Source organism: Oreochromis aureus, linkage group 5, assembly GCF_013358895.1.
Source record: "Oreochromis aureus strain Israel breed Guangdong linkage group 5, ZZ_aureus, whole genome shotgun sequence".
Classification (NCBI taxonomy): domain Eukaryota; kingdom Metazoa; phylum Chordata; class Actinopteri; order Cichliformes; family Cichlidae; genus Oreochromis; species Oreochromis aureus.
Window position 1 is genome coordinate 4,248,008 of NC_052946.1, and position 144,179 is coordinate 4,392,186.

Sequence of the window (144,179 nt, forward strand, 5' to 3'; positions counted from 1 at the left end):
ATTTTCTGTCTTTGTCTCAAGTTTATATGTATTAGTCCTGGTCTCAGTGTTAGTGACTTCCTGCTCTTTTTTCCTGCTAATTTCGGCTTTATTTTGATAGTCGCTTGTCCAGCTTTACTTTCCCTAATTAGTTAGATTCTGTTCAGCTGTGTTACACAGGTGGCCTTTATGTCTTTAAGACATGCATGTAGGTTAACCAGTTGATTTGCATAAACTGGCTTCAAAGTTGGGTAGCAATGAAAATGTATGCAGTGTTATCCAGTAATATTGCCTAAGGGAAGCATGTATAAAGTAAAAAGTACTGGTCCCAGCGCCGAACCCCAGTGGAACTCCATGAATAACTTCTGTGTGTGAAGAAGACTCACAAACTGGAATCTGTCAGATACAGTCAGGGAAAAAATATTTGAACCCCAGCTGATTTTGTAAGTTTGACCACAAACAGAGAAATGATCAGTCTGTAATTTCAATGGTAGGTTTATTTGAGCAGTGAGAGACAAAACAATAGCAAACAAAAAAAATCCAGAAAAATGCATTTCAAAAAAAGTTAATTAAATTAATTCACATTTTCATGAAGGAAATATGTATTTGATCTGGCTCCCAGGTGTATTTATACAGGTAACGACCTGACATTATAAAAGACAGCTGTCCATCGAAACAATCAATCTATACAGATTCCAAACTCTGCACCAAGACCCAGACCAAAGAGCTTTCCTGGGATGTCAGGGACAAGATTGTGGATGTACAAAAGGCTGGACTGGTCTACAAGGGTCACCTAGACCATCACCAAGCCATCAGGTGAGAAGGTGACAACAGTGACAACATAGAAGAACCATAAAACAACTCCCTTGGTCTGGAGCTCCACGCAAGATCTAACCTCGAGTTTCGATGATAATGAGAACCAGCCCAGAACTACTCAGGAGGAACTTGTCAATGATCTCAAGGCAGCTGGGACCATAGTCACCATCACTTTTTTGAAATGCATTTTTCTGGATTTTTTGTTCTATCTGTTGTTCTGTCTCTCACTGCTCAAAAGACCTACCATTGAAATTATAGACTGATCATTTCTTTGTTAGTGGGCAAACTTACAAAATCAACAGGGGTTCGAATAATTTTTCCCTTAATGTAGATATGATTCAAACACTGCAACACAGTTCCTATTAAAGGAACTGTGTTGCAGTTTTCTAATCGCTAAAGTAAAATATTGTGGTCAAGGATATCAAAAGCAGTCTAACACTTGCCTCAAGGCACTATAGTCGTAGGGTAAACCTTATAATATCAGAGAGCGAATCCCAATGATTATGGCCTTTTAAGTATGTCTTGGCAATTGAGAGGGAGACCTCTTTTTAAATTGTGGGCTGCTGTGGCTCAAGAACAAGAGAGGATTGTCTACTAAGCAAAGGGTCAGTGGTTCAGTCCCTGGTTCTCTCAACCTACATGTCAAAATATCCTTTGGGGATGATATTGAACTCTGAGTTCAGTATCGTTAACCTAACACTGAGTATTAGCAGAGGAAAAAAGCACATGTATAAACAAGTGAATGAGGATTTGTAGAAGAAAGTCATTTGAGCATTTGAATTGAGTAGACAAGAGCAAGTAGAACAAAATGCATATATATCACAATGTGATTATGCGAGAAATAAAGTTTTCAAAGAGTCCTGTGAATAACTAAGTACACCCAATGACACCACCATAGTAGGAATAACTTAACTGATTTCAGTCAGGTTGAGTTCTGGACACTGGTCTATACCAGCGGTCCAATGGACCGGTTTATGTCCGACAATATTTTCCTGGACCGACCTTTAACAATACAACAAAATAAAACCAGTACCGGTACCAAAAAAAAGAAGATTTATTCATAACACACTGGAAAAGACCCAAAACCGAGTTAATGATAAAAATGATTAAAAATAAATTATGATAAAAATCGATAAAAACCCTGAAAACTAAATTTCACACCCAAGCCTCAACTCTCGTAGCCCAGTACCAAGTGACTCAAGGACCGGTACCGGTCTGTGGCCCGGGGGTTGGGGACCGCTGGTCTATACCACTGCAACACCTTGATTCTTTTGGGGTTTTTTAAGCTATTCTGCTGTTGATTTTCTGGGGTGCTTTGGATCATTATACCATTGAACAACACAGTTTTTTGGAGTGTTTTAGCTGCCAAACAGGTGGTCTCATGTCTGACTCTAGAATACTTTGGTATACAGAAGAGCTCAAGATTGAAACAGGCCCAGATCATTACCCCTCCATCGCTGTGCTTTACAGTGATTATGTGGTGGACTTGCTCCGTTTGTTTTTGCCAAACATCACATTGTATCATAATGGTCTTGTCTGTCCAAAGGACACTGTTGCAGAAGTCTTGTTGTTTGTTCAGATAGATTTACAGATTTAACCTGTGCTGCATTGTTCTGTTTAGAGAGAAGAGAACAGGAAGTAATCATGCAAGTAATACTTTGCATGATGTGACCTTGGGGAGACTTTGCTTGTAAATCCACTTCTGGAAAGACTGTGGCATTGTGTTAACACACACCTGAATGCTCCAGACCAACAAGCTGCCAAAACTTCAGCTTTCATGGTCAAACTTGCTGGAAATCAGTTAATTGAGTACATTTGATTAGCAGCACCTGGCTGCTACTCGTTCTGTTAATTACTATGAAAGCAGTAATGGTGTACTTGGTTTTTTTTTCACAGTGATTCACAGCCAACTAGTCTGTTTATATGACTGTCAGTTGCCAATGCAACATTTAAAATACATTTGAGAATTCACCTCACTGTTCACTCTTCACCTACACTTGATTGTGTAGGTTTATAGCAGGACAACATGCTTGCACGTTTGACACACATTTCCTGTAACCAGACGTTTACAGTGTTGTCTTGTCAGCTTCTCTGCAGCTATCATGGGGGGAACTAAACCTTTGCATGTAGGCAGCATACGCTTCCATTTAAAAGGAAATTTGAGTCAGCATAGTGTTTTTGTGCTCTGGATGCAGGAGAAAAGTTGTATGGCTGAACAGCCTTGGGCAGGGTTAGCAGAAAGGCACCCATCTGGGGATGTGAGGTTTGACTGGCATATGGTTAAACAGTGATGCAGTCTGACAAATTTCAAACAGAGCTTATGAAAAGATAACATAAACAGAATAGTCACTCTGGGCTCAGTGTCCACCTGTGTGTATGTCATCCTGGAGTGTGAGTTAAAGGCCACTACTAATGAGCAGAGCTGCTCTGTGCTCTTGGATTAAGGTCTTTATAAAGTAAATCACCGTCAGATAAAGGCACAGTGTTTATAAGGGACCATTAATATTTTGATCAGTATGTTTAAGAGAACCAGCTCCTAATGCACACCCTGCCTGGGTTTAATAGGATGCACTGGCATATCGGACTTTGCCCCCCACTGTGTTAACAGGTCATGAATCTTTTGCCAGTTTAAGCACCGTATCATTTTATTCTATTTTTTTCCTTTACAGACATGTCCATGTAAGACTTAAAGGTGAAGGTGGTAAGGCAGCAGGGACAAAGACTTGACTGAGAATCCATGCTGATTTGACTGCAACAATAAAATAGTCTCAATGTTAACCTGTGTCGCAGGCTGCCTTAAAGCTATTCAAACGTGCTTTGACCCAAGACATTTCATCCTCAGTTAACCAGAAGCAGGAAGTTTCTTCAGGAGTCACCCTGGAGCTAGAACTACTCTAACTATTCATGGCTGGTTTCTATTTAAAATATTTAAAAAGTTTTATATTAAGATCAAAACCAATAAAATGTTTTATTGCCACCACAAGAAACCATCTGAAACTGCTTGAGCACAGTGGATTAAATGATAATTCCAATTTATTTTATCTTATGTTTATAATTTCAATTGGTTATTCAATGGTGTTCAAATGTGTTCACAAAAAAACAACACGAGCAGTGAGACATCAGTTCAGATATTGAAGAGCCAGTGAAGGGGGTAACCATCCATAAAGAAAACACAACTTTTTTTCTTTTGGGTATTTCAACATAAAAGCCTGTGGAGACTGAGCCACTCTTGAGGACAGCCGCAGTGGGGCATTAGAGCAACTGCAGGTTTGCTTGAAGTTCCTGCTTGGAAAGGAGTTGTGGGTACAAATAGGTCTACTAGCCTGTAATGTATCTACTGTATATAATTTACATGAGCATATCCCATTAGTGGGAAAATTAACAAGCTTTAGCCTTCTAATGATTAGAAAACTAGAGAAGCGAGTGAGTGCAACCATGACTCCAAACCAACATGTTGCCAACTGTCTCACCTGTTACTATCACTATTATATTTCTTGTATAACAGGGTTATTGAGCTAAATTCATTAAAAAAAAAACCCATAACCATTGCAAACATATCTACAATATGTACAGCTTGCTAGGCTGCACCACAAAATACTTGGTCATGATGGTTTCACTGGTTACCACAGAGTTAGAACAGAGAATGACTAGACTGTTTTAAATACAATAAACCAGCACAGACTGTAGGAAAAACAAACAGGTATTATAGTGCAACGTTTTACTGACCCGCCATCTACCCCAACCTCCTCCTTTGTTGTTGTGCTACATCACACTATTCTCCTTTATCCTCTCAACAAAAAGACAAGGCTTGTAATTACTGAGGTCATTAAAGGGCTTTTTAATATGAACATAAACAGATGTCATTTTGGAGGGTAGTCGTCTCAAGTTAGAAGCACTGATGAATAGATCATAAAGCCATGACTGGAGATTAGATCCATCACTTATATTCAAGTCATATCTAGCATGTTTTCCATACAGCTCTTTTACATCTATGTTAAGGAATCTCTTTCACGTATCTCCCCACTAGTCACGGCTATACAATGCTGATTATAACTGTCACCTCTCGTTACTGTCTCCAAGGCCATCATAGAATTACTTACAGTTCCTGTGCCAGGAGTTTCTGATTGTTTTCTCTGAAATTCACAAAAGGCCTGCAAGGAAACTTCCCCACTGATTCCAGAGCCATGTGAGGCACATCTGGAAGATTACTACGGTTGTGTCTTCCAGTCGACAACCACCCAAGCCCCTCTGCTATTTTAATCTGTACTGAATATTCCAACAGGCTGCAATCAAACCAAATAAAAGAGGATTGGACACAGAACAGAAGGCTGTAAAATTAAAAACAATTGCCGGATATTGGAGAATAAGATTGTTTTGTGCATGTTTTTTTCAAGTTCTTGTAGAGCTGTGGAATCCATTTAATGTTCAGAAACCAGTTGTTGTGACATGTTGTAATGCTGCAGCCTGAAAGCCTTAAAAATAAATCTTGATTGTGACCAATGCCAGATCTGCATTTTCTTCCTTATATCTTTGACATTAGTTTACAGAATTACTCATAATTGCAATAATATGATGCAGCTGCAGTCAAGCTGTCACAATATTATAAATTATAACATTTCTTGCACTTATAATAGGTGTAAAGGGAGTAATTTGTTCATTCACAGACATGTTTGCACCCATGTATAAATCATCACTGTCTTCCCCTGTCAGAAAGGAAAAACATGTTTCATGTTGATTTTACTATTAAAGTCTTTCAGAGGACTTTTCTCTGAATGTTGAGCCATTTTGGTCCAAATAAGATGTAACCAGAGTTGACAAAAGTCCTATTTCAGCTTTAATCTGTGTTGCTATTAGTGCTGCCTTTAGTTATTATTAGCATGCATTCAAAACAAAAAGCTTAAGGAGCAGTAGCCAGTGGTTCTCCAAGTGGTTTATCAGATTTTATTTTGTCACTGTGGCTTTCAGACTCAGGACCAGCATTTCTGCTTTTAAAGTCAAAACGATGCTTTTCCAAAGGCACACATTAATATACTGTATAATATTTCATTGCAGTTATTTAAAGCTCTTCGTAGCAAAGAAACTGTTGCGACAGAAGGCACAATAAGAAGTTTCTGATCATAATGTAGGATTTGATTTACTGTAAATGACTAAAAGCAATAGAAAAAAAACATGAATTCTTTCTTACTACTTAAGTAAATGTTGGTTGGATAAGCAACTTCAGTTTTAATATAATTATTGTACATGATCTTGTTGTTGTTGCTTTTATGTTGTGAGGAAATTATATCAGCAAAATCATGAAAAAAACAGCTTTTAAACCTCCCAAATAAACAAAATCACCTCATGAGTTGTCAACAGATCTTAGATTTCTGTTTTCTGTCATTTTTCCTCTTTATTCAATGCAAATAAACAAATAAATAAATGTCCCTATTATTATAAAAATGGAAATGTTACATACAAGTGGTTGCTGTTAAATGTAGTAAACCCATATACGAAATACAGTTTGGTTCTTGGAATGTAGTAAGGTCATTGTTATAAAATTTAGCATAAAATAAAACAATTGCGATGTTTTGTTTCAGTGTTCTGTTAGTCAAATGGCATTTTGTATTCCTGAATCTAAATTTTCGGACTGTTTTGCCCTCCATTCAATTGAAAAGCGTCAGCACAAATGTGAAATGCTTAGAGCTTTAGCTTACTATTTATGTTGTGAAAAGAAACTGAAAATTAAATAACCTCCTCCTCTATAAACACTTAATACTTACTAATAGTTGTGTATATATATATACATATATATATATATACATATATTTAATAACTATCACTTTTTTAAAAAACTTTTTTTCATGCTGGGCAAAGGCTTACTATTCCCATTAGTCCATGCAGACCCCTCACTTCCTACTTTGCTCCAGTCATAATTAATGCAGGTGTTAAGCAGGTGAATTTGAATCATTTGTGTGGTCTGTAAGTGAAGCAGGTCTGTAACATTACTTATAAACCAATGTGTATTGAATACATATAATAACTGCATAAAGGCAGTTATATATTTAAAACAGCTGTGATGACTTTACAAAGTCTGTTGAACTTTGTTTTTTCTATTGTTATTTTAGACAAAATATGTTTCCTGTAAATGTAAAGTTGAGAATCCAATATATTGACAGTTTTGGAGACCGTGTTGGACGCACGCAGATGGATGGTTGTTCCTCCACAAGAAAACAACCCTTCAGAGAATGAAGTGTTCAGAGGAGCTTCTTCTTCAGACCCACCTGTTTGCACTGAGTACATGAACCTCAACTAAACTACTTAAGATAACAATATAACTCAAGATAATACTTTCTCAGCTAAACACATTGTGCTTAGCTTTGCGTGCCACCACTAGAGTTCTACTGAATGATAAGAATCAAAAGCGCAGTAGCGCTAAAGGCTCTAATGTTTTCTTACAGTGTTTCTTTGCTATTCAAACTAAGTTTCCGCTTCTTGGGTTTCATCTGTTTTCATAATCTGTATTACTTAAGTCACAGAGGGCTTTTGCACGGCCGCTGCTTTTAGCCTGAGAAGAAATTCTTAAGACTATCAGCTGCATCTAAATGAAGCTCACCATATGAACATACGACATATAATGAATTATAGAAAGCTTTAATGAGTAGTGAAGCTGTTTCCACACAGCCATGCTGTGATAATATGCTTGTAGTGAAGAATCTGTCCAAACAGCTCTTGGAAAGAAATGACAAACTTCCAGGACATTTGTAATTTGTATACTTTATGGGGGAGAGGGCCTCAAAAGGAAAACAGTCCAACATTTGAAACCATTAAACATTTAACTATTTATCATTTCATGAGTGCAGGTATTTGAGGAAAAAGATAAAAGATCTGGTGATTGTGAAGGACAAACTTATTAGGAGGCTCAGCCCCTTACTTTGCACCATGGTTTCTGTAAGTCTTGAAGCTGTACCAAAGTTAAATTGCTGCCCTGTCATGTCTTACTTTTGGAAAGTGAGATTGACTTTCAAGCTGGATTTTAAAAGGAAAGGGGGTTTTGTGCTGTAATTGCTATATAATGAGGGTTTCACTGACCTTCTGCCACAACTCGGACATGTTTTTTTATTTACTCATCTCGCAAAAGGCATTGACTCCATTAAACAGATGGAAAATTCCTCCAGCTCCTGCAGGAATTTGATTTCTCCCAACAGCTGTCTTGCTTTATACAAGCATGAAGTCAGGGAATCGCCCATCTCAAATCAATCACGCCGGCTGACGTTTCCTACAAACTGTGCTCGCAGAGCTGAGAGCAGGAGGGGCAGCGTGGGCTGAGAACGGAGCATCGTCATGGCGGGTGAGACGGTGCGCTGATGTGGTCTTGTTTATGTCCTATAATGCCTCCTCGCCTTAGCTGCGTGGCTGAGAGCTGCGAGCTGAGCCACAGGAAATCACCTGACGCCTGCAGGAGGAAGCTATACTTTAGCACATCGCCATTAGTTCTGAAATATACTGTGGGTGGTGGTGATGATATTACACTTGGCTCTTTTTAAGCATGTCTTCCAATCTGAACAGCCATTTATCAACGTAGCATAGCTTTTTTTTTTTTTTTTTTTTTTTTTTTTTTTGCCAAGAAGAGCACAGATTTAAAGTCATGCATTAAAAAACAGTCAGAATCTATTTATAGAATTTTGCCAATTAGTCCTTTGCTCCTTTTGTAATTACTACTAACCTAGTGTTAATGATGACAGGAGGAAATGTGAGTTATTATTTATGGTAGGACCGACAAGTCAAAATCTGATTAAATGATCTTTGGAATGATCGTTTTGTCTATCAGCTGCAGTCGGGGTGTAGACGCTTTGACTTGTTTAGATGTTCTTTTGAATTTTCTTGGATCTGAAATTGAAATGAACCAATTATTCCAATAAATTCAGTCACACACACAACACCATAAACACTGTTAGACGAGCATATGGTGATACTAACACAGCCATGATTAACGCATACCGGCCAGTAAGGGCTCTATAAAATATTCTGCACTGTTGCTTACTTGCTTATTACTTATATTATTACTTCTCACCCGCATTTTCTGATTGAGTGGAAGTAAAGTAAATGATATCCCCAGAAAAATAATTTCCCCTCAGATGGATGTGGAAGCCAGAATGTTCCGAGTGGTCATTCTGAATTATGAGAACGTGACTCTGAAGTCTGGGTGCGCACAGAAAATAGCGTTTATTTTTGCCTGCAGCCCTGAGTGAGTGCCCATTCACTGGCACGAGTCGAATACTGGAGGGCGAAACACTGACGACTTTATTCCCCCGTCACTTTAAACTGCAAATGTTGCCCCACAGTTCTCTTCATGTTCCCGCCTCAGAGTGTTGACAGTTCAGCTTCATAATGAATGGAGGTCTCTGAGCTATTTTGTACAGCTGAGAGTCTGTGAACGCACCATGTGTTAATGTGACTGCAGCTCGTTGCCAGGATAAGTGATTAGAGAACGGCGTAGGAAATAAATCATCAAATTAGTTTTTTGTTTTTTTTTTAATTTACAGTATATGTTTACACTGTGACGGCTGGATCAGTCATGTTACTAAGAGAAATGCAGGTAAATAATACCTTTCTGTGACATATGAGGAATCTAATTGCTGGAAAGCTAAGCCATCTTTTGTAATACTTATAGTTTCTTCACCTCTCAACATCCAACAAGTTACCAGCAGCCTGTCTACATTAGGCTTAAACTTTAAAAATAAAGTTTTGGACATTAATTTTGTCATCACAGTTTTTCTGTTAAATTTAATTAAATTCTATAAAAGTGGGGGGAACATTGCAACCCTAGTTTGGGTTGCCAGTGACATTGAGGTTCAGAGGTTAATGGAGAGGAAATTATAAAGCGATGTGACTTCTTACCTATTTCTAGTGGGATTAACTCTGATTTCTCTTAAGTGAATTTAACATAAACGCTATTTACAAAAGGGTAATCCAGCTACATGGGAATACTGTTTGTGAAGCAGGATTAAGTTAAAGTTAAAAGGATATTTGGGTAAAACAGCCATGATCACAGGAGTACAAGGTTTATCACAGCACCCACCAAATATCACTATATAAGGTGGGAAACTTCGACAAGCCATCAGAAACTAAGATAACATCATTTGGAGTCTTCTGACCATCCTTTTAGCTCGGTTTTGAGCTCCTGCTAAATGCTTGTTTTTGATAGGGTCAAGCAAACCAACAATTCCCCCATACGTGAGCACAAGGAAGGAATAACTCTCTTGTACAAAAGCAGGCTTCAGGTGGGCTGCCACCTGCCTCCATCCACTGGGATTAGAGGAAAACTTTGGCTGTCATTTGCAGTTGGACAGTCAAGTTTTAGAGCTTTTCCACCAAAAACAGCTGCCTTGTGCTGCAGTAAATGAGGCTGATGAGAGAGGTGAGACTGATCCAAAGTAGTGAACTTACAGGTCGATAAAAACGGGCGAGAGAAACAGACTAAATAACAATACACCTTAAGAATGGGACTTCAGGGTCTACTGAAAATGAAAAATAGCAGTGGACCAAAACATCAGATGTGTGTGCAGTGATGAAAACAACAGCCGTCCTCAAACTAAGACATGAAAAAAAACAGAAATAGAAACATTATGTTTCCAGTTATTCTACATTCGTTTACATTGTTCACTTCACTTACATCACTTACACAACCTCTTCTTCTTCTGTGATTTTATGGCAGATGACAGGAGAGTTAGCACCACCACCCAGCTTGAACTACCAACATACAATGTGGACGGAAGAAAAAGGTTCTTCTTGCTGGAAGGAAACTTAGCTACGACTCAAAGGTAAGGTAGCGGTGTGTATCCTGATAGCAGACATAGCCTTCAACTCATGTCTGGAATCAGGGATGTGGAAAAAAGGGAAGGAGACTCATAGTGACATAGCAGGGAGAAGATTAAGAGTGAGAACAGTTATTTCAAAGCATTACAGAATGCCAGAATGAAGACATTCCTTTGCAGGGAAGGACCCTCACATGCTCAAATGAACCTACATCTATGCTACACATTATTTATTAACCAAAACCTTCGAAAGCTTTCTAATCACTAATTTCTGCTTTCCAGATAATCTTCACAGATGGTTTGAAAATAATAATTAACCACTAGGTCAATTATCATGACTTATCATGTCACTGTTAGACAGAGAAGAGCTATTAAAGCTTATCATTTACTGTTGTTAAATCACGCCTGGGCCTGCTGGTGAGGACACCAAATTCTTCCCAGAAGGTTGTTTATTTTGACTTTACCACTATCTAACCAAGGGGTTAAGAGGTAAAAACCTTTGTATCAACTGATGCTGTACTTCTGCAGTGCGCGTCTAGATTCCCAACAGCATCAACACAGAAAACTGAGAGGATAAAACCAATTTCATTTGCTTCCACTGTGGTCGTGGTGTTATCTTACAAACTTTTTCAATTTGCCTTTTTTATTTACTAATCATTTCCAAGTGTAATGTGAATGCTGGATCGTTAACTGTCAGATCCTCTGGCGACTGACAGCAGCATGTTGTAATTACTTCATTTCATATTTAGAACATTATGCCTAATGACTATGAGAGTATCTGTAAATAATGGCAGTCCTATCACAGAGTGGAGTCGTGTTGGCTTCTTCACTGTTTACCATCCAAGCGGCCCGCTCGCATTTCTATCAGTCCATATATTGACTAATACAACAACATATCTTGCCATCAATATCAACATCCTTCAGTTAGAATTATCTCAGCAGATGTAATGTGGAACAGGCATGTTGTCAGGGAGCGTCCAGTGAAAACAAAGAGAAGAATGGCAGAGCTAATGTGGAGCTGGGCCTGCACAGAGTTGGGTTTCAGGCTAATTGGGATCATACGCCGCATGTGCAGTTTTGGCACATACGTTAGATTAATCAGGGGCTCTTTAATCGTGGAGAATTTCTCCTGTGCGTGGTCGGGGCGGCTACTTCCCCCTACCCCCTCAGTCCAAGACCCCCAAGCCTGTGCTGCGTCTAAGCACGGACCTTTTGACTCCATAAACACCCGCTTGATAAAAATTGGGGTCAACCTCTCATTGCTCGCATCGGAGCGTTATCGTGCCACCACAAAGGGTCCCTTTAATGATTAAATTGTATGGATGTTCCGAATTTGCAGATTCTTGGCAGCCGACTCTTCCTCCTGATTGTAATTTATGTCGGAAGTCATTGCTGTCCAACACTCGGCCCCCTCTCAAAGCCCAGGAGAGAGCAACGTGCACGTGGACGAGGCCTGCGTCGTCCAGTCCGCTCTGGGTCTAATCTGCACCGTGGAGCCGAGGCGACCTCACACATTCACCTTGCAGCATGTATAAATTAACAAATGCATTTCTAAAATGTGCTTGTGTTTTTCTTTCCTTTTTTTTTCTGGGACCTTTTTGCCAACCTCAGCTCTGCTGTTTAGGTTAACCTGTCATTAATCTGCATATGATTAGGCCCTGACATAAATTTGACATCCCGGGTAAGGACTGATTAGCCATTTGCTTTGGTGATGATGATGACTGTGGTGGCGGTGTGTGTGTTTGTGCAATGGCGGAGGGGGGATTGCAGATGTCCATGTCAGCTGTGGATCTTTGGGTGAAACTGAAAACTGAGACTACAATGTAAAGGAAAGGTGCCCTTTGGAAAAAAAACATCCCAGATGATTAGCAGGAATCTGGATTCCATCTTTTTCAAAGAAAAATGAATATAGAGAGTTTATTAAGCCTTAGAGGCATCAACTGAGTGAAACTAATACACTAACTAATAATATTAAGAATGAGCTTTCATAGGTTACACTTGCACAGTTATTTCATCCATCCATAAATTCAGTATGTGGGTCTTTTTCGACGTAATGAGAATCCCATACTGTAATGTATATCATAGCCATGAAGAAATGGGCTTGCCTACATAATAATGGCGCTCGGGTTACTGATTAATATATCCTCTCATTAATAACAAAGGCCTTTGAAATGTAAAGCAATGGCAAGTTTATATTGAAGGGAGGATTCAAAAAATTCCTCACCGTGAGAGTAAGAGCTCCACAGCGAACAAGTCTGCACTCTGAATGAAAGCACTCACAATAAGTCTTCCTCCTCCCCGTCACCAGGCCAGCGGAGATTTGAAAAGTTTGACTTTCTTGCTCTACGTTGTCAAATCGGTGAGTTATAGAGTAAATAAATGTGTCTGTAAACAGTGGCACCCTTCTAAAAGTTCTCCACCGCAACTCCAGCAAGTGTGATGCAGCACACCGACAGCTGCACGTAGCGTCTGCGCCACGCTCCCTAAACTTACAGAAACGCAGGCAGGCTTGGAGGGGTGGCCACTGTGGAGGAAAGCGTTAAGTATAATGTGTGTTGATATGAGCTCTGGGGATTCTGGAACTGCTAAACATGTTCGTGTTTTTTATCTTAACTGGGAGATTCAGACCTTTAATTTTCACATTGACGACAGGGTGTAAGACACATTTCCTTTGAAGTAAACGAGCTCGACTTTTGGGCTTTGTTCTTCTGTTTACAGCAATTTCTACACACACACACACACGAGCACTGGTGTTTGCAACATTATGATCCAGCTGCTTATTGATCCCACGCTCTTCCAAGGGCAACATCTCAAGGTCATCAGGCCCAGAGAGTTTTTGTGAAAGTTGGCTTAAAAACAGGAGCAGGTATACAAAAATAGGTCGACTTGCAAACTATTGACCTTTTATTCCAGTTGTTTGAGCTGCTTTTGTTGTTGTTTCTTTTTGTTTTTTAACAAACTGTTTGATCAAGTTGCAGTTTTGCATATGTTTTCTGATGCAAGCCATACTTTTAGACAGTGGTTTAAACTGTCCAAGTGGGGGCTGATGAGTTGTGATTGGCTGATTTTGATGTGTATTTCAAGCTATTGAAAAAATATTTTTTTCAAATGGTGTCAGTGTCTCTCTAATATACCTGTTATATATATATTTAAAAAATATAAGCACATATATGTTGCTACAGTATATTGTGTGTTGTCCTTGTTTAATGAGTTTCAAAAGAAAGAAAAGTTTTGCCCTTCCAGGCGCACTGACACTGCTTCATCATGACAGTAATTTATCTCACTGCATTTGATTCTTGACAAATGTCTTAAACTCAAGACTGAAGAACAAACAGATGTGCATCTAATCTAATGAAATCTAATGAAATAAAACACTTATCCAGCATAAAATATTATTGTGCTGTGGAGTGACTTGTTAGGCACCAGTAAAACCTGCAGCTGTATCTACTTTGTTCATTTACACACTCAATTGGCCGTTTTATAGCCTAATGAAAAGCATGAATATAAGCGTAATAAATTCAGCTAAAGTGTGAGCTGTTGTCCCATCAAATTCATGCCATCTATTATTTTTAATGTCATTTTAGACCTCTTTTAGTGCACACAGTATGATTTGCTTTTACCATAAAAATAAATGCTAAAATAAAAAAATAAAAAAATTACGCTCCAATGATAAGCCACATCGACAAATATTTCTACTACTTTTTTGTTTTAAAGTTTTGAATAGAATTGAAAAACAGACTCCTTATAAACGTACACTTTCACCATCTGTGGTCTGACATCTGTCCCTCTGGCAAAAGATGTGAGACTCAGAATATGTAAAATACTAAAAGTTTTAAAAGTCATTTTCCAGCATTTTCAATGTAAAACCATTCAAGAGTGTGTGTACGTTTTGTGTCTGTAATGTATGTTTGTATAAAGGAGTAAAAGTGTATTCTTCTATTTAAGTCATTAACTACTGTTTTGTGATAATTACATGGGAAGTTGTTAAGCAAATTAAAATGGGGTGTATTAAAAAAAGATATTGTAGCTGTAATGATCTCTGAGGAAACCACTCATTTTATCCTGTTTAATGGTATTGTTTAAATAACTAGGCCTGTAGTGTTCCTGCTGCATACTAATGGAATTATGAGTGTGAGTCTAGACAGTCCTGGTTTGTCCAAGGATAAACGTGAGCTTCCCTGTGAGATACTTTTAGAATATTTCCATAAAATAAAAATATGATATACCCTAACAGCGTTATCATAGCACACACAAAAAAGATCAAGTAAAGTACCCTTTCATCCATGCTACCAGGCAAATCTGAATAGGATTTTTTCAATCCATTTAATAACATCAGATCAAACAGTGTTGTGTATTTTTTTCCATTCCAAAGTAGGCTATTTAATATCCACTGTTTATGGTGCAATAGAAGTTACAATTATTTATGTAGCTATATAGATATGGATATAGATAGATAGATATAAGCTTACGCTAGGATTTATTCAGTAGGATTTACATATTTAACTCCTAAACCAGTAATGTTTGTTATTTCTATTTATCTTGTACTTTTTACCCATTTTAGTTATTCTTATTTCAACTGGTTGCTTAGCCATTTCAGCTAGGCCACATTTCTACCACTCTTCTTTGTTTCTTTATCCATTAGTTTTACCTGTTCATCTACTACATTTAGCTGTTTCCTACAGTATTCAAATGTTATTTGATCTATTACAGTTAGCCATTTTTGAGCTATTTGACTGGTTGCTTAGCTATTAAATGTTGCTTAGCTACTTTTGCATTGATTTTAGCTTTTTATCCACTTATTGTAGTTTGTTACAGGATATGCTTTTTTTTTTTTTTTAAATATATGTTTGTCTTTTGGCTACTTTTAGTTATTTTAGAGCTATGTGAACTGCATATTTCATCAATAACCAATTTCCCTATGTCACCCTTCACTGCTTCGGTTATTTCAACTTTTTATCTGTTATTCGTTGATTATCTTACTTTTAGCTAACCACCCAGCTAATATTTTTACTTAAATGTGGCTGTTGTGCTATTTTCCACATTCACTCTGCATTTTAAATTAGTCTTTTTTTTAGTCTTTGAACTAAAACTTTGAGTCAAAAAAAATGAACCTGATATATTAACCAGTATAATATAATTTGTAATAATAATAATATGAAAATACTGTTTTTTTTTATACTCATGTAGCATTTGTATTTAGAGGCAGTGAAGCCTGAGAGTGTTTAATGCGACGAGCGCGACGAATGTCAGGCGGAATTCTCAATTCTAACTCACCATTTATTTTTTTTATTAAAGACGCGGTTCAGCGTTTGTTTTTCTCAGGTTGATCAGTTGAAAAAGCAAGAAAATGCATGGAAATGTATGGTTTTAATGAACAGGGAGCCCATTTATAAAATACGGGATTAGGTCCCCGAAAGCGACGTGACAGCAACAAAGAAGAAAAGAAGAAAACGTATTCAAAATAATTCGCTGGTCAGCTACGCATTAAAGTAATAATGTGTTCAGCAGTTCATGTGTATATATATATATATATATATATATATATATATATATATATATATATATATATATATATATATATATATATATATATACATTTAAATATATTCCGGCATTTTTGTTTTATGTATTTACTTATGTATTTACCTTTGTCTGTTCAGTGTTATCGTTCAGCTTTGGTTTCTAATATAATACTACTACTACTACTACTAATAATAATAATTATTATTATTATTATTATTATTACTTCGCAGTGGTTCTTCCTGTGCAGTCCAGATCTGTCAAGTTATTAGCTTTTATATATTCTGATTAACATGTTCAAGATAAATTCAAGCTAACGATACTGTAACATACTCGCCGGCATTGGCATTCACCCAAACGGACCTGATATCCTACACTTCATGTAAAACGAGACACATTTTGTACCCCCCCCAATGCCGCTACATGGAATCATGACATTACCACAGCAGGACACACAGGTAAGAGGCCCAAGAGCAACTTTTCCTAAACCTGAGCGCCTTCACGCCCCTGTCTCTCTTATCTGGAGCTATGTGAGGAATCGCTGCGAGCTTGTCTGAATGTGCAGATATCCATGTTAGGCGCGTGTGAACAGGGCCGCGCGGGGCCGGTGACACCACGCTGTAGTAAAGGCTTATCTTTAACCTTTGCAATAAACGGAGAAGAGCCTTAGTGAAAATATATTTAATAATTAATCAAATGCAAAGTTACACAAAGGGAATGCAGGACAGATAAGTGAGAGCTGATCCTTAGAATATAAAGAGTTAGACCTACTGCAAAGATTTGAGTCCCCTCCTCAACAGCAGCATCACGAGGGAATGCCACAAAAACGCCGGGCTGCTGGAGGATGTCGCCTCGTGCACGTTTGGTTTCTGTAGGGCTTTTTTTTCTTTTTCTTTTTTTTTTCTTTTTTCGCACCAGGTGGCCGTACGGTCCAGCAAAAAAATCCCCCTTTTTTCAGGCACTCTGAGCGTCCCACAGGTTCATAGATAAAGAGGCCGGTCATTCCTCCTGAGCGTTCTCTAAGTGGGAGCTGGAGCCATCTGGCCGGTCAGCCTCTGCGGTGGATCGCTCCTGCTCAGAGAGCTGCTCGCTGCTGGGGATGGAGTTCTTCTTAGGGCGACCTTTGGGCTTGGTCGGGGACTCCAGGCCGCCGCCCTGCAGCACCTGCGGGAGAAACTCGGTTTTAGCCTCAGAGTACAGACGGTGACTCATACACGTGATTTGGCGTCCTTCACAAAGCAACACACCAACATATTCAATACGACCCCCCCCCCGCCAAAAAAAAATACTACTGAATTTATTCCGCTGAATTGCATTTGAATGGAAAGAATGGAAAGCAGAAGTATGTCTTTACTTTTGCGTTGAGCTTGCATGTTAAACAGACTGTAGTCTCGCCAGCCAACTTACAATTTTCTTCCATTTCATCCTCCTGTTCTGGTACCATGTTTTCACTTGGAGCTGACTCAGACCGAGAGACTCTGCGAGATCTATTCTGTAAGACACAAAATCAAACATATCATTAGAAGAAGAAAAAAGCAGTGTGGACCACACTTCCAAAGACCTCATCAAGTCACCACAGAAGGATAATAATGAGGTTTTATTGCTACCTGTTGAAGCTTGTAATAGCCTCATTTCGCTTTAGCTTTCTAAAGGTGGAACGACCCAGATCAAATGGAAGCTCTCACCACTACCGGCCACCGTGAAAGCGCTCAGGTGTGGTTTGAGCAGCCAGGTTAAAGCAGCAGTTTTTGATTAAAAACTGCACGAGGTTCGTTCGTTTAAACACACACTCAGTGTTTCAATGCAAATAGGAAACAGATCATAAAGACATGAATTTAGCATCATTTTAGTGATTTCAGAGAAGCTTTGCAGTGCTGTGAGGCAGTCTGCAGGTTACAGGCTGAGGCGGAATAAATCCTACAGTAAGTCCCAAGAAAGCAGCTGTCTTTATCGCCCTTATCCTCGGCGGTTTCCTGCGCACCTGTCGGGTGTAGAAAGGTACTTCTGCTTCTCGAATCGTTTCTCCAGGCCCATCAGCTGCAGCTCGGTGAACACGGTGCGGCTGCGGCGGCCCTTCTTGGTCTTGCTGCCGGCGTCGGCTCCGTGCTCCAGCTTCCCGCGGAGGTGGAGGTCCAGTGGCAGGTGGTGGGACGCCGCGCCTACCTGCAGGCCCGGGGCCGCGGACAGGAGCGGGGAGCCCAGCGAGCAGGACAGCGGGGACATGGGGAACTTTAGGAGGCTCGTCTGGTCGGCTTTAAGCACTGTGAACATGCCGGTGAAAGGAAACATCATATTACCCACGGCAATGAGGAGCAGATTTCAAAACGAGTTGGCTTTATTTACTCGCTGTTTTCGAGGAGTGGGGACCCAAGGGGAGCAACTACGTAAACTACAAATGGACCTTTAAACTCGATTGCCTGATCGTTTAAGTTAGGCAGCTCTCGGAGGCTAAACGAGCTCCCTGCAAACGAAAAGTCGTTTTAATATTGTGTGTTTTCTGCAGAGGACGCATGTGACAGCACGTACACGCTGGAGCAGATTTCAAAGCGCTGCTGCCACACGGACAGAAAAGCATGAATGACGTAGATACGATTAAGTTCCACTTATTTCTGATACCAAACATTATAAGCGTGGAAGATGAGAATAAGGCGTCTGTATTATTGTGTTATTGTCGTTAGACATGTTTTGCCGGCCCCCTTGAAAACTATATTCTTTTTCAGAGGTTAAAGGTCACATGATGTGAGCATTAAACGAAACAAAGCACAGCTTCAAGCTTTAAAAATTGGAGTAGCTAATGTGAATATTAAAGAGCCCTGACATTATTATTAATAATCCGGTAAGGAATTAGTCATTCTCGTTCTGTGACTCAAATCGGAAAAAAAGGCAAAAGCAGTTCTACCCTAAACTGAATATATAATAATAATAATAATAATAATAATAATAATAATAATAATGATTATTATTATTATTATTATTATTATTATTTCTAGATATTCATCCATCATATTCAGATAACGTCACCGAGCGCTCATCAAAAGAAGAGCTAAGATTAACATGAATCTCATCGGGTAATCCACACTTTAACTCATTTAAGCTTCTAATATGTTTTTCTTTCTTATGTTATATTATGTTTCCTAATCAGATAAAATCCATTATTTAAAAACTTTACAGTAATTCATTTTCATAAAGCGCCTGCCTTTTTTTTTGTTTACAGTGTTACTTGAAAAACAGCGATAGGAAAGGAAACATTTCCCCCATGCCTACATTTGTAATTAAATGTTAAATTCCCTTTGAATATTTCGCTATTGTATTAAATATTAATGCGTGTATTATCCCGGTGTGTTTTTTCCACACCGCTATGAAAGACTCATTCATCTTTTGCCTTACCCAGTTGGTTGTGGAAAGGCCGCGCGGAGAGTAGAGCTTGTACTCCGAATTTGAGCAGCTCCCCGGCCGGAGCCGAAGCTTTGTGCTCCGGGTGATCTGTGAGGATCTCCTCTATCATGAAACTCCTGTAGCGATGAGTTCTGTGGTCTGCATGAACATCCGGAGGATAGTAATGCGCCCCCATGTCCAAAGGATGCTGCATAATCTGGCCGTGCGGTCACCGGAGCGCGTTCACCGATTATCACTCCCTTTCAGTGGCCCAAGCCGGAACTCATATTCCCTCTGTTGCGCTGCTGTAGTCCGAAGATCAACGCTGTGGGCAAAGTTATCCTGAGATTTAGGATCAAGGCAAGTATTGAGTACAGGTTGCCGACTTTTTCTGTGCGCCTGCGGCTCCTGGTTTCTTTTTCTCTCTTTTCTTTCTTTTTATTTGTTTGTTTGTTTTTTCTTACGCTCTACTTCTGTCCAGATTTGATCCCATGTGGAGCAGAAATCTGGAACCGAAAGCAAACTTTTGACCCCAAACCCCCCAATCCTGCCGCGTTCATGCCCGGTCCCTGCGTGTGAAGCGTGGAGCTCGGAGCTATTTGTCAGGAGCGGAGCTCGTCACCTTGGCAGTGAGTTGAGGAATAAGCTTCGGGTTTTAAGAGTCTCGTCATAGCTCCACCTCTTCTCAGGGTTTGTGTGCTGTCTGCCTTCGCTGACCCAAAGTTACATGCAAAGCCACACTTGTCCTGCATGGATTTATGCAAAAGAGAAGAAAATAAGGACTTGAGAGGACGGGCCTGCAAGTGACTTTTATATGTTATTAAAGTCACGAGCCTGGAGACTTGGAGCAGTTAGTGTGACACTGGAAAATGGAACAGAGAGCTCTTAAATGTTTGATATGTGATGCTTTTTCATAATGCGATAGACTTTTTTATTCATAAGCGATCTGTTGTTGGTTATTACCCATATTAGGCCATCGCATTAAAAGCATTAATTTTTGGCTGTAACGCTGTTGCCAATAAATAATCAATAAATGAAATTCATCTCATTTTCTCCACTGCTGTGTCTTTAATATGGTGCAATGAATGTAAAAAATAAATAAATGCCGCAGATATGATTCAAAATCATTCCTGTCTCATCGCTGAGGTGAGACATCTCCGGCATCTTCATTTTTCACTATTTTTTCTCTAAAATGGTGAAAACCCTCCCACAGGACAGCTTCAGCGGCTTTTAAAGGAGCTTGGTCGCACTGTGTTTTATTCGATAGAGCGGTAGAAGTAAAGGACAGTGTTTCACATAGCATTTGTTTTAAGTTAAAGAACAGGGAAAAATAGCTAACGGATCATACCACTGTGAGGCATAGAGTTTTCCAAAACTTAAAAATGTGTTTTATTATTATTATTATCATCATCATCATCATCATCATTATTATTATTATTATTATTATTATTATTATTATTATTATTATTATTATTATTATTATTATTATTATTATTGTTAGTAGTAGTAGTAGTAGCAGTAGTATTTATTCATTTATATTTATTATATATTTTAACATTATATAATTCTATTTACTCTGATGCCTTTTAATCTGATGATTTTTATATCTGGAAAGTTTTTAACTGAAACAGCTATGATAATTATTTTTACAGATTTTCTTTCTCTCTCTCTCTCTTTAAAAAATACGTAAACAGCTCTAAACAGAAAATCTAAACATCCACCACAACAAAAGAAATGATCAGGAAGTAACAATAAGCGTATTGAATATCCAATAATCTGCAAAAGATTTTAACCACTTGTTGGTTTCAGTTCGCATTCTTAAATCCACAGTCGTGTGAATGATAATTCCCGAGAGCTCTGCTCGATGTGCATAAAGGCACCAGGTCAGAAGATTAGTGCTCTGTGTTCTCACAGATCCTTGTACCTGTCAAATAGACTCTGTGTGGCAGCGTACTGATCAGAGCTGATGCTATTTCAAAGGTAAAGTGTGATAATGATTCAGCTCTGCACACTGCAGGTTGTTGGGTAACAACTTCCCCCTGGTGGTCATTTTGGAGATTGCAGATTATGCTCCTTGATAACGTTTCTGCAGTAAAAATAAAGAAAAAATACATAACTGACAACACAAGTGACATGTCAGGTTTCTGTATTGCGTGTTTCTCAAGCCACCATATGCTTAAAGCACCTCCTACCTTTTGATGTTTCTACTGCTGCTCTCCACAGTCACAAACACAGGTTTTGCTTTCCTCACCTTGTATGTTTTCTTAACATACATATTTCTCACCAAAAATAACAAAACAAAACAAACAAACAAAAAAACCCCAATGTGAATATTTTGTTCTTTTCTGATGGAAAGTTTTCACTGTTTTTCATTTTCAGAGAACGACACACTCAACTGTCATTTATTAAAGCAAAAACTAAATACAGATGATGTTTTCTGAACAATATTATAGTTGTAGTGCACAAAGTAATCTAAACCATATTCAGATATCTAACTAGCTAATTGGTCTGGCTCATTATTTACAATGTGAAGATATGAGTGATTTCTTGAATCTTTACATAGTCAAACTAATAAATAGTATTTAGGAAAAACAAGGCGAGTTCTAACAAACAATATGCTACCACTAAATGAGAAGAAACATTAAAATTTTTTGAGAAAAAAACATTTAATTAAAGCTGCAAGCAGTGTTATGAGGGCCCTCGCACCCTCCGCCTGTCGAGGCACGCTCAACACCTAAAACCAGCACGTCCGATCTGATGTCACATTGATGGAATTCATGCATTTAACCACCAGCTAACATTTCATCTCATTCAATCATGATTATAGTCGTCCCACTAGGTGGCGCTCTAACCATTACTGACAAATGGCATAACAAACATTTCCGAGCTCGAGTCCCATCACGCCTGCGACCTTTGGGAGAGATTGGACATTGTGTTTTTGAGTGACAGCAGATTACTGCTTTTTGGCGAGTGATTGAAACTCCACGTGCTGCCACGACCACCCCGTTTCCCTGAACGTAAAAAGCTTCGCAATTTAACATCACAAAGGTCTTTAGATTCGACACACAGGAGATCGGGTCAATCTGATGACATCCCTTGGAGGAGTTCGTCAAAGAACAGTGCCTGAAAAGAGGGGAAAATGTCGCCAAAATTACACATTAATTTTAAAATGGCTGACTTCCTGTTGGATTTGGGATATTGCTCCAAGAGACTTTTTTTGTACATCTTGATATCTCCTATAAGCTTACCAGGTTTCAGAGTCATACATAAAACACAGAGCAGGGATTGTTGTTTTGAAATATTGTAGGGGGCGCTGTGGAGCCATTTTGCGCTATTTAATGAAAATGATCACATAACGAGAAAGTCCTCATTACATTGGAGGTGTGCTCCAAATTTCAAGACTTCTTAAACTTTCCAAGCCTCTCAAAAGCCACTTCATTGTTCATGGTGAACCGCGTTGCCACTAGGGTGTGCCGTTGAGTTTAAAGTCACAATTTTCTCACTGAAGCATCATGAGGTGATATTCACCGCTTTTGAGTTGGCCACGATGAACCTGTGAAAATCAGTACAACAAAATGAAAGACATGACATTTCCTGTTCCCACTAGGTGGCGCTCTGCGTATTCCTGACAATGGGCACATCAATCTGTTCAGGGCACGTCTGACATCATCCCTGTAAAGTCTGGTTCTGATCAGACTGGATTTCATTGAGTTATACTAATTTGTTTCTTCATGGCGAGACATCAAAGTTCGCCATGCTGCTGGGGTCACACCCTTTCGCGAAAAGTCACAGTTTTCGCTGTAACCCAAGACCAACTCCTTAAGGCTTTCCTGGAGAAATTTGAGGCTGCAGATGTCACCCATCACTATACTGTACCCTAAAGTGTAAAACATGTCATTTCCTGTTCCCACTAGGTGGCGCTGTCCCTGATGTCAAATATGGCAGTTGAAAAATGTTTAGGGTTGGAGCCTTATCATATGTGTGCTCTTTGGTCCAGATCGGACAATGTACGAGAGACGATAAGATTTTCATGGCGAATCATCGAAATTCGCAGTGGCGCCACCGCCTCACCGTATCCCGAAAAGTCAAAAGCGCCGCAATTTAACATGGCCCAGGTGTGTAGTTGACACTGACCAAATATGAAGCTTATATGACCAAATCCCAAGGAGGATTTCCCAAGGAAAGTTCGAGGCATGGAGATGGCAAAATTAGAGCCAAAATGTCACCTTCACTTCCAAATGGTGGACTTCCTGTTGGGTTTAGGACATGGCCATAATAGACTTTTTTGTGCATCTCCTAACGTTAGATATGTGTTCCGACTTTCTTACATGTAGGTCATACCCACACCGGGGGCTCGCGTTTTTCATTTTTCTAGGTGGCGCTACTGAGCCAATTTTCCCTGGACATGTCTGTGGACATTAAAATACGTAAATTTTCACCAGACCTGATGTGTGTGCAAAATTTCATGAGTTTTTGAGCATAATTAGACCCTCAAAAGGCCAATTCATTTGCCGAAATAATAATAATAACAATAATAATAATAATAATAATAATGATAATAATGATAATAAACGGAGCAGATACAATAGGGCCTTCACACTCTCAGTGCTCGGGCCCTAATAATGGCTCACTCATTTCAGACAATGAAGCAGATCAGTTTCTTCACAGTTGATCACACTGACCTTGATTTTCTATAGACAAAACTTAAAAGAACATCACAATACAGTCCCTGTTCAGTATACACACCTTATCCTATGTAGTGTACCAAAACAATGTCCATTTATTTTTCTAATATAAAAAGAGCATCATCACCTTATCCAAATTTTTCATTTGCTGACACTGATACAAAACTCAACGTCTTACAGGGTATAAGTGAGTTCAGCTACAGAAATGTTCAGAATGATTTGTGTGGTAGCTCATAGTCACTGTCAAATATCACTCATGATGACTTTTTGCTGGTTTGTATGTTTGTATTTGCTGTTCTTACCTTCCTTTACCATGCAGCCTACCTGCATCACTATAATAAACAGCCACTAGGATGTCTCAAGGATCATCTTTCTGTTAGAGTTGGGAGTTCGCCTTGTAATCGGAAGGTTACCGGTTCGAGCCCCGGCTCGGACAGTCTCGGTCGTTGTGTCCTTGGGCAAGACACTTCACCCGTTGCCTACTGGTGGTGGTCAGAGGGCCCGGTGGCGCCAGTGTCCGGCAGCCTCGCCTCTGTCAGTGCGCCCCAGGGTGGCTGTGGCTACAACGTAGCTTGCCATCACCAGTGTGTGAATGTGTGTGTGAATGGGTGAATGACTGGATATGTAAAGCGCTTTGGGGTCCTTAGGGACTAGAAAGCGCTATATAAATACAGGCCATTTACCATTATCCCGCTGAAGCAGCAGTGTGTCTGTCGAATGAACTCTGTACAAAGAAAAGAAATCTGATTTTTGCTCTCCTAACCTTTACCATATCATTTTTCTGAATTTAGGCGGTCATTTCAACGGCTAAAAATAATTGCTGGTACCCAGTGATACTTACATTGTAGGTATAGTGGAACAGGGGAGTAAAAAATAGACAAAAGCAACTTAGCACTATAGCTAAATATTGTTTTGTGTTTGTTTTTTCTCTTCTTCTCTTTTGCCTACATTTTAAGCACCATTAGTTGCTAAGTTCTTTATATACTGAAAACGATATCTTAAATTTACATGAATAATTGTGAAATTACACCACAGGTGAAATTCTTTACAGTTCTACATCGGTTATACAGTTCCATTGTTTTTTTTATTTTTTTGTTTTTTAAATTCTATCGCAATAGAGCCCAGATGCCTTTGTTTTCACTTTGGGGACAGTGGCTATGTAGCTTCTGGATAAACAAAATACCAGACTACAAAATGCAAATTGAGGGGGGGTGCTCGTGGTCACGTGACGCAACTGGATCGTTCCCCACGACAACGTGTCAGGTTGCTAAGTTAGCTAGGAAGCTAGCTGCACTTAGCTGACCAAATGATGTTGTTCGAAGAAGAAGATGCCGCTTTTCGACGTGCCAGCGATAAGACTGTTAGCTGGAAGAGATGAATCGACTATGTCAAAAATTGTAAAGACAGCTACGTACTCGGACGACAGGCAAACAACGGTAAGCTGGGCCTTTTCTAGTCACTGTGCTGGCTTCAGCTATTACAGCAGAGTAAGCTAATCAGCTAGCGGTAAGTCCTCATCTTGCACCATCAGCACCACCGGGCCAGCGTTACCCAACGCTCCGGAGTCTGTCCTGGCCAAAACAACAGTGTGTCTCACACAAGTTCTGATACATGTAAGATAGTGCTTGTGATGTTTAAGCCAATTGCATCGTTCATAACTATAATATTAATGTAACCATTAAGACTGTTAGCCAAGCGTTAATTGTTAACGCTGATAGCGGGACCGAGGAAATCAGAGCTATAACCTCAGCAACCGCTGACAGCACGCTGTTTGTACAGGAACAAATCCACGTTTTATATCAGGGTGCTAACAGCAATGAGGGCAGGAGGTAGATGATGAGCTCAGCAGGTCAGCGTAAAGATTCTCTTGAAAGCTTAGGAAGGCAGCATGTTCACGTTGGTGTGAAAAAAAAGAAACTTATCAGTGTGCTGCTATGTTTGCTCAGACGGTTATTAATATTTAATGACAGAATGTAGTTCTGTTTAAATGTGCTCACTCCGGTAAATCTTTCTTCATCTTCATTTTAATGCCAGGCTCATTTAATAGCCGGTATTTCTTCAGTGTTAAAAGAGTGAAATGTATGTTATTATTATAAAATTTTGACCGGCCACTTATCGCACATGACGATAAAACCATTGAAAGCTTACTCAAAATGCAATTTGATGATATGACAGCCCAAGTTTCCTGAAGAAAAACTCCTCCACAGACTCTGGATCTGTGTATGTGACATTGCCCACTTATTCTTTCAAACAATATAGTTTGAAGGCAGATATTATGTGCACCTTACTGAGGCAAATGTGGGAGTTAATGATATTGATACTACTGAATTGTTTTGCCTGATTCTGGTTTTCAAGCAAGAAATAGTTACTTCCTATTGTACACCTCAAATAAGTGAATGTTATGAGGCTCAGTGCTTAATCTGACCAAGCAGCACCTTTAAAGGTGGCATTTTTGGGCTCTGATGATCATTGTTTTCCCATTATGTGACATTTGTTGATTTTAAAAACAAAACAAAAAACAAGCTGAATAATCAGCAGTGGAAATGCTAGTATATCGCCTTACTAATTGTTGCTCAGGACATTTAAGACCTTGCTGTTTCACAGACTTGCCCTCAAGAAAGATCATTCCGTGGCTCTAATTGTGTTATTTATGACTCTCACTCATAAAGGTTGTCGGTGGTCAGGGGTCATTCATAATTCTCCTGTCAGACTTTTCCCTGTGTTGTGTGATTCTACCAGACAGAAGTGACTGGGTGTGTGAAGTGATTAGTAAAATGTCCCACTGGGGTTCTGTAGCTCTCTGGTTTAGCTTGTTAATGAGTGACAGGTGAAAAAGGATGAACACCAGCTCTTAGCCTGACAGTAAATTGAGCATTGTGCTGTTTGGAACATCATCCAGGTTTGTGATCAGACAGTCCAAAAAAATTGATCTCTTGTCTTTCCCTAATCACTTTCCTTGACTTTGATGGAAAATATTATGAGGTGAAGAAAATCCTTAGAGTATAACTCACGCACACTAGTCTACCTAATAATGTGACAGTGGATGTTTTTGACATAGATCTGCTCTGTTGAAACTAATGTCCTGAAGGGGGATTATGAAAAGCTTATCTTAGGTACTTAAGTGTCATGCCATTTTCTTAGCGTGTTTTTCATGTATAAGTGAAAAATCTCATTTATCAGGTTGTATTTTCTTAAAGGAATGTATAGAAAGTGAATTGAGATGTTTGTCATCCTGAGGTTAGTTGTGCACTCTGTTGACTTGTATGTTCTCTTCCTGTTGGAGAGAGATGAGAGATGATTTCATTAAATAAAGGTCTGAAATATCATCGTTCCACATGCATTTTAATTCAGTGAAATGGACTTTGAAGTAGCCCAATAGTTGTATTAGTGTCTGTATATAGTGGCTGTCAAATAACAGAAAGTACAATTCAACAGTATTTCAACAATGCTTATAATCATTTTTTGAAATGGACTGGAGGAACTCTAATAATTGGGTAGCTGTAGCTCGGTCCCTGGCTCCCCCAGTCTGCATGCCAAATATCCTTGGTAAATGGTAAATGGCCTGTATTTGTATAGTGCTTTTACTTAGTCCCTAAGGACCCCAAAGCGCTTTACACTACATTCAGTCATCCACCCACTCACACACACATTCACACACACTAGTGATGGCAAGCTACATTGTAGCCACAGCTGCCCACTGACAGACGCGAGGCTGCCGGACACTGGTGCCACCGGGCCCTCTGACCGCCACCAGTAGGCAACGGGTGAAGTGTCTTGCCCAAGGACACAACGACCGAGACCGTCGGAGCCGGGGCTCGAACCGGCAACCTTCCGATTACAAGACGAACTGCCAACTCTTGAGCCACGATCGCCCCTTGGGCAGGATACTAACCCCAAGTTGCTCTGTGATGCATCTATCGGAGTATAATTATGTGTGAATTAGGGCTGCTCGATTATGGCAAAAATGATAATCACGATTATTTTCACTGAAATTGAGATCTCGATTATTTGACGATATTTATTTAACAATAACAATGTATTGAATAATGGCTTTAAAGATTGTCAAAAAATAATATAAAATAGTGTGCAAATACTGATTACAGTGGAAATGTTTGCAATATAAAAAATAAATGAAAAATGTAAACATCTATGTTTAGTGAACTTCAAAATACTGCACAATATTTGATCCACATCTGACTCCACGAACCCATAATGTTTCCACCAATGTTCCCTCAAATATTTCACGTGTCTGAGTGAACACACAAACTCCCTGAGCGTCCCTTGGACCACTGTGAGCGACATCAGACGTGTGCACTGTGGTCACGCCAGCATCAAATCCATCCAAGTTACATGGTTTATTAAAATAATCAAATTACAGCATTTACATTTATGTTAGACTACTTTTAATTAACTGCTTTAGCCCACTTACAATGAAAATTTAAAAAACCCTGTTCATGACCTGTGTAGTATGTTAACACTATTGGAAGTAAAAATAACTTGAACTCCAATTTTGAAAACACAACTTTCTTTCTTTTCTTTTTTTTCATAAAGCTCTGACTTGTATTATGAGGATGAGTCTGTGGTCTGGGAGAGAGTCTGTAACTCTCTGTCTGCCAAATACAGTATATAATGACCAATGTTGGGCAATTAATTATATAGTTACTTCTTCAAAAAAGTAACTCAGTTTGGCAAACAACAAAGTTTTTTGCAGCTATTTATTTTTTTTTAATGCAGCCAAGGCGTTTTTAAATAAACATTTCAAACTATTTACAGAACAATCAGCTGTTCTGCATCAAATCTGATGCCACACAAATTATTTGTGCCACTCCAAAAAATAATTTCTGTCCACTATGAGATAAAGGAGAACAACAGCCTGATACCTGCAGGCCTGACAACAGGAGATGTATCACTGCTGTAACACCTGTAACATTCAGCAGCCGCCTCATTGTTCTGACACACACAGCAAAACTACACACTAACTACACACTAACTACACAAGATTTGCGCTAAACGTCTCAAATCTCTCACATCTCAGAACACCGCCGTCACTCCTAAAACTTCCCCCCGTTTCTTAACAACTAGATGCCACGTTGCCATATCATTTTGTGATTGGTCGACACGGTACTTTTTTCGACCAATAGGAAAGGGTGGGGGGTTTTTTGGTTTTGGTTTTGCTCACAGGCGGAGAGTGCTTTCGAGCGTTTTCCTTATAAAACGCCGTTTTTACCGTTTCTTCCCGCAGTAAATATAAATAACGATAGTATTCAGGAAGAAAACAAAACATTGCAGATATTTTTATCATAACTCTGGTTTTACGTGGCCTATCAACACAATTTAAAAACTGGTATAAAGTCCACACTTTTTCCGTCAATTGTTCCGTCTGTCCTGCTCACATCTCCAATGGTTGGACACGTTGTCATTAACGTGGCTTCACTGCACATCAGCCACGCCGCTTTGCTAGCTAGAACACCGGTGTCGGCACATAAGAGAAGGGTCTGGCTGCAGCCACTGGGGAGCGCCATATTGGGACCTCCACACTAACCGGAAACACGTGACCTCCACAGTAGCCGGAAACACGTGACCTCCACAGTAACCGGAAACACGTGACCTCCACAATCGACAGAAATGCGTTCCTGCGTGCATCATCGACTGTGGAAACCTTGCAAGTGGATCGTAAAGGTTGGGACAGAGTTTTTCATGTATAAATTTGCCGTTAATAATTGTATAATTCTAGGAATCATCTAGTTTGCTTACACTGATTATGTTGGCACTTTGTTAGCGTTACAACAACTGTCATACCCCCGAGGTATCTAAACTTTAGTAATGTGTGCACTTTTGACACATCTGGTTAGCATTTAGTGGTCAGTTTCAAACGTATTTGATTTTTGCTTGTTATGAACAAATTCACTTCACTACTTTTCACTGTCAGTAACATCGATGCACATTGTTCCATTTACTGCATATTGCGCTTTATTCATGTCTCTCATTCCACCTGCAAAAACATTGTAAAGTTTGTCACAAAGAGATTTATATATTTATAAATACTAATATTCTCTATTCTATGCTCTACTGCTTTTTTATTGCCCAGATTTTAGTTAGCCTTTGTTAAATTGTCTTTTATATGTCAATATATACGTATGTCCCAAATAAAAGTGTCTTGTAAATTATGTTTTTGTAAAGAATTTTCTCCCAAATCTCTTACATGCTAACTGTAACGTGTTATTTCTGCTAAAACCTGAACTTAAATGTGTATATGGTGTTTATCTGATTTTCTATTTGTTTTAGATGCACATATCAATTTGGAATTCTGCCTCCAAGCCAGAATTGCAGGAATGCACCACGTGTTGCAGAAGACTCTTTCACTGCCCTCTGTGCCCCACTTTCAGCCCTACTGTGAAGGCAAAGATTGAGGAGCAAATAAATGGACACATTAAAAATGCTTTGCCTTTCAAAGGTATGTTGGTATTAAATATACCTCATAGTTAAAGTTATAAATATGCACTTCTTTTCAGCACCTCTGCAGTGTCTTTGTTGACTTAAATGTTGCTTTTCACATTGTACAGTTCAGTGCATTCATCAGCAAGAGAAAAAAAGTGTGTTTTCATTAAATTTTTTTTTTCATGTTCACCACATTTCCTGACAGCTCTTGTGATCCATACCATTTTGCTTTCATTATTGAGGATGGCTTGGATATTTTTGTTAATATGTACAATCTGATTGTTAGATAAACTGATTGGATTCTATACAACTACATTTAAATTACATGTTGGTTTTTTCTTTTTTTCTCTCTTACAGACAAAATGATATGCCGGTGCACTTTCACTGCCCTGTCTGTAACATGACAATCATACAGCGTGGGGATATGGCAAGGCAAATATTGTCATGTCAGCGTTTAGGACTGCTCCCCACTGAACTCTCCGTGGAGCCCCGCCTCTCTCCCGCTGCACTCTCTGTGGAGCCACATCTCCCTCTCGATGTCTCCAGCATCTAAACCATTTTCTGAATCTTTGGTAGAACATTCATGTGTTCTACCCTCTGTGCTAAATGAAACTGTGGCTTGTGGAAAGTCCATGGAAATGAAACGCCCTCACTGTGGTCTTAGTCTTCTTACAAAAAAAACTTCAAGGCTCACATGATGAGGAGGCATTCAAACAGATCAATAGATGTTTGCCTGGCCTGTCATCTGCAGTGTTTTTGTGTAGAGGGACTTCTTCCTCTTTGTTTTTCAGTTTGCAGAGGACATGGAGCTCTTTTTAAAAGCATGTGCTGACGAGCAGGGACTATGGGTCAATGCGATGTTTGACATTTAATGGACAGATGAAGGCACTGGCTGTTTGTTTGTGTTTTTATGTGTTGTTTGTTTTCAGTGTACAGAATTCCAGTTAAGCTTATTATAAAATGTTGTTCACTTGTTTCCATGTCCATACTAATAGTAAAAAATTTAAGTGTAAATGTAACAGCATGGTTTATACTTGTAACTTCAAAGTAAAAAGCTTATTGTTGATATTAACATTAATGTATTACCCCGTAATTAATAATATTTTATACATTTTACGCATTAACCCTCTGGGCTCTATCCTGTCCATTTGTGGCCACTTCACTTCTTCTTTTTGACTACTACACTGCAGTGGACCAAAAGAATGACACAGGTTTGATCTTAAGGATCTAATAGTTGTGTGTTTGTGCATGACATTGCAACGCAAATATGTATTTGCAAGATAGACTGGGAATAAATTATGACGCATCAAATATTACACAGGCTGCAGTGAATTTTTGTTGATACAGGTTATTGACCTTTGTGTTTCCCAGTCAAACTTAGCTTTGACACACATGCTAACACTTTTACTCTTGTGCATTTCATAACAAGACACCATAGCCAAAATATTAACTCTATCAAAAATTCAAAGCTGCAGCTGCAGCACACACAGCAACAAACACTGTTAGTAAATGTGTCCTGGAGTTTATGCAGATGCAAAAAGTGCTACTGCTGTAAGTAAGCCTAACAGCTTCCAGATCACTTATCTTTCTGGAAAGATGGTAAGAAAGGCATCACTGCTCATCTCTACAATCTCCCAGATCTTGGAATACAATGCCTTTGTCCCATGAAAATCACTTCACAGTACTAAGAGTCCACTAAAACCTACAAATGAAGAGTGATCCTGGAAGAAATAGGGTGTACACTAGTGACCTCAACAATTGCAAGACAGCCTTGTCCCCGATGCTTATATGAAAAAATAAAATACGAAGATTTATGAAACCATTAGGACTTTATCATTGTTTTATCTGAAAAGTTACTGGTAATATATAACCTAACTGGCATTTAAAGTGTAAAAAACAGAATGTAGATAAAATTTTGGTTTTGCTGAAAAGAACTGGTGCTAATTTAAAGTGTCGGTTTAAAGTCGGTAAAGGTAGATAAATGTTTTAATAAATATACATTTTACAGCATTTTGTGAACATACACAAAAGTGGCCATTTTTGGCAACGGACAAGCTGAGAGAGAGTTTTATAGTTTTTACTCTCCTTGAACAAAAATAATAGTGCATGATAATCAATGTGGATGTTAATCAATTAGATGTCCCAGACTCTACTATTAATAATATTGTGGTCCCTCGTTTATCGCAGGAGTTCTAAAAAATAACCCGCGGTAGGTGAAATCCGCGAAGGAGCCAACTTTATTTTTTACAATTATTGTAGCTGTTTTAAGACTGTAAAACCCCTCACTACATGCTTTATACACTTTCCTCAGACAGGCACGAACATTTTCACACTTTTTTCTTTTGTTTAAACACTCTTAAAGTTCAAACCTTCGTAGAAACACAAGTCCATTATAAAATCAAACCGCGCAAAACGTTTGTTTCGTCGGCATTGTTGTGTTTGTCGGGGAGAAAACTTACAAACATACAGTAAAGCACTTAAGAGTTACATTGCTAGCGATCGAAGATTTATATAAATTCGACAAACTAAACTCATTATGTACTGTACAGCAGCGGTCCCCAACCTTTTTTGCACCCTGGACCAGTTTAATGTCAGAAAATATTTTCACGGACCAGCCTTTAAGGTGTCGCGGATAAATACAACAAAATAAAATGATACAAAGACAAAAACGGTGGTATTTTGTAAATATAATAATAAATGCGAATTCACTGTGTGATTGTGTAACTTTATTAGCAGGGTCCTCCTGAAATGCACCAACAACATTGAGAATAACATCCTCCTCTCTGCTTCTTAATGCTCTCTGGTCGCTATGGTAACGCGTAAATAGTTCTTTCAAAATAAGACACACGACTACAACACGGGAAAAGACCCAGGGAACCCGACTTAACGATTAAAAACCCTGAAAATCATACACTTCACACCCGAACCTCAACTCTCGCGTCCGATACCAAACGGGCCCGGTGTTGGGGACCGCTGCTGTGCAGAAGACACGGCACTAGATTGATTGACAATGGTCTACAGCAATCAGAACGCACAAAACAATGTGCTGTTAAGAAGAAAAAAAAATCAGCGAAACAGCGAGTCCGCGAAAGGTGCTGATAAATAAATTCTAAGTGTTTTTTTTTAACAATCTGGGTTAAAAACACTTAGAATCAAATTTATTTATCAGCAGCATCATTAGTAACAAAAATACAATTTAGTTTTCGCTGTCAAAGTCGATTTAACTGAAGTTACGTGTTTCCGTTTACTGTGGAGGTCACGTGTTTCCGGGTACTGTGGAGGTCACGTGCTTCCGGTTACTGTGGAGGTCACGTGCTTCCGGTTACTGTGGAGGTCACGTGCTTCCGGTTACTGTGGAGGTCGCAATATGGCGCTCCCCAGTGGCTGCAGCCAGGTGCTCTTGGCACATAAGGACGCTGTCATAGCCTGTCAGCGACGTTGATTGGCTGCGTATATACGAATATGAATCGCATTATTGGCAGGACTATGGGATAAGATGGCATCGTTCTAATCCCATACAGGAGCAGCCAGTCACTTACTGACTAACACTGCAAAACAGAATTGTTGAAGTTTTAATTTTAATTTCAATTCAGGTTAATTTTTTTTGTGCGCAACGCAGATTTTCTGCGCTCAGAGACCGTGCCAGCAGTGCGCAATTGCGCACGTGCGCAGCTTAGAGGGAACATTGGTTTCCACACCACTGAAGTCGTTTTACCTCACTTTTCAACCAACGGCATTCTTTCTTCAGCAGCCATTATCCTCTCCTCTCCAAATAACTTCTGCTTAGCTTTCCGAGCTTTCCGAGCTTCCCTCGGGTCCTCTTAATTGTTGTGACGCGTGTTCGAAATGCAAAGAGGTGCGCTCGATTTGCCACACGGAGCAGCGCAAGAGTAAAGCACGAGGGAGGTGCTAATAATCGGCTCAGTCATTTTTAATGATCGTTGAAAACCCAGATCGTAATTGAGCAGCCCTAGTGTGAATGTTAGCTAGAAAGCACTTAAGTTGTTTTAAGTTAAGTGTTACTTTAATAGTGTTTGCATTCATAAATTTAAAAAAATAGCGCTTTTGAAAAAGTTTCCCGGTTTCTTCTTTTTCCTTACCTACATTTTACATATAAACCATCTCAACAGGAGAAAAAGGAAAAGTTTCACATGGTAAAATATAAATGGTCCTTCAAAATCTAGCGATAGGTCTGGGTGGCTAAAGAATGACATCTGGTCCAGATCTGGATCTGGAACAATGTCTGCCTACTCTAGAGTTGGCCTGTGCTCTAAAGTAACATCTGTGACTAAAATTAATAAATAATAATCCATAATAATAATTCATAATAATCCTTAAAACTGATCATACAGCAGCACTTAAGTTGAGGCTACAAAAATTGCAAACTGGATAATAGCAAACCATCAATTTATTCTGCTCATATACTTTATTGAAGACCTTTCTCTAAATCTGCGCCACAAAATGGTTCATTCTTGTGAACAACTTTATAACAAGCACATTGTATTTCAGCAGCGTGGTGCTGTGCTGTAATTTCATGCATGATATGGTCAATCCTATCACAGCTGTCATAGGGGAAAATGCAGGTTACACCCTGGTTACACCTTTGCCAATCAGTTGCGTGGCTAACAGATGGGCAGCCATTCACATTCACACTCACACCTACAGACAGTTTTGAATCACCAGTTAGCCTACATTATAATGCCAAAAGTATTCACTTGTCTGCCTTCACACAGATATGAGCTTGACTGCCATCCCACTCTTAATCCATAGGGTTTAATATGATGTTGGGCCACCCATTGCAGCTATAACAGCTGGTAAGGCATTCCTTACCAGAAGAGTTGAAGCTGTGTTTAGGTGTGCGTTTATGGGAATTTTTGACCATTCTTCCGGAAGCACATTTGTGAGGTCTGACAGTGATTTTGGATGAGGAAGTCTCGTCTGTAGTTCATGCCAAAGGTGTCCTGTCGGGTTGAGGTAGGGCTCTGTGCCGGCCAGTTCAGTTCTTCCACACCAAACTAACTTATCATGTCTTTATGGCCCTTGCTTTGTTCACTGGTGCACAGTCATGTTGGAACAAGGAGTCATCTGCAAACTGTTCCAACAAAAACCATCCAAAATGTCTTGCTATAGCATTAAGAGATTATTCTCACTGGAACTAAGCTGAGCCCAACTTCTGAAACACAACCCCACACCATAATCCCCCCTCCAACCGTAACACTTGTCACAATGCTGTCAGACAAGTACTGTTCTCCTGGCAACCATCAAATCCAGATTCATCCATTGAATTTGTTACTCCAGAGAACACATCTCCACTCTTCTAGAGTCCAGTGGCGGCTTGGCTTACACCACAGCATCTGACGCTTTGCATCGTGCTTGGTGATGTAAAGCTTGGATGCAGCTGCTCAGCCATGGAAACCTATTCCATGAAGCCCTCTAAGCACTGTTCTCGAGCTAATCTGAAAGCCACAAAGTTTGGAGGTCTTAGCTATTGACTCAGCAGAAGGATGTGGACCTGTGCACACTATGTGACTCAGTATCTGCTGACCCCACTCTGTGATTTTACATGGCCTACGACTTCGTGGCTGAGTTGTTGTCATTCCCAGTCACTTCCATAATGCCAATAACAGCTGACTGTAGACTATTTAGTAGTGAGGAAATTTCAAAGCTGGTTCATCCTGTCACAGTACCATGCTGAAGTTCACTGAGCTCATGAGAGTGACCTATTCTTTCACAAATGTTTGTATAAGCAGTCTGCATGCATAGGTGCTTGATTTTATGCACCTGTGAACATGTAAGTGATTGGAACACCTAAATTTAATGATTTAGGTTGAGTGAATACATTTCACAATATAGTGTAGCATGCTTGTTCTTGGACTGTGAGAGGAAGCAGGAGACAACCCAACAGGCATGGAGAGCACACTCAAACTTCACATTTAAACTAGGATCTGAACACAGCGATGAGAGAGAGGGGGCCAGGCTATGAAACCGAATTTGTTAATCACCAGTTGTTAGCCAGTGCACTAGAAAAGACGAATATATGAACTAAGACACACAGTTGTGCTATATTCTTATGGAGGCTGTTTACTCTGTTGGCTGACTTGTTTCCAGTTCAGTCACATTACCATAACTGAAACATGGTGTGAGGAAAACCATTTAGTGGGCCATATTTCTTTATTAGCACTCAGTGGAAGCGACTGTCACATCCCACACTCATTAGCTGATAACGCTCAGCTTTCACACACTGGGTCATGTCCACCAACACACCAGCCTCCCAGAGGAGCTTATGGATACGGCACAAATGCGTGAGGCGTTTTGGCTAATTTGTGCCTAATACTCTGTTGAGTGAAGAGATTTATTCACAGTGGCTCCGTTAGATCAGTTTCACATAACTGTTAATATTTGATACACATGCGTCACGTTGGTCATGAAGAACAGCTTCTCACTCACCAGCTTGTTATCGAGAGCTTCCTATAAACAAAGCCAAGCGGTGTCAGGCTCCAGCCCAGCAGTGTCTTGAACTGATTGGATAGGCTTCTTACCTATCCAAAACACAGGCTGAAGTTGGAAGCACTTCAGCCTGTGTCATACTAAAAAGACAGGCTATAACTTTACACTGTCAATTATTCAGAGACTTTAGGAGTGTTACTCTGAACAATACTGTCCTAAACGTGGCCTGCTTCCAAATGTGTTAAAAAAAGAAAACCTGAAGGGACTGAAATCTCTTAAATGACAGAAGCGGCTGCCTGAATGTTTACTCTTCCTGTTTGCAGTACTAGTCAAATACTTATTTTAGGCCTCACAAACACAGACTGCTGGATGCACCAGAGTTTTTTCAAAGTCCTGAAGATTCTGTTACACTTTTTTGAAGTCTGCCTGTAGGGTGCATGTGTATTTGGTACCAGACATGAGTCCACGTGGTCACAAAAAATTGGTGGACGCATGAGTCTTGTGCTCAGTGACTGACAGAACTGTAAGACTGGTGGGATCACTACTCAGTACCTTGTGACTTATTTTGCTGGAAAAATAAGAGCAAAATTTTCAGCTATTTCTGAAAAAACTCAGACAGGTTAGAATGATTTGAACATTTTGTTGGTGCACATTATGTTCACAAGATTGCTTGCTATTTTTTGTTATGTGTTCAAAGCTGAACTTGTGTTGTACAGCTTATCACAGACTTGGTTGTGAACGTGCAGCCATCATTAGTACACACTTGTTGAGCTATTCACTCTTCTTTTAGCTGACTCTCTCTCTCTCTTTCTCTCTCTCTCTCTCTCCATATATGTATATATATATAAAGAAAGATAGATAGATAGATATGTATATATATATCTATATACATACATACATACATACATATATGTATATATACATACATATATATATACACACACACACACACACACACATATACATATATATGTATATATAATGTGTATGTATGTGTGTGTTTGTGTCTGTGTGTTTATATATGTAGTTAGATAGATAGATAGGTAGGTGTGTGTCTGTGTGTGTATGTTTGTGTGTCAAAAAAGCAGGCCATTAGGGCCATTAGTAAATCTGGCCTGGAGCCTCGTTGCTCTTTGATTAAGCTCTCTGCATTAACTTCAGGGAGGAAGGAAAAGTCAAAGGTCAGGGAATCGTTTGCCCATCAAAAAGTCAGCATGTGCGATACAGTGACCCTGCTTAATTTTTGATGGTTCTCACTGAGGCAGAGAGCTTTGAAGGTGCAGAGTTTCACTCCTGCAGCAGTGGTTAGCACACAATGTTGAAGGCCTATTAGAGCTCTGGGTGTAATGTGAGAGATGGTTGGTCCCCGAAGTTAAATCGACACTCTGGCAGATTGGTGTGGCACAACTGTGATATCAGGCTACATGTTCAAGTAAGGTATTGGTGCTCAGAAGGAGGATGTGGTCACCTGAATAATTGATAAATGTGTCATCAGTCTTGTAAAACAGGAGAAATCGGAACTTATTGAAGTGGATTTGGAACAAATTATCATGCAGCGATTTTACGGCGTGCTCATCTTGTAATCTTTGTGATTCCCGTACTTTGTAATGCAGCAGCTGCTGCTGTTGTCCCCAGGCTGTATGCACCTGCTCCCAGAGGTGCAGTGGTCAGACCGACAGACAATCTGCTGACACGGTGGCTCAGTTTGCACATTTCCCTCTCTCCCCTGGGCTCTCCTGCCAGGCAACGCTCTGATATCTCATCCGTGTGCACACCTTGTCACTGTTTGTGTTATCGGCACGAGAAAAGCTCCTGCTATTTTTTTTTTCTCCTCCCACCTGCGTTTGACACAATGTTTATTCCCACCTTTCAGCCCGTGCCATGGCAGCAGGTGTCAGCATACTGAGTGACCTGCCTAACTCCATCGGTGGAACCCGCAGTGGAGAGATTGGCACAGAAATGGAGGCAGGTAGGAGAGCTCTGCAACACACAAACAACACAGGAACAACACCTGCTTTTTATTTGGCAAGGAGATGCCACAGGACTGAGTTAGGAATGAATTTCACGTCTGGTTGGGTTTTCTTTAATGTAGGTTTAGGGAGCATCAAGATAATCCTTATTTTATTCTCTGCTCTTATACACAAAACAGATGAATGAAAGTGTACTGTATGTAACAGGTGGATGAAATGAGAGTGTGTTGTCTGGCTATTCCAAAACTTGTTGAATGATTAGAGAGCCACTCAATTCATAATTGTCATAATTGTCGATTCAAAGGTCACTTCGAGTTTTAAAAAAACAAATATGGTGGTCGGAAAACTATGTTTGAGTCCAAAATCAGAGGCTGATGTAATGGTGGCTGGGTCCATCTTTTTAATACAATCACTGTTGATAATGTAAAGAATAGTTGGGAGTATGTAGAGGCAAATATATAAATTGTGAGTTTACAAGCCTGGGGATTTTCACAGTGTGTAACAGCAATCTTTTTTCCAATATGCACCATGTGAAGTAAAGCACTGGACAAGCAACAGGTTACATCTACAGGAGCTGCTCCGCCATGGAAACCCATGCCATGAATCTCCCAGTGCACAGTTTTTGTGCTGATGTTAATGCCAGAGGAGGTTTGGAACTTTGCATTTACCGAGTCAGCAGAGTGTTGGCAACTTTCATGCACTATGCACCTCAGCACTTGGTGACACTACTCTTTAAACTATATGCGATTTTTCACTGCAAAGTTGAGCAGCTGTGGGTCCTAAACAATTAAATGTTGCAATAAAACCACTTGGAATACCTAGAAGAGAAGACAAGACCGACTTTTCCAACTGTGACATCCTTTTTATACTACCGTGCTTGAATTTAGTGAGCTCTTTAGAATAAACCATTGTTCCACAGAGCTTTGTAAAACAGACTGCATGCCTAGGTGTTTGATTTCATACACCTGTGGTACTGGGACTGCGGGCCAAACTCTTGTCCATGTCATGTAAGTTTGTGGTGTGTGATTTCTGAGCTCAGTCAGTAAGGAGGCAGTGTTAGTAATGTCAGGGCTGCAGATGTGCAGACCCCAAATCGTCGTCAGATTTATAACACGTGTTACCTGGAGAGGTACGTTTTCACTGAGCCAAGAAAGAAGAAGAAAGTTATATAGTGTCCGAGTGAGAAGGAAGAAGACAGACAGCTTCCCAAAGCGATTCCACTGCTGTGACAACCATTCAATCTATCTAAATAATCTATCTAAATATCTAAAAAGTGATGCTCAGGCTGAAAAAACAGAGGTTCCTAATAGTGAATCACTAACCGTGGCTCAAGTTAAACAAAGTTTGGACATTAAAGTTGATAAGAAAAATGTCTCCAGTATCCATATGATAGTAGCAAGAAATATAAATGCAATTTTATATATTGAATAATATGAATGTTTGTCTGAATGTTTTTGGCTTTCTGTTATAGTTTATTAGTACTGTCAGATGTCTGCCTGGTTGCACTGTAAGACAGACTGATCTGTGAAATATTACAGTAGGAAGTATGAAGGTGGCAGATTTTCAGCCAGTGTTGTTGTGGCTCTATCCATTGCAGCTAGTGAAAGCAGCTCTCACTTTTTTGTCAGCCAGCCGTCCTGCTGCTCCCATGCACTCACAGAGCCCACAGTATCACTTCACCTTTTGGATGCAGTTTAGTGGTGGACTAGCTGATGAATTGTAGCGCAGCCTTCAACCACAGCTTGATGTCTTCATTTTAACCAGCGCATTCACGTTGTTACAGCAGTTGCGTTTGTGTTTGATTTGTTGATGCAAAGACATAATTGCTCTTGTATGTGTGTTACATGTGTGTTATATATACAAGAGACATACATGTATATGTCTCTTGCATTGCTTTAGATTAATATAATGTGGGAAATATGATTTGGGCCAATAACAAGGATTTCATTTAAGCTATCCTGTGTATAATTGATGGTTACATTACATTAATATGAATAGAAACTCACCTGGCTCTCCAGTACAGTTTTCTGCTGAATATATTTAAATCCAGTTCACTTGGTTAATAATGATCCAGTCAAAAGCAGAAAAAGGTGTGTCATTGTACCTGCTGACCAATGCCGCGTGTTCGTGGCTACTGTAGATGTACAGCTTTAAAAACCAAACAAGTGTGACATTTTACAAGCAGCCTGCCTGCCTCAGATCTGTGACATGGTGTGTGTGCGCACTGTGTGAGAACAACATAAGCCCCTGTCCCACCTCCCATTGACGACTTTGGAGATGGTTGTCATGGTGACACTTCAAATGCTACTGATGAACCGATCAGCAATGGGTGATTGTTGAGCGATGATTCACCATGGGCACAGAAGTGCTGAGCCAGAAGCCTTTGTTAGCAAAGAGGCGCTGGCCGTGGTGTGCAGGCAGCAGCACTATAGGATGCAGCAGCATCAAGGACGCCGCTCCTTCGCCGGGGAGATGTTGGCCAGAGTGAAGTGGCATGACCGCAGGGGCTCTGCCTCGGACATCCTGCTGAGGGTTCTGCAGCGGCAGTGCAGATCTGCCCTGGAGTTCCTCTCCTCCTCCCACGCGGTCATGGCGGCTGTAAGCATGAACCAGCCTCAGTCCGTCACCCAGTGCAAGACCAGCAGATGTAACCACACTGAAGAAAATGAGAAATGTAGCAATTTCTGATATCTTCTTTTGCAAATGGAGAATTTCCTTATGTTTCTTTTTGTACCATTAGCCAATACAAGGGTCCCTACTGCAAAGTACACCAAGATGGGTGAGACCCTGAGGCATGTCATCCCCGGTCACATGCAGTGCTCCATGGCCTGTGGAGGGAAAGCCTGCAAATATGAGAACCCCTCTCGCTGGAGTGATGAGGAGCAAGCCATCAAGGGACTCTACTCATCTTGGTATGTTGATATCTTAGAGTGTCCATGTAGTTTAAAGTGGCCAGATGTACAGATGTACTGTTCCTCTAGCAGAATATTAAATAGCCACATTTAATAGCCATATTAAATGGCCATTAACATGGCCACAATTTCAAATAATGAGTGCAGTGTATGTTTAAGTAAACCCTGTGTGAGGGTTGTCATCTCAGCCACACAGCTCTGACTCTGAGCAGGGCAACCAATCAAAAGGAAGTAGAGTTAAAGGGAGAAGAAGCTAAAACAACTTGTGTCAGGCATAGAATAAAATGAGGGACTGCACCAAACGTTCAGTATTAGGTACTGAATAGTTTTTAGTATTGATATTGACCATTTTGCTGTTTTTACTTGTTCAACCTTTCATCTTCTCTTCTTATAGGATTACTGACAACTTGCTAGCTATGGCAAGGCCTTCCACTGAGATCATAGAGAAATATTACATAATTGAACAATTTCAAAGGTACATTCTATTTCTTTCACATCTCATTTAAAATGAACGACTTTATAAACAGAAGAACTGTGAGACATAGAACAGCTCTGAGTGTCTGTTTTGACTTGTTTTGTGGACTGCTGTGCTCAGGTGTGGTTTGAAAACCGTTATTAACCTGCAGCGACCTGGAGAACATGCCAGCTGTGGAAACCCACTGGAGCAAGAGAGCGGCTTCACTTACCGACCTGAAACTTTCATGGAGGCAGGCAGTAAGTTCTCATATCTACTTACTGCTTATACACTGAATTGCCCCAAACATGGCCAAAAACGGTGTGGACAAGTAGTCATGTGACTAGGTAATACCCTTTTATAATCATGGTGGAATAGCTTCTGTTTGTTTGACGGCCTCATTTCTAAAACTCTTAATGTCCACCACACTTATCTTTGCAGCTGGGCTTCATTCATGAGGTTAGCAAGGTTTGGCTAAACAAGTTGCAAATATAAATTCCATTCCTTCAGCAGATAATGTGTAGTTTAATTAAAACGTGCAAAAAAAATGTACAAAAGCGCAAAAACCCCCAAACAATTACACAGTTATTCACTGTTATTATACAACACTGTGAAAAATTCTTATGCCACCCCTCATTCCTCTATGCTTTGCTTCCACGTAACCAGACATTCTTTGTCAATTTTTTAAGCAGTCTTGAGCAATTACTGTATAGTTTTTTATAATGTGCTAAGCACATGTACACCTTTATAGAGCTGTTTTAATCTTGTTATACTGTGTATAATGACAATGAAGGCTTTCAGTTCAATCCAATTCAATTCAATAGTCGACCAGACCTACTGAAGGTCTTTTAACCTCTTAGGACCCTGCGTCCACATATGTGGACATCACATTTTGGGTTATTTAGACCAAAATACTCAATTTTGCTCTACAAGGGCCTGATATCCACTTACGAGGACATTATACTGTTACTGTTCTATCGAAATTTTAAACGAATATCCTCATATGTGGCTCTTATTTTTCTTAGAAACAAAAATTAGGTAAAAAAAAAAAATCTGGTAATTCTTTGTTTTTACATTCATCAGGTCCCAATCAGCCCAAATATCAAAGAGAAATTAAAAATGCATGCCGTGGAAGAGTTCGTTTCTTAGGAGGTTAAAGACGTTTCACTTTTCTGTCCAGTGCTTGTAGCTACTCAACACTGACTTATGAATGTTAACTTTGTATTATTGTACGGGCTTTACCTTACAATATAAAGCACCTTAAGGCAACTGTTGTTGTGATTTGGTGCTACATTATAAAAATAAAATTGAATTGAGTTGAGTTGAATCAATTTTTCAAGCATAAAAAGCCACCAAATTCAAGGGATGAATGTTGTGTTTACATATAATAGACAACTTAGCAAAGAAATAATCTTTTTTTTAAACTTTAATGTTTAGGTATGTTGTTAGTAGCCTGAAAAATTCCAAAGGTAATATGTTTGACAGTCATCGGATCGTATTTTACAACCAACAAATTGCTTCCCAAAGAGCGACTGGCTGAAAACTTGGCATATCTCAGCATAGTGTGCAGTGTGTCCTTACTTTTTTTTTTTAAGAAACTGGACAGGTGGAGGACAAAGGACAATGTGTCAGGCCTAAAAAAAATATGTTTACAGCAGATGAACAGTGTCTGAGAGTCATGCCTTTAAACAATAGGAAAAAATCTAGAAACCTGAGAGATGGGTCTGTTCGCAGAAGACCCAAAAGAACTGGTCCCAGTGGAAGGGTAGCCATGTTTTTTTCAAGAAGTCATTTTATGGAATGGCACAAGTTGAGGTTGAAGTATATCAAATTACAAGAAAATTATACATGAACCAAAAATGACAGACAGAGGAGGTCAGGACGAAGGTATAACCGTGATCTATCTACAGCCATCTAAAGCATGGTGGAGGCTCAGTCATGGTTTTGGGGCTGCAATTTAGCCTGTGGTGTTAGGGATCAAAAATGAATGTAGAAGACTACAGTCATATTTTGATCCACCATGCAAAAGTGTCTGTTTGGCAACAGCTTTATTTTTCAACGTGACAGTGATTCCAAATACCTGCCAATGCAGTAAAAGCGTAACTGGATAGAAAAACACACAGCAGATCACTGTCAGTCGTGGATTGGCCCGATGTGTTAAAGGATAAAGCCTTTCAAGCTCAGAATTGTTCAGACTCTGTTTTTGCCTTTGGGCTGCAACGATTCATCGAGTAATTCGAATGATTCCATTATAAAAAATCCTCAACACAAAGTCTTTGCTTTGATGCGTTGTTTAGTGCACGGCTCTGTAGAGCATTGATGTGTTAGACGGTGTAAACGCCAGTGTTTTATTAGTGACTAAAAACAGACCTGCAATACAAACGTATTTAGGAGCAGTGTGTGGACAAGAAGTCTGACATGAAGTTAGGGGTGGGCGGTAGAAACGGTATACGGTATAAACGATATTAATTTGGCCAACGGTAGAGATTTTGACTATACCGCTGTGCCGCGATAGTGCATGTTGATGGTGACATCAAGCGGCGCCTGTTACGGTCAAAAACATCGCAGCGGCTGCAAGCAATATCATCTCCAAATTATGCTGGGCGACAGTAATAGCAAAGAGACGAAACACGTTTTGGAATATGAGGAAAGCCAAAAACTACGCTTCCTCCTCTTCCGTACCATTGATTCATTAATGTTGAATCCTCTGGCAGCTGCTCTATTCCCATGTTGTTGCAGTATATTAATGACTAGCCTCATATTGTGGATGGATTATCTCAGTTGTTCTCCTGACTGAAGTTTGGTCCGTTTACAGCATCCTACCATGCATTTGTCCCTAACCATAGGGAACCCTCACCTTAACTTTTATCGAGTGGAAAAAAGTTAGTGTTCATCCTCCAGCTTCACTGTGTTTGTGTTATGCTAACACAGCTGTGTCGCTAGCGAATTTAGACAGTTTTTAACTCTCAGTGATGCCGCAGTGTTCATTTGACTTTGGTACCTGAAGCAGACGGAGTTTTGGACCCAGATTACTCAGCGAAGCTCCTGACTACAGTAGCCGTAATGCTCCGACAATCCATCAAGCGGTGCGGCTTTTAGTACCAAAATCGTACTAAAACATTTTTGACAGATTTTTGAGCGCCGTGTACCACATAAAATCGGTTTGAGGTCAGTAAGCACAACCAGAATTCATACATAAGATGCACTGTCGATTTTTGAGAAAATTAAAGGATTTTAAGTGCGCCTTATAGTGCGGAAAATACGGTATACAGAAGAAAAGAATTTATCGAGATATATATCGTTACCGCACATGCTTCAAATTATACTGCGATGTGGATTTTAGGCCATATCGCCCAGCCCTACATTAAGCCCGCTCAGGGCCCAGTTTGAAACAAAAACACTGCGAACACAATGGCAGAGGTGACGATGACACCGGCACAGTTTACACACCTTGAAGAGCAAAGAGGCGGAGCGGTTACTGAGACGGTGAGCTCGGGTTGAGTGAAAGTATTCCTGTGATCACCATTAAAACCTTTACTGGGTTTTGTAAACCTTTATGGGTTTTCATGTAAATGGGCCAATAAAACTCTGAGCCAATGACCTGAGGGTTGTTGTTTAATTGACTTTGACTGTACTTGAGATTATTTATATATTTTTGCAGTTAAAAAATTTTTTTCTTTAAAAAAGTATTTGAATATGGCACATTAATACAATCAAAGGGTTAAGTTGTTTTTTGTTTTTTTTTAATGATGTTGTACGCAGTCAAACATTGTAATTTCTAGAATGGAAACCAAAGAGAAGTTCATTCTGAAAGACCTTTTTATTAATAAGACAAAAGTATTTCTTATCTGATTAATTGATAGATTACTCGTTAACTAAAATGATTGTTAGCTGCAGCCCTAATATATAAATATATCCTGTATTTCAATATGATAATAATACTGTTTGTTCTCATTTTAATAAGTTGCTGCACCTTCAAGGGGTGGCTCAAGACGTGGTAAATGGACTGGTTCTTAATTAGAGCTTTTATCGCCCATTTGCACTTTTTTCTGTATAAGTGCTTTCAGTCTAACATTCACACTCCAATGGATGCATCGAAGAGCAGCTTGGCATTAGTGTCTAGCCCAAGGATATTTGGCATGCGGACTGGAGCAGATGGGGATTGAACCACCAACCTTCTGATTAGTAGGTGACCTGTTCTGCCTCCTGAGCTACAGTCTTCAGATAGACTTTTGCAACATTACACTGTTATTGCGACACTGATAGTTTAATATACTCCTGGTTCTGTTTAAACCGTCCGTCTTTTAAAGAGCTGTTTCTCATACACCACTGGCTTGTGTGTCAGTAGCTTTTTGATAGGGCCTCTTCCAGAAGGATCCAAACAGCAGATGTACTTAGCACCAACAGCTATTGAAAACGTTGTGAGGATGTAGAATGAAAACTGACAGATGTGGGGGGTTTTCTTAATGAATGAATGGTTTGGCCCTGATTAGGTAGATTTGTAGATTCTTAAGAGGGGAGACCATTCTTAACATAGAAGACCATGTGACCAGATAGTAATAGTGGAAAAAGTATACATTTAGTTTTCTTGAACCTGAGTTATGGTACACAGTATGCAGTTAGTGGAGCAGGTGACAGGCTAAGGTAGATTTAACATTTCCCTCAGTACCATCTGTGTTGTGTTTTGCCTACATGCAGGATGTAATCCAGTCCCTAGTAACCAAGTAATTGCAAGGGGATTTATTTCATTCCTTCTTCTTCCTAATAGGCTCTCCTGGGATTTTGGCAATGTCACCTCATCAAAACATACATTTTGTGTACTCCAATGTTTTATTTGACAGTCTGTAAAAAGTCGAAACACTTGGCTGTAATCTTAATATTGGTCTTTGTCGTGCAACATTTTTCACTCCTTGAGAAGCAAATCTTATGAAAAGAACCAAAGCAACAATCTTATAAGTCTGTTAATCACCTGATCACGTATCATGTTAACATTTTCCCTTTGTGTAAAGTCAAAGATCTTTACAGAGACGTTGGAAGTGATGGCTGTAAACTAGCCTTTGAGCTGTGTTTCTAAAATGATTGATAGTTCCTGTATTTTGTATAGAAAAGATGCGTCACTCAGTGTAAGACCAAGGCTCCTTTATGTGTTTTGAATCTTTTCAGCCACAACTACAGTAAAAATTGTAGTTACAAGCCTTGAGTTCAAATCCACCAAGCTTTAATCAGTGGTTTATATTTAACCTAATAATAATGGAAGGAGAGCTATTCCATAGAATGGATTGATCCTCTAACAACATATTATTCCAGGAGTTGAATTTAAATGGTAGCAGTAAGTATATTTTCGGGGAAACATAGTTTTATCTTGAGGTAATAAACTGTGCTTAATGTACGTATTCTACACCTGTGAAACACATTTATCTCATTAAATGCTAACTTTTAGCATTTTTTTCCTGCAAAATATTTACAGACCAGGATGTATTTGTAGAGACATTGTAAAAAGAAAGTATTTTTTGTTTTTGTTATATAAATAATGATAATTTTTGTGCTCTTTTTCAGATGTAAAATGTTTAAATTAAATTTCAGATGGAAAACTGTATTACACTGTCAATATTTATTTAACAAAACCCAAGCACAAAAGCTGAAGCAGTGGTTGACAAACTTGAGTACACCCATGAATCAGTAGCTTAGAAACACCTTTACCAACATTAATAGTTTCGTGTAGGCCTTTCATTAGTCTTTCATGTCTTTTTTTAGCTCACTATTCTTTACAACATTGCTTCAGTTCCTTGTGGTTTGTGGGCATTGCTTTGTATGCGGCTTTCTTCATGTCTTATTGCAGCATCTCAGTTGGGTTCTGGTGTGGACTTTGACTGGGCCGTGGCAACACTTGAATTCTTGGGACACAGTCTAAAACACGGATATACAGAGCAGTTCATTATTGGTTCAATGCCTGCAAGATGCCCATGTCTTGTGGTTGCAATATCAGCTCAAGTGATTGAAGTTTGTGCCAAACTTGTTTATGGTCAAACATGTCCACTCAAGACGTTTCCTGAAAAAGGTGTCAAAACTATTACAGCATTCCGCTTTTAGAGTTTACGCTTCAACCCAGGTAGCTCTTGGGGAATACTAGGGAAAGATCACGCTCTGTTTTGGTGCAGAAAATGCAACAGTGACTGAGGAAGTTATTCAAAACTAATTATATTGATCCTAAACATAAGTAGCAAAATAATTTAGTCATCTAAAAAATAATTTCTATAATACAGGGCTGTTTATAACACTTACAATCTTATTCATGCACAAGATTGATTTATTCCAAGTTACTTCAAGGTTGTATGTTTTACAAGCCTATTATTGAACCTGGCTGACTGCGCCAGTCACACTAGACTGGAGACCAGTTGGTAAATACTTGGGAACCACTAGTTGTAAGAGAAAAATATCTGTTTCTTGAGCAGTTGACAGTTGCTGGCAGTTGCTGGGAAATGGATTGTTGAAGTCCCATTCACACAAACCTAGAGACCAGGCAGTGACCCCTCTGATAACCAACAGTCGCTAGGGTGTGTATTCTGTGAATGGTATCTGGAGGTTGCTGGAAGAGGTTTACAGTGTTGGATCTTGTTTTCCGATAATTTGAATGGAAGATGCCTACTAGCTTGCAAACACTCACAAACTATTCGCCAAGTGGAAGTAAATCTGAGTGCAGCACAAACTGGAAATGGCGACCATTCAACTTCAAAGTAAAATATGGACCTTTTAAAATGTATTGGTTGCAGTGGTACAGTACTTTACTTTGAAGGTGAACATTCTCTGTTTTTAGTTTGTCATACTGTTTCACCACTGCTCGGAGAGAAAATTGCGTTTGCAGTGGCTTTGTTGCGACTCATGGTGACGACAGTAGTCTGCTAGTAACCAAAGCAATTACAAGGTTTTTAGTGCAGTACCTACTAGGAAGCGCAGGAAACCTCCAGCAAACCACCAGTCAGAGAATTCACATTTCTTCCTAGAGACCAGAAATTGCCAGGGGATTGCTGGCTAATCTCTAGGCCTGTGGGACTGAGATCTTCTTTAATTAGCAAGCTAGTTTGGGGGGGGAAGGAAAAAAAACAATAAAACTGCCACCAACTTGTCATTGCTGCTCTTGTTTATTAGATTGACTCAACTGATTTAGGGTGCAATGTTTGCAACATCGAAAGGAGCCAGTTGAGGTGGTTCTGGCATCTGACAAGGATGCCTCCTGGGCACCTCCTCGCTGAGGTGTTCCAGGCATGTCCCACCGGGAGGAGGCCCCGGGGCAGACCCAGGACACGCTGGAGAGATTATATCTCTCGGCTGGCCTGGGACACCTGGTGTTCCCCCGGACAAGCTGGAGGAGATGAGTGGGGAGAGGGAGGTCTGGGCTTCTCTGCTTAGGCTGCTGCCCCGGCGACCTGGTCCTAGATAAGCGGAAGAAGATGGATGGATGTTTGTGACCATGTACTGCACAAACAATTGAAAACTCCTTTTGGTTCTATTCTCTGGCTTTTTATCTTTCAGTATATTACTACAATTTTGGATGGAAAGATTATGGTGTGGCATCTCTGACTACAATCCTTGACATGGTAAAAGTCATGTCATTTGCTGTCCAAGAAGGGAAGATGGCTGTCCACTGCCATGCTGGCCTTGGAAGAACAGGTTTGCAACACGAGCAGTTTGGAATCACTCAAATCTGCATTTGTACTTCATAAATATATCAGTTTTTTAATTTCTATTTTGCATCATTCAGGTGTGTTGTTGGCTTGTTATTTGGTCTTTACAACTCGTATGAACGCTGACCAAGCCATCCTGTTTGTGCGAGCCAAAAGACCCAACTCCATCCAAACCAGAGGCCAGCTTCTCTGTGTCAGGGAGTTTGCCCAGTTCCTGGTTCCTCTTCGAAGTGTCTTCTCCTGCGCCGAACCCAAAGCAGGTGCCGTTACTTTGTCCCAGTATCTCACTCGTCAACGACACCTGCTACATGGCTACGAGGCTCGGCAGATGAAGAACGTGCCAAAGATTGTCCAGCTGGTGTGCAGGCTGCTAACTGACTTCGCAGCCAACAGACAGGTGGTGATCGAGGAGGAATGGTTGGAGATTCCTGACCTCACGGCTGAGGTAGAGAAGACGGTGTCCCAGCAGGCCCTTCAACAGCTTGGGAAGGAAATGAAAGGGAAAGGGATTCCCCTTCTATGTAGTTCATCCCATCCTCTTAGTCCAGCACTGATACAGCCTAGACTTGCTAACGATCAGCCTCTCATTAGTGACAATGAGCTCGACCCCTTGTGGAGGCAGCAGAATGGAGAGAGCCCCCAGAGGTCTTCTCTGTGCGAAAACAGAAGCTACAGCGATTCTGTTCTTCACAAGCTAGGGCAACGCCAACATCATTTAGGAAATCTGAAGAACAACCAACCAATCAACTGCCTGATCAAACATTCCTTGTCTCACAGCAGCCTTACTGCCCGTAATCCTTCCAAATTTTGCAACCTCTCTACTCAGAACATTTTTAAGAACAATCAGAACTCCAGTACAGAAACAAAGGAAGACCTTGGGTCTCCCATTTTAAAAAGACCACTCCGTGAAGGCCATCAGAGTTTGCCTTTAGATTTCTTTGAGGAGAGTAGAAGATCCCACTGCAATGCCACACTGCCTGCCTTATCAGTCAAGAGCAAACTGGTAGCTGGTAAGGAGAATGTGTCAATGGGTGGAAGTGCAGGTGACTTCTCAGAGGTTCCTTTTATCACTCTCCAGTCTGAGTTCTCACCAGAGAGCAGGCGCCTCATGGTGGCAAAAGCTCTGGCCCTGGAACTGACAGACAAGGATCTCACCTCCAAGGTGTCAGTGTGGCAGGTGAGCCCCACCTAACTTGTGCAGGGAGAAATGGAGCCATACAAAAGCTGTTTAAATTATTACACTTACTTTTCGGCCAGATTTCCAACCTGCTTAACCAGATTTTCTAAACATTACAATCTCAAATGTCTCGTAGTCGATACGCTCTCGGGCTAAATTCTTACTTTTCATGCAATTGCCAGAAAAGCAATCTATGACTCTTCACAAGGGAAGGATGATACATTAGCAACCTTCCAGGATTAGCCTGTTATTTTTGGCAGCAGTGGAAAGAGAGTACCTTTGAAAAATAGGGTTTTGAAAAGAGTACTCTGTCTTCACAGCTTTGGGCTTACCCACCTTTGTGTTGACTGCTAGGTCTACTGTGTGACCTCAAAACATAATTGTTTTTAATGACATCCACAGCTAGTTGTTTTTTGTTTGAACAGAGGTCATGCTAGGATTAGCCAAAACAGTGATAAGCCCGGCTGCTTGGGTGAATTAGCAGACTTTGTCCGGTCACAGTGGTGTTTGCCACATTAGATGACTTGTAGTTTTAACTGACATTTGCCAAAGAAAGACAGCTCTGGGTCTCACGTATCATAGATTGTCTTGCAGTGTATTTAGAATCATACTATCTTTACAATAGGAGATGCGTGTTGAGTTAATCTGTGAAAGAGTACAGTACGGTCAGGTCTCATTTTTTTTACTAAAAAACTGTGTTGTACATAGTTTGACTTGAACCTGGAACTGTGTTCTTACTGACACTTCATTTCAGTCATTTCATTGTCAGTCTGTTCTGTGTTGTGCAGATGGAGCTGAACTCTAGAGAGGGAACATGGGAGAGGCTGTGCAAGGAGAGAGACCCTCTGGTCCTATCTAGTCTGATGTGGTCGTGGGTGGAGCAGCTTAAGGATCCAGTCATCAGCAGTGAGGATATAAAAGCCCTCACTGAAAAGAATGTAAACCCACAGAACGCCCTCGATTCACTGGAAAAGGTAGACTGTGTCAAATATCTTCCAAGCAAACAGGGATAGCAGGCTTTGTTAAACAGCTGAATGAAGTGAAAGGTTGCACCGTATATATTTAAAAAAAAAAAAAAATTTTAACTTTGAAAAATCAAAGCTACTCTAGTGAAATGTACAAAAGAAAACATGGAGCATGAAATTGGCTTAATTACTTCTTTTTAATGTCTTGAAATCCCAACAAAGAAAGTTCTGAACTGGTTTTAAAAAAGTTTGTAAAAAAATGTGCCCAGTCTGTTAATGGAACTATTGTCCTTCTGTTCAAGACCCTTTAACTCAGTAATAGGCTTGAAGAATTAGTCCCATGATGCCTTTAATTAAGCTGATAATGTAATTTTGCTTACATCAATACTAGATATTCAAAAATGTCTGCAGTAAGGCACGGGAGTAGTATTTGACCTCCACTGGGTGGTCTATGTCAATAAGCCAGTAAGTGAGGAGGACAATGAAAATGTATTGTTTCTTTAACTTGTTTAAATTGTGAGCCTGTTTGGAACAAGTGTAAACCAAGTTATTTTGTTACAGCTACAATTTATAGATGTCCCCTAAACCCATCACATGCAAGCAATCATTAAGTTGTTGCTCTCAAATGGCGACACCTACAAGAAGAGTGCCAAGTTAGTTCATCTTAACTTGCATTCATAAAACTACTTAACTACAAACACGGTTGAAACTACTAGAATTTCACTCACAAAAGTGAAGCACAGACTTGTGGTGACAAAGGTCTGTACAACTAATCAGATCATAGTATTTTTCAGATAACTGCATTGGACGTGCTCCGTGAGGCACCAACAACACAAACAAAGTTCAGTGTTTCCCTGTTTGCTGAGTCTTGAACTTTTGGTCACTTTCCCGAGTCGTGACCATAGGTGAGGATTGGGGCTTAGATCATCAAGTAAATCGAGAGCTTCGCTTTTAGACTCTCTTTTCACCACGACAGACCGGTACAGCATCCGCATCACTGCAGCACTGCAGCCACAGCACCAGTTCTTCTATTGATCTCCCGTTCCCTTCCCTCTCACTCGTGAACAAGACCCTGAGGAGCTTAAACTCCTCGACTTGGGGCATTAACTCGTCCCTGACCCGGAGTTAGCACTCCACACTTTTCCGTCTGAGGACCATTGCCTCAAGCTTGGAGGTGCTGATTCTCATTCCTGCCACTTCACACCCGGCTGTGACTGCGCTCACACTGGAGCGCAGTGTGAGCTGGAGGCCATCACCTCCAGAACCACATCACACATCATCTGCGAAAAGCAGAGACAAAATTCTGAGACCACCCAAGTGGAAACATTCTTCCACCAGGCTATGCCTAGAAATTCTGTCCATAAAAATTAGTAACAGAATCTGTGACAAAGGGCAGCCCTGGCAGAGTCCAACCCCCAAGCAGTCCGACTTATTACCGGCTATGTGAACCAAGGTCTTGCAATGATTGTTTAAGGACCGAAGGCTTGTAACAACAGGCCAGACACCCCATGCCCCTGAAGCAGAATACTCCACAGAATACTCCAAGGGACACAGTTGAGTACCTCCAAGTCCACAAAATACATGTAGACTGGTGCCGGTTTAGCTCAGTTGGATGAGCAGGCGACCATATGCCGCATGGATGAGAGTGGCCGGTCCGGGTTCGAGTCCGACCTGCGGCCCTTTGCTGCATGTCTCCCCCTCTCTTTCCCATCAGTCTTCACTGTATCTGTCTAATGAAGCCAGAAAGAGGCCCAAAAAAGGATGTTAAAATAGCATATTTAGAGGCCGTTTTAAAAAACAGTGTTGACATCTATGGATAGTTTCCACCTTAGTAACAAGATGGTGGGTTTTTTATAACTCATCATTCAAAGATGCTTCACCTCAGCTAGTTCAGTTACTGAACAGGGCCTCTCCACTATATTATAGTCTCTAATGAAATAAACAGACTGGTAAGGTCATTGCAGGGAATAATTAGGTATTAGCAGATATGTCTGTCTGTGCATTGCACTTTGTTTTTGGATGTAGCTTGCTAACCAATCTTGCTAAGATTCAGATTCATTCCTTGCAGATTAGCGACAATTTAACTGCTATCCTGACACATCCAGTGTCTCACCCAGCACAATGTGGTCCTGTAGTGCGACATACAGTATGCTCTCCTTCCTTTTGACAGGGTCACCGGCTCACTTTGCTGTGCATCCTCGACTGTGCTGCTCATCTCCTACCAGTGCCTAAAGAAGTGGAGACCAGTTTTCTTAACCAAACCATTAAAGTGTTTACAAAGGTGAGCTTTAACAAACAGCACATACTGAACATGTTTACTTAAGTTCTTACTGGGCATGATGCAGTGCAGTTTGCTTTGCAGATGGACCCTGCCTCAGAGGAGAACGAGTCCCTGTATGCAACACTGAAAGCAATCCTGACTCCCATTCTTCATGAGCTGCATGACAAAGCTGTTCAGGAGAATGAAGCCTCCTGATTGGCCTTGCCCCAATCAGCCTGCCTAGAAGAAGACTCCCAAACGAGGTTCCACTTTTATTTGTGGGCATTACTGCATTAGAAGCCACTTCTTGCACCTGATGCTGCTGAGATCTGCCAGTCCTGTAGTGTTTGAAGCTAAATGTATTCTGTTTCCTGTGAAGCTTGTAACTGACTCTGAGTACTGCTACTCTGTGTTAATGTGCCACTGTGCTCACTCTGAACTGTTTGTTGGTTACCTGTTCTTTGTGTGAGACTAGATCTTGCTTTATTATCTAACTCATAGCTGGTAGAGACATGATGAAGAAACATTTCATTACATGAATGTAAGGTTATTTAAATGTGTGACTCAGCTCTCTGGGTTCTTGGTAGGGATTGGTGGGGAGGGGTTATTTAAACCAAAATATGTTTTACACTGTGCACATGCTGCAATGTGTCTTATTTATACAGATGTTCTTTTTTGAAATGCACAAGTCAATAGAATTGCTATAACCTGATAAGTTGCTTTGTTGCTGTAGAATGTTAGGCGTTCTCTTAGTGTTAAAGTGTGGCCGTTACAGTAGTGCAAACTCAACAGGCCACAGTGCATTTTCTTTTTCAATCAGTTTTATGTACTTAATACTGTTTACCAAAAAAATCCTCCGTGTATTGTTGTGTCATTCATTCATTTGTAAAACATCAATCTGCCTCGACTCCTGCATTTAGCACTCTGCCTCGACTCACTTGGCCTCTGTTTGGACTTATTTTGTGTAACTTTGACTCGCCTGTGTTTGTATGTGTGTGTAATCTTCACCTCATCTCTTATGTACGGACAAAATTCAGTGTAGATGCAAGCTGAGTGTGATACACTGATGGTACTGTAGTAATATGAAGAACATGACACGTTGGGCTGTGGAGGATTTTCAACAAGCACTATTTTTTCATTGTTCCAACGGGTTACTTCTTAGAGAAATAAACAAGACTCAGTCAGTTATGTTTGAGTGTTTGTTTGTTTTTTATTGGGGGTGGGTGTTGTGTTCCCCGAATTGCTCCTGGGCTGGTTTTTGACTTACTGAAAGAGGCTGCTGCCTGTGGGGAGTACTTTTACATTGGCAAGTGAGCTTGGTTTTCCAGCAAGAAGTTGCACTGTTATTCGCTGCACTTATAAATCGTTTTAATGTTGAGGCTAAACATATATAAAAAATTTAAAAAAAAAAATCACACAGTGTAAACAAATTAAACCATAAATCAGAAAAAACCCTCAACAATTAAATTAAATTTGTTAGTGGCAAACAGAAGATTAGTCAGCCTTGATTTAAAGCAAGTGTTGGAGCATCTGTGGGAGGGTGAGACGTTGTAGGAGTTAAGTAACTCCTAAAGATGGCAGTAATGTAACATTAAGGATACTACTGTTAAACTCTCAAAGAAGAAGTAGCAGCTTCACGAACCACGAAGAAGAAGCAGTCAGAGGGTGGAGGATTCTTTCGACATGGCAGACAGGTGGGTATACTTCGTTAATTATACATTTTGGATGCACATTTCTTAGTGGTTGGGGTAGTATTCTTTCAAGCATACATGTAAAGACTCGGTAGTGTTGTAGTGCTGCAGAGGCCGCTGCCGCACTTTAGCCTGACGTTTGCCTTTTGGGACTTCCATGCTGGAACGTGCTGCTAGCTACTAGCCCGACAGGGTTAGCTAGCCATTAGTAAGGAGTGGTTATTATCGGGCGCAGCATGAAGAGTGCGGGGCGACCACTGGAGCACTTTACGCGTCTCTTCTTATTAAGCACTGAGTGGGACTTTACCAGCCAGGGAAATGGGCATATGGGATCTTGTGGTTCTTCAGTGCCCAGTCACGTTGGGTTGTAAGACAGGGTCGTCTACTAGCTTCCACTGTCAGTAGAAGCTGAGGTACCACCTTCAGCATCAGACAGAAAGGCCGGTTCTGTTTCTTCTAAACATTAAGCCTCTACACTGGGCGGCTCTGACTGTATTTTAAGAGCAAACACTGGGCAGGGAGCAGTTTCATGTTGGGAAGAGGCACTTCCTTTCCAAAGGACACGTTAAGCTCTTCAGGGTTAAAGGGTCTTCAGTTAAAATCATTTAACTGTAATAGTCAATGCCCTCATTTGAGGCTATTCATTCTTCAAGCAAACGGGAGTTAAAAAAAGACCCTTATTGCATTTTCCTAGCTGTCTTTGATCATATTTAATATGGGAATTTCAGTTTACATCATAGTGTAATATGTGCAAGTAAGCCCTCTAAACAAAAGCTTGGGCTTTGGACTGATCTAACTGCTCAGTTTCACAGTTTTTCCCGTTGGATCTTTATGATGTCGCTGAGCGTGGAGATCTCTAATATGGTCATCTCAGGCACGTGTTTGCCCCACCCACCTGCTGCAGATGAGGTGAGGTGCTGCACCAAGGCCTGAACAGTGTGTGGGACAGACACAGCTGTCTGGTCTGCCTGCTGTCTGGAAAATTATGAGTGCTGTTTATCTGACTTCTAATATATATTTTTTCTTTTCCCCTGGCTCAAAATGAGTCTTTGGGAGGCAGATGTAAGCAGGGTTGGCCTAAATGTAGTTAATGCAATGAGTCTGTGATGATGAAACGATTCTAAGTATTCATTTCTGAAGGCCAGAACCTCATTCATCATATTTATGTAGCACACGTTCACAATAGCCATCTCAAATTGCTTTATATTTTAAGATCTAGCCTACAATATGGGAGAGAGCCCCATCGATCAGGAGATCCCCTATGAACAAGAACTTGATGACAGAGGAAAGAAAAACTCCCTTTGAACAGGAAGAGACCTCTGACAGAACCAGACTCAGGGAGGGGAAGCCCTCTGCTCTGACTGGTTGTGAGGTTTGGGGAGAGATGAGATTTCTCTTTATAGCTGCTAATCACCTATTAAAATGCTAACACTCTGTCAGGATTTAAATAGTTTGAATTGAAACTAAATCTTTATTATCAAATCAAATCACTTTTATTGTCATGTCACATGTGCAGGTACACTGGTACAGTACATGCGAGTGAAATTCTTGTGTGCGAGCTTCACAAGCAACAGAGTTGTGCAAAAATACAATAACATAAAACAAGCAAAATATAAGAATGGCTAAATCTGAAAGTAATAAATATATGTACAATATAAGAGTATATGCATTACTGGATGTGTATACTAAATATGTTTTTCTACGTGTGTGTGTGTGTGTGTGTGTATGTATGTATACATATTTTACAAATTAAATAGAGTAAACAAAATATATAAAATATACAGAGGTTGGTAGTTGGACATGTGCAAAACAGTGGCATTAATGTACAGTATGGAGTGCATAATGTTGAAGTTCCAGTAGTGAGGGTGAGGTGTCTATGACGTGTTCAGCAGTCTGATGGCCTGATGGAAAAAGCTGTCTCTCAGTCTGCTGGTTCGGGACCGGATGCTGCAGAACCTCCTTCCTGATGGAAGTAGTCTGAAGAGTTTATGACTGGGGTGACTGGAGTCCTTGATGATCCTCCCCGCTTTCCTCAGGCACCGCTTCCTGTAGATGTCCTGGAGGGAGGGAAGCTCACCTCCAATTATCCGTTCAGAGCACCGCACCACTCTCTGGAGAGCTTTGCGGTTGTAAGCAGTGCTGTTGCCAGCAGTGCTGTTGCCATACCCGGTGGTGATGCATCCAGTGAGGATGCTCTCAATGGCACAGCGATAGAAGGTCCTGAGGATGCGGGGGCTCATGCCGAATCTTTTCAGTCTCCTGAGAAAGAAGAGGCACTGCTGCGCCTTCTTCACTGTTTTGTTTATGTGTACTGACCATGTAAGATCCTCAGCCAGATGTACACCAAGGAAGCGGAAGCTGCTCACTCTCTCCACAGCAGCGCCGTTGATGGTGATGGGGGTGTGTACTTCCCTGCACCTCCGGAAGTCCACTATCAACTCCTTTGTCTTTGTGACGTTGAGGGTGAGATGGTTGTCTTGACACCAGTGGGTCAGGGCGCTGACCTCCTCCCTGTAGGCCGTCTCATCACCGTTGGTGATAAGACCCACCACTGTAGTGTCGTCCGCAAACTTCACAATGATGTTGGAGTTTCTAGTGGCCGTGCAGTCGTAGGTGTAGAGTGAGTACAGGAGAGGGCTCAGTACACACCCCTGTGGAGCACCAGTGTTCAGTGTGATGGGGGATGAGGTGATGCTGCCCAGTCTGACCACTTGGCGTCTGTCAGACAGGAAGCTAAGGATCCAGCTGCAGAGGGAGCTGCTCAGTCCTAGATCCTGCAGTTTCCTGTCCAGCTTCGAGGGAACGATAGTGTTGAATGCTGAGCTGTAATCTACAAACAGCATTCTCACATACGTGTCTCTCTTCTCCAGGTGTGACAGGGCAGTATGTAGTGTCAGGGCTATGGCATCATCAGTGGACCTGTTGTGGCGGTATGCGAACTGTAGAGGGTCCAGTGAGTCGGGTAGTGAAGAGCAAACGAAGTCCCTGACCAGCTTCTCGAAGCATTTGCTCACGATGGGGGTCAGGGCTACAGGTCACCAGTCGTTCAATGAGGAGATGGTGGAGGATTTGGGTACAGGGACGATGGTGGCCATTTTGAAGCAGGCTGGGACTACAGACAGAGAGAGGGAAAGGTTGAAGATGTGTGTAAACACTCCAGCCAGCTGAGCCGCGCATGACTTGAGGACGCGGCCGGGAATCCCGTCCGGACCAGGGTTTTAATAGTTTTGCAATTTTCATTAGTTTTTATTTTTATTTCGTTTTGACTTCAGATTTTCAATTTTATATTAGTTTTAATTAGTTTTTACCAATTGTTTGCTAGTTTAGTTTAGTTTTTATTGTTTTGAAAATCCTTAGTTTCAGTTTAGTTTTGATTAGTTTCAGTTATAGTTTTAGTTGTGTTTGCAATAATTAAGTGTAACAAAATCCCAGTTTCATCATATCAGTCATTCTCTTCTGCTTATCCTTGGGTATGTTGCTATTCCAGCTACCATACCCTGCACCCTGGACAGGTCGCCTGTCTGTCGCAGGGCTAACACGCAGAGACAGACAACTCACATTCCCACCTATGGGTTCTTTAAATAAACAAATAAATAAATAAATAAATAAATTAGGGCAGATGAACAACTGTTGATACCAGGCAACTATAAAATGTATATCTTGGCCGCAATGACACTATTAACTCTTGCAGCACCGGGTGTTAAGGCAATTGACTCACACAGTTATGTAGATATCCCAGTCCTGTTGTCTCGGGATGCATCACGCTGCCTTGCCTGGGGTTAGCTTCTGTTTCTGGGGATGAGGGTTGGGCGTGCTCCCTTACCTTCTCAAGGTAAGCTAGCTTAGCCTTCTTGTGTGAGCTTTTCAAGTGCACTTTAAGGTTTGTGGGATTTTTTTTCCCTTTAGAAATGTCCCTCATAATTTGTCTCTTTCCACTACAAGACACTTGCTTTATCCAAAACACAGTCAAATTCAAAGTAATCCCAAATTGGACTCTGGCGCTTTCTCCAGACTTTTCCTGACATGATTCTGCGCGTGGACGGAGCAGCAACACAGACGACTCGACTAACGTACTGCCACCTGCTGGCATAATGAGACACAGCAAGAAAAAAACCTGGAAACTAAACTTAATTTTCACCCTTGACTATTGTATGACACACACACATCAACGAAAACTAAACGCATTTTTGCTATAAATTCAGTTAATTTTGGTTAGTTTTGTGAACACTCATTACAGTTTTAGTTAGTTTTCCTTTTTTCGTTTTTATTTTTATTTCCGTTAACGAAAATGTTTTTTCACTTCTAGTTTTCGTTATTTCGTTAGTTTTAGTTAACGATAATAACCTTGGTCCGGACCAGTAGCTTTGCGTGCGTTCACCTTCCTGAAGCACTTCCGCACATCCTCCTCAGACACAGTGTGCGCACTGACGTCATCCGTGGTCCGCACACTGTCCGGTCTCATGGTGTTCGCTGTGTCGAATCTAGCGTAGAATATGTTTAGATCCTCACACAGAGAGGCCGTGGTCTGCGGTGTGCTGGTTTTCCCTCTAAAGTCTGTGATTGTGTTTAGTCCCTGCCACATACTCCGAGGGTTGTCAAACTGTTGCTCCACCCTGTCCCTGTACTCACGTTTGGCTGCTTTGATCGTCTTCCGGAGTTGGTAATGTGCGTGTTTGTAGTCCGATGTGTTCACGGAGGCAAAAGCGGAGCTCCTTTCCGCCAGCGCCGTGCGAACATCTCTGTTAATCCAGGGTTTTTGATTTGGGAAGGATTTAACTGTTCTGGATGGGACGACATCTTCCACGCATTTCCTGATAAATCCGCAGACTGAGTCTGTGTACTCATCAATGTCATTTGCAGCCACGTGAAACATTTCCCAGTCCGCGTGATCAAAACAGTCCCGCAGCGTAGACTTCAATTGGTCCGACCAACGGTGCACCGCCCTCAGGGTTGGAGCTTCCTGTTTCAGCTTCTGCCTGTAGGCGGGCAGGAGCAGGATGGAGCGGTGATCTGATTGGCCGAATGGGGCGCGGGGGAGGGCTTTGTACGCCTCCCGGAAAGAGATGTAGCAGTGGTCAAGAAGCCGGTCTCCACGAGTGTTGAAATGGATGTGTTGGTGGAGTTTTGGTGAAACTTTCTTCAGGTTTCCCTTATTAAAGTCCCCAGTCGTGATAAACGCCGCCTCTGGGTGTGAGGTTTCCTCACTGCTGATCGCGCTGTACAGTTCCCTGAGTGCTCGGTCAGTGTCGGCTTGTGGGGGAATGTAAACAGCCGTAATAATCACTGCTGTAAATTCCCTCGGTAGCCAGAATGGCCGGCACTTAATCATCAGGTACTCCACGTCCGGTGAGCAGAAGGATTTGACCGGGTGCACGTTCACATAATCACACCAGCTGTTGTTGATCATGGAACACACACCACCGCCTCTGCTTTTCCCAGTAAGATCCTGTGACCTGTCCGCGCGGTGCACAGAGAACCCCGGTAGTTGTATTGCGGAGTCCGGTACCTTGTCCGATAGCCAGGTTTCTGTGAGGCAGATCACGCAGCAGTCCCGCATCTCTCGCTGGAATGAGATCCGTGCCCGAAGCTCGCACAGCTTGTTCTCCAGAGACTGCACATTAGCCAGTAATAAACTGGGTAACGGTGGTCTGTTAGTGCGCCGTCTCAGTCGAACCAGAAAGCCAGATCTTCTCCCTCTGCATCGGCGTTTGCGGCCTCCAGGGCCAGAGAACAAAGGCGTCTCAGGTGAGATGAATGGGGGGTCTGCAAACGGAGGGTCCGTGTTGCAAAACTTGAACTCCGGAAAGTGATGAGAAAGTCCGTCTTTTATGTCCAGTAAGGTTTGTCGGTCATACACAAGGAGACGTGCTACTCGTGGAAAAATAAAGGGAAAGTAAAATTAAACACAAAAAACAGCTGTTGCTTGGGGGAGCTCGCGACGAGGCTGCCATACTCGGCGCCATCTTGAATAACAATACCAGTGGTGCTAGGTAATTGTTTACACGTCTTTGTTAATTTAACACCTGTCTTCTCTGCACTTTGTCCTGCTTGATGCATAGGGATGAATATTAATAATAATAGTGCTAGTACATGCTAGTGCCTTTACTGATTTTGCTTACTTATCTGATTAGTTATTGATTCCTGATCATTTTCATGTGTGAGGGAGAAAACAAGGGAAGTATTGACTGCTGAATAATGGCCTTCTGAAGCAGAATACTAAGGGCCTAAGACAAACTTTTAGCTTCCTGAGTTTAAAAAGCGGTAAATTTATTGTTTTGGGTTTATTTTGCATTATATGATTGGATTGACTTCAGCATACCATGGATGACAGTGGATGAGTTAATCACATTACAACTACTCTGCTGTTGGATTCAGCAATATTAACAGAACTGTCAGAATTTGCCATAAAACAGACACAAATTCCTGTTCTGAAAAGCAAAACCTATACGGAGGTGCCTTAAACCTGGAATGTCTTACATGACCAACAAACATTCACTTCAGTTAAGTTTTAATTATATAGCACCAGTTCATAACAACAGTCACCTCAACATTCTTTATATTGGAAAGTAACAGTATCAGAAAGAAATCCAGACAATCACAAGACCCCTATAAGAGCAAGCACTTGGTGACAGTGGGAAGGAAAAACTCCAGTTCAACAGGAAGAAACCTCCGGCATAAAGAGGACATTGACTTTCCTGATGGGTGTCGATCTTGTCCTGTCCTGTTCTCAACCTTACCTTGTCCTGTAAGGTTGAGAAAATTGAGACTCACAGACTCTGCTCATTCATTGACTAAAGACTTCAATTCAATTCAATTTTTTTTTATACAGCGCCAAATCACAACAACAGTCACCTCAAGGTGCTTTATATTGTAAGGTAGACCCTACAATAATACATACGGAGAAAAGCTAACAATCATATGACCCCCTATGAGCAAGCACTTTGGCGACAGTGGGAAGGAAAAACTCCCTTTTAACAGGAAGAAACCTCCGGCAGAACCAGGCTCAGGGGGGGTGGGGCCATCTGCTGCGACCCGTTGGGGTGAGACTTGTGAGCAAACTCTCGCCTACTCGTCGACGTGGAAACTTTAAGGCTGGAGCTATAATGTCTCGCTAAGACGCTTGCATTCAGTTGTGCATACCTGGAATTAGTAGTCCTTCCCATTTCTCTTTGTTCAAGTCTGTTTGGAGTGGCCTAAAGGACACATGATTTGTCACTGTGCTGAAATGCAGTGCGTCATGCATGTCACTCAGATAGTTGTGAACACAGAAACTGTAACCTCTGGGGAACTCTGCTGTTAGAGCTGGTGTACTGTAGGAACATACGGAGTCCCTCAGTTTCTTAGTCACATCCATCATCCTGTCCCCTCCCATTCTCCGTGGGTGATGTCATGGTACCAGTATCCAACTTTCGTGTACTGTCAATGTGTCTTTCATTGGGCTGTAAAATGCCTTCCACCTGACAGGTGCTGCCTGTTTGTGATGAGGTTGATCAACAGTAAAGCAATGCAAGTCATTGGTAGAGATATTTGTAATTCGGGCTGCTACGATTAGTTGACTAGTCACGATTACGTCGACGACTAATTTAATAGTCGACGCGTCGTTTGAAGCTTTGTAAGATCCCAAAAGATGCAGGAATAAGTAGCAGGATTTAAGAGTGTAATGACGGACTGAAACAGAAGATGGCAGCACTGCATGTGTAAGGATGCCAGCTGCCGTTAAACCCCGAAGAAGAAGCTGTGTCCCAGAATTCATAGCGCGGCCCAGCGCAGTTGTCAACAATGGCGGCAGCTAGTTTCAATATTACTCTTATTATTTTTGGGGATTCACAAAATAAAGTTTAACATATTTTCAGGCCAGAATGTAGTTGTTTAACCTCAAATATCTGCTCAGTTTATCAAGACACCACGTATTTTCAAAAGCACTCCGACGTTTTCGGAGATGTCTGTTACCCACCAGCTCGATAGTTAGCCAGGGTTGAAGGCTCACTAGAGCTGGTGAGAACACCGGACTCCCGGCAAATCATTTTCAAACCCACCGCCGTCTTTCGCTACTCAGGTTAAACATGATATATAAGTCACTTAGATAACTTAAAAATGTTATTGTTTGGCTTTTTTTTAGTATTTTATTTGTTCCTGAGTAAATCGGTTTGGCTGAGATGAAAGTTATAGTTTTTACACAGCTGAATAAACGTCAACCAGACGACTGATTATGAGAAGTGTGAGATGCTTGAGAATATACTCCGGTGTCCTGTTATATTTTAGATAGCAAGGAGCAGACGGCTGAGTTTATTAAAGTCCACCGAAACAATCTGCAAATTTCATTAAAATTTAATAAACTATCATCTTGTCTTTATTTTTAGTTAGCACATACCTTAATCACGCTGTAAGCTAATGATAGTTATATAAGAGCAGATGCATGCTGGTGCAATAAGCTGTACGTTTTACATCCAATGGATGCATGATCTGATTAGTCGACTAATCACAGAAATAATCGGTGACTAGTTGACTATCAAAATAATCGTTTGTGGCAGCCCTATTTGTAATCCCAAGCAGTTTCTAAGTATTTTATCATGCACGTGTTAGACTCGACTCTAAAGAATGCTGAAGTTTTGTTGTTGTCGTTTTTGCAGTTTAAGATACAATGGCCCCAAAACACTGTCATAATATACACAACCTTCACTTTAATCAGCTGTGCTCGCACAGTTTGATAGGCTGGCACAGGACATGTGGTTCAGGGTGTTTTTAGGATGTCAGAGAAAACAAAGCGTGGTTAAGAACATTTGTAATTTCTCTTTAAAAAATGTAATTAGATTATGACTAATTTTCCTTACAGTTGTTAGTTCATCTGAACCCGCAATAATGTATAATAATGTATAATGCCAGTAGTGTTTCACTGTGAAGCAGTATAAACTAAATAAATCCCAGAAGTGTGATAAACTAGGAAAAACAGTTAAAGACAGCAGTGCATTTTCAGCATTAAAAATATTGTCAAAGTAAAACTGCTCGTCTCCTTTTTTGTCAACACTCACCTCGCTGTTTAACTTTATTGGAATTGTCACCAAAGAAGCCGACTGAGGTCTTGCATAGGGATAACACATTGGCGCTTGTATCTACTGATTACCCAGTTCTAACCCAGTACCAGTGTTGGTGAAGCTGCAGTCCTCGCTCTGCAGCAGAGACTGAGAACCTTTTTGCAGATGTCCACAGAAAGGTTAGTGTCACAGGTGTAAAATGAATGTACAGTGAGAGCAAGTTAAGAACTCTTGTCAGTTTACTCACAGAGTCCAGGCTCCCCCTGGAATGTTGTGGCAACATCCCATAATGAACAGTTGATTGTTATAATAAACAAGCAAGGTCTGAAATTAACCAAATGGTGTGTTGGCACAGCTTGACCTCCACCATATTGGTTTGCAGTCTCCATCTACATCAGAGGTGGGGAACTCCAGGCCTCAAGAGCTGGTGTCCTGCAGGTTTTAGATGTGTCCTTGATCTGACACAGCTGATTTAAATGGCTAAATGACCTCCTCCACATCTCTTGAAGTTCTCCAGAGGCCTGTTAATGAACTAATCATGTGATTCAGGTGTGCTGACCTGCAGGGGGCCGGTGTCCTGCAGGTTTTAGATCTCCCCCTGTCCAGGTGTCCTGCCCAACCCTGATCTACATGGAGTGTTCTGGATAGGCTACAGTGTGTCCTCAGCATTTGGTTCAGGATAATGATGGAATGGTTCAGTTTGTGTGTTTTATTATCTTTATCAGCCTGTTGGTGACTGTCCTTGTGTGCAAAACTCGCCATTTTAGGGTCTCTGTTTGTTGACTCAGTGGACTTGGCCTGCGGGTGGATGTCCTCCAAGTGTTCACACTGATGCCAAGTCAGCACTCAGCTTGAGGTACAGGTACTGAAACAGTACCTTCTGTTAAAGGTTACTGGGCTGTGCATTTGAATCAATTCTAAACGTTGTGATGTGGTCACACGTGGCACCATGAACAGGTTGGCAGATGCAGATGTAGATCCTGCTGCACAGGACACTTGGAATTTAAGGCATCTGTTCAGCTGCACTACAAACTGAACAGTGAGCAGCTGGTATACTCGGCTTTCTTTCACTGCAGCCTCAGGTGTTTGTCTCCTCACCATGCTCTCTGTCTCCACAGGCTTCACTGCATCACATCTCTGGGTTCAGCTGGGTCCTTGTTAAAGCCAACAGCATGTGCACAGTGGGATGAGGTAGTAGGTTGTATAGTTTTAGGGTCATACCCACACTGGGAGATAACTATTCAACCTACTGTCTTTCCTAAAGTGCCAAACAGACGTCTCAGTGGTCCCTGTGTGGATTCCGGAGGTCTTCTCCCTCAGCGGTGTGTTCGTGGATTCAGATGTTGCTCTGCATTCTGCTGCTCGCCCAGTGTGAGGTAGTAGATTGTATAGTTTTAGGGTAGTAATTTTGCCCTCTTTAGGAGATAACTATACAATCTATTGCCTTCCCTGTAGAGTGGAATCTCTCCTTCATCTGTGGAATAATTTTCATAATGTAAGAGTTTTGGTGTTATCGTATTTATGAGGTGTTAACATATATACTCATATTTATATGTTAACACCTCATATTCGTAATATTCTTATAACTCTGTTTTATTCTTGATTCATTTCTTGTTGCAGACTGCAGTCTGGGTTCTGTCCTGTGTATGTCCTTAATGTATTGCAGAGCTGACAAAACTGACTGTAAAAAATAATAATAATGATGTTGAACTAGAGCTGGGCGATATAAGATTTTTTCATATCACGATATGTTTTTTCATTTCAGGCGATAACGATATATATCACGATATAAGCCAAATAACTATATTTGTAAGATTTAAATGTGCCGTTGCTCACAAGTAAAATGTGAAATAATTAGCAGCTTGTTTTGATTTAAATATTTATTTCCCATAATAAGTTCAACAGGGTAGATGTACTTCAGGAACATGAGACTTCAGTTTCAGATAAATAAAGGCAAATATTGCAAACTACACAAAAGGCAGCCGCTAAAGCGTTTAAGTTTCAAAATAGAACAAACAAAACAGACTAAATTGTCAATTCCACTTAGAAACAAAATATTAATTCTAAAAATAAATCTTAGGTCGTTTTACAGAAGAACAGACAAAATTGACTAACTTTTGTCAATATCAAATAAACTGAGAACTAAAAGGAAATTCTCAATCTCTCCTTGTTGTATAGCTTAGCTTTTCAAACAGTTTTAACAGTTACTTTAGTCTGACAAAAGCCGAATGACGAATTAGCGCTTTCAGTCAGAGACTGAGCATGCACCGCTTTATTGTATTTCCAGACTTGCTTTCGGCACAATTTACAGTGCGCGCTACTCTCTTTTTGTCAGACTTGAAATAGCCGAAATACCTTCACACTACGGAACTTCTGTGGCCCTTCCGTTCGACAAGCTCTCCGGCATTGGAACCATCATCTGTTTTTTCTTCGGTAACCTTCGCTCACGCTCTCGGTTGATTTTTCTCTAGTCGGCAAACTCATTTCCTCCATTACCTGGGCAGCCCGGCTGCAAAAACAAATACACATGTGCGCCTTGGCACTTGTGCTGTACGTAACAAGTCACGTGACGTGACGCTGCAGCTGTGATTGGTTCGGCTCTGCGCTACTTAATTTGGATTGGCTGTTCTTTTTTTTTTTTTTTTTTTAAGAGGACAAGAGAGATGAGGCCTATCTCAATAGTTAACTTTTTCTTGATAGAAAAATTAATTTCGCAATACATATCGTTATCGTTTTATCACCCAGCTCTATGTTGAACAGTATTGTGTATCTGTGTTGTTTGACCTGAGCAGCAGAATGATGAACTTGGACTGTATTTCCACACCTATAAAAGGGATCTGTTACATTGTTACGTCTGTTGTGAACTGAATACGTTTTTTTTCTGTTGCTTCTTTTTAATACGCTCTGATATGTTGGACACTGGACTGTGGATTGATGTATAAATTGGTAACTTTGTGTTTTGTTAGTGTTTCTTGAGCTTCCCAATAAAATCTGACCCAGTAATTAAAAGAGAGGTGGACTGCTGTGTTATGAGTTAACTGCATACTGCTGCACTATGAATGTACATGAAGAAACTAATCTAAAGGTCCTTAAGGTAATATTTAAAAGACAAAGGGGAAAAAAACACTTCACCTGCAGTTTCAGTGATGGAGAGGGGCTAGAGCCTATCCCACCTACCACAGGGCGAGAGGCGGGGTACACCTTGGACAGGTCGCCGGTCTGTCGCAGGGCTAACACAGACATAACCATTCACACTCACATTCATGCCTAAGAGCAATTTAGATTCGCCAGTTAACCTACCCTTCTTTTACACTTTGTGCAAATTTCTGCTGAAGCGTTTCCCCTGTCCTATCCTTTCCCCCAGTTTTGCAGTGATGTGCTGACTCCAGCTTTTTTTAATGGAAATCCATGGATCCCTTTTAGATTTGGGGTAGGTTGCATCTTGCCATCATTAATCCAAAATATTTCCACTATTTGGAGTTGTGATGATGGAGAATTCTGTGCAAAATACCTGTAATTCTTCAGCTGGGTTAAGATCTGGTGACTTGGAAGCCCAAAAGATCTGATTAGAATGATTCTTTTGTACTGTTCAAACCATTCAGTGAGCACTACTGCCCTAAAAATATACATATTCACACACATACACTGGTTCTGTTTACAGTCAATAAAAAATCTCATCTGGTCAGATGAGATTTAGTTGATTGATGCACATTCAGTTTATACCAAACACATTTCCTTAATGATAAATTATCTGAATAAATAAATATTTAATTTTATAATTTTGCACATTTCAGTTGAATTTTACTCAAAGTTATCTCTTCAAGTTTCTTGAGGGTGTAGGGTAGTGTTTTGGGTTTTTCCTTTGTCACATGTTTGTACTTCCTGAAGGCAGCATTTCCCACCATTGTGTGTGCTGATGTTAACTTGGAGGTAGAAGTGCGAAAACAGCTTTTTGTTCAATGTTAGGTTCACAGGTGTGCCAGCAGATGGCGGTAGAGCGCTTTGACAGCTCCACACAACGATCCCTGTGGATCATAACCTGGACATGAGGAAAAAGTCTGATCTGGTCTTTACTAATGTTTCTGCAGCTGTTGCATAATAAACCAATTACTGTTGGACCAGATGTGCTTGTAATGACAGTTTTTAAACAAATAAAGCATTTTATGGCTTAAGCTATGTTTCTAGGCTTGTTTTTCCCTTACGGCACAGAAACTGTGCACGACAAGCCAAAGACTTTTTATTTAAATCTTTTTTTTTTTTTCAGTTATGAAGTTTGAATTTCCAGCTCAGTTTGCTTTTTAACTGTTTCAAAGTATTTAGATTGACGATCAGACTTCAACTCAAATGCTCTATTATTCTCTGGTGGGTAAAATTCTCTGCTTATTTACTAAATAAAAGCAGCGTTGAAACACATAATATAAATGGGCAGAATGACACATGTTCAAATATAAAGTTCCTCGGTACTCAGAAAAGTGTTCTTGATGTTTGAACCTTACTGTGCAGAATGTTACATGCTCACAGTTTAACACTCTCACTTTAACACCTCAGACTCATATTTACCTTGTATCCACTACTTATCCACTTGTGCAATGAAAACAATTGAAGGTTTAACTGATGGAACAGATATGTGTGCTATCTAATGAATTTCTAGCTTGGTATGGATTTTTCCCCCCAAAGAAATCCAGTAATCAAATTTTTAAACTGGGAAAAAAAATAACATCCTAAAACCACTGTTATGCTGGTTGAGCCCAAGCACTTAATCCAAGTAAATAATTAAAGTAGTGAAATTCATTTGGGGGTCCTTGGCTGTGTAGCACTGACTCAAGGAATCATCTGGAGAACTAAAAGCAACTGAAATTGCTCTTTAGCAATCTCTAATAATGAACAATCTTAAAATAATGTTCAGTCAAAATATTTACCTCTCAGCTTTAATGAATTAAAAGTTGCATAAGGAACTGAAATACTCATGTAAATACATTTGCCTTAAAATTGCTCAGAATGCAATAAAGACACTGACAGCTGACTGACTGAGAATTGGGGTCTAAAAAACGCAAAACTAGCTCAACAAAATGTGACCAGCGACAAAGAACAAAGTGAGAAACTGCAAAAAAGACACAAAGAAAACACAACAAATGAAAACAAATCCAAGCACGCATAACGGCTACAAAATACAAATATAATTTCATATCGTTTTCAATCATTCATATTCATATTATGACTATAAGATGATGCCGTTTGACCTCAGATAGATGCAAACATAAAGACGCATAAAAAACCCTACAAAATGACTCAAATGACATCACAAGTGCAGAATGACTGTACACGCAAAACAACTACATACAGAATCTTGGAAAACACACAACATGACTACAAATAGCTCCAAAACAAGACAAACAAACAAACAAACACAAACCCCAAGGATAACAACAACAACAACAACAACAACATTAATAATAATAATAACAATAATAATAATGACAATAATAATAATGACAATAATGATATTAAAACACAACTACCAAGAGACAAAAACCTTTAAAGAGACTCAAAATGTCCACAGTGACAACTACAATCAACTACAAAAACACAAAATGACCGCAAAGAGGCGCACACAATGAATATAAAGACAATTTAAAACAAGCAGAGTCTGACAGAGTGAGCCCCGCAATCCGTCCATTTGGGGTCTGTGTGTGTCGGTGGGAGGGGCTTTTATTTTACTGCTAAATAAAAAGTAACGGTGCCCGGCCGGCTGCCAGTCTGCGGTGTCGCGGGTGACATGTGGTTTAGGATGAGCCGCCGCGTGTGAGTGTAAGGACGTGACGGCTCCGCGTGTTTACCACACGGGTCTGCAGACGCACGCGGGAGCCGCAGCGTGTACCTGCAGGCTGTGTGAGCGTGTGTGAGCGGCTCGGAGGCAGATCCTCCACAGAACACGCCCTGGTAGAAAAGGTAGACACACACACTCACGGCGAGAGAGAGACACACAAACACACACACATTCACACAGAGCCTGATCACCGAGGAGCCGAGCTGCCTTACCTGTACACAACAGCCCCAATGCTCCCCTGCAGGCTGCCACCTCCAGCGGACTGTCACCAGATGAGAGCAGGGCGCGTTTACTTCCACACACTCTGGACTTATCGTATATTTACGCGCGGGGCTCGGAACACCTGGAGAGCCTGCGGGACTCGGCAGGAGGAGTAAAGCTGGGTGTTGTTGCAGCAGCGGAGCGTTCATCCACCGGCAGGGCTGAGTACCATGAACAGGAATACGCGGCGCTGGATTTTCCATTTTTTCCTGTGTCTCGGGATAGTGTATCTGAAAATCGGGTGAGTACTCAGGCGTGTTTGTTCTGTTGTTGATGTCTCAGATCAAATGGGAGAGTCTCCAGACACACACACACACACACACACACACACACACACACACACACACACACACACACACACACACACACATCGGGGTCTGCTGGGTGCTGGGGTCTTTTATGGTTTCAGTTTGTACATGTGTTGTTACAGAATCCCACGCACCTGGCCGCCCTGCATCCACTCACACGTGGTGTTCACAGAAAGAGCCGCAGAAGGGAAACGCCACATTTCTAACCTGTCACCTTCATCGCAGGGGGCTGTCGTCGGTGGTGGCGCTGGGAGCGAGCATCATCTGTAACAAGATCCCCGGCTTGGCCCCGCGTCAGAGGACTATCTGTCAGAGCCGACCCGATGCGATCATAGTGATCGGGGAAGGAGTTCAGATGGGAATCAATGAGTGTCAGTTTCAGTTCAGGCACGGCCGCTGGAACTGCTCGGCCCTGGGGGAGAGGACCGTGTTCGGGAAAGAACTCAGAGTGGGTATGTAGCTGTACACGCTGTACCTCAGTGACACGCTTAGTTTGGGAGTAGAGGCTGATTCAGGGGGGCTGTTGGCTTTATCTTTCAGTTGCATATAAGTAGACTAATACTCCTAAATCTAATGATACTGCCATTATAACACTACTGAATGTTGTATCTATATCTGAATAATGCACATATTCTAATTTCCTAAAGCACTTCTGTAAAAATAATTTATCTTTGCCTGCTTTAAAGGGTTCCATCTTTCTTGTCACCTGGTTCAGGTGGACTTTTAGTAGAAATAGTTTGTCAACAAAGACAAAATCATCACATTAATATTAAGATTTTCTACAGATATTGAAATGAATGTTTGTGTCTCTGAGCTCCACTTTTGTCTTCTCTTTCCCCTCTGTCGATCAAGACAGGTGGCTGCCTCTCGCTCAGCCACTTGGAAGTCTCTTTCTGTCAAAAGAGAGTTCTTCCTCCCAACTGTCACCAAGTGCTTCTCACAGGGCGATCAAGTTGGGGTTTTCTCTCTTTCTATTCATTCCCCCTCACCCCCCAATGCTGGAACCATCTGCCACCAGCATTGGGGGGAACCAGGCTCCCCCCAATGCCACCAGCATTGGGGGGAACCAGGCTCCCCCTCTGTGAGCCTGGTTCTGCTGGAGTTCTTCCCCTCACCCACCAAGTTCTTCCTCACAGGGAATTGCTTGAATGTTGGGGTTCTCTCTCCAGTATTGTAGAGACTTACCTGAAAATTTAAAGTGTCTGGAGACTGTTGCTGTTGTGAACTTGCACCAGAGTTTTTAGCATGATAATTAAACAACAAGTTTACATGTCTGTAAGCTTTGTTTTTTTGCGGTCAGCTTTAGCCAGGAGGTAGAGCAGGTCGTCTGCTGTTCAGAAGGTTGGTGGTTCGATGCCTGGCTCCTCCAATCTATGTGTTAAAGTATCCACAAGTTGCCCCTGATGTGTCCATCTGAGTGCGAATGTCATATGTAGAGTGCTCGAGTAGAAAGGCGCAATATAAGAACCAGTCCATTTACATAGTGAGAACCCTTTAAAACACATGTGAATATATGTCAACTAATAAAATAATTATTACACAATATTTTCTTTAGCTTGTGTGTTATCTTTAGTACATTTCCAGTATCATTCTAGCAGATACAGGGGAAATAAGCTGGACACTGATTGTTCAAAATTGCTTTTAATTCTCCAAAAACAGTTGGAGGAGACATTCCTCCGAGGTACTCGAACTCTGACACTTGGACAGATGTCTGTAAGTTTGAAGCCCAGGCTCACTGCATCTGCTCTCAGTGGGAAAATAAGCCCCTGATTTGATCCTGTGTGTGGAACAAAGCTGGAGGCGATGCTCGCTCCAGAGACAGCACTGCGGATAAATGAGTTTTTAACAGGCCGGTATTCTGCTGTCCTGTCCTTTAAGTTCAGCCTGTCATCTCAGACGGAGAGCTGAGGGTGTCGTTTTTCATGTTGTGTGTATTATAGCTCACGCTGAGCTTTGATTGCTGCGTTGTGCATGACATACTCGTTTGAATGAGTGCACCAACCCATTTTCTTTTACCACTTATTTAATGTGATGCATGCATTTGACAGCTGCAAGATACACATACCTACATGCTCTCTCCTTTTTTTTATCCACTGTCAGTGTGACTGCCTTCATGTATGTTCATAAAATACACCCCTCTCCCCCACCCACACCTCCCAAAGCTTCAAGTTCAGACAAGTACTTACTTCTAGGTTTACAAATTTACCTCCCGGTTCTGCAGCTTTGGCAAAAGACGCTGTATGTAGAATGATTTTTAGTTCAGTGCTTCAGGGCAGAGCAGCACTCTTTATCATCAGATTAAAGTCAGCAAGTAAAGATGAGTGCAGATCTTTTCAGAAAAGTACAACTGCAAAAGGCTGCTTGGGTCGGGCTGCCCAACACCTTGTCTATGTGAATCTATTGTTTTGTTTCAGTGAGCTGGAATGTTGATAACTGACAGAATACACCAATTTGGGATCATTGTTGGCAGCAGTGCAGGAGGGTACAGTAGTTTGGCATTAGATTCAAGCATCCTCCCCACCCACCAAGTTGGCTGCTTGATGTAGCGAGTGAGTACGGGCTTCTCCTTTCTTGGCCGGGAAAGCCATTGGACAGAAGAAAATATCTGTAGATCACAAATGTAAAGCCAGGATGTTGCTTTGTGTGATGTCCCATCTACTTTGAGATGGTCCTAGACTGATAGTGAGAATCAGGACATGGTGTGCATGTGCTCCAGCAAGGTTCATCAGCTGCACAGAAGTGTGTGTGTGCGTATAAAGACAAGCTGTGCAATGTCGGAAAAGTCTCTGTGGCAGTTTAATCTCTTAACATCCACTAGCTCAGTTGGGACAGGTCCAGGGGGACAAGTATGTGGTTAGGAAAATCAACCAAGTTAAACCTGGAGTAGAGTCAATGACAATGAATGTGCTGGCAAATGTCACTCAGGGCTTCAGTGGAAAGAAAACAAAACAGGAACCTTCAAATGAACATCAGAACAAGGCAGACAAGATCTACTCCGGCCTCAGTTTTATTTACATAAAACAAGTGACTAGGGTTAGAGGAACGAGGATCAGCTTTAAGTTACACTACATGTTAGGGTGAGGCACTGAAACTGGCTTGTTAGAGCTAGAATTAAGCATTAGAATTGCAGAAAGTTAAAGCAGAGGGAAAAGAGGTTACAGTTAGACAAGTGTTACAATATGACAGAAGCAAAAAACCCAGCTCCTGATGAGAGTTGGGTTGTTCTTCAACCACAAAACAATACCTTCCAAATAAAGTCTCATACATTCAGATGCATATAGTAATTTTCTTTTAAAAGGTATCCCATCTGCTTGTCCCATATAGGTCAAAATGTCTCTAAATAATACCCCTAACCTGGGACAGGTCACCTGGCAGAGGTTAAGAAGTTAGTAGTTGAATATGATGACTTTATTGGCCATTTCTGGATGCTTTCCCAAGTGCTCAGAAATTATCTCCGCCTTTAATTAAAAAACTGCAGCTGAAGAACTTGGATTTATGGAGTGGAAATCCATCCACGTAGGGAGGTTGTGCATGCCTCTCAGATTCCCCTCCGCAGGGTGGATCCTGGAGAGATGGCGGCTGGGACAAGGGCCAAAGCTGATGCCCGAGCATTTAATCTCTGATCTGCCTCTACTGTTTCATTATGTTCATCTGATCAGTGAAATAGTGTAATTACTCTCCTGCACTTACAGTAGTATCCCACCTGACCATACTTCATTACACGTTCAATACAACTTGCTTGAAAATACCTTCCTTTATTAAAGGTGTTCAATATTAGAGCTGTTAGAGTTACTCTTCCTGCTGAAGTTTATCTGCTTAAAGAGAACTTGATTAATGAAGGGGACTTGGCTCGGCTTGTGTATTTCATGATTTGGTTTGAGGCAACTATGAAAGGTATGTAAGGAGGCTTGACAGTGCCTGAAATAGTGAATCCTGTTGTCTGTGATAGTGATTAGAAATGTCTTTCCTCTTTATCACAGGCAGTAAGGAGGCTGCTTTCACCTACGCTATCATAGCCGCAGGGGTCGCCCATGCAGTCACAGCAGCCTGCACCCAGGGGAGCCTGAGTGGCTGCGGTTGTGACAAGGAGAAACAGGGTTTCTACAACCAGCAGGAGGGCTGGAAGTGGGGTGGCTGCTCTGCGGACATCCACTATGGACTGAGTTTCTCCAAGGTGTTTGTGGATGCACGGGAGATCAAGCAGAGCGCCAGGACACTCATGAATTTACACAACAATGAAGTGGGACGCAAGGTAGGTTTATACATCGTCATCACCTGACGGCAAGCATTCTGACAGAGCTTCATGCACGGTTGTAATAAAGCCATGCAAACGGTATATCACAATATGCAAGACAGTGTAGGCAAATCAGAAATTACATACACACTGCCTCACATGCTGTTAACGGGGTACAGCTTGGATATGACAGCAGTCTGCAGGCAATCTGATTTCAAACAGCCGAAATTTGCTCCCCTAATACCTCAGGCCAACTGATTTAAAGTTTAAAGTTTGTGTCACTCCCTGCATGGATCTCATGGGGTTCAGCTTTTAAGCGAAGCAACCTGAGATCAGTGTTGACTGCAGCACTGAAACCTGATTCAGCAGCATGCCTTGATTGTAATGTAACTAGTAACAGTTGTAATGTGGATTGCTCACCCTATAACTGATATCAGATCCAGCACTCTTTATAACCAACACATGTAATTAGGCAAACACTTCCATATCCGCACCTACAGGCAGTTCAGAGTTTGTAGTTCTTTGTTAAAAAGACACAAATCTGAAAATGCTAACATGGTGTTGTAGTGTGTACAGGGAAAACCTAACTTTGCCAGTTAAACAAGAAGAATAGCAAGAAGAAACAACAATGTGGGCTTTAGCTAGGGAAACTGTAAATGAGACTATTTTGACTTTTTTCTCTGATTAAACTGGAGAAAAAAATCAGACTGGTCCACTTATCTGAACGTGATGAAACTCAAGCAACAGTTAAAATAGCACACAGAGTTGTGGATGAGGTCAATGTTAGAATTTGTTATACCCACAGCAGCGAGAGCAGCAAGTTTTAGTTGTTTGAGTATACTTGAGTCAAAGATAGCACCCACTCAGTTTAATAATGATTGCTCAACAAGGCACATACCTGTCTTCTTTTTGCATGTTCTACATTCTTCCTGTGTCTTTTCCAATATCATGTCTATGGAGAAAGTGCTGTTTTGCCCACATTTTGATTTCTATTACCTTCATTTGTGTTACCTGGAAGCCGCACAGAGAGGCCTCCCAAAAACTCTGAAAGCAGTTTGACATCTGCTTAAAACTGAAATCTGTTGTGTTTTTAACAGTGTGTCCAAAACACCAGAATGTTCTCATGGAAACAATGTTTTTAATTATTATTTCTTTAATCTTTATTGGTTTTCTGTCATAAGCTTCAGTGAGCTCTACAAACACATTCATCTTAGAAATAAAATTAACTGTTTGGCATTAAAAATGGTGAACCTCATCCCCTTATTTACCCATATATTCATACAGTACTTTCCTTACATGCATACACAAATTTATCTGTCACACACATCTGCATCAAGGGTCATTTCTATCTTGCTTAAGGACACTTCAACATGCAAAGTGGAGGATAATAACACAACATTCCAATGAATGGACAACCTGCCCCGCAGCCACATAAATGTATATAGATATATTGACAAAAAATACATGCAGGTAGTTTGTATAGGTTGTATCAGAAAAAATTGGGTAGTAAAATGGTTCCTACTGTTCAGTCACTACTTTAGTCTTTGTTAAAATCTTAATGGCTCATATCAACATGAAGGTAAAAAACAGTTGATTTTTTACATAGAAATTTCATTATCAGGAGCTACTGAGGGCATTGTGTGGTCATTGCAAAACTAGTGCAAAAATCATTTAGAGAACACTAACTCATTAGGTAATAGTGTTTTTAAAGAAACAAATTAGGGTAAACCCAAGACGACCATAATATGGAAGAGCATTACCCTGATGCTGATATTGTTAGCAGCAGACAGCAGTAAGGAGCCAGATGACCGACCGATCAATAGAAAGGACTGTCCTGAAAACTGAACCACAAGAAAACAGTCCATTGAAAAAGCACTGGAAGGCATCGAAGGCGCATCCTGCTCCTACTATTAAAGTGGACATGAATGTCTGCATGCTTTAGCCTTAATTTACACCACAGTCTAACTCTAAAAACAATGTCACAGATTTAACACTGTCCATGAAGCTAGATTTAAAAAATGTTGTTGATGTTTAGAGCATGTGTAGTGCCATCTTGTCAAGTACGGACAATTCAATTCAATTTTCAATATTTATACAGCGCCAAATAACAACAACAGTCACCTCAAGGCGCTTTATATTGTAAGGTAGTACCTACAATAATACACACTGAGAAAACCCAACAATCATATGACCCCCTATGAGCAAGCACTTTGGCGACAGTGGGAAGGAAAAACTCCCTTTTAACAGGAAGAAACCTCCAGCAGAACCAGGCTGAGGGAGGGGCGGGGCCATCTGCTGCGACCGGTTGGGGAGAGAGAAGGAAGACGAAAGACATGCTGTGGAAGAGAGACAGAGATTAATAACAAGTATCTAGAAAACAAGAAAATGATGTCAGTAGGTTGGTTGGTTACTACTAATACTGCTACACCAGTTTATGTTAACTAACTAGTGACAGAAACAATTATTCATTGGAAAACAAGAACACTAAAATTAAAACACAGTTAACAAGGAAAGACTCACTTTCACTCTTTGTCTCTTAAAAGTGTAGGTAAGTAAGTAAGTGCTTCTTCACTGTTGGCTAGCTGCGCTGAAATGAGGGAACATCCTTCTGCTGGGCTTTGTTGAGCACTTTATAAATGAGGGCTGTGTGGGGGAGAGGTTAGTTTGAGTTAGGTGAAATTGACACTGTCTCCTTGGTCTTTGATTATTTCTTGTTGGGCCAGACGAATATAGAAAACCATAACGTCATGTCAGACCTGAAATCTGATTTTAAAAAAGAGGACTTTTTAAATGCCACTGAGCAGTCCTTACCTTTAAACATAACCTTAGTTTCTTCCTCCATCTCTGAGTGAAGTTATCTTGCACTGTATTCTTTTAGCTAACAGCTGTACTGTGGGACAACCTGGACACAACATTTTGTTGCTGATGTTTGTTGAGGTGATGGAAACGTATTTGATGTTAATGTTTCTCTCTTTATGCTCACTCCTATTCAGTAGCACTTGCTAGATGCTACACCATGAATTGTGTTCATCTGCACCAAAAGCACTGTTCTATAGCACCATAAATGATGAATAAATTAAATGTGCTTGGCTCTAATTGGTATGAAATAAAAACTTCCCTCAAATGTGTTAAGTCTAAAGTAATAAGCCTGTGTTGAGAAAGTTAAAATGTGGGGAATAAAAGCAAAAAATTGTCAGATAAATAAAGGCTTACGTAAAGTACAGCTACCTGAAAATTCCACTTATAATTGGTAATGTGTACGTCATACTTCCCACCTCTGAAACTCACAAAACAACTACACCCATTCTTGGGGTTCCCACCTGCTGAGTGCCTGTTTAAATTAAACTTATACTTAAAATTGTCTCCAGTACAGCGCTTATGAAATAAATTAGTAAATAAAAGTTATAGAGTAAGATAAATGTTTTTTGTTTAAGGCTGTGAGCATGCTTATTTCAATTTAATTCTATTTTACTGTATTGATTACACATTCAGATGACCCCCTATGACACTGCACTTGGAGACAGCGGGAAAGAAAAACCCCTTTTAACACAAAGAAACCCCCTGTAGAACTAGGCTAAGGGAGGGGAGCCTTCTGGTGTGTGGGGGGAGAAAGATAGGACAAAAGACACACTGTGGAAGAGAGCCAGATAACTAATGATTAAACACAATAGTTGCATAGAAGCACATTGAGAGTGTTTATACAGCTAAGCAACAGCAACTAAGGGATGGTTCAGGGTCTATCCCTAACTATAAGCTTTATTCAAAAGGAAAGTTTTAGCCTGATTTTAAAAGTAGAAAGGGTGCTTGTCTCCAAAATGCAAATTGAGAGCTGGTTTCACAGAAGTGGGGCCTGAAAGCTGAAGGCTCTGCCTCCCACTCTACTTAGGAAAACTCTAGAAACCACAATTTAACCAGCAATCTGGAACCAAGGAGCTCTATTGATACAATGGGTACTATGAGGGCTTTAAGATGGAATGATGATTCAAGACCTTTCATTTGAGGAGGGGGATTTTAAATTCAGTTTCGCTAGTGAACAGATCCCAATATTGGAGAAATATCAGTGTCAGTATTCTCACTGCAGCATGCTGTAAGCAGTCCTAAATATTTGTTTGTTGCACATGGAGGACATAGTCTGGTCAAAAATGACTCAGAGATTCCTCACAGTGTTACTGGAGCCCAGGGTAATGCCATCAGAATATGTATCTGGTTAGACAATATGTTTCTGAGATTTTTAATGCCAAGCCCAACAACTTCCGTTTATATTTAGATGCAAGAAATTAGAGGTCATCCAGGTGTTTTTGTTTTTAAGACATGTCTGTAGCTTAACTAGATGGTTAGATAAAGCTGGGCATCATCTGCATGGCAATGAAAAAGTATGCTATGATGTTCTAATAACACTGCCTAAGGGAAGCATGTATAATGTAAACTGAAGTCCTAGCACAGAACCTTGTGGAACTCCATAATTAAGTTAATGTATGAAGAAGAGTCCCCATTTACATGAAGAAATTGTAGTCTATTAGATAGACATTATTCAAACCACTGCATCACTGTACTTTTAATAACTATGTTTATGCTCTAATCTCTCTAATACAGTATTGTGGTCAGTGTTGAAGGCTAACAGGTCAAGCATAGAAATGAGTCCACTGTTTCTGTACTGTGATGAATTCTGAAACCTGACTGAAACTCTTCAAATAAGCCATTCCTCGGCAGATGATTTGTTAGCTACTCTTTCAAGAATTTTTGAACTCAATAAAAGATTGCAGATTAGTTTACTTCTAGCTAAGACAGCTGTTTAAAGTGATGGCTTTTTATGTAGTGGTTTAATTAAAGCCTGCACTGCCTGTCCATTAAGACACATAAAGACTGATCATGTTTAAGACTGAAGCATCAACTTCTTTGAACAGTAGGATCTAATAGACAGGTTGATGGTTTGGGGGATGTAATTATTTCAGTTGAAAATTTGAGCATTTCAAGTCTTTGGAAACTGATTGACCTTTGAAGTATTTCAAGGAACTGTAGTTCAACACTGGCCTTACTATTCAGCCTGAGAGGTTGCTGCTTGCTCTGGTATCTCAACTGTTGAACAGCCTGCATTCATTTTTTATATAAATACTGATGTTAATCGACTAATAATTTATTTGATGAGAAAACTACTGATCATTTTGAAGATTCACTGCAACTAAATCTAGTAAAGGTTTGGTGGTGTAGATTCCGGTTTTTAGAAAAGAAAAAAGAAAACGGGCACTTAAAGTTTTTCTTTGTTACTTTTTTTTGAAGACTTAAACACTGGATATAAAAACTCAAACAGTCTGAACTAACCAATAGTGAATATTTGGGACACTACAGCAGAACATTAAACTACTGATTGTGGGTCAAGTATGATAGTATTGTTTTCTACTTGTTTCTGTCCCATTTCCTCTTCACTGCTAGTTGTCTGGAAAGATGTGGTCGAGCAGCCACATTTTTAGTTAACCCCAGGAGCAAATCCAAGCTTCCAGATCTAAATCCCCAATGTTGCTGGTTAATAGAAAATATTTTGTAAGAGTTTATTTTTATATAAATATTTCTTTATTTATTTCCCATCTTTGTTTAAGATGTGTTTTCCCTTTACGTTAGTAATTGTGTATGTTACTGATTTCAGGAAATGACCCACTACAATAAATCAGCCAGAATAAATCCTACTGAATTTTGTTATGCCCTGACTTTACTTCTATGCCCACACATGGGTGGGCATTGAAATTTTGTTCAGATAAAATATATGCTCCTTTATTTCATATCTAACTTTTCTAAAACTGGTCATACGAACTCCCAGGTGTTTAGGAAATATTTGCATTTTCAACAAGCTAAAGTTTTATAATGACCACAACATTGTGCAAATGCATCATTATGGAGGATGCTCTTGAGATTTCTCTGGTGTAGTTGATTTTAGACCTGTGGTTGGACACATAGGCAAATTAAAAATGTATCAGGACCTATTTAACTTCAAACTTTTTTTTCTTGCAGTTTAATGGCATTTTGGTACTAGAATAGTATTAAAAGCTAATAGATGAAGAGATATGAAGAAAGTTAAATGTAGTCAACCAAAAGTAAAAAAGAAATCCTGCTCAGTCTTTTATGCAGTTCAACTGAATCAAATATTAGTTTCTGTTCAATGACATGCATCAGCTCATGTAACTGAACATGAGATGAGATTGTTTTAGGATGTGTATAGAATTGATGAAAACCTAATTTCTATGTATTAAAGACAGAAATAGCAATTCCTGCAGACCCTTACCTTACATGCATCAAATGAAAAATCTAAGCAAATCTTTGTCAAAATTTCTCTGTGTACACAGTTTTATTTTAGAGGAATGCATCTAAAATGTTGTTTGCAGAAGGCTGTGCGAAGTCTCTCGGGATGAAGCTTCATATTTTAGGCCTGACATCAGTCACAATGTGATACAGTGCGTGAATCTCTTAATATACACTTACTAAACTGATACCTCTGTAATTATTGTAGGAAAGCTTTCATGTTTAATTGGAGATAATGTCAGTCTGTGTGACTTGAGTGCCAACCTTCCAATTTCTTGAGAAGAATAAACAAGAGTGTAAAAGGTGCCACAGGAGGCTTACGGGGCTTCTGTTAGACAAACAATGGCATCTTCACTGGGATTTCACTTCACTGAACTCCATGAATTAAATGTTTGCCGGGTCTCGGGGGCATGACCACACTAAGCTGTATGCATCCAAGGCTTTTGACAATTACCCCACGAGACTCCAGAAAGTCTGAGGCCACATCAGAGTAGAATAATTAAAAAGCAGGGTGAGGCTTCTCTAATGCCAGCAAGGGTTCCCACTCAGTGAGGAGGAAGAAGGGTAAGTTGATGTCATTCAGCCAGAAGCACAGAGTCCCCTGGCTATAGTAACAAATACACTGAAAGGTTCCACTCCTAAACTGTAAGTGTGAGTTCAGGGACTGTGGATATCCGAAGATTGTCTTTTGAAGCTCATCCTGACTCGTAAAAATGGCACATGCATCGCTGGTAGCTATAGACTGACATACTGTAGCAGCTCTGAGATCCCTGGAATGCTTGTATTCATTTGGAATGCTAGAGAATGTTTGTCTCAACCTGTTGAAGCATTAGACTTTTTTTCCCCCCACCGACTCATTATGGAAATACAGCAACAAACACACTACTGAAATTGTATAAGATGACAAAAATTGTAATTATGCACACTTCTTTTATCAGGAGGCATGCATTAGTTATAAAACAACAATTTTTCAATGGCTTAAGTGTGAAAAGATTGCTTCATCTGAGCTTTTCCTCTATAGGTCCTGGAGAAGAGCATGCACCTAGAGTGCAAGTGTCATGGGGTTTCTGGATCCTGCACCACGAAGACATGTTGGACGACACTCCCCAAATTCCGTCAGCTGGGATACATGCTCAAAGACAAGTACAACCATGCTGTTCACGTGGAGCCTGTGCGCGCCAGGCGGAACAAGCGCCCCGCCTTCCTGAAGATCAAGAAACCACACTCCTACCGCAAGCCCAAGGACATGGAGCTAGTCTACATAGAGAGGTCTCCCAACTACTGCGAGGCTGACCCTCTGACCGGAAGCATGGGGACGCAGGGCCGTCTGTGTAACAAAACAGCTCAGCAGCCCAACAGCTGTGACCTGATGTGCTGTGGTCGGGGATACAACACACATCAGTACTCGCGTGTTTGGCAGTGCAACTGCAAGTTCCTGTGGTGCTGCTATGTCAAGTGCAACACGTGCAGTGAGAGGACAGAAGTGTATACCTGTAAATAGATGTATTTAATGGACATTCTTTTAGTGTGTGTTGTTCGTGGGTTTCAGTATCTGTGGAGAGACTGCCTTGCTGCCCTTGTGTTACAGCAATTACAGCTTTTTCATTCAACTTTGTTTATTATAATGATGCCAATGGACATCTGCCACGACACTGGACTCGAGCTATCAGCTTCAGAAATGTTCTTTTTGTGTTTTAAATTGATTGACATTTTGTGCTGCATGCTTAATGTTTTCACAGGCCGTACTGGTCTACTGGCATGACTCACCTTAAACAGTAGGCCTAACAGGTTTTTATTTTATTTTTTTTTCTTTTGTTAATCGACTAATAATTTATTTGATGAGAAAACTACTGATCATTTTGAAGATTCACTGCAACTAAATCTAGTAAAGGTTTGGTGGTGTAGATTACGGTTTTTAGAAAAGAAAAAAGAAAACGGGCACTTAAAGTTTTTCTTTGTTACTTTTTTTTGAAGACTTAAACACTGGATATAAAAACTCAAACAGTCTGAACTAACCAATAGTGAATATTTGGGACACTACAGCAGAACATTAAACTACTGATTGTGGGTCAAGTATGATAGTATTGTTTTCTACTTGTTTCTGTCCCATTTCCTCTTCACTTTGCTGCTAGTTGTCTGGAAAGATGTGGTCGAGCAGCCACATTTTTAGTTAACCCCAGGAGCAAATCCAAGCTTCCAGATCTAAATCCCCAATGTTGCTGGTTAATAGAAAATATTTTGTAAGAGTTTATTTTTATATAAATATTTCTTTATTTATTTCCCATCTTTGTTTAAGATGTGTTTTCCCTTTACGTTAGTAATTGTGTGTGTTACTGATTTCAGGAAATGACCCACTACAATTTAAATATAAGTCCTGCACACTTGCTAACACGTTTATTAAGTTACAACATTTTGGTCCGACTGACCTTCAAGAGGTACATTATATATCTGTATATTCACACACACACACGTGTGTGTATTCATATCCTTGTGGGGACATCTCATTGACATAATGCTTTCCCTAGCCGCTTACCCTAACTATCAAAAATAAATGCCTAACCCTAACCTTTATCCTAAACTTAACCATAACCTCACTGTAACCCTGACACTAAAACCACATTTTGAGTCTCAAAAATGCCTTCAAACCTCTGGGGACGGGCAATTGGTCCGCATAAGGGCTGTTGGTCCCCACAAGTATAGTAAACTTCCAATTTGTGGTTCCCACAAAGACATCTAAACAGGTACACACACACACACACACACACACTGCTGTGAAAAAGTATTTGTCCACTTTCAGAGTTTGTTTCGGATCAGTAAACAAATTTTAATCTTAGACAAAGAAAAATTATGATTTGATTTATTAAGGGTAAAAAAATTATCTGACCCTGTGTGAAAAAAGTCAGTGTTAATGATTCAACAATAAGAAAGAGACTGGGCAAGGCACGTCTCAGATTTGCCAAAAATGCCCTGATGATCTCCAAGACTTGGGTTAGGGTAGGGAAAATATCCTGTGGAATATTACTCTGTTTGAGCTCTGTTACATTTTGTGTAAAAAAAGAAATGTAGCATCATCCCAGCAGACAGACAGGGTGGTAGTAGTGTGATGGCCTGGAACTGTGAATTCTGCTCTCTACCAGAAAATCCTGAAGGATAATATCCGGCCATCAGTTCATGCCCTGAAGTGCCAGCACATTTGAGTTATGAAGCAGGACAATGACAAAGAGTGGGCCAAAATTCCTCCCCAGTAATGCAAAAGACTCACTGGCGGTTATCGCAAATGCTTGATTGCAGTTCTTACAGCCAAGGGTGGCACAACCAGTTATTAGGTTTAGGGGGCAATTACCTTGACACACAAGGCAAGGTAGGTTTAGATAACCTTTTCTTTCCCTCAGTAAATTAAAACATAATTTAAAAACTGTATTTATTTATTTCCTTGAGTCATCTTTGTCTAATATTGTTTAATGTATGAAACATGAATGTGACAAATATGCAGAAAACTAAGAAGTCAAGAAAGAGGCAAATACTTTTTTCACCCCACTGCATATAATAATCACTTAATGGTTGACACTTCCCATGCGTATATGCCATTATTCAGATAAAAAACCATTAGTCTGACATTTTTTAAAGCTAATCATAACACATATACAACTACTCTCCTCTACAGAAACAACCACACAGATGGAAATTATACAATGGCTAATCGTTGTTGAATGAGTTATCTTTAAATTGTTGTGGCATTTTTCCCTCGATGCACCTGTTAACCATTCAAATGTACAGAGGTTTTTTGAACTATGAAATCATTCACTGAAACACTGTATTAAAGATGTGCCTTTACCCTTGTTAGCACAATATAATTCTTTTACACTGAAATGTGTGTTCAGGAAAATGCTAATATTATCTTCAGGCTAGGTGTTCCATGAATGTTTCTTTTGTCTGTATTATTAAAAAAATACCATTACAGTTTCATCTTATCTGAACTTTACAAGCTTCTGTATTCCTTAATCAAGCAGGCCTAGATAAGGGTCGCTTATTCCCTGCCTGGTCGTTAGGGAAAAATGTGTACACTGCAACCAGTTGTGAATGGATGCTAGAGGTTGCTGGCAGTCGCTAAGGTGAATGTGATCAAAAAGACGTATACAGTGTTGCACTGAAAGCCTCCTCACCATTGCTTTGGTCACTAGCAGGTTGCTATGGTCACTAGTAGTCACATGGAAGACTGACTTGTCTTCAAACACTCGTCATTTATTCTACAAAAAGTGTGACACAGACCTTCAACTATTCACCTTAAAAGTAAAAGCTCTCGAAGTGTTGGTATTAGCATAACCTTTTCCACTTCTAGTTTTAGCTATACTTTCTCAATTGTTTAAAGTTTTGTAAGTGCTTGCAGACAAATCATGCAAACTGTGGGAGACCATGGCAGTCTACTAGTGACCAAAGCAATCACAAGGAGGTTTTTGGTGCAGCACTTTCTTTGCAACTGATTTCACATGGTGATAGCAAGCAACCTCAGGCAACCATTCACCACTCAGTTGGGTAATAGACTTTTTCCGCTTGCAGCTAGAGGCTGTCAGGGGGTTACTAGCCACAAGACCTGTGTGACTGAGGCCTTAGCTACCTAGCTAGGTAGCTTGTTTAGCTAACCCTTTAGCTAATTAAATCAAACACAGATTTTGTTAGCATGCAACATCAAGCAACTATGAAATGCCAGTGGCACAGATTCTAGTTTTGTGTCATCATTCAGCTTCATTATAAGTTATATTATAAATTTCTATTCATTTTCTTCATTGAAGTTTCAGAAACTCTGTATAAAATCTGTTTTGAACATACCCAGCCAACTGTCAAGTGAATCATGACCATAAAAAGAATTTTGATTTGCATCAAAAGGAAAAAAGAAAAACAAAAAAGGTCTAAGGTACAAAACTTTTTCAAAGTGAAGAAATTACAACTACTACCAGTCCCAAATTCCACAGCTTCCAGCCTTCCTGATTCAGCCATCTTGAATTTAATTTTTTAGTTACTATAGTGTTGCATAACAATATTTTATACTAATAAGTTTTAAATATATTTTATAGTTTGTGATGTGTGTAGAGTGAAGTGCAGCCTATGTACTGGTATAGTGCAGTGCTACATTCATGACTGTACACAGTTTCTGAAGTTTTGCACTAACCTGATTGCGACCGGTTTAAACATCTATGGTAATAGTGTCTCCACCAATCAGAGACACTGAGTTTAGAATATACGATTATAAATAAAATGGTTCTTTTCCAAAGCATCGCCAATAAAACAAGTCTTTGTTAAAACAAGGCTTCTGCATATACTATTGTTTACAATGTCACAACTTGTATTAAGTTTACTTTGGATGGTAACAACATAATTACAACATACAACCATAATAAATTTTTACTTGAGGAAAATCAGTCTTGAGCTCAATATGTCATACTCCCATCTTTTTATAAGAAACTACATTTCACTTGCAAAACAATTTAAAATCAAAATTTGATATAATAGGAAATAATTAATTAACTACGTGACACCGTCCAGACTTACAAGTTAATAACCCCCAAAATAACCCCAAAAGCTCCGAATCAGAGTTACCTTAACAGGGATACTAGTGACCAGTTCTGATAGCACATCAGCAATATTACAGTGTGTAATTAGATTTGTTCAATTTTCATCACATGAGATTTGATTCAGTTACAAAAATCACATGTTATTAAAATGATCTGTATCAGAGTTCATGGGTGACTTACTTCATGTAAAAGCGTGCTCCTCAGCTCTTGTCATGGTTTATTTGGGTAAATTAATGTCTCAGAATTAACAGCAGGAAGTCATTTTATGTTTAATGCACATATTTCAAGCTTTGCGGTTACTGTGAGGATAGTTTGGAGCAAAGTGGGTGTTACTAACAGCCGTGGTGCCGTGCAGAGGGTGTCACAGCAGCGTTGTTCCTCAGTGAGCAGTGGGAGTGTGGAGCTGCTGGCTGATAGATCACTCTGACATCTGCTTCATTCAGCCCTCAACAACGTTGCTACAACAACCAAACCGTGCCCCACAAAAATGTTCCTCCTCTCATCGAGAGGCCAGGCCGCCATTAACAAAATGGTAACCATGAAAATCCCAGATAAAATCTGCATGCTGTTTATTTTGTGGAAATGGCAAAAGGGGAAGAAAGTGGGGAGGGGGGCTTTACAATTGGCAAGAGGATGATGTCAAGAAGGATTTCAATCCGAGCAACAGAAAAGGTCTTAACTCCGTGAATAATTGGCACAAAACATTCCTCAGCTAAACATTGCCTCAATAGTGAGACGCTTTCAAAAGGCAGCTGGCCAAGCAGCCTTGGTTAGAGTAACACCAAGGCTCTGTCACGAAGAGCTCAACAACACTATCCAAGTGTCTCACGCAGCACAGCCTTGTTAAAATTTCAATTTTGATAATAATATTGCTTCCATCTAATTCTGTGAACATACAGCAGACACAAAAGAGGAGTTGAAGATCTGAAACCTAAGTATAGTTATTGTGTTTACATCTGTGAAAGGAGTTTGACTGTTCCTCATTTTCTTTCAGATTTTATGTGTATCCCTTAAATATTTGTTTCCACTTCTGTTAATGCCAATTGCACTTTGCCTCATGACATGCTAGATCTTAGTTGAGGAACTGTGCTAACTATTGTGATAACGTGTAGTATCCTGACCAACTAGACAGAAGCCAATAACTACACTTTTATTGTCACTCCACTATAAATGGCACCAAGCCAAAATGGACAAACTATAAAAGGTTTGATCTTCAAATCGCAGGGAATATGGACCATTTAGAGTTTCCAACACCACACATTCTGTAATATCCACATCAAAATGACAATTTCTCATCTTTTCTGTCATCTAGATGCACATGCTGAATAACTGTGTGCTGCATAAAATTTTCACTGGAGGTTTGAGGAATCAACTAATGAGAAAATTATTAAATATGAGGATTTATTAACTTCTATAACTAGAAAATTTGCTTAAAGGCTTAGCAGACTGCATTGTTTGTGTGTGGCTGTATGGTATGTTAGGTAAGTTTTCTGTGAACTGTGCAGAAAAAACAATCACAGAAAAATCTACAACTTCAAAAACATGAACGTGAACAGCTTTTGGGTGTTGAGATGATTTTACACTTTACTATGGCAAATGAACAAATTCAGCTCTAAATGAAAGATCTACTAGTGGATTTTTTGATCAGTGTTGTGCTTGAATTTAATATTCCCACAAAGCATCTAACAATCACCTCCTCAACAGACTATTGAAAGCTACTTGTTATTACTCATTAGCAAAGATGGGCTGTGATCCTGGACTGTAATCCCATTTTTTTTCAAGTAACGAGTAATGTAAGGGATTACTATTGCAAAAAAGTAATTAGATTACTGTTACTTTCCCATAAGCATGCTGCGTTACTGCGTTACTAAACCGTGATTTTGTTTGTGAGAGTGTCTCATGACAATGACGTACAAGCGTGTGACGACCGTGGCAGCAACAGACGTGTGCAGATCAACAATGGATAATATACAGTGTGGGAGAGATTACAACCATGCAGCATTTAAAGCCTAGAAGTACTGACATTACTTTGAGTTTGACTCTGTAAAAAGTGACAAAAACATTAGCGTCCGCTGTTCACTCTGTGTGGGAAGAAAATTTCTTTCTACAGCGAAAAATTAAACTTCAAATCTGAGCGAGCACGCTGCCACGGGAATGTGACATTCACAGAGAAACCCCCAGATCCCCCCACTGACACGACCGCTGTGGCACCGAGCAAACCTCCACCCGCCCCACTCCTGGTAAACAGGTGAAGATAGATTTAAGAGACAGGACTCAGTGCTGCTGAATCTTTGATTTATTTTTTGCTGTGTTTTACTTGCATCTATTTGAAAGAATGAGTGTAAACACAAAACATTATTTTATATGCTGGAATTTCCAGATGAGGTTTAAATGTTAAACACATTTCTTCCAGTCAGAGACTGTTGCTTGTAATTTAATTTTTGCTTGATGCAATGTGCATAAAATTAAAAGATTAAAACTAATAAAACAAGTGTTAAAAAGAGACTTTTTCATTTGATTCAGGTATGATCAAACGCCTCAGTATGACGGATTATGCAGAAAAAATAGAATTGGGCTGAAAGGTCTGTTGCTTTATTACTTATTCAGGTTGTGTATCAAGTAAGTAATCAGTAAAGTAACATGATTACTGTCTTGGAGAAGTAATCAGTAATTAGTAATTAATTACTATTTTCAGGTAACTTGACAATGATCAAACAAAAGCAGAATACGTCCACATCTTTGAGCTCCGTTTTTCACATTTTTGGGAAACGTTTTAACCAAGTAGCATCTCTGGGGTTCAAACATGAAACCAAGTTCCTCAACTGACCACCTGAAGAGTAAGTCAGTTCCATCTACAGTCTCATATTAATTTCATCTGCAGGCTGAAAGTTAGCAGTGTGTTGCTTGACAACGATGCTGACACTGGCAGCCGTCATCTCTCCTCTGCCGTCAGTTTTGTTTAGTGAAATTCTAGTTTTCTATTAGTCTCTTCTATGAGCTAGCTCTAATTAACTCTGTGCATTGTAGCCTTACTGTTTATGGATGTACTTTTTAACTGAGCTTGTTAGCCTTAGCTGATAGCATAGCATGCTACTGTCTCTTGTAAATATGCCCACACTTTCATATGGCGGTATTTACAAACTAGTAGGTGTTGCCTTTCTATTATTTTTGCTCCAAACTTATTTGCAGCCAGGATAATGGGATTTTGGGATTATAACATTTACCTATAGCAGATGGCGTGTATTAGCAGAATGCACAATAAACATGATTTCATGCTGTTTATTGGCTTCAGTTTTCACTTTACGTGACACATTCTCGAAACTAACCTTAAATCAAACGATGCACATTCAAAGAGAAAATTCAGCACTGCCCGTTTCATCCTTTAAGAGCCAAAAGCAGATCATAGATCACTGAAGCATTAATGAACTGTTTCATGGTGTTGTTCCTATAAACAGTGTTACGTCACTGTCACAGTTCCGGGTATTTAATGCCTGTGCTTGTTAAAGGGGTCTGTGTCTGCCGGTGCCAGTCTTGCTGTGTGCAGTGCACCTGTGAACACCTGCACTATGATCGTCCGAGATTTATGACTGCCTTTCTAAACTGGTTGTCATTCTGCCCCTGCCTCCATTCGGTGCTTGTTCCTGGAGCTCCTCGTCTTAGGTTCCTCAGAGATTCTCAGAGCTGTAACCCAGAATTTATATTTATATTTTCAATAAAGGTCTTTCAGCATGACAAGCTCGCACTTAATAGCAGGCGGTTATGCCTGACTTGTGCAGGAGTCTTTGTCAGAATGTTGATTATTTAAGACAGGGGCTGCTTAATAACTATCATTACAGCAATGCCTTGAGAGCGAGGGCCAATCAGGGTCCAAACAGCAAGCTCTTCTGCCAACAATGACGTTGACGTTGAGGAATGAAGAAACAAGGTACACATACTTTGGAAAATCAAAGGGTGTTAGGAAATTTTTAATTTTAGGATGCATAAATCAAACATTTCACTTTAAACGCTGCATCTATAATAAATCAGAACCTGCCTCAGAAGAGATCAAATAATGAATGATGTGTTATTTGTTGGTTAAAGCGGTCCACGGTTGAATCATGCCGTTTAATGATAACTGTATAGCCCTGAGCTAAAACTTTACGGTGTGGCTGTAAAATGTTTTTATTGTTAAAATGTCTTCATCATTCAAACAAAGTCAACAAAACGGCTTCGAAAACATATCACGTTTTATTCTTGGTGATTTGAATATAAAATCAAACTCAACTTTGTCTGTTTTTCTCTGATGCAGGCAGTGATAAGATCATGACTGTCATGTTGGAGTGTGTAGGTGAGATCCCAAATGCAGTCATGCAGAGAGGCAGACTTCAACTAATAAAAAGTGAGCAGTTTTAAAGTCCACAAAGTAAACTCCAACAAAGAGACAGAACACACACCATCGAAACACAAAAATGAGAAAAACTGTGGAGTTTAACCAGGAACAACAACAAAGCAGAGACAGGCCGGCATATGACATGACAAAGGACAGAGGCTGACACGACAATGAGACGTGTAAGGTAATCAGGGAACAGAAGGGGGTGATGAGGATTAAGTGAAAGGGATTACACAGGTGAGCTCAATCAGGGTAAACACGAGCTAGAAGTAAAACTGAGGCACACAAGTGAAATCTACGGGAAACAAGGCTTCAAAGTAAAGTTGAAAATAACCAAAAGACGCATGTAAACAGAGAGGCGAGAACTCACAGTGAAACACCAAGAGGGACGAGGGAACATGGAGAACAATGTTGCAAAAATGTATCACAAAGAGCAAAGATAAGGGAGGAAATAAATCCAAAAAGCATGATTTTGATTTATGTCAGAAGTCGGAACTGGGAGTGAGTGTCACTGCTGAGTTGAGTATGTTCCAATACCAAAGTTGGAAAATCAGGATTTGTTTTGCTCCTTAGCAAGATTCAATAATAGAACTGTGGGGATACTACTATTAATACTTCAGTTCAATTTTTCACTTATGTAGCACCAAATAACTGAAGGCACTTTATAAAGATTTAGAGGAAAACCCCCAAAATTAGACGAGCTCTTATGAACAAGCACTTGGCGACAGTGGGAAGGAAAAAATTTACTTTTAACAGAAAGAAACCTCCAACAGAACCAGCCTCATCTGCTGTGACTGGTTGAGGGTGAGGGGACAAAGAGTGACAAATGACACGCTGTGGAAGAGAGCCAGAGATTAATAATAATGAATGATTAAATGCAGAGAGGTGTATAAACACACATAGTAGATGCTCCAAGTAGCCTAGGCCTATTGCAGTGTAACTAAGGGAGGATTCAGGGTCACCTGATGCAGCCCTAACTATATGTTTTACCGAAAGGGAAAGGTTTAACCCTGATTTTGAGACTAGAGGGTGTCTGTCTTCTCAATCCAAATTGGGAACTGGTTCCAGAGAAGAGGGGCCTGAAAGCTGAAGGCTCTGCCTCCCATTCTACTTTTAAATACCACTGGAATTTAAAATAAGCCAGCAGTCTGAGAGCAAAGTGCTGTATTGGGGTGATGCGGTACTATGAGGCCTGTAAGAGAAGATGGGGCCTGATTATTCAAGACCTTGTATGTGATGAAAGCATTTTAAATTTGATCCAGGGTTTGATAGAGAGACAAAGAAGACACCTGAAAGAAGAGAACTTCTTTCTAGTGCCCCTCAGATATACAGTACATATACAGCACAATAACTTGTTGCTCTGTGTCTAAAAACACCAACTGCAGCATATTAATGGATGGAACCTGGTAAACAACAGTGGCAGCACAGATTAAAAGTTTGACAGGTTTACTCCTGTTTATATTGACTGCCACCATCTCGGATTGGGTGTGTGTGTGTGTGTGTGTGTGTGTACATACTTGGAACAAAGTTATGCCAACATTTCAGCTTTTTCCAGTCCAAACAGAAATCAGAGTGTGGAAGAGGCAAAGATCTCATGCCATTAGCACTGAGACCTCATGCTATTATGCTATGGTTTCACACATGAAGCCATGCTGGAGGTCCCAGGCCTCCCTTTGTCTCCTTCAGTTATTGACAGGCAGCTTAATCCCACAGAAGCCAAAGGAAATAACATCAAGATGCAGTTAATTGCATTTTTTTTCTCTCTTGCAGGCCTTTCTACCCCATGTGTGGCGTATACCTAAAATTACACTCCATGTATGAAGAGGATTATAAATGATTGTCATGCTTGTGTTAGCTTGCAGTTCATACCAATTTGTGCAGTGTATGGAAGAGTATCGTGCTGTTATTAGAGCTTTCAGCATGAAGGGGTGTGGGGGACTAAATTATGAGTTGTCCATACAAAGGTTTACATCAGACGCTACACCCTCGGCTCCTTTGACTGTAAAAATGTGCGAGGAATGTAGTAATAATACATGGCGAGCACCTTATGCACTGACAGTACACGGGAGGTACTGTATGTCCCTGTGGCCATGCTTACATGAAAACCAAATAAGCAAGCCTCAGCTACACAAACGACTTCCAGCTTCACACCCATCGGGCTATAATTTTTCCCAAATAAGAGGATGTAAAAACTTCTCAGAGCATACTGAGGCATGAAATTATGAGAAAACTCTGATCTTTAAAGCCTGAAGGAGATGGAGGTTGAACTGAGAACTAAGGCAAGTGCTGCAGCTTTAGTTTACTCCCAAAACACTTCTGATTAAGCAAAGGAGAAATCATTCTTTGCAGAGGCAGTGGGTATGCTTTAGGTGGCACAAAAATTCCTGTGTAGAATCTGCTCATTTGCGATGGTTTCATCACCAATTCACAGGTGATTTGGACTAAGGAATGTGGTGGTGATCCTGCACCGAGAGGGCGGCTGGGGAAAGCTGAAAACAGTTGTGACAGTCATGCTAAAATAAGTTTGAGTAATGAACAACCTGATGACAGACTAACACTGTATCAGTATACGCAAAACAACTGAGTCCTCTTTAAATGACTTGAAAGATGAATGAGAGGGATTTCTGGAAACATTTATACCGTAATAACAGAGCTGGTAGTGAAGCTAAAACCAGTGGTGTTTTCTCTGTACGCGTCCACGTTACTGTTCTTGACCGCTGACTGGTAGATTTGATCATACTTGTAAGTTTGTTGATGATTAACCACTCTAGTAGTTACGTATTCTAGTTTGATTAATCTTACCCTATTTTGAAGTCAGTGACTTTAATAAACTTGGCAGTTAGTAGTTTCACCTTTAGTATTTTAAGTTATGTAAGCAGTTTGAGTTGACATTTAATCTGAAATCTGTTATGATTTGCACCTCATAGCTTTTTGTTCTATATAGCTCTGATACATCTATGTACATTTTTTAGCACTAAACTGCAACATTTTGTGAGTATAGGAGTTTATAAAAACAGTGCTTTAACGATAAAGTACCAGATTTATTGTGTCGACAGCAGTGATGGGAATAATGGCGTTACAAGTAACGGCGTTACTTTTTTCAGCAACGAGTAATCTAACTAATTACTATTCCTATCATTACAACGCCGTTACCGTTACTAACAAGAAAACACGGTCCGTTACTATTTTTCAACAAACTGATGGTTGAAGCTGTGTTCAGCTTACCGCATCTTATATCAGTTGCACAGAAGCAGCTGACTACGTAAGTAATCTGGACGCTACAGCTTTGAGCAGCTGCGCGCGCACTGTCTAGCACAACACCTGGAGCTCAGGGGGCAAAACAATCGCATGAGTGCTGCTGTTTGACTGAGGAAGAATAAAGTAGTCGTGGTAAGCCAATCACACGACCACTTAAAGACAAAGCAACAAGGTGACATATACCAGTTTATAAACTGTGTTGATAGGCCACGTAAAACCAGAGTCATGACAAACAATATATACGCGGCGTTTTTTCCTCAATGGTTTCGTCACGTTTACTGTCTAAGGACAGCGCTAGCAGACATAAGCATAAGCAGAGAGTAACAAAAAAACCCCAAAAAACCCGGGAAGTTTTAGGAGTGACGCGAGAGAGAGAGAGAGAGGAGAAGAAAAGAGAGAGCGAGTTTTGAGATGTGAGAGATTTGTGACGTTTAGCGTGTTTGGAGTGTGTAGTTAATGTGTTGTCTTGTGTAGTTAGTGTGTAGTGTTGTGGATAGTTTTGTGTTGTGTGTCAGAACAATGAGGCGACTGCTGTCTCCAGGTAGAAACAGCAGTGATACACCTGCTGCTGTCAGGCCTGCAGGTATCAGGCTGTGATGTTCTCCTTTGTTGTGGACAGAAATGATTTCTTTGGAGTGGCACAAATAATTTGTGTGGCATCTTATTGAAGAACAGCTGATTGTTCTGTAAATAGTTTGAAATGGTTGTTTAAAAAAGGGTAAAAGGTAAATGGCTGCAAATAACTTTGTTGTTTACAAAACTTGTGCATAGGATTTTAAAATTGACAATTTATGTTTGCATTTAAAGTTATGAAATATGATTCAATAAACATGTTTGTGGTTGTTACAGTAAAAAATATAACTTTTTCTACTCTGATTTTATGTTTTTTGTCTGATTTTAGATCAATTGTGTTAATACAGTATGTCAACATGAAAACATAACTGTAAATTCAGACACGTGAGGTTGTGCTGAAAAGAATGATACCAAACAAGGCAAAGTAAATCGTTTTTAAAGGTGAAATGTGGAGGGAAAATCAAAAGTAGTAAAAAATGGCCAATTATACCCTGGACCCCAGAGGGTTAAACGTTTTTTTTAAAGTAATGCAATAGTTACTTTTCAAGTAATTAATTACTTTTAGAATATTGTAACTCAGTTACTAACTCAGTTACTTTTTTGAAGAAGTAACTAGTAACTAATTACTTTTTCAAAGTAACTTGCCCAACACTGGTCGACAGACACATAAAACACTTGTTTTATATCAGTTGGTACTTTTGCATTTAGCATCATTAATGAGAAAGCAAATGAGAGAGTAATAGATTTTAAAGAAACAGCTATTATATATATATATATATATATATATATATATATATATATATATATATATATATATATATATATGTGTATGTGTGTGTGTGTGTGTGTGTGTAGATATATATATATGAATATGTATATATATATATATACTACATATATTACTATATATTTTCACTACCTTGTATAACTTATATTTTCTGCTTCATCTGTGGATATTTTTGCTTTAACAAACAACAACTGGGAAGGAAAAAGGCGTACTCATCTTACCATAGTACACAGCTGTCTGTGGTCACCACCTCTTACATCATCAGGAGATGAGCAGCTGTACCTGACACACAGGTCCATCTTAGGCTCCTGTATCAGACTTCATTATATTGCCTAGCAACCGTCTAGCAATAGGCTAAAATGATCCATTGTCACACTTAATTTTTCCACAGTAACATCTACAAGACTTTAGTTACACGTGATATATTATGGCACCGTCAGGTTGCTTGGCAACAGTTTTTTAGCCTTTATATTTTGTAGCCCTTTTGCACTCTATTACACCTAAAAAAAGCATCCTCTCATTTTATTTTTTGTCATGAGAATAACATCTCATTCATATCCACAAAAGGTGAATTATGCATATCTAGCTCTTTTGTTTATTTTGACACCAAATGTTGAATTAACTTTAGTCAGTCTTTTAACTAAAACTAAATTTAGTTTTAGTCATAATAATTCTTTTAGTCATTCCCTTTTCATGGTCCTACTTTCCTGTCTGCTCTCTATGGTTCTGTTATGTAAAGGCAACATAAATGCCCCCCAAAAGTATTATTAAAATATAAATTATAGTTGCCTCGAAGCCTTGAAATATACAATTGTTGTAATTTTTTAGACTGACTGAAGCTAAATCAAGCTTTTTACTGACAGTCATCCATATCATCCGTAAGATTCACTAGTAACACTTTCCGAGCACAAACACTAGACCGGACTCTGCTATGACAGATCGAATTCTTCAGACCTAGAAGGCCTCTCGAGAATCAGGAACAGTTAAGAAATCTGAGCTTTGTTTTCCTCTGAGTGCTGGGTGTGCTTACACTACCTGTGCAGGACCTCGCCACATGTTATCTTTATGTCCAATCATCTGTCTGTTTTCGTCTGTGCATTGCTTCAGTTAGGAAACTATTCTGCTCACATTCATCAAGCGCATATCTTTATGAGCTTCATGAGGAATTACTGAGATAAGACATGCTCATATTGTAAATGTGTAAGACTCTGGAGTTTGCACCAAACCTTCATGCTTCAGCGGCCTCTGAGATACAGTTCTTAATCACAGGAATCTTTTTCACATGCAGAACAGAAACTCTATTAAAAAAGTCTTTTGATTTGTCAGTTGTCAGGTTCACAGTAAGGTCATTATGATGGCACAGGCTTATAGGCTGTGGAAACTAGGAGATTAGTATAATAATGATGACTGCAAAGCTTAGTCATTTGTGCTGGCAACATTAGCCCTGGATTGGATCATTGAGCTCTTGACTGTGTTCCTTTAAAACAACAAGTTTCAACAAGTGACAAGACATGGGTTCTACAAGGGGGAAAAAAACCCTCGGCTCTCGTCTGAGCCAAACGTCATGTTTGGGAAGCCAAGACAGCCTTGACTACCAGTTGTCTGTGCACATTATGCAGTTCCATTGTGCATCTGGGTGACATATAAAAAGCCAGATTAAATGTCAGCTGTCAGGGTAATGATACTATGGAGAAAACAATATATGCAACATTACTGTACCTGTGGGTTCGGTGACCTTTCATCTCATTGCAACCTCTGATGTTCAGACAAAGCCTGGCACAGATAAAAAGGGAGCCAGAGATCAAAAACATCTGAAGATCTATAATGCAATTATACTCTCTATACACTTTTTTTTCCAAGTTGAAAGAAATTCCCTCATAGTTTCTACAGGCCTGTGTCCTTGGCACCTGCAGCACTGGTGGGATGGGTCCACAGCGAGTTATTGTTTAAAGAGCAATTACATAAATCTTTTAAGAAGAGTAGGAACCTGAGGCACTCTTGCTATTCAGCCCAGCAGGAAGGTTTCTTTAAGGGGTGAATTTTTATGCTGCACTTGACAGAAAGCTGAAGTTTCAGTGCAAGAACATAATGAGTACCACTGTGGGAACATGAGGTTGGTCATATTTGACATTGATGCATATTTGATCCAAAATTTATAGGAAATATTCAGTTCTTTTTCAGCTCTAGGGCAGATATTCTGATTATTCCAAAAATATCCTTCTGTTATTTTAGCAGTGTTAGATGACAGATCAGTGCAGCTCAAATGTGTTTGCAGCTACTTAGCTTTGACAGAGATAGCTTAAAGTTCCAGGTATATATTTTTATTCTGAGGTAAAAACCTAATTATTGTTCTTTAGGCATCATGCAGTCAGTTTAGCGTCTGTCAAAATCAGGACCAACAGGCATCACTTAAAATTACGTTCTCTGAGCTCAAAGGAGACCTTGATGGACATAAATGGGTGATCTGTAGGCAGCAAAATCAAAACAAATCTATAAGAGTGATGACAGGAACACAAGGAGAAGCCAAATCAACAGTTTGATACAGTCCCGGGGAACAAAGAACACATTGATTACCTTGGCAACATTAAAAAAAAGACATCTGGAGAAGACAGCAGTGGTGAATGATCACGTGATCTTCTTAATGGTTAAGAAAAAACTGCCAAATACAACAACACTGATTGGACTGTGACCCAAAACTACTACGAAAGCAAACCAGATGTGATGGGAAACATCCCCCTTTGAGCAAGCATCTGGTGAAAGTAGGAAAGAAAAAATTCCTTTTAACAGGAAGTAACCTTTGGTGGAAGCAGGCTCAGGGTTGAGAAGTTGGGGGTAGCTGAAGGCGTGTTTTCACTGCTCCCTTTCACTGCTCCCCAGTGTCGCTACGGCAGATGGATCTGTTGTAGCAGACTTTAACACTGGATAGAAGAGTTGGCAGACTTTTATGTCAGATGAAGCTGGTCACCGGTATCCTCTCTAGGGTTAGTATTAGGGTTGGGTTTTGTTTTAGATGTATGCTACACCAAGAAACTAAAAGATGTTACTTTTCAAATGAAGACTCATATATTCACTGTGGAATTACTATTTTTATGATTTACTTTTCCATTTGGAATTTAAAAAACAACAACAACTAATCCCGAACCCTGAATGTGTTGCTGGTGACCTGGTCATGGTTAAGAAGTTAACCATAGTTTATTTGTTGTACCCAGAATCGTCTCACAAACATTCGTATTGCACCTAAGAAAATTCAATGAACATGATATGGGGTTTTGCAGAATTGTTTCCAAGTTTTTGCCTGGTCGTGAAGTTGTGTATTTTAAAAAGAGAAGGTCACATTTCTCTTATAATTTAAGGTGACATATAAATGTGGCACTCAGGCAACCAACACTCATGCTTTTTAAAAACAGTAACTCTCATAAGGTTTTAATTAATGTTAGCTGCTGACTTACCTGCAGTGCTGACAGAATCATAATGCTTCAAATGCACAGATTCTTGCCTTTACCCTGGCAGCTGTCAGCATCTCAGTGTCTAAATTCTCATGTGGTTTATGACTGTGTATATGTAAATAACATCACGTCTGGAATCAGTGAAGCTCTGCACCTGGTGGCTCTAAAAGTTCAAACAAACATGTGGGATCTAAGGTACATATTTCTCAGAATAAGAAAAATAAAGGCTATTTCTTCCTCCTGCTTCCTGAGATGTGCATTCTGCTTTCCCATGGCTGCCTCATGTTGCTTGTTGCTGTCCCCCTTCTGTCATTGTTTAGACAGCTTGAGGCCTCCTCAAGAAGGGAAAGTTCATATTTATGTTAAGGCTTTCAGACTGACCGTAAGCAGGAGTAGCTTTTGCGCAGGCTCAGGCAGTCTGACACTGATACAAAATATTACTCAGAACTAGTAGGCAGGTTCAGACAGTGACCTCGACATGGAGCAGGTGAGCACTCTTTGTGTCTTTTGTATCCTATAAGCTCTAACAGGCTGTGTCGTCAAATGCTCCACTAAAAGACATTTTCCATGGAGCTCCACTCGATGCGCCTCTTTTTCCAATTCTTCTGAAAAAGATGTTCCATCTGTATTTAGGTCTTGAGTTTGTTCCAATGATGGCTAACTGCGAGAGTGGATCCCTGCTGCTGCCTGATTGGCTGAGAGTGTAGTTCAACATGAGGTCGGAGGCATCTGTTGGTGTCATCCTCCGCCCAGAAAAACACAGCTGGCCTGACCAGTGATGTCAGGCTGAGGATGGTAATTAAATAACTGATGCTGGCTGGGCTGATTGACAAGGAGCTAATGTGCTGTGTGGAGACACAGGATGAGCCTGAAGAAAAGGCAAGATAACTGTACTGGAAAGCACTGACTACTCAGCGTTTCTAATTATAAGCTGCAGTGACCTCTTGGGATGTTTTGAGGATGACTGTGACACATACTACGAGTGGAAAGTTTGCACACTCTTACTTATTCAACCATTTTTCTTTCTTTGTGTTTCTAAAACCACAAGCTGAAAAAGTCACATTTTAGTTTCTCAAAGTAGCCACAGTTTGTGTTGATGGTAGCATGTGCACATTATATTATTAGGAGTTTTATACCCCTCCTGTAAGTTCTGTTGAACTTCTGCCTCTGCAGCACATCTTTCAGTGCTATCAAAATGATTTCCATGGTTTCCACATGCCGTTCTCCCTCAGGCATTATTGTAGAACTCACCAATAACCATAAAAGACAAAGTTATGAAAAACAAACAAATAAAATTCTCCCAACCTGATGTGCCATCTTCAGACTTGGAATTTTTTTTCAACTTGTCTAAATTGCTAGGTGATTGCTCAAGACCCAGCCATTACAGCCATCAATGATCCAGCTAAGTGACATTAGACATTACCATTAGATACTTTTGAAGAAGTTGATCATTAAGATCTGCCAAAGTGTTTCATGTCAGAGGTGAAATTGTAGATGTGTGGGTCCAACAATAGGCCGTAGCATGCGTCAGAGAAATGAATGAAAAACAAGAAAAAAATGATAAAAGATCTTTGAACTTTTGAACTTTGATCACACCTCATTTGAACGTATATATTTTCACCACCTACATAACATCACTCATTAAACACTTAGATAAAACTGGCTCTCAGGGCTCTCAGTGGTCCAGGAATTAGACAGGAAGTCAGGATGTTGTTCTAATTAGCGATTCTGATTGTGACCACTGTGACTGTGTAAAATGGAAAAAGCTGGAATGATGGTATCCATGTGTGTGGTTCTCTTTGAGAAGCACTAAGGAGGAACTATGATGGTATGGGTGATATTTCTGGTGACATGGTTAGCTATATGGTGTGACCATAGTGTGTGAGGGGGGACTAGTGATTGAAGTAACCCTGATGGTCGCTAATTGTTATTTTTGTTTGACACATAGATGGAGCAGGCAGCTACATAGTCCTTGACATCTTTTTCTAAGGTTCACCACCAGAAGTGATGTTTGATTAGGGAAATGGTCCTGCTTACTCTGGGATGGCAGGGGAATCTAGTGGTCTGAATCCAGTATGGTACCTGGGTGGGGTTCATCATGTGGTGCCTGATGGCTGATGTCCTCGATGTCCCAGGTGATGGCTCCCACCTTGCAGGTGGCAAAGAGGATATTTTGGGACTCTGATAGTTTAGCATTGGTGATAAACTGGTGGGACAAGTTAGCTGGCTTGACATAATAATATGCACTTTATTTATTCCACAGGAAATTTCTTAGTACTCTGCATTTAACCCATTCTCTCAGTGGGAAGCTACCAATCCACCAACCAAGGAGCAGTGTGTAGAGATGGTACCTTGCTCAGGGGTATCACAGGGTAGCCATTTGGTGGATTTGAACCCCCGACCTTCCAATCATGGGGCAAACACTCCAGCTACTGAGCTATCTTTGTCCCTAACTGGGCTAGCTCTGCCCCTGGAATTCCTGAAACCTGGACTGTATGAAATGATGAAGTGAACTAAATGCTACCAGCTAAAGATTTTTTGAGTGCCATCATTCCCACTCTGCAGTTTACTGCTTTTGTTAACATCTCGATACTAGGGGTGCAAAAGAGTAAGTAAAACCAAGTTAGTAAAAGTAAAAAGTGCTCATAGTGCACCTGATTTTGAGAGAGAAAACCAGATCAAGTGTAGCTTATTTGAACACTGGTCCCTAATTTCTGTGCCACACAATAGGCTTTAAGAGAGACACAATGGCTATTCTTCCCCCTGGAATAATCCAGTGCTCCTTTGGAATGCTTAGCAGCCTCCTAGAAGCCATTCCCTGTTCGGCAAATAATCAGTACCAGGTAATAAAAGAGGCATTTGTCTGATATGTCAGCGGTGTGTGAGGCACCTAAAAGCAAAGAGATGGTGTGGTGAGATTGCATTCACTTTATTCTCCCATAGGGGAAAGCTATACTATTATTACCAGTACCTACTGACACAATTACAGTACTTGGAATAAAATGTGGCAAAGACACGGTCAGATGATACCTGTGTGATCACAACCAACATAATTGACAGTTCCTGTGGCCCAATGCGTCTCTGGTTGCAGCTTTACTTATAACAAAGGCTTGTCCTGTCTCTTATTCCTAACAGAAACAATTATACAGAGGAATTTGACAGGATTTATTTAGTTTGCCTTCTTTTACAAGCATAAATCTTTTTCCAAGTCCAAAAGATTTTTTTTTTAATCATTTTTAATTCTATGTGCTAATTGTAGTAGGGTTTCTCCAATTCACTTTCCAGAAAGCACCACTCAGTGAATCGCTATTGCCACATTGGTTGCGACACTTTTTGTCTATCAAGGAAAAGCGTGGGCTGGTAAAAATGTGTGGTCAAAGTACTGGTTATCTATCAGTCTTGTTCAACAGGATCAACAAGAACTATCGCGCGAAATTTTAAGATCAGCTATATGTCTACTGTCGATAACTATTATAATAATGAAAAGCTGCTGGTTATTATTTATTTATTTATTGTCTATTCAGTCAGTCCTTATCTTAGCAGAATCTGTTGAATCTCTAAACCTGAATTGTTGCATTAACAATAATATATTAACAATGCTTATATCTGTATTAATGATAGAACTCAAAAATCTACCTTCACTCTTCCTAAAGACCAGGAAGAGCATGCATGAAAACTGAAAAATTGATTCTTCCTCACACACTAAGGTTGATAAATGAGTTCCTCATAAGTCTGTGCTGAGACCAAATTTGTTTCCATTATACATGCTTCCCTTATTGTTACATGTTATAGCAAATATTTTATGGGCTCAAAATGTGGTCATAAATATTTTGTACTTGTAAATCAGTTTTGTACTTGTAAATCAGGATTTGTATGTGTGAAAAGAATTTGTGCGTGCGTAAAAAGATTTGTATGTGTAAAAGATTTGTGTGTGTGTAAAAAATTTTGTATGTGTAAAAGAATTTGTGCGTGCGTAAAAAAAGATTTGTATGTGTAAAAAGAATTTGTGCGTGCGTAAAAAGATTTGTATGTGTAAAAAAGATTTGTGTGTGACTTAGCCAAAAACCCCCTGCAAGTTACAAGTACAATTTTGACCCTATTTTTCTTCCCTGTCATCTGATTGGTCAATGTCATGTCAATCACAAATGTAACAATCCAATCAGAGAACAGATGGGTTTGGCTGTCGGAGGGGCACTTTTTGAACTGCAGGTCCTTGAAGGGTAATACAGTTTGAAGCTGGAGGATCTCTATATAAATATCCGATAGCAGCTAGGTCCCCTTACTTTCAGCAGCTGTTGAAAGGATAAAGTTGTGGTATGTCAGTGGTTAGAAATACCATTATTACTTTAGGATTAGTTTAACACAAAGTCAGGGCTGATTCGGGACCATTGCTGTGAGTCACAGTGCGCAGCATAAAGGTCCTTTCACATCGGACGCAGGATGTGCTGCTAATGCTAACTGCTAACTAAAAGCAAAGGATCCAGAATTTGTTGCGCTGACTGCTGAGCTCTGTGGGTTTTGCAGCAGCTCTACCTGTACTAGATGCACCTGCTCCTTGTCGTTTCTATCTCTGACTTTATGTCCTCTACAACAGTTTCTGGTTTTTTGCTAGTTCTTCAAATGTTCAATAAAAACATGTATGCTTATTCATAACGAAGAAAGCTTTGTAATTAAGACTGTCATTTCCAAAACACTGCCCCCCGCGGTCCGCAGCGCTGTTGAAAAGGCTGTGGAAGTCCCTGTATAAAGCACGTAGACCTGTGACACAAAAATCACCAAACTCGGACGACCACAGACTGTTTTCCTTCGTGGTGATAAAGGAAAACGCTGGGTTGGCATGTAAAGGGCATTTATTCCTTCAAGGACCTGCAGTTCAAAAAGTGCCCTCCGACAGCCAAACCCATCTGTTCTCTGATTGGATTGTTACATTTGTGATTGACATGACATTGACCAATCAGATGACAGGAAGAAAAATAGGGTCAAAATTGCACTTGTAACTTGCAGGGGGTTTTTGGCTAAGTCCACACACAAATCTTTTTTTACACATACAAATCTTTTTACACACGCACAAATTATTTTTACACATACAAATCTTTTTACGCACGCACAAATTCTTTTACACATACAAATCTTTTTACACACACACAAATCTTTTTACACATACAAATCTTTTTTACTGACGCACAAATTCTTTTTACACATACAAATCCTGATTTACAAGTACAAAATATTTATGACCACATTTTGAGCCCATAATATTTGTGCTATATGTGTTATAGCACATATTTTCATTTGCTATGCAGATGATACCCATATCTATCCATGAAGCCAGATGATACACACCAATTAGTTACTCCAAGATACCACAAGATACTCTCTTGGGAAAAGAGAGCAAATGTATCCAATATTGGCATCTCTTCTGTTAAATCCAGAATCAAATTTAATTGAATAATCGGGCATCATATCCTATCTTAAGGACCTCATACTACCTTATCACTCCAAAAGAGCACTTTGCTCTCAGACTGGGGATAATTTTGGGTTCCTAGAGTTTATAAAAGTAGACCGGGAGGCAGAGCATTCAGTTTTCAAGCCCCTTTTCTACGAAACCAACTCCCAGTTTGGATTTATGAAATAGACACTGTATCTGTTTCTAAGATTAGGCTTAAAATGTTCGTTTTGATCCTGAATTCGCCCTTAGCTATGCTGCCACATGCTTCGGCTGCTGAGGAGTATCCCATGATGTACTCAACGCTTCTGTTTTACTCATCTGATTTCATTCTCTGTGTGTTTATACACCAGCACTTTATTTATTTATTAAATGGTCATTTGTATACTCTGGTTGTCTTTAGTGTCTATTTTGTCCTGTGTCTCTGTGCTCTCTCCTCTTTCCCTTCAGCTCCAACCAGTAGCAGCAGATAGCTGCTTCTCCTGCTTCTCCTGTAGGATTCTTCCTGTTAAAAGGGAGTTTTTTCTTCCTACTGTCCCTCATAGGAAGCCATCTGGTTGTTGGGGTTTACTGATATGTAGATATAGTTCTTGTTTAAAAAAATCACAATTGTCAGTTCAAGGTATGAAATAATAGAGAGAAAAGTCTTGAATATTGAATACCTTGCCAATGTGCATATCTCAGAGATGCTATATATATATACGTTATATTTTTATATATATATATATCCCGGCCATCGCACCACCGAGCTAAGATCCTGTGGGACTTCCAGATACAGACGAACAAAATGGTGGTGGCTAACCAACCGGACATAGTGGTGGTAGACAAACAGAGGAAGACGGCTGTAGTGATCGATGTAGCGGTTCTGAATGACAGCAATATCAGGAAGAAGGAACACGAGAAGCTGGAGAAATACCAAGGGCTCAGAGAAGAGCTGGAGAAAATGTGGAGGGTGAAGGTAACAGTGGACCCAGTGGTAATTGGAGCACTAGGCCAAACTAGGCGAGTGGCTCCAGCAGATCCCAGGAACAACATCGGAGATCTCTTTCCAGAAGAGCGCAGTCCTGGGAACAGCTAAGATACTGCGCAGGACCCTCAAGCTCCCAGGCCTCTGGTAGAGGACCCGAGCTTGAAGGATAGACCGGCCGCAGGGGCGAGTGGGGAATTATTATGTTATATGTTATATGTTTTTAAAAATATACATTTTAGTGATTGTGATAGCAAATAAGACAACACCTAGTCTATGACGCTATGTGCACCAAAATACCTGAGAAACCACCTTACTAGAAACAACAAATACACACACACACACACACAAAACAGCCCTCAGAAAATTACCTTAATGATCTCACTTTGCACTGCACGAGTCTGACCTGTAACCCTGAGACAAATCTAATAACCACTGATTTAAGAGCTTGAGAAAATTATGGTTAACGAGAAAAATATTCTGTTTTGCATGTTGACTAGTCTTTCAGTCGTGCATAAAGACAGGCAGCCAGAGAGCCATAAAACTAGTCTGTACATGTGTGTTTTCCACATGCTACTTAAAACTCATAGAATCACACAGGCTTGTTTTGTCTCATCTGCCTATAACTGTGAGCTACAGACTTATTAAGCCCATTCATCATTTCACCCAGCGCAGACTGTGGCAGCTGGAAAACACTGTTTGTGGAAATAGCAGCGTTTGTTGACATTTCCATTTATTCTGGTGTGATTTTGGTGAAGGCATGAGACTTTTTCCATCTTTTTCCAGTGTCTGAGGGAAACAGGGTCACATGTATGTTTGAAGCTGCTGAAATATATACAATACAGTAAAAACACTTGAGCTGCACTTTGAGCTGTAATGACCAAGAATGAATAATTTCACACATGGTTATCATATACACATACATTTGTCCACTGCATCATGGTTTACAACTGAGCCTCCACATGTGGATCTTCACTAACTCTCAGTTAATGACCCCATCATTCTGTCACAATAATTATGCCTCTGACAGATTGTCTAAATAACAAACTCCTGCTTTCTTTTATGAATAATTCAGAACACTGTTATGCACTTGTGATACACCCAGCCTATGATGTTATGTGCACCAAAACTATTATAAAGCTATATAAAATGTAATCTTATTCAAATGAGTGAGAGTTTTTTCCTCAGACAGGCCTGTGATTCACGGTTAAAGCGTTCTATAAGAATGAACGTATGTGCCTGCTGACTGCTGGAGTGTGAGTTAATACTCTTAGCTGCAATGCAATGTCAAATACTGACAATGGGTACCCATAATGTGGCTATCAGGAGCAATCTCATGGCAGTGGAGATGCTAAACAGCCTGGTGTGTTGGGTTAGGGCCCCAAAGAGAAGAGTGAGCCTTCAAAAGAAAGAATATATTCCTCAGATAGGGTGGCTCCTGAGCAATGACAGAGATGCCTGTCACATTTTTCTCCCTGACTACAGGGGCTCCCTTTCAGAGGAGCTCTCCGGTACTCTGACGTGACACACAAGCACCCTTCCGACCTTGTTTGCATTCAAATGTGATAAAACTAAGAGGTGACTTTCCCCCACAGCTGGACAGAAAATGGATTAGGTCAAAGAGACAGGCTTCTTGGAGATCCTGCCTCGCTGGCTAGTCACACTGAGGAAGAAAAGAGGCCTCACTGAGCTCAGCTTTGGAAGCCAATTGAGGCTCTTTGCCATCCTTTTCACAGTCTCAGTGTTCCCAATGGCAGCTAGCCTGCTATAGTGACCAGACAAGGTTAGTCATTCAGCCCAGTCTTCTCCCATTGCCAAGAAGTAAACCCCTCCCCAGCTCTGCATCACTGTGGGGTTACATTTTAATCGCGGGTATCAGATAAATGTAAAGTGTTTTGTCATGTTGAATGGAATTAGTTGGTTAAGACAAGCAGACATCCTGTAGAAAGAAGTCAGTTGTTCAAGAGCAATATTATCTGTTTGTTATGTGTTTTTCCCTTCTTTCTGTTTTTGGGAGCGTATCTTAAATGCTATTGTGCAAATGAAAGTCCAATTTGATTTGCAGATTCATTCTTCCTGAAGACCATATGAACTTTTCTAAATATATATTTAACAAATAAAACCCAAACAAAGCTCTAAAACCTAAAATAAAACACCATCCAAACCCTACTAAATCTAATAAACAGTAAATACATTTTGAACGCCAAATTCAGAGGATGTGCATGTCTGCATGTTCCGCGTGTACCTGTCCAGTTACACATTACACACAATCATGAATATGAAGCTCAGCAGAACTGCCTCCCTGGATACTTTTTGGAATATTTTTAGGCACTGGTTGACTGTTTATTATTGAGCCATGTTTCACTCTTAAATGTATGCCATGCTCCATTGAAGAGTTTATTTTCTAAAAGATCCCTATCCTCTGTTTTTTGGCCTCAGATTAGAAGGGGTTGACTGTCTCTACAGCACAGTTTGTTTAAAGCTTAGCTCCCTGTTGACATTGGCTTAATCCACTGGAAGACACAGGATGCTTCTATTTGAAAACAAGCAAACACAATTCCATCTACATGCTATGGGACAGAAGTTCACATCGCCACATGTTCGGGATTCTCTGTTCTTCTTTGTTTAATACAGTGTTGAACATGGAAAATATTTTACCTAAGCACTCAGAGGGCACGTGAAACGACCATGTTGCAAAGTATTACCACACTGCCTCTGATATTTATTTATTCACTGTATTGATCGCGGTTGTATATCCCAACCATGTGTTTGTACATAGATTCTCCTCAGAGCTAGGCTTGATTATTAGAGAGCTCAGGAACTGGGGCGCCATCTGCAGGTACGTTCTATCAGAGGGCTCTTCACATGCACAAGCTCTGGTCTACCTGACTCTGAAAGAGTGGTTTAATAGCAGTTAATGAGTATAAACTACATGAGTTATATAGATTTTTTTTCAAATAAGAATTTTTTAAATGTCATTTTTTGGGAGACCTGTCAGATCACAGAATAAAATCAAAGCTAACTTACATGCTATTAAGGAAATATTGTCTCTGAGTATTGAATGATATTAAAATGTTTCTTACCTGACTAATACTTGTGGGTCACTATGAAAATAATGAAAACTTAGAGCATCTCTATTGAGTCTTGAGGAGGAAAACTGAGCTATCTTGATTAAAGGAGAGAATAACATGTTGTAAGGGAAGAGCTGTTGCTTCATGAGGCAAAACTCTTTGAAGAGCTTCAGAAGAAATATCAGAGACACCTCAAAGATAAGTGCCAAACTGCCAGCCAGACATCTGTGTGTATCCCATGTCATCACTCACACATTACCTGTCAACACCTTAGACACACACACACACACACACACACACACACACACACACACACACACACACACACACACACACACACACACACACACACACACACACAATGCGCCTCAGCACACTGTGACCCTGCTCTGTAACTTTATGTGGTCTGCCACTTCGTTGCTGGATTGCTGTGCTTCCTAAATGCCTCCACTTTGCAATAATACTACTTACTACTCATGGAATATGTAGGAGGGAAAGTTCACAAACTGTTTTGCCGCAAAGGTGCCATCCTATTACTCTACCATGTGGAAATTCAGTCAGCTTTTAAGAATGACCCACTCTCTAAAAAATGTTTGTAAACTCAGAATGCATGGCTAGCTGCTGATTTCATACACCTGTGGCAGAGGGACTAAAAACAGCGGAACTCAAACATTAAAAGATGTGGTCCATACAATGTACCTTAGCTTTAAACCAAGTCTTCATACTAACATTTCATGATCGTGCTATATGGACTTGCTTTTTACTGCTAGCTCCATTAGAGGGGTGCCAGTGATCTGGTGGATGTGAAGGAATGAAGTCATTAGAAATATGTTACAGAGTAAGTGTGCACTTTAACACAAACATGGATGCAGCTTCTGAAATGTGAAGCTATTACAAAAGATCATTCAGCCTGTGTTCTTCCAGCTAGCACTGGAAGAGTCATGTTATAGCAAAAAGCAGCCTAGTTGTATAGAAGTCTATACAAGCCACAGCTTTCTCGACTTTTAACCTGACTAAAGACTTTCCTTATCAGTTTACAGTATCAGTCTCAAACCTTATTAAATATGACATCACATTCTTTTTAAAAAAATCGTAGTCCACATTACAGTGAAAAATAAGGATAAATCAGGGTCTACCAAGTCACTACCTGATGAGCATCACGTTTTTCTCAGTTGCTGGATAGGAACTACTCTTTGTTCATCATGCCTGTCATGTCTATGCTAAGTGACTACAGTGACTACATGACACCCATCTACATGAATAGATTTAGAGGGGCACCAGTTGAGCTCACTGATTGCACACATGTCCATAGGTGAAATACAGCAGGTTTAAGCCTGACCTGAGGCCTACTCTTTTACTGATACATGCCAGTTAAGCGAGCACATTGCAAGTGCAAATTCACACAGACAAGTGTAATCATATGAACAATAGGAAGAATCAAAGCAAAAATGGGTACAATTGCAGCCAAGAGAAGGTCTGACATCACAGCTACTTCTACACCTCAAATGATTTACTGCTAAAAAAAATCACAATCTTGATCTGAATCTTCTTACTCTAATCTTAGTTATCCAAAACCATAATTCATCTTTATTATATAGAGTCTGTATAAAGTCTGAGTCTACAAAAAATCTGCAGGGTGTAATAATACCTGAAAAACAAAATCTACTGCAGGACACCTTTGCTGTCATCAGAGTTTTCCATAATAATATTTTTATCCACTGAGAGAAGTGCTACATCTACTATTGTGTAGCAGCCATAGCAAAGTTGTTACGGGTATATAAATGACAAGGATGGCACAATTACAACATGACTCACCTGCCATGCAGATGGCTAAATATAGTTTTAATATATATGTGCCTCCTGCTTCATTTTTACACAACAAGACTGTACAATATTCTGAAGAGTACAACAGAGACAACACATTCAGTCAAATAACAGTTGCAATGAAGTCAGTTTTGTCAGTCAGTAACATCTTACTAACATAATAACACAGCCATAGTTAAAGTGGGTTCTTTCTTGGCTTATCATATTTCACCAATCATGTTGCTGATGACATGTCTGTGGATAGAAACCCTAAAGACTGACAAACAGTCTTAGCTGTGTGGTCAACATTCTTAGCTAAGAAAGGCGAACATCAAACAAAAAAGAAATGTTTCAGGACCTTGGAGAGAGACACAATAGACGATTAAACTGACCAAATGGTAGCACATTTCAAAATGGGCATATAGATCGGTACATGTACTTTCCCGGTAGTTCTTTGATGGATGGACTTCCTTTCAACTTGTCTTGAGATATAACTTTGAGGGTATTGGTGTTGAAGTAATGCTGAAATATACAGCTATCACTTGGGCTTATGAGAGTAGCAGGAAGCATCTATGTGAAATACTTGAACACATATTTATAACAGTAATCTGGCTTGTTTGTAGCTACTATTGTTCCTAGTAGAACTGACAACCTATTAGAACCAAAGGTGGTGCTCATAATCACCTATAAAATGGACTGCATTAAGTCAATGCTGAATTTCCTGAATAAATACTCACTAAATTAATCAATCAGCCAATATTGTTGCACTACCAACTTGGCAGTTTCATTTTTTTTAAAACTTTATTTACACAAATAGAACAATATTCGCACAAGTTATGGACATATGCAAATAACAATAACAAATAATAATAACATGTTTATAAATGGAAGGTATTCAGACCTGCCTGGCTCTATGTGGAAAAGAAACTGTATGGTTAAGTCAAAGTGAAGTAGACTAAGAGATCTCAAAAAGCAGCACAACATGCAATAATCCAAACAAACTCACAGATGAGAAACAAAGTCAACGGCATCTCCCAGTTTGGGAAAGGTTACAAAGCTACTTCTAAAGCTTTGGGACCTTAGGGAACCACAGTGAGAGCTGTTATCCACAAATATAGAAACCGAGTGGTGAACCGTCCCAGGAGTGGCCAGCCTACCAAAATTACCCTAAGAGCGCATCAACAAATCATCTTGAAGGTCACAAACAAACCCAGAAAAACATTTAAATAACTGCAGACCTCCCTTCCTTCAGCTAAAGTCAGAGTTCATGATTCAGCAATGGTCAAAAATGGCATCCATGAGAGAACTCCAAGGCAAAAAACACTGCTGGCCAAAGAACACAAAGGCTCATCTCACATTTGTGGAAAAACATCTTGATGCCTAGGACCAAAAAGTTGGACTTTTTGGAAGGTTTGCCTTCTGTCACATCACAACACTTCATGAAAAGAACTTCCTACCAATGAGCTGATAAAATGTGACACAAATTTTATTTGCAGTCAGGTATGAACTGATTGGATTTTGGTTAACTTCAGTATAACCTCACATCCATGCAATTCATCTGAAAACAATATATAGGAAGTACTTGAAGAAGGTTTTGTTACCATTACATCTATTTTGATTCAAGGACACTGTTTATTATATTATATATAAGAAATGCCTCAAGGGACTGTCTTTACTATTATGTCCACTTGACCTTATAAGTTTTTATCATTTTTCACAATAATGCAATAAATCATAAACTTATTATGACAAGTTTCCACTCAGGCCTAAGATGACAAATGAATAAATGATGACATTTTACATCTAAGGTGACAAAGGTTATGTGAGGGACCCAACGTGCAACTTTACTGCCTGGCTGAGGCATGCAACTACAAGGCAGTAATTTGGACTAGAGATAGATGGTTGGTAAAAGGCTGTTTGACCGTTCAAGGTCACAGTTCACATCTGCACCTGGTGTCCTTAATGACACTAAATGATGTGAATTATAGGGTGCATTTGATGTGTGTTTTATCTAGTCTATCACCACCTACATATAGCTGCACTTTGGAGCTAAATTGATGTCTTTATTATTGGATGTGCTGATAGAAGGAATCCTGCAGGTGAACATACAAAGGAATGATGTCCTGAATCAAGTGATTCTAACTTTGTAATCTAGAACAGAGAGATGTGGCTCCACACCTGTGCTTCAGAGCAAAGTTTACAAGTGAAATCATTGTGGCAAATGTTACTGTTTAATACCAAAGCCTGGCTTTATCTGAGAGCTATGAACCTAATTATATCTTCAGGTACTCTGATGACTCAGACGGTGGGAAAATTACGGAGCTGTCCTCATTAGTCTAGCTGCAGAGCCAGACCAAAGAACTGTCACTGTCACCTGTTGGCACAGCCTCTGTGTGAGTTAGAGAAGACGTAAAGAGCCATAATTAATAGGAGTAAGATACAACGCCTGCATTGCATATTGGCAGGAATGACTATAGGCTTCTGCATGTTAAATTCCAAAGCCTGATAAAAAGTGCCAAGGCAGAGTTAATTTTGAGGGTAAATGGGGAGAAATTTAAGGAGATTCAAGAGAGGATTCCTCTGGGTATGTTTAATAATTCTGGACTTCATGTACAGCCAAGTTGACCTTCTGTCACTTGAGTAGGCTTGTTGTATGCTTCTCATTTTCTAATTAACAATGACTAGCAAATGCTAATTGTCTCAATAGCTACATATAAACTTCTTTTCCACCATGACTGGTTGAGCTCTGAGCTCAGTATCAAGGGCTGAACTTGGGTCTCATATCTCCAAGTCTTAATAGTAATGGTTCCAATTTGCACAAGGTGACACATGAGGTTTACTTTTCTACCTTTTAAAACTAATAGTTCCTCCAACCACTAACCAGCAACATGCCTCCCAAAAGCCAATCAACAGCTGAAATGTTGATTGACATTTACTCCTGAGGGGGCTGTCAATATGGTCATACAGCAAGGTTATGTTGAACTAAAACTACACTAAAAACTAATGTGAAAAAACATTATTTAACGATAGCTGAAGCTCAGGAGGAAGATCAGGTCTCTACTAGAGCAGGGCGATATGACCAAAAATATTTATCACGATATACATTTGAAAATTTGCGATAACGATATAACTGACGATATAATTGACACTAGACAAAATACTTTACAACTCCACAACTTTGTTACTGCAAAAAACCCCATCAATGTATTTTCACTTAAACAAGCAGCTGTTTTTTATGTGCATTAAAGTTATATAAAAATGTAACAGTTCAAATTCCTCGCTAACAGTTTAACCAAAAGGCATTTCCAGTGGAAACTGGCCGACATATCCTCAGCATAACCATGTATAATATCCACAAAACTTAAAAAGAGGTCATACACACACAATACGGCAATATTATGTTGAAGCACAGTACGTATCACTCCGCGAGGCTCCTGCCTACGGTAGCCGTAATGCTCCGACAATCCATCAAGCGGTGCGGCTTCGTAGCTTAGCAAAGTCGCACTAAAACATCTGACAGATTTTCGAGCGCCGTGTACCAAATAAAATCATTATAAGGATTATAAGGGACACTGTTGATTTTCAGAAAAATCAAAGGATTGATTTTAAGTGTGCCGTATTTTCCAAACAACACGGTAATAACGACGGCCCGCTAGCATGCGCCACCAAAAATAGTGCATTGTTGTGTATCTGACGGATGAAAGCTAAACCAGTTCCACATCACTGAAGTTGCAGCATTTTTATAAACCAATTCTGGTTCATCCGTTTCATTCAATGATCCGCTTTCCCCCTTCTCATTCTGCGTCGCCACCATGTGCGTATGTAAACATAGGCACTGCGCATGCGCGTTTTACCCACATTCTATCGCGATATTTCATTTTCCTATCGTTGCCCAAAATTACACCGGTATTACCATGAACGGTATGATATAGCCCAGCCCTAGTCTCTACTAATCGGGGGGTTGGTGGTTCGATCCTTGGCTGCAATTGGAATTAATTTGAAAAAACTAGCTAAAATAAAAGTACAATGAAACTTTCCTTGGTTTTAAGTTAGTTAAGTTAGTTTGCTAAAATGTTTTTCACAGTTTGCTGATGACACATTGATGATCATGTTTATTAAGACTCTGGGTGCCATCAACACTGTGAGTCATCTGCTGTCAAAAAGTTTTTCTTGTAATACTCTTACCACTTATAAATCTTGCTTTTGATATATGGTGTCCATACAATAATAATCAAAAAGACTGAAAATTGAAAATAATAAAAACTAAAATAAAACATTTTCAAAATTTTTCAAAACAAAAAGCCAAAATGAAATAAAAATACACACTAATCATTAATAACTCAGTGGCAATGCTTGTTTTGTAGCGAGCAAATATTTTGGCATCGAGTCAATTATCAGCATATGTACATATCTACAGTGCAATAAATACCGTTGCATGTGAAACATATAAATAGGGTCTGAGGAGGCACTCCTAGTCTCTTTTAGGATGTTTTCAGAAGAATGTGCACTGACATACTTTTAACCAGAGCTTGGCATGCCTTTGCAATGACAGGGATAATGTGAAGGAGGTATTTATAGGTAATGAGAGGGAAGGTGACAGCCCTTTCACATGTATGCTGAATATGTGTATTCAGGAAGTTCAACACCTGGTCTGCGCTCTTCATTGTCATGGTGAGTTCGTGCAGGCTATCTCCTCAAATTATCATGTCTTCATAGTTGTCCCCTAACTGATTCCACCTCCATATTAAGTCATTAAGTTCTCAGCCTCTCCCTTGCAGGTTATTAATAGGCATAATTTGAACTTAATTACAGGTTTACAAGTAACCAGTAATGATAGGAAGCACTGAGCTTCCCTTTGAAGGAAGATCCCAATCTTCTGGAAGATGGATAAGCATGGGTTCTGCAGATCACACTGATATCTTCATGTCGAAAGCCTCAGGCGTTATAAAGAGAAAGGCCTGTTAATTTGTAAAATGCACTCCTGCGTCAGTTGAGAAGATTACACACAGCACTCACACTTGTATACGGTGACACAGTGGAAGTGAAAAAAGTATGTCCTGCTTTTATATGTGTGCTTTTGGGGTCTGAGAAGTCATTAGTTGAGCCTTAAATGTCAACATTTTGCTTGAAAAATATGTGTGATGGAGTGTTCATTTCACTTTGTATTTTGTTAGGGAAAAATAATACCTCTGCATTTAAGACAGTTTCATTTTGTCAGGTTAATAAAGGTCTGATTAGGTGGATTTCTACTCCCACCAGTTAACTATTAAACACGGAAAAGAATATGAAAGGCTGATTCAGATGCAGCCTATTTTGAACAATGTTCCCTTTATGTGTAGCCTTCTGTGATCGTGTGTCACCTACCCCCTTTCCCATTTGACTTTTTTTTGTTTCCCCACATTCAGACAGCTCCAGGTCAGGTTTTACCTGCAGATGAACTCTGCACCACCTCCTGCTGTACCTGGCAGCACCGGCAGCGCTCACATATCCGCTAAACAAAGGTCTGTGCCCTGAGGCTGTGAAACGTCCACCAAACCATAGCCCTCCATGTACAAGTATATGGATCTATATACTTTCAGCTGCAGCTCATATCATGCTGTTTTTTTTCCTGCTCAAAATGACATTTGCATCATTTCACTTTGATGAAGTATCTTCTCATTTTAAACATTTCTCAGCTGTTTTGCAAGATGGTAAATTACAGTCTTACCAAAACAAACAAACAAAAAAAAAAACAACCTGTGATGACTGCAGGTTTATTAGATATACATTGTGTTGTTGAAGAGTATTAATTATATTTTGACTGGTTTTTAATTTCTTTTAAGTGTTATTATGAATGAATAAGCAACAAAATAAAAACAAAAAATAAGTTAATCTGCTTCATTAGTACTGTATTGGTGTAGTTTTATTAAATTCAGTGTTTGTGTGTTTACATCTAGCTCTTTATAATTCTACTCTATAATTTAACAAGCGGTAGCCTATCCGGTCTTTGAGTCTGATGTCATTAGCCATTTCGAGGTGAAAACTCAGGTCCCAAAGTCACATGATCACTGCGGCATTGCTGAGAGTTAAAAACTGTCTAACTTCTTTCATTTTTAATAAAAATGATCATTGTTGCTGCTTTACCAGGTGTAACAATAAAGTTTAACATCCAGGCGTCCATGAAAACAGAACTGATTAAATTTAACGGAGTTAGAAGTTAGCAGGAAGTTAGCTTGCTAGTTTCCATCTAATGATAATACACCATGTTCTGACTGAGAGATTTCGGAAACAAATTAAACGTACAGCTCTGCTATCACTTCCAACATAAATGAAGACAGAAAACTAAACAGCAGTGACGTTTGTAGGATTACTGAAGTTGGGCTAGCTGGTATATAATGATTTTCAAGCTATGTTAGTGTAACACTTTTGGAGTCGTTACAGTATACTAGGACCAGTTAGGTTCGACTACTAGAGTAGTAATGAGTGTAGCGTGTGATAAAGACCACAGACCAGACATCTTTAGTGTTGCTGCGATCTGGTTCAATCATCAAGAAATCAATACACACCAACTCTAGAGGTCTGGTGAGTTGAATGTTTACTAGGGGCGCTGCCCTCTCTGGCAGGGTCTTTCTGCAAACGCACCTGCTACAGCTTTTGATCTTTTACTCTATGTCTGAGGCCATTTTTGGCCAGAAAAATCTGGTTCTGACTAAATCAAGGGTCCGGTCAAGACCGAAATGACCCATGTCATCGTGAAGGCTTTTGAACGCCATAGGTCTTAGACTTTCAGGAAGAACCAGCTGGTACTGGGCCTCTTCACCTACCTACTTGCCTTTTTCTGTACAAGATCCCGTTCTGCAACTCAAGTTTGTTTAACTCACGCAGAAGGATGCTAAGTTGTGGGATCTCGTTGCGTACAGTAGGAGGAGATGTTTCACCTGTTTCAAGCTGGTGTATGATTTCACTGATAGCAGGATCGTTTGTTTGACTTTGTCTTAACTCTTCTTCTGACAAGCTTGGAATGACAGGAAAAGCATCACACTGGTCGAAACTGTCGGGAACAGCATCAACAGACATAGACAGAGATGTCACGAGTGGGCAGGCGAGAGCATGGTCTGCGTCAAGAGACTCGAGGACTAGATGTTTCTCACAGATTGCACTGACAGCTTGAGTGGGAACGTGAGTGAAAGGATCGGTGCCAGGCAAGTGGTGTTGCACAAACTGACGGATCCGCTCCTGTTCCTTCAGAGAGACAAGGTCATTTAATGGCTCGAGATGCAGACGACAAGATAGGCCATCTGCGTCCATGTTTTGTTTGCCTGCTCTGTACCTAAGCTGGAACTCGAAAGAGGACAGGGCGGACAACCAGCGATAGCTCGTCGCATCTAACTTAGCGGTGGTCAAAATGTAAGTTAGAGGGTTACTGTCAGTTATTACTGTGAAAGGACTGCCATATAAGTAATCGCAAAACTTTTCCGTTACAGCCCATTTGAGGGCAAGAAACTCAAGCTTATGAGCGGGATAACGGCTTTCGCTTTTTGATAGTCCTCTACTTGCGTATGCAATTACTCGCAACTCTCCCTCCTACTCTTGATAAAGAGCTGCCCCTAACCCAGTTGTGCTTGCATCTGTGTGTAATACGTAAGGCAACTTGGGGTTGGCAAAGCCTAAAATTGGGGCAGAAGTCAGTTTGTCTACAGGGTGGGCCATTTATATCGATACACCGTAATAACATGGGAATGGTTGGCGATATTAAAGTCCTGTTTGTGGCACATTAGTATATGTGAGGGGGCAAACTCCTCAAGATGGGTGGTGACCATGGTGGCCATTTAGAAGTCGGCCATCTTGGATACAACTTTTGTTTTTTCAATAGGAAGAGGGCCATGTGACACATCAAACTTATTGGTAATGTCACAAGAAAAACAATGGTGTGTTTGGTTTCAACGTAACTTTATTCTTTCATGAGTTATTTACAAGTTTCTCTTTGTTCACAGCCATTGACATGTCGAAGAGGTTAACACGTGAGGAGCGGATCGAAATTGTGTTGATATCTGGTGAACGCAGTAACCGGGTCATTGCAGCACATTTCAATGCAAGACACCCTACGAGACCACCCATCTCCCATGCTACAGTTAGCAAACTGCTTGCTAAGTTTCGTGAAACTGGTTCAGTGTTGGATTTGCCAAAATGTGGATGCAAGAAAACTGTCACTAATGAAGGAACATCAGTGGCTGTCCTAGCTTCATTCAGCAAGAGCCCACAGCATAGCACTCGCCGCATGTCACTGGAGAGTGGCATTAGTCGAACATCCTTCGGGCGGATATTAGCTACTCACAAATGGCACCCTTACAAACTCCAGCTACTGCAGCATCTCAACGAGGATGACCCAGATCGGCGCACAGAATTTGCAGAATGGGCAAAACAAAAATGGAACAGGACCCTCAGTTCACGCAGAAGATTTTGTTCAGTGATGAGGCAAACTTTTATGTGAATGGTGAAGTTAACAAAGAAAACCACCGCTATTGGTCTGACACTAACCCACATTGGATGGATCCCTCCAAGACTGTTGGAACAACAAAAGTGATGGTTTGGTGTGGTATATGGGGTACAACGATAGTGGGTCCATTCTTCATCAATGGAAACCTCAAGTCCACTGGATATTTGAAATTGCTACATGATGATGTGTTTCCCTCTTTATGCACTGAAGCTGGCACGTTCCCTGAGTTTTTCCAGCAAGATGGTGCACCACCACATTATGGGCACCAGGTCCGAGCATTCCTAGATGAACAGTTTCCTGGAAAGTGGATTGGTCGTCGTGGGCCAGTTGAATGGCCCCCAAGGTCTCCCGATCTGACCCCCTAGACTTTTATCTTTTGGGTCATCTGAAGGCAATTGTCTATGGTGTGAAGATACGAGATGTGCAGCACCTGAAACTACAGATACTGGATGCCTGTGCTGGCATTTCTCCTGCGGTGTTGCTATCAGTGTGTGAAGAGTGTGAGAAGAGGGTTGCATTGACAATCCAACACAATGGGCAGCACATTGAACACATTTTATAAGTGGTCAAAAACTTAACGTAAATAACTCATGAAAGAATAAAGTTACGTTGAAACCAAGCACACCATTGTTTTTCTTGTGACATTACCAATAAGTTTGATGTGTCACATGGCCCTCTTCCTATTGAAAAACAAAGTTGTATCCAAGATGGCCGACTTCTAAATGGCCACCATGGTCACCACCCATCTTGAGGAGTTTGCCCCCTCACATATACTAATGTGCCACAAACAGGACTTTAATATCACCAATCATTCCCATGTTATTACGGTGTATCCATATAAATGGCCCACCCTGTATAATCGCCTCAAACACTTTCTGACAACTCTCTGTCCATCTCTCTCCGAAAGGAGCTTTTGGCTGAAAGTATTGGATATAGTTGGACTTACAGCCATTGCTTTTCCGCAGTGGGGGATATCCGGCAGTTAGGTTGGTAAGGGGTTTTACGATCTTAGAAAAGTCCTTAATAAACCACCTATAATACCCCGCAAACCCTAAGAAGGAGCGGAGTTCTTTCAAGTTCTTGGGACTTGGCCGTGTTTTTAACGCTGCTACTTTTTCAGGGTCTGTTTCTACAGCGTTTTGGGAGACAATGTGCCCTAAGTACCGAACTGATGTCTGAAAAAACATACATTTTTCAGGTGATAGCTTCAGATCGTATTCTTTGAGACGATTAAGCACATGGAGAAGGCGGGTCTCGTGTTGTTCGAGGGTTTCGGAGTAAACTATAAGGTCGTCTAGATAGACCAGGACTTCCTTAAGGTTGATGTCGCCCACACATTTCTCCATCAGCCTTTGAAATCTGCTGGGAGCGTTTGTTATGCCTTGGGGCATCCGGTTGAACTCGAAGAACCCCATCGGACATATGAAGGCTGTTTTGTGCTTATCTGCCTCATCGACCTCGATCTGGTAGTACCCGCTTTTGAGGTCAAGAACTGAGAACCACTTCGATCCTGTCAAGGCGGAGAACGCTTCTTCCAAATTAGGAAGCGTGTAGGCATCTTTGATGGTGTTCAGATTCAACTTATGGTAATCTACACAGAGTCTTACATCTCCGTTTTTCTTCCTTACCACCACTATCGGTGAGGAAAATGGTGACTCAGATTCGCGAATAACACCTGCATCGCTTAGTTCCTGCAGATGCCTCCGTACAGCGTCAAGATCTTGTGGTCGTACGGGACGGGGTCTGTGTTTAAAGGGGGTTTCATCGCTCAGTTTGATTTGGTGTTTTACTTTGTTAGTGTAACCAAAGTCTGTATCATGTAGTGCGAAAACCTCCGACATAGCACTTAACTTTTGTGTGATTCGTTCTTTCCATTCCAGGGTTCGAGCTGGGAGTCTGTTTGGACTGTTCTGTGATCTGACTGTTTGGTATGATCTCTTGAATAGCATGCATTTCAGCAATGACACTTTTCGCAGGGATAACTATGTCGTGCTTACTTTCATTTCGCAGGACCACTGGAAGCTTTTGTGAGGGTTTCTCAGCAAGGGTAAGTAGACAGTTGGTGACCAAGACACCACCTGGCAAGGAGGATGTAGAGGGGGTCTCGACTACTACCTGTCAGGGCTCTGTGTGCAGGCGGATGGAGAGGTGGATCCAATCGCAGGACTCAGACACTGAATTGTAACTTAAACCTCAGCTTTATTGCTGGCACGAAAACAAAACATAAACTGAGCAATGGTAGCGAATACTGAACACTAACATGGAAACACACAGGCATAGTCTGATGGTACGACACGACACCGGGTTGAGGAAAACACAGGGCTTAAATACACAGGGTAGTAATGAGGGAATGGGCAACGGAAGGGAGACACAGCTGGGAGAGATCAGGGCTAACGAGACGGGGGAACCAAGCTGCACACACTAACATAAGACAAAGACTTTCACAATAAAACGGGAAACATGAATTACTGAACAAGCACGCAGACTTAACACTGAGAGACAGAAAATACCACATGGAACTCAAATACATGAAACCACAAATCCTAAAGCACGGAATAAACAGAAACATGAACTCTAATAATAACCATCATCATCACCACCACAAGAGAATGAGAAAACAATCCAAAACACCAAGATAACTGAAACACAAAGTACCAGAGAAACATAAAGAATAATCCATGATGCAAAAGTAAACCAAAACATAATAAACTCAAAATACTGGGTCCGACGGACCCAGAACCGTGACACTACCCACCTGCCTGAGTGTTCAGTTTTTGCGTGGACTAAACCCTCTAAGACTCGACTTTGGCCTGCAGGAATGACTTCAGGCTCTTTCCCTGACAGAGTGACAAGACCAAGGCTGTCATCCTCTTTTTGCTTATGTCTTTGTTGTAACACGCTCAGCACTACTCTATAACCATAAGGCAGGATCCTGAAGTCTGTATCACCCAAGGAGAGGCTTTCAAAGAAAAGGTCAAGAGTGTTAGTGCCAATTAAGAGAGAAGACTGAACACTAGAGCGTGTGTCTGGAACAATTAATGCAAGAGAAGATACGGTAAGTTCAGTACCAAAACAGTTCTTTGGAAAGGTAATGTCGACACAAATACAGCCTGAATATGGGACATTCTGACCATTTGCAGCTTCGACTTCTAGCAGGTCCTGTATTGGATGGATTTCAAGGTCTGCAAGACTGTTTTCATAGAACGACCGGGACACTGGTCACTTGCGATCCGGTATCAAGAAGGCAGTTGCAAGCTTGATCATTGATTTTTACTTGAGCAGTGTACTTAGCTCCAATTAGACCTTTGGGTAGTTTCACAGTGGCTGATTTATTGTTTGAGAATCGTTTTTTGGGTTTGTGTGAAGGTTCGGTGGGACTGGTTTTATCCGTAGCACCCATTTGTCCCGCAATGAGGGCTTCCTTTAGTTTAAAGGCTATGTTTGCTTGTTTTGTCTATCCCACAGTAACTGTTTTTCTTTCAACTGTTTCCTTTTGTCAGTGACTAAAGAAGGGTTTGGATCATTTGGGCACACAGAGACAATATGACCATCTTCGCCGCACTGGAAACAGTATCCAGGCTTGGGCCTACTCTTTGCAGCTTGGGATATCAAGGAGGTTTGTTCTGGTACTTTGGAGTTGGTCTTAGCATTAGCTTTTGGAGGGTTAGACTTTTTCCTAGGAGGGTTCGGGGTTAATGTTGCGAGATGGCTTTGAAGCTGACTGATTTGTGCTTTTAGTTCTGTGACCAGATCTGTTTGAGCATCTACTGGTGGGTCTACTTTTTGGGGTTTCAATCTTGTCAGTTCACTCTGCAGCGCAGTTATTTGTGTTCGCATTTCAGTGAGATCGTTTTGCATGGTGAGCGCAGGGAAGTCAGCATTTGCAGCAATAGAGTGAGAGGCTACTTTTGGTCTGGTGGCAGCAAAGTGTTTTTTCATTCGGCTTTCTTTTGCAGTATGCTTGTCCTCTTCTACTCTCAATTGTAGCAGCAGCTCGGCGAATGAGGGGGGTTTATCTCTTTTCCTTTCGATCTGAAGATCTGTTAACAAGGCATTATCCCAACACCCCCGACACAATTGACGCAGAAGGTGTCGGTCTGCTTCACCAGCTACGACACCACCTCTTTTCAGAGCTTTTGAGAGAGCTGTTTGCAAGCGATGGAGGTAGTGTTAAGGCTTTTCACCTGCATCTTGCAACGTGTTGAGAAATTTGGCGAACAGCCCATCGCCATCCTCCACAGTACCAAAAGCTGAATGGAGTAGTTCAAGATAAGCTGAAGGCAAGGCTTCAGGGCCCAGAGGTTTCACCACGTTGGCAGCAGGCGGTACAAGACTGTCTAAGATTTTCCGTGAGCGTTGCAAGTCAGACAGATTGGGATCTTGAAGTATGAGCTCTACACTGTGGCACCATGTATCAAAGTCCACCTCATGACCAGGACAGGGTAGTTTGCCTGAAAAATTTCTGAGGCGGAAGGAGGCGCTCACTGGTGAGACAAGAGCTTCACTTCGCACTATGTGCTCTACTACAACCTTTTGCACCTCAGGGTGTGTTATAAAGCTCTGCGGAATGGTAGTTTGTAGATCTGGTTGTGTCCGGTCGACTGACTCAGAGTCGTTGATGCGTACGTTAGCTTTGATCGGTTCTGCAGTTTCACTTTGGATAGGTTGATCATTTGCTTGTACTTGGGTTGTTGGTTCACTTTGTGCGTCTGGGGTAGGAGCTTCTATGCTGTGTGTGACTGACTGAGCACATTGGGAAAGGTGTTCATGCAGAACAGCTTCAAAAGATTTGCCACTAAGTTTAGCAATGCTTTGCAGTTCACTGAAAAAACTGTTGGTGGCGATGTTGGTAACAGCTGCAATGTACTCAGGTGACAGGGCTCGTATCTGATAAGTGACTTCATTAGGACATTCAAGTGTGTAGGGTAGTAAGGGTTCAAGTGTTGACAGAGCATCTCCACTCTCATACTCCACGATAACATTTTTGTGGTAAGACAACTTGGGATCATCTATCTTAAGGGTTCTCGCTGTTCGACCATATCTGTTTAAAAAGTCTTTTAAAGCTTCATCAGCATCTGTGCCTGTAATCCCACTAACAATAACTGAGTTTGGGATTTTAACATTCTCTCTGTCAACTATTTCCATTTTGCCGGACTTGGCCTATTTTTGAGGTCTGGGTCAGGAAAACAAGCTTGGGAGATCAATTACTACTGCTGGCTGGCTCGCCACTTCTGTAACACTTTTGGAGTCGTTAGGTTCGACTACTAGAGTAGTAATGAGTGTAGGATGTGATAAAGACCACAGACCGGAAAATAAGTTTAAATTGCCGGCTTATTATTTTGTGAAGACAGAGAATAGACAGTTAACACACATTACATAAAACATTCAACATCACACATTTAAGGAAAACAAGATATTTTCTTTCCCTTCTTTAGTTCAGTGATTTCTGTTAATTTATCCTATTTATCTCAAAACCTTTTATTTGGCTTTAAAAGGATGTTATTTTCAACCCTAGGTTATTGTTTTATTTATTCCAAGTTCTAAGTTCAAGTTTATCCTTTAATCTATCTGAGTTAACACTGTTATTTTAAATCAAGTTTTAGTTCTTTAGGCCCAAGATTTAATTTAACCTTGGTCTAGGTTCACCTTTAAATTTCAACCAGTTCTTATTTTGTTTTAACCCAACAAAATTATTTACATTTCCATTAACACCATTACAGCATTAAAATGTAAGGTTGACCAAAATAAATTACAAAAAACATGTAAAAACTGAAAACAATTCAGCAAAAGGCTGAACAAATCCCTTAAACAAACAAATAAACAAAAGAAAATTGTCTCTGTGTCCTTTAACTATAAATCCTGGAATTGCTCTGAATGACTATCCAGTGCTTTGAAAGTCCACTGTTCTTTTGCAGGGGTGTATGGATTAATCCTGCCAGTTTTTTAGTGAAAGAGTTCAACGTCCAGCAGGGGGCATTTTTCCTTTTCCTGCTCGGTACAGTTCAATGGGTCCGTGGGTGGCTCGCCATCTTGTTTTCTCGCTCAGCGGATCAAACTCCGATTCTAGCTCGGCATTTCCCGATCCAAACCTTAATGGCCTACCATAACAACAAAGCAATATACATCAACATTTGAAAATAACACACGGGTAGCCCTTAAATAACAGTAAAAGTCCGTTTTTCCCCAGCGTATTTAGCCGTAAATGAGGTGACGCCAACATGGCGCGCTGAAACACTGTCAAAGGCCTTTGAACTGCAGCCTGTGTGTCGGTTAAGCACCAATCCACCGTTTTTTTTAACATAAAACAGCATAAATCTGCTACCTTGACTTTCCATTTGCATGAAATGAGCAATATAATACAACAAAACATTTCTTGTATGAAATAAAATACAATTTCTGAACTCACCAAGTCCCGTTCGGTTACGTTCACAACGTCACCAAGGCAAGGACAGCTCGGAAAAACAAAAATACATTCTCCAGAGTACAAAAATGGCTTTATGTAGATTTCTGGCTTGTTTTTTTTAATATTTTTTCCACTTGTTTAGGCAGCAGCTCTGCAAGGACTGTCTGCATTTCTCCCTCTCCAGCATTAAAAAGAAGGAACAATCCGATTGGGTGTGGCTGATCACAGGAGTCACCTGCAGCGTGCCCTTTCACAATAAGAGTCTGAACACATATTTTAGCCATTTTACCTAACATTTTACCTGAATGTTAGGTAAAATCAAACACCATGAATCAAACACCATGAATTAGCAAGTTTTTAAACCTTTTAACATGCTGCTAGGCTTCTGACAAAGCATCACAAACACTCCCATGCCACTCCCCTCCTGATTCAGCTGCATTGGCTCCCTGTCAAGTTCAGGGTCCAATTTAAGATCCTGATCATGACTTATAGGGCCCTGCACAGTGTAGCTCCAACATACTTAAGTGATCTTTTTCTTTCCTATCACCCCAGCAGGTCCCTGAGGTCTTGTGACCAGGGGTTGCTGGTTGTCCCGCATACAAGGTTAAAAACAAAAGGTGACAGAGCGTTTGTATCAGTGGCTCCCAGACTCTGGAACTCACTCCCTTTGAGTTTGAGATCTGTGGACTCAGTCATGTCTTTTAAAAAAAGTAAAAAAACCTATCTGTTTAAACTCGCTTTTGGTTAATTTTGTTTTGTTTTGGATTTTAATGTCTGTTTTCTGCCTCTGTAAAGCACTTTGTGATTTTTATCTTGAAAGGTGCTATATAAATAAAATTTTACTTACTTACTTACTTACTTTTTAAACACAAATGAAATCCTATACCATGAATTATATCATTGCTGATGTTTTTAATGAATTTTCTAACCATTATGATCTATTTATTGACTATTTATCACCTGTAATATATTTCTTATGACTGTTTTTACTAACAGGCTTTTATTTATTGACAGCTATGTTAACCAGGGTTACATTAGCATAACATAAACACAGTGAAGCTGGAGGATGAACGCTAACTTTTTTCCACTTGATAAAAGTTAATGTGAGGGTTCCCGATGGTTAGAGACAAATGCAATCGCATGGCAGGATGCTGTAAACGGACCAAACTTCAGTCAGGAGAACAACTGAGATAATCCATCCACAATACGAGGTTAGTCATTAAGATACTGCTGCACAGTGTTGCCAACTCCTCAGTAAGGAAAATCGCTATTGGCTGTCCTAAAAGTCGCTAGAAGTTGCTAAGTGACGTAATCGCCTAATTTACATAATTGGTCATGCTAATGTAATTGTAACCTACCTTGTTGGAAAGAGAAATAACATCGTGGAAGAGACATAAAGTGAGTAAAAAACGTCCTAAATGCATTTAGAATTTATTTAGAACTACAAATTAAATTTCTTTTAGCAATTATTGTTTTTTAAAGTCATAATTCCAACCCTGCTCCTTTATCTGGGCTTGGACCGGCAAAAGTGACCAGAAATTGGCACTCTGGTGGAGTTACTTTGTGTGTGTGTGTTCATAAGTAGTTTTGAACCTTGTGATCCACAAAACAACATAACAGTAAAAGAAGAACTGACTGCGTTACAGTCAGTGTGGGAGCAGCGGCTTCGCTCATGTGCGATTCATTTGCAGTTTGGACGCATAGGGGTGAACATCTCCTGCACTGATAGCAGCTGGGGGAGGAGTATCCTCCGCCTGTGAGCGCTTTGGTACGGGTTAAGTGCCCACCGCAGCACCGCTGCTTGTTGACAGTAATACGCGCTTTCACGTCAAAAAGTCGTCATAAATAAATCTCTAATAACACCAGAAAAATTCGCCAGATTTGTCGCTAGTCGCTTTTTAGAAAAAAAAAGTCGCTAAGGGGGTTTGAAAACTCGCTAAATATAGCGACAAAGTCGCTAAGTTGGCAACACTGCTGCTACATGGGCTGGGCTGTAGTTACATCGTAAGGTTTTAAAAACTGAGCTTTAAAATGATTAGCGGTAATAAAAACCGAGAGAGGCCGACAGTGATCACTGACTATTTTTAGGGGCTTGTTGAGATTAAATAGAATAAGAAACAAAACATTAAAACATGTTAAAAACACAACAGCCTTATTAAACGCAGGGTATTAAAAGCAGGATTCATACATCATCACTGCCTTTGGCTGCCCCCTTGTCACAGTGGGCAGCTCTCTGTGTTCGATTTGGCAAATTTTTACACCCTGCCCTTCCTGCCACTTCAAAAAGCCCTTTCAGGCCATGTCCACACTAATACCTTTTCATTTGAAAACGCATCTTTTTCTCTCCGTTTTGGCCTCCCGTCCACAGTGAGACGGCGTTTTGAAAACGCTCTCCAAAGTGGATACATTTGAAAACTCAGTTTTCGCGTCGCAGTGTGGACAGCGAACCTGCAGCCTTTTCGAAAACGATGACACATTTTAGCCATGTGATGCAGTCATGTGACCAATTAAACTAAGATAGTGGAGGGCATTACACAGCAGTTTTGTTTGCTCTCAATTTTGACAGCCCTATTAAAGATTAACAACAGTCTGTGCATGCTCCAGATAGCTTTTCTTCAAATTCTTTAATTCTCACTCGCTTTTGCAACTTTGTACTTTTGTGTTACTCGCAGCAATAACTCCACCTCATTGTTAGTCCATTTAAAAAAACCATGTGCTTTTCCTCAACATTTTGCCGCGACGTTTCAAAGAGCCGGAAAGTAAATAAACAGCAGGCAGAAATGAGGCAGGTCGAATCGTCTTGCGTTTCACGCATTCGCAATACAGGAACGTAAGTGTTAACGTAGTGTGGACGCAGAGCGTTTTCAGACGAAAACACCGTTTTGAAATCTATCCGGGCTAGTGTAGACATAGCCTCAGTCTCAGGCTGGAATCAAACCAGCGACCTTTTGGTTCCTGAGCAAATGTGTTAATCATTACATTTTCCAATATGTTCTTCAAAACAATTCAATTAAATTTTATTCATATAGCCCCACATCACGACAGCAGTCACCTCAAGGTAAAGACGATACAATATTGCAAATGTTTGAGAAATGTTGATGTTATTACAAATATTTTAACAATTCCTACTGTGCAAAAGTCAGCGTATCAGCAAAAGCAACAAAGTGCAACAGAGTGTTAGTGAATAAGGGGTGACAAACATCAAGCGGCTGACTGGAGAGATGAAAAATAGCAGCAAACAAAGACATCTGTGTGGAGCAATGAGGAAACTGGAGTCTTCATTGAAGAAATCAGCCTTGACTCCTAGTGATTATGATCCCATACCACCAAAATGCAGTTTTAATTATGTTTTATCTCCAACATAATAGCAGGACTTTTAGAGGACTAATGAAATCAGCAAGAAAGGCCGGCATAATCTTGGTATAATGGTGTAATCCACAAGACTTTCAACCAGGAAACAAGGGCCCAACGTCACTTAGTCACCTCTCTGGCAGGCAAGAAGAGCACTTTATTTGAACACTTAAAACAACATGTCTCATTCAGTCAGACGTTTTCTGTGTGAAAGTGCTTTCCATAGTAACATTCTGACACACACACACGTGTTGATTTTTTTTGTTTTACTTCAGCCTCTGTATTTTGTTAATGCTTAAAGTTAAAGGCAGTCCTGCTTTGAAGTCCTGCTTTTAAACAAAGGCAGATTTAGCTGATCACTAATTAACGGCTATAACCACATAACTAATTATGGCTTTGTGAGACGTACAGACCATCCAAAAGGTCTGTGCTTCAGTTTTAGTATGTCAGATGATATTTTATTTGTCCATTGCACATCTGTGTGTGTGTTGCACCTTAAAATTTATGGATGCTGTTTGCCAGGGAAGCTTGCAAGAATTACCTGATATCTTTACCTTTTTCTTCAATACAACGTGACTTTAGCCAGAACAGTGCTGAGCTTTTCGATTGCAGAGTTCAGAAATGTCAAACCTAATTGGCCTGGTTTAAATGTCATGATTTGAATGGATATGGAGGTTTCTGTGAGTTCTGTACCTTCTAATAAATGAGTGGTTGCTTAAACAGAATCAACAGTAAGTTCAACTATAAATGACAAAGATATGTTTATGATTATTGAGATTACTGAGGTGTCATCAAACAATGACCTTCAACCCAAACTGGAGCACCAAGTCTAAACTGGTTGGGATGAGAATTATTACCTCCAAGTCTGGCCATGGTTCTCAGCCTGAGAAATGGCTGAGTGTGCAGTAAGTTGCTTCATCTATATCAGAGTCTTGTTCACAAGTGAAAGAAAAGTGAAACAGAGGAGTTACTTGCCGATCTAGGTTCCTACACCTATGGCCACAAACTGTAAGAATTCATGGATACAGAGAGGTGGAAGTGAGCTTCCTCCAAATGAAAGATAGTTTTTGTTATGATTGTCTAGCATGTAAAATATTACAAATGAAAGTGGGTGTACTATTTTTCAAATGACTGTAAATACTGAAAAATGGCTCATCCCTCATATGTCTAAGAGGTCTGATACAACCCTGTTTAAAATGTTGTAAATACAAAATTTACTTGTCCTCCATTCTGACTCTAAAATGTCCAAAATTTACTAAATGGGCTCAATGTTCTACTCAGTGTGAACAGAAATAAGGGAATCAGTCTATAAACTCACCATGAAAGTGTTTACTAATGTTTCCCATAGACTTCTATTGGACGGGAAGTGTTTTTGCAACAACAGGGGTGCATCCCCTGGTGGCCATTAAGAAGAAGGCAGGTTAAAGTTAGCAATGTGTGAACACGAGCTTTGCACAACACTGCAGTTTACTTAGAGGCCATGGATGTCATTACTAACAATAGTTTTCTGGGGTTGTGTGAAGCTGTTTACAATATGATAACAATGCTTTATTTATATTGGGAAATTTAAGTTGGGAAATTACAGTTTTACAGCAGCCAAAACATGGAAAACAGCTTCGATCAATAAAATAAATAAAATATGACCAAAGAAAATATCTCAGAAAGGTGAAAAGACAAATGAAAGCTCAATGGAGAAATACATGTGGACAGAAATACGCGCCACTAGAACCTTCAAATTCATATTTCAAAATGATTACATTTCAGTGATAGCAGATACTTACCCCCATAAATACAATTCATATTATTAACTTAAAACAAACTAAAACAAGAAAACATCCCTTTGGAAAAGTAAAATGAATAAATAACAAAAAATTAAGACTAAATGTCAGGCAGAAAAGGAGCTCCACTGCAGCTCTACCTGACACTCTTGGCACTCGTATAATGAGTCTTTCACATGGAGTCATTGTTACATCTAAGTGTACGCTGTGCGGGTTTAAATTGCTCAGAACTGGCTGGCACCACAAAACATAGGGCTACAACTGTAACAGAGTAACACAGTTGGGCTGCACACAATAGCAGGTTTCATTATACTTTCTCAGACAGGGTGGCATGAGAAACCAAGGAAAGGAAACCAAGTGCAATTAGGGGTTTTTCTGTGTTTTGTAACATGTTTTGCAAATGATCAAAGAGGTCCTGCAAGACATAATCACATCTACTAGTTTTATATATATGACGAGAAGTAGAGATTAATGAAGAATCCTGAGGTTCAGAGCATTTTTTGAACCTTATTTCAACAATATTTCATTCTCATCCTGCTGAATCATCAGCACTGAATCACCAGACTGTCTGCAAGGCCTCCGCATTATGGTAAACAACAGCAACAGTTGCAAGAAGACAGGAGGGTGTTGCTTTTTGTCTCGATTTATTGATAGGTTGAAACAGAAGCAGAAGATGCTTGTGCTTTGCAGGCACTATCGCACACAATTAAACACAGGGCTGTTTGGAGTTGAGCACACAAGCAGGTTTTACTAGTGAGGACAGGATTGTGCTGGAATTCTTGAGGTGTGCAATAAGTCGGCAGTAAAAACACTCCATGTATCTATCCAGGAGTCCCACACACATGCAGCCCAGTGTAAAGTGATCACGCATCCTGACGGATCTGTCACCAGATGCTTAGTATGTCCCACAGTCGCTGACGGCCCGGGCCCCGGCTCTTTGTCTGCCTGACTGCTGCACAACAGAGCAGATTCACATTCCCCACATCCACAGGCAGCACTCTGCTCCGCTCTGTGGGAGAATACTTTATGACACACATTTTGTCTCCACAATTTGTCATCCACTGAAAGGATGTTCATTAGCTGTGGATGGGAGCTGTTTCCAAACTGAAAAGCCTTTGTGGTGTGGTCAGCTGCAGTCACAGATCCTTCAGCGTAGTGTTGAGGTTACATTAAGCTTAAAGTTGGGAGTGGGTGAAGTGTAAATCAGAGCTCTCATTGACTGGAAGTTACAAGCAACCAACATAATATAAAAAGCTAGTAAGTAGTCCACAGTGAAAACAGAAATATATTTTTTACTAACAAATACTGGAGCAAATCCTTGAGAAACATTGTTTCTTACAAGAATATTCCAACTCTATTGTGCAAGTCTGCACATTTCTTAGCTTTTGGAAATTTACTGGCCTTTCACATTTGCAAAAGACAACATGCATTCCTGAGCTGATTTGTTACTTAGGGCAGTAACACTACTCAGGCATATAGGAACAGCTGGAGAGGAAGGTGGAGATACAGACACAGACAGAGATTAAAAAGTGCACTTACTAAAAGTAAGCTTCCTATAAAATCAGAGGTGAGAACAATCTTTTAACATTTATACCATTGTTTCTAGAGTTATAACATTGACCTTAAAGACCCACAAAGGCACAAAGACCTATGTCTTTCCCCCCAATCGGATGTTCTATGACTCTGAAGAGAAAACACTGAAGCCGTCAACACTCCTCCCACCCAGCGTGTCACATAATGCAGTTCTGTCAAAGTTGGCCTGGCCCATTTAAGCAGAAGGTGTCTGTGGCCTGATGCTTATGGCACATTAGTGAAAAGGGTGTGCAAATTCCAACAAGGGTCATTCCATCAAAGACCAACCAAACCTTTTGGCTGACCGTCTCCAAAAATTTTATGGTACACGGTTTGAACACATATAATGCAGGCTGCAACCTGCAGTCATGGTTTTTTTGGGTCTTTCAAATGGGACCGATATCGTTTGGTGGTTTATACTGCTGTAGCCCACACATCAGTGCAACAAGGCCAAAGACAACTTTGGGCTTAATGTGGGGATGCAAGTAACATCGTTACTTTAAACTTTATTTTACTATGTGGTCAGACTCTTCACATCACTCTCATACTGTCTCATATTGCCGTGTCCGTGGGCAGAAGTTGCATTACCAGCAGGGGGAGATGATATATTTAAAGCCAAGAAGTCAGTAGCGAGAAAAAAAAACATAAGAAGTGCATTCCAGGCCAAAAACGATTAAGGTAGGTGGCTAATATGTATGTACATGTAAATGTGTTAATAACGTGTATTTAAATGCTGTCCTGTCAAGTGTCCAAAAATGCATACTGAAACTGTAAACCTGTTTGCCACTGCTTTTGCTTTTCTTTGCATGACCAGTTGTATGAAAAAGGATTTTTCCCCTGCCTGGTTTCTTATTTGTTGCATATTTTTCACACTTACGTTTCAGATCATCAAACAAATTTTAATATTAGACAAAGTTTATAAATCAACTTTTCATTTATTAATTGAAAATAGTTATCTCTGTGTTAGCATCCTGGCTGGCTGAGGTTAAGTTTCTTTCTTGTTGTCCTTTCCTGTAGGAACAGGTAGGTGACTGGGCGTGGCTATGATGCACTGGGTTTCCCTGGCACGCCTAAGGATCATTTTACTGACACTTTATTAAGAAAAAAAAATTTTGTGATCATTTTGAGAATTCAGAATTCCAGTTTAAACGAATCACAAAACCAAATGGTTACCACTAAAGCAAAGTGGTAACCTGCATTCTCCTCGTTTACTTCTCGCCAATTCTCTGCTCAGCTCACCAGCTTCCCCAGAAACTTGCTGAAGGACGCCTGTTATTTTTGCAGCAATACTGGAGGTTTTGAGTGTGAAGAACCTCTTTAATGTGAGGCCACAGTGTCTCAGTTTGCGTTTAACTCCAAATTTGGACTTGGCCACTCCAAAACCTTCCTTTTCTTTTTAGTTTGTGAACCATTCAAAGGTAAACTTGTTGGTGTGTTTTGGACCATGCTGCATAACCCAAGTGCACTTGCGCTTCAGGGTGCACTCTCCTTCAGGCTTTTATAGTAAACAGCAGAATTCATGGTTCCATCAATAAAACTTCCAAGGTCCTGAAGCACACTATCGCCACCAAGTTTAACTGTTGGTATGTTATGTTCTTCTCATGAAATGCTGTACTAGTTTTACAGCAGACATGATGGGATGCAAACCTCCTGGAAATTTCAACTTCCACAGACTGTTTTTCCCTGTTTCACTGACAGTGATATTAATTAAGAGAAGTGAGGCCTGCAGTTCTTTAGATGTTGTTATTTTGCAAGCTGCTGGATAAGTCATCGGTGTACTGTTGGAGTGATTTTGGTAAAATCACTCCAACAGTAACAATGGGGACACAACAGTAACAATAAAGCTAGCTTCCCACTCCTGGGAAGGTTCCCCATTGTTCTTAGTTGTTCTGTTTGTGAATAATGGTGCTCACTGTAGTTTGCTGGAGTCTCAAAGCTTTAGAAATGGCTGATAGACTTTGTTTCCCTGCCATTTTTTTTAGATTGCGGCATGATATAGGTTGCTTTTTCAGCTTGCTTCACTATGCCAGACAGATTCTATTAAATCGTTTTTTCTACCCCCAAAATTTGGTTAATCACAGTTAATTCGTGATTTGCGAGTGTGACAAATATGCAAAAAAAGAAACATCAGGAAACAGCGCTGTATGTCTGAGTGAAATTCTGTGAGTGTGATTCTCTTGTGTCTGCTGGAGTCTGGTATTTTCTCAGCGTAAAATAAATCACCTTGAAACTGAGCTGATCTCTCAGAGCCCAACAAGAAGCTTTGATTGAAGTCCAAACTAATGTTGTAAAATGTGTGTGTGTGTGTGTGTGTGTGTGTGTGTGTGTGTGTGTGTGTAGTGCATCAGTGGTAGCAGCACAGGAGCAGAATGCATGCCACACAGTGAGACAGCTCTGGTATCCGTCATCACCACCATTATCCTTTGTTGTAGTCAGACCCACCTACGTCAGGCGATGAAAGTTCAGGTTAAAGTGCACTCGGCTGAGAAAAAGCTTCTGGCTCTCAGTTTTCTTAAATCCCTAAATTAATTTGGCTTGATTGGACAGAACTTTTTGCATCAGTTACGTGACTGGATGACTCACTGTGCAGTGACCTTCAACGGGAGTTTTTTAAAGCACTTTTACAAGAGAGCACAAGTTGTTTTTAACTCCTGTAATGTATTTTACATTCCTAACGTCACATCTGAGAGCTTTAAACAGAATGTTCCTAAAAGGAAGTTTGATTTGTTCATGAAATTCTGTTTGTATTTATCAAGCATTAAAAAATACATACACTACAGTTTACAGCTGCATTCTGTTATGGGCATTTCTCTAAGTCATTTCAACAGGAGATATACTGTCTCAGAAACAGGGGTGCAGTAACTTCAATTTCTGTCACAACATGTACGTTCTATACGAATGTACTGCTCAAGGCTAATTATTAGGTCTTAAGCTACCAATATTTACCTTTTCAAGGGTCAACAAGATACATATTTATTCCCAAGTAAAAGGTACATATTTGTACAGTTTTGTCTTGATTTCAAAGTGTAATGTTAGGAAACAGTCTGTGTTTGGACAAATTAAAAAAGTAATCAGGTAAATTCAGGAAATGTCACCCGAAGATTAAATTTTAACTGTTAATTTAAATTAAATGAAACCCATTTAATACAATTTGATGAATTTCATTCTTTGCCTTCATCTTGTACCTCTCTTCCAAGATTTTGCACTGGTTAGCATTGGTGACTCCCAGAGATTCTGGTTTTAAATCTTCCTGAATCATTCCCTGTGCCTGCTGGGTTTTAGCTGAGTGCTCTGTTTTCCTCCCAAAGGCTAATTGGTGATTCTTAATTGGCTGAAGTCACATGTGGATTAAAAAAGCTTTGAGTGGTCAGTAAGTAGTGTAGTATGTAGAAAAGAGCTCATGATTATTGTGGTACAAACATAAAATTTATAATTAAATTAAAAATGAAGTTTCCATCAGATCAATTGAGAGGAAATAAAAACAGGAGGGGACTTTTTCATGACCTTAAAAAGGCCCTTCAGGTTTGAAGACCCTCCATTGTGATTGAATCAAAACACTTTTTAAACAATTATAAAAATGAAGATTAGGACAAAATTCCTCCATAGTGATATGAAGGACTCATATTGAGTTATCACAAAGGCTTGATTGCAGTTGTCACTGCCAAGGTTGGCACAACCAGCTATTAGGTTTGGGGGGCAATTACTTTTTCACACAGAGGGAGGTTTAAATAACCTTTTTCCCTTGTTTAACTTCAATTCAATTCAATTCAATTTTATTTATATAGCGCCAAATCACAACAACAGTCGCCTCCAGGCGCTTTATATTGTACAGTAGATTCTACAATAATGAATTCAGAGAAAAACCCAACAATCATATGACCCCCTGTGAGCAAGCACTTTGGCGACAGTGGGAAGGAAAAACTCCCTTTTAACAGGAAGAAACCTCCGGCAGAACCAGGCTCAGGGAGGGGCGGGGCCATCTGCTGCGACCGGTTGGGGTGAGAGAAGGAAGACAGGATAAAGACATGCTGTGGAAGAGAGACAGAGATTAATAACAGATATGATTCGATGCAGAGAGGTCTATTAACACATAGTGAGTGAGAAAGGTGACTGGAAAGGAAAAACTCAATGCATCATGGGAATCCCCGCAGGCCTACGTCTATTGCAGCATAACTAAGGGAGGATTCAGGGTCACCTGGTCCAGCCCTAACTATATGCTTTAGCAAAAAGGAAAGTTTGAAGCCTAATCTTGAAAGTAGAGATAGTAGCTGTGTCCCAAAACGTCGGCTGCATCCTCCGGAGGCCGCATTTGAAGGCTGTTTACGTCACAGCCAGGCGACGAAGGCTGTCCCAATTCGTTGACTCCTTCAAATGCGGCCGACAAATGTGTCCTTCATTTCCCCGAATTTGAAGGATGGGTTGGGTGTGTCCTTCGTGGCCCACCATATCCCAGAATTCATAGCGCGGTCCAGCCAAATTTCAGCTGCCAACAATGGCGGCCGCTACTAAGTTTTAAAATTAGTCTTATTAATCTTTCTGGGTCACAAAATAAACTTTTAACATATTTTCAGGCGAGAATGTAGCTGTGTAAACTTCAAATATCTGCTTGGTTTATCAAGACATCGCATATTTGCAAAAGTGCACCGACGTTTTCGGAGATGTCTGTTACCCACCCGCTCGATAGCAAGCCGGGGGGGGGGGGGGTTCAATGGTCACTCCAGCCGGCGAGAGCAGTGGACTCCCGGCTTCATCATTTTCAGACCCCTGCTCTTTCGCTACTCAGGTTAAACATGATATATAAGTCACTCGGATAACTTAAATGTAATTGTTTGCCTATTTTCGGTGTTTTATTTGTTCCGGAGTAAATCGGTGTGGCTGAGATCAAAGTTATTAGATTATTAGATTAAATAAAACTTTATTAATCCATCGGGTGGGTTCCTCCAGGATTTTCACACAGCTGAATAAACGTCAAAAAGAAAACTGATTAAACAGAAGTGTGAGATGGTCGAGAATTTACGCCACTGTCCTGTTATATTTTAGATAGCAAGGAGCAGACGGCCGAGTTTATTAAACTCCACAGACACAGCGGTGACGCAAATCTGAAGGCTAGACCGTCCCATTTCACAGGCTCGCACTTCCGGCCTTCTCGGTCTTCGAAGGACCCGGCCCACGTAGACCGCGAAGGCCGGGTCCTCCGAAGGATGCAGCCGACGTTTTGGGAAACAGCAAGTGTCTGTCTCCCGAATCCAAACTGGAAGCTGGTTCCACAGAAGAGGGGCCTGAAAACTGAAGGCTCTGCCTCCCATTCTACTTTTAAATACTCTAAGAACAACAAGTAAGCCTGCAGTGTGAGAGCGAAGTGCTCTAGTAGGGTGATATGGTACTACAAGGTCATTAATTTAATTATTATTAATTATTAATTAATTAATTATTATTATTATAATAATGATTATTTAAGACCTTGTATGTGAGGAGCAGGATTTTGAATTCAATTCTGGATTTAACAGGAAGCCAATGAAGGGAAGCCAAAACAGGAGAAATCTGCTCTCTCTTTCTAGTCCCTGTCAGTACTCTTGCTGCAGCATTTTGGATTAACTGAAGGCTTTTCAGGGAGTTTTTAGGACTTCCTGGTAATAATGAATTACAGTAGTCCAGCCTGGAAGTAATAAATGCATGAACTAGTTTTTCACATTTGTTTGATGATTTGAAACGTGACTGTGAGAAATACTTTTTCACATCACTGCACTCTTAACTGCTCCACCGCCTCACAAATTCTGCCATCAGCAACATCCAGCCATTCTCAGACACCTTATCTTTTCTCCCCTCTCTCTGGCTAGCTTTATTCCCCTTTTTGTTCATATTGTCACCAAGTTCTCACTCTCTTGGTCTCCTTCATACAAATACAGAAGCTGTCATGAAAGCAGTTTACTTCCTCTTCTCCAGTAATCCAGTCCCTTTCTTCTCAGAATTAAGCAAGCTCTTGCTCTTTTGGATTTGCTTCCTGTTTGCTTTGTGCTTGTTGATCATCATGTTGCTGAGTCTCTTAACCTGCAGCTTCAGGGCTACATTTTCTTGTGCAACAAGAGCTTGTCTGAGCGTGTGCACATCCACACTGGGAGCTGCTTATTCAGTTGACCTGTCTGCCTTCTACATGATGTGTACACAAAAACATGTCTGCAATACTCGGATATTTTTGCGATCAGCTTTTTATCGTGACATACATCGTCATTTGTTTCACTACAAGACACTGTCATAACACGTCTGCCAAAGTTGTTAAGAGTGTATATAGGTGAATACCAAGAAAATAAATGCTTGCACTTGCTATATAAAAGACATTGTTCATTGCAGATATTTTGGCATGTTGTAGCAGGAAAAGCTCAGGTATAGCTAATGACATTAAAATGATTGCATTGCATTTAGGTTAGCTGGTCCCAAGGTCCTGCTACTGTGATTGGCTTTATGGTTTCTTGTTGCCATTTATACTGGTTAAGAGTGCATACTAAATGTTAGAAGCAATTAAAATACAACTTCATGCAAAGCAAAATAACAAAGCTCTTTTTGCTCAGAAGGTAGAATGGGTATCTCTCAGTTGGAAGCAAAAAGACAGATTTCTGCCACATCCTTAATGAAAGCTGAGTCTCTGCACATTCCTGTTAAGTATTAAAAAAAAAATTGTAAGGTCTCTGAGAGGATGTCCCAAGATTGTCTGAATTAAGCCACACATTCTATATCTGACTGTGGTCTGAAGAATTGTGCATTTATGTAAGTGAAAACGTGAGAAAGGAGAAAGCAAGGTGTGACAAAAAATGTGTTACAAAGGGTCATTATGTGACAGGCTGGAACTGATACTGCGTTTAAGCAATAGTTAATCAGGTTTTCAAGACCAAACTGATAAAAGTCTTATTATATATATAAAGAAATTCCCCACTTGCCCCTGCGGGTGGTCTATGCTTCAAACTCAGCTCCTCTACCAGAGGCCTGGGCGCTTGAGGGTCCTGTGTAGTATCTTAGCTGTTCCTAGGACTGCACTCTTCTGGACAGAGATCTCCAATGTTGTTCCTGGGATCAGCTGGAGCCACTTGCCTAGCTTGGTAGTCACCGCACCTAGTGCTCTGATTACCACGGGGACCTCTGTTACCTTCACCCTCAAAATCTCGAGCTCTTCTCTGAACCCTTGGTACTTCTCAAGCTTCTCGTGTTCCTTCTTCCTGATGTTGGTGTCATTCGGTATTGCTACATCCATCACTACAGGCGTCTTCTTCTGTTTGTCTACCACCACTATGGTTAGCCACCACTATTTTGTCCGTCTGTATCTGGAAGTCCCACAGGATCTTAGCTCGGTCATTCTCCACCACCCTTGGGGGCGTCTCCCATTTTGACCTCGGGACTTCCAAGCCCTATTCGGCACAGATGTTTCTGTATACTATGCCGGCCACTTGGTTATGGCGTTCCATGTATGCCCCGCCTGCTAGCATCTTGCACCCTGCTGTTATGTGCTGGATTGTCTCAGGGGCATCTTTGCACAGCCTGCACCTGGGGTCTTGCCTGGTGTGATAGACCCCAGCCTCTATGGATCTTGTACTCAGAGCTTGTTCCTGTGCTGCCACAATTAGTGCCTCTGTGTAGTGCCTTCAGTCCAGCTTTGTCCAGCCACTGGTAGGACTTCTGGATGTCAGCCCCTGCCTCTATCTACCAGTGGTACATACCGTGCAGGGGCTTGTTCTTCCCCACATAGCAAAATTGGTATGGCTCAGATCTGGCCCACACAATGTGCTTACACATGGCCCACATACCGCAAAGAATGACAGCCCTTTGGTGGCCCAGATCTGGTTTGCAACTGGTTTTGTGCTGGCCCATGTGTGGATTACCTCTGGCAAACCTGATCTGGGCCACCAAAGGGCTGTCATTCTTTGCGGTATGTGGGCCATGTGTAAGTTGTGTGCAGCCACGGGCCAGTTGTAGACACACTGCTGGCCCTGTGCTGGCCCAGAACAGTTTCAGCTCTGGCCCCAGATCTCAGCCTAATGTGTACCCTAATCAAGCCATGTAATAACATACATGTGCCAGAACATAATAGGTAAGTATAAGTAATATGAAAAAACTCTGTTCAGACGGGGAATGGACTGATTCTTATATAGCACTTTTCTACTCTCCTCTTTTTTGGGTTTCTGCTGCCTGAGGTATTCACTGAGCACGCTGTCAGTTGGGGCCATCTTACTGATGTATTCGTGAATGTTCGTTGTCTCATCCTGGACTGTGGTGCTGACACTCACCAGTCTCTGGCCTCCTTCCTTCAGCTTAGCATACAGCCTCAGGGTGCTGGACTTGGGGTGAAACCCTCCATGCATGGTAAGGAGCTTCCTGGTCTTGATGTCAGTGGCTTCTATCTCCTCCTTTGGCCAGCTTATTATCCCAGCACAGTACCTGATCACGGGCAGCGCGTAGGTGTTGATAGCCCGGATCTTGTTCTTACCATTCAGCTGACTTCTCAGGGCTTGCCTGACCCTCTGCAGGTACTTGGTGGTTGCAGCTTTCCTAGCGGCCTCTTCATGGTTCCCATTTCCCTGTGGGATTCCCAGGTACTTGTAACTGTCTTCTATGTCTGCAGTGTTGCTTTCTGGTAGTTGGATCCCTTCAGTTCTGACTACCTTCCCTCTCTTCGTTATCATCTGACTACACTTACGACTAAAGTGTCTAATGACATTTAGACACTGGAGTCTAAATGTCATTTAGACTCCAGTCTAAACGACATTCCAGTGTCATTGCTGTATATCCTGGTTGTGTGTATCAGTGAATCGATGTCTCGTTCACTCTTGGTATACAGCTTGATGTCATCCATGTAGAGGAGGTGGCTGACAACTGCTCCATTAGTCGGTATCTGTAGCCAATCTTGTTAATGATCTCACTGAGGGGGTTCAGGTCTATGCAGAACAGCAGTAGGGACAGAGCATGTCCTTGGTAGATCCCCATTTGTTGGTGACTTGTGCTATTTGCATGAAGTTAGCCTTTAGTGTTGTATGCCATTGAGTTCCTGATGAAGACTCTTAGGGTCTTGTTGATCTTGCATAGGTCTAGGCATTCCAGGATCCAGTTGTGGGGCATTGAGTCACAGGCCTTCTTGTAATCAATCCAGGCAGTGCACAGGTTGGTCAGCCTAGTCTTGCAGTCTCGGTTGACTGCTCGGTTTACCAGTAGCTGGTGTTTTGCGCATCTGGTGTTGACCCATGTGCCTGTTCATCTTAGGCGCTGTGATGCCTGACAGGAGCTTCCACATTGTACTGAGGAAGCTTATTGGCTGGTAGTTGGATGGGACTGGTCCTTTCTGGGGGTCCTTGAGGATCGGGACTGTCCGGCCTTCTGGGTGTCTCTCAACGACTAGCAGCTGGTTCATTTGTGTTGCCAGACGCTCTTGGAGTGCAGTAAGCTTCTTCAACGAGTAGGCGTGAACCATGTCAGGGCCTGGTACTGTCCAGTTCTTCATACTGGAGACCCTTTCTTGGATATCTGCCACTGTGATGGTCTTATATATGTATATATATATATATATGTACATACAGGTCCCTCATCCTATTCATGTAACCCCTTCCAACAACGCCCTATTTTTGTCTCTTGCCCACCGATGACTTCTTGTTCCAGTAGCCCACTTTTCATCAGAGTGCCCTGGTTCCTCAACACCTGACACGGACCTTGTACCTGCAGAGGGTCAGGCAAGTCCTGAGGAGTCAGCTGAACGGTAAGAACAAGATCCGGGCTATCAACACCTATGCTCTGCCCGTGATCAGGTACCCTGCTGGGATAATAAGCTGGCCAAAGGAGGAGATATAAGCCACTGTAGTCAAGACCAGGAAGCTCCTGACCATGCATGGAGGGTTTCACCCCACATCCAGCACCCTGAGGTTGTACGCTAAGCTGAAGGAAGGAGGCCGGGGACTAGTGAGTGTCAGCACCATGGTCCAGGATGAGGCAGCGAACATCCACGAGTACATCAGTAAGATGGCCCCAACCGACCGCGTGCTCCCTAAATACCTCAGGCAGCAGAAACCCAAGAATGAGGAGGAAGACGAGTCCACCATCATGGAAGGACAGGCCCCTGCATGGAATGTACCGGCAGATAGTGGAGGTGGCTGATATGCAGAAATCCTACCAGTGGCTGGACAAAGCTGGACTGAAAGACAGCATGGAGGCACTAATTGTGGCAGCACAGGAACAAGCTCTGAGCACAAGATCCATAGAGGCTGGGGTCTATCACACCAGGCAAGACCCCAGGTGCAGGCTGTGTAAAGATGCCCCTGAGACAATCCAGCACATAACAGCAGGGTGCAAGATGCTAGCAGGCGGGGCATACATGGAACGCCATAACCAAGTGGCCAGCATAGTATACAGAAACATCTGTGCCGAATAGGGCCTGGAAGTCCTGAGGTCAAAATGGGAGATGCCCCCAAGGGTGGTGGAGAATGATCGAGCTAAGATCCTGTGGGACTTCCAGATACAGACGGACAAAATGGTGGTGGCTAACCACATAGTGGTGGTAGACAAACAGAAGAAGACGGTTGTAGTGATCGATGTAGCGGTTCCCAATGACAGCAATATCAGATAGAAGGAACACGAGAAGCTGGAGAAATACCAAGGGCTCAGAGAAGAGCTCGAGAAAATGTGGAGGGTGAAGGTAACGGTGGTCCCCGTGGTAATCGGAGCACTAGGCCAAGCTAGGCGAGTGGCTCCAGCAGATCCCAGGAACAACATCGGAGATCTCTGTCCAGAAGAGCGCAGTCCTGGGAACAGCTAAGATACTGCGCAGGACCCTTAAGCTCCCAGGCCTCTGGTAGAGGACCCGAGCTTGAAGGATAGACCGGCCGCAGGGGCGTGCTGGGATGTTTTTTTTAAATATAAAGTTTTGTTGTTGTTGCTGTTGCTGACAAAAATCTACACCATTTTAATGTAGGCCATTTTACTACTTTTGTATTTATTTCATTCTAGGAATGTCTGAGCTAGTGTGTATGACATGAAGTTGTTGGAATGCAGGAACACTGCACAGCCCAGTCCAGCTTTTTGGTGCTTGAGTCTGAAAGAGGCCAAGTTGTGGGAGTGGAAATGAGTTACCCATCTCCACACAGAAATACTGCTCAAGTGCTGCCTGTAATATTACGCACAATATTGGCTTACATCTGAGGCAAGTTTAACTGTCTGAGCC

The 144,179-nt window shown here is 40.6% G+C and overlaps 3 protein-coding genes across 5 annotated transcripts; 2 read left to right on the top strand and 1 right to left on the bottom strand.

Moving 5' to 3' along the window:
- Positions 1-16,785: 16,785 nt before the first annotated feature.
- barx1 (BARX homeobox 1) lies at positions 16,786-20,092 on the bottom strand. Its single transcript, XM_031731376.2, has 4 exons — positions 19,497-20,092; positions 18,091-18,370; positions 17,517-17,601; positions 16,786-17,273 (listed from the first exon to the last, which is right to left on the bottom strand). Exons 1-4 carry the CDS (start codon positions 19,696-19,698, stop codon positions 17,109-17,111), a joined length of 732 nt encoding a protein of 243 aa, XP_031587236.1. The 5' UTR covers positions 19,699-20,092; the 3' UTR covers positions 16,786-17,108.
- Positions 20,093-25,366: 5,274 nt separating this feature from the next.
- Positions 25,367-55,664, top strand: ptpdc1a (protein tyrosine phosphatase domain containing 1a). 2 transcript variants are annotated; one of them, XM_031731534.2, is made up of 10 exons: positions 25,367-25,605; positions 38,928-39,023; positions 41,765-41,936; positions 42,331-42,411; positions 42,532-42,650; positions 49,921-50,058; positions 50,150-51,249; positions 52,038-52,223; positions 54,385-54,495; positions 54,577-55,664. In XM_031731534.2, exons 2-10 carry the CDS (start codon positions 38,936-38,938, stop codon positions 54,688-54,690), a joined length of 2,109 nt encoding a protein of 702 aa, XP_031587394.1. In that variant the 5' UTR covers positions 25,367-25,605; positions 38,928-38,935; the 3' UTR covers positions 54,691-55,664. The 2 variants fall into 2 exon arrangements, with proteins under 2 accessions (XP_031587394.1, XP_039468226.1); XM_039612292.1 differs by lacking the exon at positions 25,367-25,605 and having other exon boundaries at positions 38,927-39,019.
- A 15,291-nt stretch (positions 55,665-70,955) lies between these two features.
- On the top strand, positions 70,956-86,022 carry wnt7aa (wingless-type MMTV integration site family, member 7Aa). 2 transcript variants are annotated; one of them, XM_039612797.1, is made up of 4 exons: positions 70,956-71,526; positions 71,716-72,045; positions 75,574-75,845; positions 83,140-86,022. In XM_039612797.1, exons 2-4 carry the CDS (start codon positions 71,949-71,951, stop codon positions 83,617-83,619), a joined length of 849 nt encoding a protein of 282 aa, XP_039468731.1. In that variant the 5' UTR covers positions 70,956-71,526; positions 71,716-71,948; the 3' UTR covers positions 83,620-86,022. The 2 variants fall into 2 exon arrangements, with proteins under 2 accessions (XP_039468731.1, XP_031587246.1); XM_031731386.2 differs by having other exon boundaries at positions 71,819-72,045.
- The last annotated feature ends 58,157 nt before the right edge of the window (positions 86,023-144,179 follow it).

What these genes read in the sequence shown, in the direction of transcription:
- barx1 (XM_031731376.2), bottom strand. Translation starts at nt 19,698, where the DNA reads ATGCAGCATCCTTTGGACATGGGGGCGCATTACTATCCTCCGGATGTT. An exon ending in GCCTTTCCACAACCAACTGG is followed by an intron (nt 18,371 to 19,496) that starts GTAAGGCAAAAG and finishes GCATGTTCACAG; the next exon opens with TGCTTAAAGCCGACCAGACG. An exon ending in GGATGAAATGGAAGAAAATT is followed by an intron (nt 17,274 to 17,516) that starts GTAAGTTGGCTG and finishes TTTCTCCCGCAG; the next exon opens with GTGCTGCAGGGCGGCGGCCT.
- ptpdc1a (XM_031731534.2), top strand. Translation starts at nt 38,936, where the DNA reads ATGGCAGCAGGTGTCAGCATACTGAGTGACCTGCCTAACTCCATCGGT. An exon ending in AAGGGACTCTACTCATCTTG is followed by an intron (nt 41,937 to 42,330) that starts GTATGTTGATAT and finishes CTCTTCTTATAG; the next exon opens with GATTACTGACAACTTGCTAG. An exon ending in AACTTTCATGGAGGCAGGCA is followed by an intron (nt 42,651 to 49,920) that starts GTAAGTTCTCAT and finishes TTTATCTTTCAG; the next exon opens with TATATTACTACAATTTTGGA.
- wnt7aa (XM_031731386.2), top strand. Translation starts at nt 71,456, where the DNA reads ATGAACAGGAATACGCGGCGCTGGATTTTCCATTTTTTCCTGTGTCTC. An exon ending in ATAGTGTATCTGAAAATCGG is followed by an intron (nt 71,527 to 71,818) that starts GTGAGTACTCAG and finishes CCTTCATCGCAG; the next exon opens with GGGGCTGTCGTCGGTGGTGG. An exon ending in CGGGAAAGAACTCAGAGTGG is followed by an intron (nt 72,046 to 75,573) that starts GTATGTAGCTGT and finishes TCTTTATCACAG; the next exon opens with GCAGTAAGGAGGCTGCTTTC.